General features: G+C 45.1%; 2 protein-coding genes, 1 long non-coding RNA gene and 1 pseudogene across 3 annotated transcripts; all 4 read right to left on the bottom strand.

Annotated features, from left to right (window-relative positions):
- Positions 1–7304: 7304 nt before the first annotated feature.
- On the bottom strand, positions 7305–12977 carry LOC136624544 (uncharacterized). The gene is made up of 3 exons (XR_010792337.1): positions 12805–12977; positions 7691–7823; positions 7305–7399 (listed from the first exon to the last, which is right to left on the bottom strand). It is a non-coding gene; the product is annotated as an uncharacterized lncRNA (long non-coding RNA).
- Positions 12978–19797: 6820 nt separating this feature from the next.
- LOC136624997 (zinc finger protein OZF-like) lies at positions 19798–29445 on the bottom strand. Its single transcript, XM_066598918.1, has 3 exons — positions 29415–29445; positions 28920–29042; positions 19798–21919 (listed from the first exon to the last, which is right to left on the bottom strand). Exons 1-3 carry the CDS (start codon positions 29443–29445, stop codon positions 21132–21134), a joined length of 942 nt encoding a protein of 313 aa, XP_066455015.1. The 3' UTR covers positions 19798–21131.
- Positions 29446–30964: 1519 nt separating this feature from the next.
- Positions 30965–86317, bottom strand: LOC136624494 (oocyte zinc finger protein XlCOF29-like). The gene is made up of 3 exons (XM_066598479.1): positions 86298–86317; positions 31536–31668; positions 30965–31211 (listed from the first exon to the last, which is right to left on the bottom strand). The coding sequence occupies exons 2-3, from the start codon at positions 31611–31613 to the stop codon at positions 30966–30968; spliced, it is 324 nt and encodes a 107-aa protein (XP_066454576.1). The 5' UTR covers positions 31614–31668; positions 86298–86317; the 3' UTR covers position 30965.
- On the bottom strand, positions 56993–112153 carry LOC136624516 (zinc finger protein 585A-like; annotated as a pseudogene).
- Between the last annotated feature and the right edge of the window lie 9743 nt (positions 112154–121896).

Raw genomic sequence — 121896 nt, 5'->3', positions numbered from 1 at the left:
GGTCTTTGTCAGAAAAATGGTTCAAGAGGGGTGTCGTGTCTCCTTAGGGAGAGCACCCAGAAGGTGGGTGAAGACACCTAGGAGGTAAGTGTGTTGGGAGGAGCATAGTCTCTCCTCAAAAGAGAGCACCCAAAAGGGGTGGGAAGACACCTAGAAGGTGAGTGAGGAGACTTATAAGACCATGCAAGCTCCTCTGGGTAATTTATGTAAATAAGGAAGATGGAACAATAACTCTGCAGCGCCACCTATTGGATGGCAGCATTCCTTCAAATCAATGTGATTTTTTTTTAACAAATCTTAACCATTATTGGAAATAGGAAACCAAGTCAGAAAACTGTACACAGACAGCTGTTTTGGGGTGTTTGCCCAAAAACGCAATAGCAGATTGGATTCCATCTCCAAAATAAAATTGAACATAAAGCTAATCAAAAAATTGTATGTGCCCCATAATAGTACTAATACAAACTACAGGTTGTCCTGCAAAAAAATCAGCTCCCACACAGTCGTATCAACAGAAAAATTAGAAGATGTTAAGGGGATATAATATAGCGACAAAAGGCACATTTCTTTCATTAAAAAAGTTATTTCATTTTTTAAGCATTTATATTTTTAAAAAACTGTTTAAATTTGGTTTCATTATACTCATGCTGACCCACAGAATGACGACAATGTCCTTTCAGCCACAGTAGAGGTTTGACAAGTGTTTCCCATTGTTTTCAATGGGAAACCTTGTATCACACTTGCGTGCACATCACACTGTGTGCAATGTGTTTTCTACCCCAGTGTAAACAATGGAAGAGGCATTATGAGGAAATGCCCAAAGATAGGACATGCCATGCAGGCAAAAAATTGTTCATATATATGAACAATTCCAGGGAGCTTGCACTGCGTGAAAAACCTCCGTGCTTGGGGGGGCGTGGCCTGACGGAGCCGATGGCAGGCGTGTGTTAGGCGGCTCCGCTCAAAAAGACCAAGCAAACAGCGACTAAAGCTTGCCCAGGGCTTTAAACTGCGGAACAAGGAAGGGAGAACCTCTCACCTACAAATGACTACCCGCAGGAAGACCGGGAAAGGTGGTCCGAAGCGCCTCACGGACTTCTACCCGGCGCGCGGCTCAGAAGAGGAGAAGATGGCGGAGCCGACTCCCGGCAGCGCAGGAGAAGAGGAGGCAGCACGAACGAGGGGACGGCACGATCCAGCGGTAAGTGGAGGAACCATAACACCCACTCCACCGCATTCAACATCTCTACGCTGCCCTCCTCACAAAGGGAAACCGGCTAGCAACAGCAGGGAGCCCCCGGGAGGAGAGGGAGAATCGGAGCCAGGCAGAGTTTGCGGGGAGGAGGAGGAGGGGGGGGGGCACAGGCGCCATCTTCCCCCCCTGGAACTCTCACACAAAGTAAAGAAAAGAGAGTTATCAGCTCCCCCAGCCAGAGCCCCGATAAAAGGCGTCCCAGGAAGGACCCCCTACATAACCCAATTGACATAATACCAGCAGGGACACAGGAGGAAGAGGAGGCTTCGGACCCCCTATTTAACATACAATGCACTGACCAAATGGCCTCACAGTGTTTTATCAGGGACATGGTGATCGCCCTGAAAAGCTCCATTAAAAACGACCTCGCCAGTTTAAACACCAAAATAAACAGAAATTTTAACGAAGTGGAAGAGAGAATTGATCACTTAGAAAATAAAACCGGCGAACTAACCTCATCACATAACGAGCTCATAGATGCCCACTATAGCCTCGTAGAAGAAGTAGCATCTTTAAAGAACAAAATGGCCGATCTTGAAGATCGGAATCGCCGCAACAATATTAAGATAAGAGGCATCCCTGAAGCAGTCAAGCCGGAGGAGCTCAATTTGTTCGTACAAGAACTAATTAAAACGCTTCTTCCTAATTCAAAAAAAGAAGAACGTATATTGGACAGAGTCCATAGGCTCCCAAAGCCCAAAAACATCCCCGATAATGCCCCGAGGGACGTAATAGCGAGAGTGCACTTTTATCAAACTAAAGATAATTTAATGAGAGCATCAAGAACCATGAGAGAACTCCCACTCCCGTATAGCAGCATAAAAATCTTTGCGGATTTCTCTCAGATCACAATGCTTGCACGGAAGAAATTCCTGACAATCACTAAAATCCTGAGGGACAATAACATAACTTATAGATGGGGCTTCCCCACTAAACTGCACATCAATAAAGACGGCAGAACCATCACAATTCTAACTGTTGAGGAGGGCATACAGCTTCTAAGGAAATGGGATCTTCCAGAACCCAAAGAACATCCTCCACATCAGCTAACCAAAGAATGGTCCCATCAACAAACCAAGAGATCAAATAACAAACACCGCTGAAACTTCAAATTTAAGGCCAACACTGCAAGAAAACCCTGGGTACCAGTTAATTAGGTTTATGCTTGGTCACAGGCTGGACACTTAAAACCCCCGAGGCAAGACCTACCTAGGGCCTGAGCCCTCACCGAAGGAAGGTCCTTTTATTTTTCCTACGTTATCCGTAGACGACATAAGCAACAACCGTTATGTTGCTCTACAGTTATAAAATCTGTTCATCCCCCAACCTACCCCTTCAACAAAACCCTTGCATACTCTACCACCAGAGGAAGACCCTTAGACTGACTCTTAAACCGGCTCAGCCACATCCAGTTAAAGTTGACTCTTCGGGCATCCCCGGATTCTATCATAATGCCCGACAGGTTTCCACTTCAAACACCCAGGAATTAAAATGGAGTTGAAACTAATTTCTATAAACGCTAGGGGCCTTAATTCTCCCTTCAAGAGAATGTGTCTATGGAGAGAAGCCATTGCCTCCCATGCAGACATTCTTTATGTTCAGGAAACGCATTTAAAGGAATCCAACCATCCAAAGATGGAACACCCAATGTTCTCCAGGTGCTTCCTGGCCAACGCTCCAAAAAAGAAGGCTGGAGTCATGATAGCCATTAGAGACTCTGTGAATTTCAAACTATTGGAGGAAGTCGGAGATTCAGAAGGAAGATACCTAGTTCTGATTTGTGAAATAGACGGCTTCCTTGTCACCCTAGCCAACATCTACGCCCCAAATTCGCATCAAATTAGATTCTTGAATAGAGTGACGAGGAAGATTAAGAAGTTACAGAAAGGCGCCTTGCTAATAGGTGGGGATTTCAACGCTATCTCCGATCACTCACTCGACTCCAGCCATTCAAGAAGAAACAGAGGAACAAACCTTCTGTCTTGGATACAGAACAATGATCTATACGATATATTCAGAGCAGTGAATGTCAACTCGAGGGAATTTACGTTCTACTCCTTCAGACACAACTCATCCTCGAGAATAGACATGTTCCTGGGAGATTTTCACATCCTAAGCAAAACCAAGGGAGCTAAGATAGGAGTAACAACATGGTCAGACCATGCGCCAATATCACTAAACCTAAAAATAGGGCCCTCGGTAAACATATCAAGCTCCTGGCGAAACAACTTATTTCTGATGAAAATCCCAAAATTTCAGCAAAAAATTAGAGAAGTGATGGAAGAATACTTCCTATTTAACGATAATCCGGAAACATGCAGATACGCGCTATGGAACGCGCACAAGGCGGTCATAAGGGGAGCCATGATACAGCAAGGTTCAATATATAAAAAAGAAAAAAACGCCCTTCTCAAAAACGCTATGGAAAACTTAAAAAACCTAGAGAGCCAAACTCAGACAGATCCCTCCCCCCAAAAAAGTGATCAAATAAGGGAAGCTAGACTGAAAGTGCGGAACTTATTAATCAACGAACATGAAAAAAATATAAAGAACTTGAAGACGACCTATTACACTGAAATGAACAAAAACACGAAATTGATGGCCAACAAGGCCAAACAAAAAAGAACAAAAACCAAAATAGCCTATGTTTCTGACCCTAAATCAAGTAACAAAATATTCCACCCTAAGGCCATTGCAGAGGAGTTCAGGAAATTTTATGGAGACTTATACAATCTCAACCAAAACCCACATTTCCAGCCGCCCTCCAAAGACGCTATAGACTCATTCTTAGCTAATCTACAACTCCCAAAATTAAATGATGATCAACTCCAGGGACTAAATTCCACTATCACTCCCCAGGAGCTTCTCCAAGTTATAGACAAATCCAAAAAAGATAAAGCGCCCGGTCCCGACGGATATTCGTGTGAATAGTACAAAATTTATAAAAAGATTCTAGTTCCCCACATGGTTAGCATCTTTAATAAAGCAATGCAAACAGGTTCCCTCCCAGATGAAATGCTACAGGCCACTATTGTAACTATCCCCAAACCAGATAAAGACCCATCTAACCCGGCAAATTATAGACCCATCTCACTTTTAAACAATGACACCAAGTACTATGCAAAAATCTTATCCCTGAGGCTACTGGAACTTACACCGTATCTGATTCACAGCGATCAGGCGGGGTTTGTCAAGGGTAGACAGACGTCGGATGCTACTCGTCGGTTGGTGGATATAGTGGGGGAGCTGGAGGATTCTCGGATGCCTTCTCTGCTCCTAACTTTGGATGCGGAGAAGGCATTCGATCGCTTGCATTGGGGATATACCTTTTCGACCCTAGAAAAATTTGGGTTCAGGGGTAACATTCTAGCAGCTATTCAAGCCCTCTATAAAAACCCGTCAGCAAGAGTCCTAGCAAACGGAGTATTATCAGAACCATTTAGGATAACTAATGGAACCAGACAGGGGTGCCCCCTCTCACCCACATTATTTATACTAACTATAGAGCCACTGGCCGAGGCATTCAGAATGAATGAAAAGATAAGGGGAATACCCCTGGCAGGCAGAGAACAAAAAATAGGGTTGTTTGCCGACGATATTGTTTTGTTCCTCTCCTCCCCCCTAGGCTCTCTTAGGGAAGCATGTGACCTTCTAAAAACATTTGGGTCATTCTCATATTATAAAGTAAACCCAACAAAATCAAAAATTCTTCCACTTAACCTACATTCCAACCTTCAAAAAATTATAAAAGAGGAATTCCCTTTCGAGTGGGACCCTAAAGGTATTCAATATCTCGGAACAACAATTAACACTCCCATAAAAAAATCCATGGATACCAACCTATCCCAACTTATCCAAGCAACACGTCGGGACCTGAATAACTTTGGGAAAGTAGAATTTTCATGGATGGGGAAAATAGCAATCTACAAAATGATGATACTCCCCAAACTTTTGTATCTATTCAGAAATATCCCAGTGAAATGCAACCCTAAACTTCTGAGAGAACTTCAAAAACAACTGATGTCTTTCATATGGGATAATAAAAGACCGAGGGTCGCTTCTACCATATTGTATGCTCCCAGAAGGAGCGGTGGCTTGGGGGTACCCAATATTACCGCCTACTATGAAGCAAACGTAATCTTGCAATCTAGACCATGGGGATCATCCCAACCAGGAACTAGCTGGTTGTCTATAGAACAAAACAGTCTGGGAGGAGGAACACTTAGGGATGCAGTACTGACTACAAACCTAAACTGGAAAACTAAATTAATAAAAAACCCCACAATAACAAATACGTTGACGGTGTGGAAACACCTTATCCAAATCACAAAAGACCTCCAACCTAAAGTACAAGTACCCCTTCCGATCAGCTGCATAGACTTAACGCAAGATAACATAAATACTAAACCTTGGAGGCGGAGGGGCATCAAACTGATTCTGGATCTTGCAGATGGGAAAGAAATAAAACCCTTCCAACAGCTCCAGGAGGAGTATGACTTACAGGGGGGAGATTTCCTCCTCTACTCCCAGATCAAAAGCTTATGGCCGGCCCTAGCTGACGGAGTGACCTCTATGCCAAAAATTCTAACCAGTTTCCTGTTTGGGCCCTACGACCACAAAGTCCCTTTAAGAACTCTCTATGAAATCTTCTGCGGCGAATCCAAGCCCCAATTACAAAAAAAAAGGGCGAATATTCTAAACTGGGAAAGAGAAATGGGGAAATCATATACTGTGGAACAGTGGAACAGCTCATACAAATGGGCAAACAAAGCTTCTCGCTGCGCTTCACTAATAGAAGTTCACTACAAAATGACCACCCGCTGGTATCGGTCCCCAGTCCGCCTAGCGGATTTCTTTCCGGGTTCATCGGAACAATGCTGGAGGCAGTGTGGGCAGAGGGGCACATTACTACATATTTTCTGGAGTTGCCCAAAAATCAATGGAGTTTGGAAAGAATTACTATCTCTCATAAATACAATAACGAAGGTTGTGATCCCCCCGACCCCGGACAGAGTCATATTCTTGTTGGACACAGAACACATACCCCATGCAGTAAGGGAACTTATTCTCCACAGCTTAATGTCTTACAAACTCTTGATAGTAAGGAACTGGAAGACCCCCCATGTACCCTCCCTATCGGATATCACCCAAATGATGACAGACCACATGGGCATGGAAAAAATCTACGCTATAAGAGCGAACAACATTCCCGGGTTTGCGGAGACCTGGGACCCATGGATAAAACATTTTCACCCTCAACAGACCACGCTAAATCTGAAAATATAAGAACTTTAACCAACCAAGCACCTCACCTGAGGGTCACCCCTGGGACCCAGAAGTAGTCGACGAAGTGGCAGTTGTTCAATAACTCTGGCTGAGCAGGATTTCGGAATGAACAGTACCATATCTGGTGGACGTATATAGTGAATAGTATGCCTCCTTATTCCACACCATCCCCTTCCCCTCCCTCCCCCCCCTTCCTCCCCCCCCCCCTCTCCCATTTACCCACCCACTCCCTCCCTTATGTTTAATTGAGAATTGAGAATTTTCTATGTTTACAAGGAATCGGCACAGGATATACGAGCTGAAACTCCTAGAACTGCTTCGCAGGTTTGCATTTAATTCAACATTTAAAGGAATAACATATATTGTGATTGTATAGTTATAAAGCTGATATCTTTAATAAAAAATTATTGAATATTAAAAACCTCCGTGCTTTATTAAAAATTGTGCTTAATACATCATGGCTTACAAAGCACGCGTTTCAAACTTAATACAGGTCTTGATCACCTCCTCCCCATAATGCAATGCGTTTCTTTAAAACTCATAACCAATCTAAGTACACCTGATGTTTAACCCCTTATACATTGGACTACTATGTCAGTTGATGCTAGTCAAAAGGCTCCCTACTTTTGCTGCACCTGACATATATACATATATGTTCCATCAAACTACCGAAAAATGTCCTATTAGAAGGACAAGCTGATGTATTTGGACTGTTATTACTTCTACAGATTCATATGAATCTTTCAGAATCAGGGGGTGAGGTGGAGGCCCTGTGATTGGGCTCAGGGTTCTTCCCCATCCATCGGACACCGGGGTCTGACAGCCATCACTAGAAGTCTTCTTCACTACCGTGTAATCCTGTTTATGGGGAGATACATCCATAAATATCCCTGCAGACATTCCCAGAGTCCTTCATGTCTCCAGTTATGTCTAATAATTAAGGTTCTGTTCACATTTGTGGTGACAGACATCATTGGCTTTTAACAAGTCTGTTAGTTTTCTGTCCTTTTACCAGAAAAACAGCGCAGTAAACTGCAATACTTTTTCCGGCATTTATGATGAATCGGCAGTAAATCCTCTGCTGTAGATGTGATCAGACTGACATAGATAAGAATGATGGAACGTGACGTCATCCCCAGAATCTCTCACCTCTCCTGTAAGCTGGAAGAGTATCTCTAGGGTGAGGGTGAATATACTCTCCGCCATCTTGTCCCGGTTCCTCTCCATCCTTGTCGGGTCAATCAGGATAATTATCTGATATAGAAGATATCAGCCGAGGATCCTGAATGGGAAGAAGACGAGACAATGTAACATCATACACAATCGCATTATTTTTGTGGATTCATTGGCAACTGAGCCGTACTTTATGTCAGACTCAGTCTTCAGATTTCTTGAAGGTTCAGCAATCCTTTATAGTAAAGACCCAATAGGTTTCTAAAGAAACTGCCAAGACTGACAGAGAAATGTGTCGAACCGTCACAAATCTTGAACTGATTATTTCTTTACTACCAACCTTCATCTATGAACCTTGATCAACTAAGAATGTATAAACCAAAGAATTTGTTTATGGTCTATTAAGCTCTACCCTTGAGATTATTTCTCAGAGTTTCTGACAACCTGGCAAATATCAGAGAAAATTTATGTGAGGATTGCGCCTTGAGAGTTTAGAATAAAGAGGCATGAAAGCTGTGAGGATATTACTCACCCTGTGCTCGGTGGGTTAACCCTGGCAAGGGATATCCCACCGGCACCCTTGGTCCTGGATGACGTGTAAAGGTGTCTTTGTTCCCAATCCAATTTTACTGTAGAGACGTCCGGAGCCGATGAGCAATCTGGAACCAGGTGCTCACTGACTGAATTATCAATAGCAAAAAATGGCACCGCGCTGCTAGGGTCCAAAATAGCAGTAGAACATGGTAGTGCAATACATAAAGTTTTATTTCTGATGCTACGCATTTCGGCACTATACAAAACGTGCCTTTCAAGCATATACATTAAAATAACCCATTTGCATGCATAAAAATAGAAAAACTTACAAGAAGGCGTCCGCCATACGTATCTGATAGTCATGGTGTATCTGACAGAATGCCAGTGTGGGATTAATTATATAGCAGGATCAAAGAACAAATTGCGAGCTAGGTTTAATAAACATAGGTTTAATATTAAAAATAATTTTAAACATCATAGCCGATCCAGACATTTTAGCGAGAAGCATAATAGTTAGAGATGAGCGAGCATACTCACTAAGGGCAATTGCTTGAGCGAGCATGGCCCTTAGCGAGTACCTGCCCGCTCGATAGAAAAGGTTCGGGTGCCGGCGGGGTGGAGCGGTGAGTTGCGGCAGTGAGCAGGGGGTAGTGGGGGGGAGAGAAGGAGAGAGAGATCTCCCCTCGTTCCTCTCCGCTCTCCTCCGCAGCTCCCTGCCCGCCGCCGGCACCCGAACCTTTTCTCTTGAGCGGGCAGGTACTCGCTAAGGGCAATGCTCACTCAAGGAATTGCCCTTAGCGAGTATGCTGGCTCATCAGTAATAATAGTCATTATCAAGGTTTACAAATTAAACCGCTTGAGAAAGTGATGTCCAATTCAATCCCTGAATTACGCAAGAAAGAGATATATTGGATATTTCATCTAACGACTCTGACACCACATGGACTTAACGAGGTCCTTGAAAAAACTTAATATTTTAAAAAGGTTGTTTTTTTGTTTTACTTTTAACACAGATAAATTGTTCACAATCTATGGGATAATACTGTCCGCTTTTACATGGAGCAATAATTCATAATTCACCCCATTATTCTTATAATTATCACTGGGTAGTTATAATTATGGACTAATTATTCAATATATAACGATTATGCCATTTTACAATTGTGATTTTTATGGATTGGCTATATTTTACATTCCATATTTATTGATTATACTGATTAATCATGTTTATTCTGTTGCATATGATTAATTGTCTCAGGAGATTAAATACTAGATTGTATTAATGTATTTACAGATACTATTAATGTATCGGTTATACTACGATAATTTGTATTATTAGGAGTTAAATATCTGTATATGTATATGTATGTACGTTCTTATCTTAGAAGAACGGGTTAATAAAGATGATTGAACCATTGGAATGCACGCTGCGCTCCACAGGCTCGTCACATGATAGTTCCACGCTAAGGGAGGAGATTCTCCCCTGTGCTGATTACGTCAGAATGCCTTGATTCGGGCGTATGACGGGCACCTACTTGTAAGTTTTTCTATTTATATGCATGTCAATGTGTTATTTTAATGTATATGCGTGAAGAAAGCATGTTTTGTATAGTGCCGAAACGCGTAGCATCAGAAATAAAACTTTATGTATTGCACTACCAGACTATAATACTGCCCCAGTGAAAAATTAAGCGCACTTAAGAACACAAGTACATATACAAAGTCTGCAATACAAAAGTTACAGTATAAAAAGCACATACAGAATGGGAGGAATTGGGCTGAGCAGCAGCACATGTGAAAAAGACTTGGGTATACTAATAGATCATAGATTAAACATGAGTCAACAATGTGATGCAGCAGCAAAAAGGGCAAACACAATTCTGGTATGTATTAAGAAAAGCATAGAGTCTAGATCATGTGAAGTAGTTATCTCCCTCTGCTCTTCCTTGGTCAGACCTCATCTGGAACAGTGTCCAGTTCTGGGCACCCCGCTTTAAAAAAGACAAACATATTGGAGCAAGTTCACAGAAAAGTTACCAAGATGTTGAGCGATCTGCAAATCATGTCTTATGAGGAAAGGTTAAAGCATCTGGGAATGTTTAGATATTAGAAAAAACTTTCTGACAGTGAGGCTGATTAATGAGTGGAACAGATTATGATAGGTGGTGGTAAGTTCTTCAATGGAAGTGTTCAAACAAAGGCTGGACAGACATCTGTCTGGGATGATTTAGTGAATCCTGCACTGAGCAGGAGGTTGACCTGATGACCCTGGAGGTCCCTTCCAACTCTACCATTCTATGCTCATAAGAGTTAATGTATCTGTCTATACATATATAAAGGTGAAAGGAAGGAAACATCGACCAACTGCTTATTCTCTAACTTCCTGATGTCGTACAAACAGGAAATTTGGCAGGAGCATTCTTTAGGTCCTAAATAGGAAAGATTGAAGGGTCACAAATCGATTATTCAATGCTAAGTGCAAAACTATTGGCACCCCTGTGTAACGTGCCTAATCTTATTCTCTAACTTCCCGTTACTACCCCTATGTGATGTAACTTCCCGGTATCATACAAACATGAAACTTGGCAATACTATTCTTTAGGTCTTTAGGTACATAGGAAATGGGGTCGCAGCTTGGTTATTCAATGCTAAGTGCAAAAGTATTGGCACTCCTATGTTTTGTAACTCCCGGTGTCGTACAAACATGAAATTTAGCACAAACATTCTTTAGGTCCTAAATAGGAAAGGTAAGGTGCTCAGAGCTCGATTATTCAATGCTAATTGCAAAAGTAAGAGCACCCCTATGTCATATAACTTCCTGATGTTGTACAAGCGTGAAATTTGTCGCAAGCATTCTTTAGGTCCTAAATGAGGCGAGTGGGAGGGACATCGGTACATGCAGCTTGAGGAGAATCTAACGCTCCTCTATATGTAAACATATTTTATTCCTCGGTTACTCTAAAGTCACCTTAACTTCATAAAAATTTCCATGTGAACAACACATAAACACCTGTATCAAATTAGCCGGGTATATCAGCTAGTGTGTGTGTATATATATATATATATATATATATATATATATAGCACTTACTATATGACTGACTCGCCACTAATTCTCTAACATCCCAATGTTATACAATTTGAAATTTCCCACAACCATTCTTTGGGTCATACGTAGGAAAAGTATAGGGGTTCCATCGTGATTATTCAATTCTAAGCGTAAAAGTAAGTGACCCCCTATGTAATGTACCAAATAACACACATCTGTACCTCACAAATGTACAATTTGACACGACCATTCTTTACATTCTTAGGAAAAGATAAGGGGTCGCAACATCAATACTCAATTCTAAGTGTGAAAAACTGTATGAAAATCTGCAAAACATGTTCTTTTCTCAGAAGTTATAAAGCCAAGGGAAATTATTTGAATACTGAGGGCAACCAACCTCACCTCCGTGTGTATATATTGAGCAGAATCTACCTCACCTCTATGTGTATATACAGAGGAGAATCTACCTCACCTCTGGGTGTATATACTGAGGATAACCTACCTCACCTCTATGTGTGTATATACTGAGGAGAATCTACCTCACCTCCGTGTGTATATATTGAGCAGAATCTACCTCACCTCTATGTGTATATACAGAGGAGAATCTACCTCACCTCTCTGTGTATATGCTGAGGAGAATCTACGTCACCTCCGTGTGTATATATTGAGCAGAATCTACCTCACCTCTGTGTGTATATACTGAGGAGAATCTACCTCACCTCTATGTGTATATACTGAGGAGAATCTACCTCACCTCTATGTGTATATACTGATGAGAATCTACCTCACCTCTACGTGTATATACTGAGAATCTACCTCACCTCTACGTGTATATACTGAGGAGAATCTACCTCACCTCTACGTGTATATACTGAGGAGAATCTACCTCACCTCTACGTGTATATACTGAGGAGAATCTACCTCACCTCTACGTGTATATACTGAGGAGAATCTACCTCACCTCTATGTGTATATACTGAGGAGAATCTACTTCACCTCTATATGTATATACTGAGGAGAATGTACCTCAACTCTATGTGTATATACTGAGGAGAATCTACCTTACCTCTATGTGTATATACTGAGGAGAATCTACCTTACCTCTATGTGTATATACTGAGGAGAATCTACCTCACCTCTACGTGTATATACTGAGGAGAATCTACCTCAACTCTATGTGCATATACTGAAAGGCTGTAAAGGAAGCGGCCATGGACTGCAGGTATGGAACCTTTAAGGCTAAGAAGATGCTGCAACCTCCAGTCTTGGGGGAAATTTGAATAAAAAGTGTAAAAGTGAGAATGGGAGGGGGGGCACATTCTGCAGAGGGACATCAGTACATGCAGTCTGAGGAGAATCCAACCCCTCTCTATGTGTATACAGATTTTATCACTCGGTTCCTCTGAAGTAATCCCAACTTCATAAAAAATTTTTGTGGGAATAACAGGTAAACATCTGAACCAAATGAAGTCAGGCGAAGCCGCGTATATCACCTCGTAATACATACCGTTCATCTAAATACCAAAACACCTTATTCTGGCGGCTTGTTTAATTTTTTTTTTTCGCAAAAAGTGTACATCTCAGAGGAGCATTACATGGCCGCTGATCTCCTGCACCTCCCCGGGGTCTCCACAAGAAGAAGCTGTGACCCCCACATACCTCCACCTGTAGCAGCCGTGTGGTTGTTCTGTGCTTACAGGACCTGTGATGATGTCACCGTCATGTGATCAGTGTGTGAGAGGAGACAAGGGGTCACATGACCAGGTCTCTTCGCTAAGTGGATGCAGGACTCTGCTGTGTGAGGATGTATTCACAGTGTATGCAGCAGAGCCGAGCGTGTGTGAGACGGAGAAGCAGAGCTGAGTGTGTGTGAGACAGAGGAGCGGAGCTGAGTGTGTGTGAGATGGAGGAGCAGAGCCGAGTGTGTGTGAGATGGAGGAGCGGAGCCGAGCCTGTGTGAGACGGAGGAGCGGAGCTGAGTGTGTGCGTGAGACAGAGGAGCAGTGCTGAGTGTGTGTGAGACAGAGGAGTGGAGCCAAGTGTGTGTGAGACGGAGGAGTGGAGCCAAGCGTGTGTAAGACGAGGGAGCAGAGCCAAGCTTGTGTGAGATGGAGGAGCAGAGCCGAGCGTGTGTGAGACGGAGGAGCGGAGCCGAGTGTGTGTGAGACGGGCGAGCAGAACCAAGCGCGTGTGAGACAGAGCAGCAGAGCCGAGCGCGTGTGAGACAGAGGAGCAGAGCCGAGCGCGTGTGAGACGGGGGAGCAGAACCAAGCGCGTGTGAGACAGAGGAGCAGAGCCGAGCGCGTGTGAGACAGAGGAACGGAGCTGAGTGTGTGTGAGACAGAGGAGCGGAGCCGAGTGTGTGTGAGATGGAGGAGCGGAGCCGAGTGTGTGTGAGATGGAGGAGCGGAGCCGAGTGTGTGTGAGACGGGCGAGCAGAACCAAGCGCGTGTGAGACAGAGGAGCAGAGCCGAGCGCGTGTGAGACAGAGGAACGGAGCCGAGTGTGTGTGAGACAGAGGAGCGGAGCCGAGTGTGTGTGAGATGGAGGAGCGGAGCCGAGTGTGTGTGAGATGGAGGAGCGGAGCTGAGTGTGTGTGAGACGGAGGAGCGGAGCCGAGTGTGTGTGAGACGAGGGAGCAGAGCCAAGCTTGTGTGAGACGGAGGAGCAAAGCCGAGCGTGTGTGAGACAGAGGAGCAGAGCCGAGCGCGTGTGAGACAGAGGAGCAGAGCCGAGCGCGTGTGAGACAGAGGAGCAGAGCCGAGCGCGTGTGAGACGGGGGAGCAGAACCAAGCGCGTGTGAGACGGTGGAGCAGAGCCGAGCGCGTGTGAGACGGAGGAGCTGAGCCGAGCGTGTGTGAGACGGAGGAGCAGAACCGAGCGCGTGTGAGACAGAGGAGCAGAGCCGAGCGCGTGTGAGACGGAGGAGCAGAGCCGAGCGCGTGTGAGACGGAGGAGCAGAGCCGAGCGTGTGTGAGACGGAGGAGCAGAGCCGAGCGCGTGTGAGACGGAGGAGCAGAGCCGAGCGCGTGTGAGACGGAGGAGCAGAGCCGAGCGCGTGTGAGACGGAGGAGCAGAGCCGAGCATGTGTGAGACGGGGGAGCAGAGCCGAGCGCGTGTGAGACAGAGGAGCAGAGCCGAGCGCGTGTGAGAGGGAGGAGCAGAGCCGAGCGCGTGTGAGAGGGAGGAGCAGAGCCGAGCGCATGTGAGAGGGAGGAGCAGAGCCGAGCCTGTGTGAGACGGAGGAGCAGAGCCAAGCCTGTGTGAGACGGAGGAGCAGATCCGAGCCTGTGTGAGGCGGAGGAGCAGAGCCGAGCGTGTGTGAGACGGAGGAGCAGAGCCGAGCCTGTGTGAGACGGAGGAGCAGAGCCGAGCCTGTGTGAGACGGAGGAGCAGAGCCGAGCCTGTGTGAGACGGAGGAGCAGAACCGAGCGTGTGTGAGACGGAGGAGCAGAGCCGAGCGTGTGTGAGACGGAGGAGCAGAGCCGAGCGTGTGTGAGACAGAGGAGCAGAGCCGAGCGTGTGTGAGACGGAGGAGCAGAGCCGAGCGTGTGTTTCGACGGAGGAGTAGAGCCGAGCGTGTGTGAGACGGAGGAGCAGAGCCGAGCGTGTGTGAGGCGGAGGAGCAGAGCCGAGCGCGTGTGAGATGGAGGAGCGGAGCCCAGCATGTATGAGACGGAGAAGCAGAGCCAAGCGTGTGTGAGATGGAGGAGCAGAGCCAAGCATGTATGAGACGGAGAAGCAGAGCCAAGCGTGTGTGAGATGGAGGAGCAGAGCCTAGTGTGTGTGAGATGGAAGAGCAGAGCCGAGTGTGTGCAAGACGGAGGAACGGAGCCGAGTGTGAGTGAGATGGGTGGAGCAGAACCGAACGTGTGTGAGATGGAGGAGTGGAGCCGAGTGTGTGTGAGATGGAGGAGTGGAGCCGAGTGTGTGTGAGACGAGGGAACGGAGCCGAGCGCGCGTGAGATGGAGGAGCGGAAGAAAGCACGTGCGAGACGGAGGAGTGGAGCCGAGTGTGTAATATGTGTGTGATGTAACAACAGAGTTGTATATATGTGGATGCAGTAATATTTTGTATGTTATTTTTTATAGGCTGCTGTTGTTATGAAGAGTTTTTAGAGGTCACTCTTACACATAAATATTGGTACTTCTCCTGTGGAAAGGGCATCATTCCCAGTATGTGGGGGGGGGTCTGACTCCCAGCATTCCTGCCGATGCGCTGTGTGAAGTACTGAGCATCCTGACCTCTCCTTCTGTCTCGGACATTGTTCCTCCATCACATGGCCTCTGTGCAGCTTTCTATGGTTCCCTGTGCGGAATAAATAAAAAGAATTTTAAAAAAATTAATAAAGTTTTATTAACAGTTAAATAATAATATATTAAAGTTCCAAAAACACACATTTTACTATTTTTCCTATAAGAAAAAACTAAGCAACCCCCCCCCCCCCCATATTTGTATTGCCGTGTATGTAAGTCAGAGCTATTAGAATGCCACAATATTTATCCCGCACGGTGAAAGCCTTTAAAAAATGGCCGGCATTGGGGGCGTGGCCTGGTATGGACCGAGATCTCTGCTTTCTTCTGAGTTTAGCTCAGTCTCCTCTTCTTTATCCTTGGAGGCACCATAAAAATTTGTGGGCTTGGAGGCACAACTCTCACAAAATGGTATTAATATAGGTGATTTTACCCGTTCTACTTTGTTAAGGCAGCCAATATTTTACGTGTTTCGGGGACGCGGCCCCTTCCTCAGATATGACTGTAATAAGTTGTGGGATATAGTGAAGGTTTCTCCTATCTTTGCTACATCTTTGGGGAACAGCAAGGGGTAAAGCCTGGATGCGAATAGAGATGGCTCCTTTCTTCTGAGCTCAGCTTGGTCTCTCTTCTTTTAGCGACCTCTAAGCTTACCCCCAGGCTTTTCACTCACCTGAACTATAACATTGCCAGGGAAACTTCGAGATGACTTGCTGCTAGGCTTCCAAGGCTCAAACCAAGCGCCTTTTCAAATTTTTATCCACTCGAAGTTCCCATCAGAACTCCACAGCTGAGGCCTACAGCGCTGCCTCACCTGATAAGTCGCAAGACTGCAAAGAAATCCATTGCCTTTTTACCATGAAGCTCACCCAGCTCTCTTTCAAAGCTACACCAGACCTGGTAAGGGAACAAAGGGTCTCTCCCTCTACTTCTAGTCCTACAATGCCGGCTAAGATGGCATCCAAGCACATGAGTGTAAATAGCAGCTGTTCAGTACTAAACGTCCGCTATGTTAAGTGAATGGAGAGGGGCAGGGGAGCACAAGGAGAGAAATCTCCTCCAGCTGCCCTGCTGTGAAGCAACAATTCTGTGCAAAAGCAGGAATAATGAACCCCCTTCTGCCGATCCCAGGGTAATGGTATTATTGCCCTGAGCTTTATTAAGTCCCTGACTCCCTGATATAGAAGGGACATCTGAGAAAGAGGGCCCGTAGTGGTCCGAAAAGACTGTGGGGGTTGAGACACCTACTCTATGTAGTATCCCTCTTTTACAATTCTTGAGATCCAGGCATTTCTGCACAACAGGGCCAAATTTTCCAAAAATGCCTGTAATCTCGCCCCCACTGGGATAGCATCATTGCTTACAACCCTGGAAATCTGGCTGACTGGGGTTGCAGAGAAAATGTTTCCCTTTACCTCCTTTCAGATAACTCCAGTGCCCAAATTTACCTTTTCCCCTATAGCTCTCCTGTTGCTTTGGGCCACAAAAAAAGGCCCTTGGCCGCTGAGGTTTTCCTTCCGGAACCCCCTCCCCCCTTCCCATGTAAAGCTTACTCCCAAATTTAGTCTAGGTCAGGGCCAAAGAGGAACTGACCATGAAAGGGCAGAGAGCATAATTTGCCCTTAGAGACTGTGCTACCAGACCGTGTCTTTAGCCAGAGAACTCTGCTGGCAGAATTGGACAACGCTGCAGATCTTGCTGCCAGCTTCACAGTCTCAGTGGCGGAATCCACCAAAAAACTAGTAGCCATTTTCAGATTTGGTAGAGAATCTAAAATCTGTTCTCTTGGCATCTTGTTTTGGACAAGCATCTCCATCTGACCCAACCAAACTTGCAAGATTCTGGCTACACACGGCTGCAACACCAGGTCTAAGCAGGCCTAAAGCCGCCTCCCAAGTTTTTTAAAGAAGGTTTTTGGCCGTGCAATCCATCGGATGTGCAGCATCCTCGAATGGAAGAGACGTGGGTTTAGCTACTTTGGCAACCTGCACATCAACTTGAGGGACAGTGTCCTAATCTGTACATATCTCATTAGCAAAAGGGATAATGCCTCTTAATGCCCCTATAGCTAGCTCCAACATCAGGATTTTCCCATTTTCCCACTCCTTCTGATCATTTTTTGTATATTATTATGAACAGGGAAGGTGGATCTCTGCCGCTTTCCATGGCCCCCGAAAACCTCATCCTGAATGGACTTGGACTTCCTGAGCTTTTCCACATAAAGTGTGTCACTGATGGCCTTAATTAGCTCACTTATGTCTTCTGAGCTAAATAAGAACTTTCTACATTTCTCCTCATCTGAGGAATCCCTAGTCTCCGCCTCCTGATCAACTTCTGACAGTAATCAAAACTTTCCTCAGAGTCAGAATCTAACCCTCTGCTACAAGGGCTCTTAGAAGCCCGAGTAGTAGGTCTAGAAGACGCAGCTGTACCATGAGAGGCTAGGGCAAAGCAGACTTCATCCCTCACCAGCATCATAATATCCTGCATAATGCCCGCTTTCTCCTCTTTAACCAGCTGGGCTATACAGACCCTGCACAGCAGTTTGGGGTATTCCTGCAGTAATCTCCTCATGCAGGAAGCACATTTCTTAAGCTTAGCCTTACGGGATCCTGATGTGGATTTGTCCACCTATTAAAACACAAAAAGGCAGTAAAAACCCTGTGCTTAACAGAACACGCTATATATGAGGTGTCCCACTGGCAGCTTACAACGCCAGAGGTCGCAGCCTGTATGGTGGTTTTAGACAATGGAGCACTCATCCTAGGTAAGGTTGAGAAAGACTCTGTTTTGGTGAGTCGAAACGTCGCTGTACCTTGGTCTTGTGGGAATAAAGACACCATGCTTTGAGATACACGAGCTGTATGTGACATCTTTTGATATGCTCTACAACATCGATTGATGCTGCTTCTATACTACATTGAATTTCTGCATCCTAGGTAAGGTAATACTGCAGGCTTACTCAAAGGGATTGAGCAAACAACCACAATCCCAAGGTTACAAGCACTGACTTCTCTTGGTTCCTTTTTAAATTCGCCTGCCCCGCCTCCCGCTGGCGTGTCAATCACGTAACCTAGACCCCCCACCCAAATGATGCAATCCGGAAGTAACTCAGGCCGGCCACCACTCGCCACCAGGACCAAGGCAGGGAGACGCACGCAGAGCCCGGCGAGGAGAGGTGACAAGGTGCAGCCCCACACTTATCCCCTCCTTCACTAGGATCTGGGGTAGAAAGGAACCGGCCTAGGAGAGCTGCCTTTCTGCCACAGCTGACCGAAGGAGACAGGGGAGCTTTAAACTTCTCGGTCCGTTTCCTCTTCTATCAGATAATCTCAGCTGGTGCTTTTAATAAATAAACAAAAATTCTGTCTATTTTAACACCTAAATGAAGTACAATATGTTGCAAAAAAACAATGTCAGAATTACTTTGATGTGCAAAACCTTTACAGAGTTATTATTTTATAATTATTTTATGTAAAAGTGACACGTCAGATTTCCCACATTTTGTCTGAAAGCGCTGCGGAAGAAGTTGACACTAAAAAAATAAGATTTATTTTAAGGCGTTAAGTGAAATTCCAGCTCGCTTGTTGGCCTTCTTAGTGGCAGTCACATCAATCCGCCAGGTCAAAAGCACTCTTCAAAGGTCTGAGGAGATAGCATTTAAAGATCACAAGCATTTAACGTTTTATACATTTATTAGTAATTCGTAACAAGTTTTGAGTCTTAATTATAATTATATATATTTATGTGAAATATTCTATACGCATGGTTGGTATATAGATGTGCTATGTGGGATCTATTTGATTTTTATATAACAGACATTAATTGGCAGTTGCATATGTTAACTAAATAATTTGCTTATTGGTATGTTTTCAGGGATCTAAATGAACAGTTAATGCCCGAACATCTAGGAAGCTTACAAACCACACACACCTTGGATGTGATTGGAAGTCATCTGATTTATTGCAAACTGCAGAGATATTTTATACAAAGACATTTGAAACGAGGCTAGAACACGCCTCACTTATAATAATTATGATTTGTTATAATGTATTTATTATCATTGGTTATTAAAAAAAACAACAAAAACAATGACATCTTAGTTAGAAGCAGGACTTTTCTCAGGCCGATTGGAACTATTTCTCATGAGACTCCTGTAAAATTGCTATGCATTATTATAACAGAACAATGACATGAGCTAAAAAAGACAGTGAAAAGCTGCCTCCCACATATAGTTTCCCTCACACATATATTTTTTAATCATCTTGTGATACATGTGACTTTGCTTTCAACTTTAATGTTGGATTTTTTTTCTTCTACTATTTATTAATAAAAAAAGAAAATGGCAGCTTAGTTATTTGCTGTTTAACAAATGAGATTTGTGAGTACGCATGTGCCAAATTCAAACCATTCAGGTCTCACGCACACGGGGCAAATTAAGCAGGGGATTCTGCGCTTGTCAGCAGCTCCGGGCGATCCGCTGCTCAATCTGCCCATTGATGTGTGTGGCAATTGATCTCTCCACCGACAACAGCGATTTTATTTGCGGCCGCTACGTGGCAAAATAAAATCGCAGCATGTTCTATTTTTAGAGAGTACCTGCCACTGCACTTCTGCAATGAGCATAGCAGAAGTGTGGCGAATCTGAGTCATCGCATAGAAGATGGCACAGGGAGATCTGTACTGCGCATTTGCGCTGGCAGCACATCCGCAAGAAAAAGATTTTTGACAGGTACGTAGGGTCGCTGGCAGTAGGCACGAGAGGATTCCGTGCAGGATTTCCCACACAGAATACGTGCGTGCCCGTGTTCATGAGGCCTAATACGGTTTTCTTATGTGTTTTTTGATAGTCAACAAGATTTGACTTCCAAGTAAAATGTTCCCACCATTCAAAATATCAAAATGGTTTCTCCCCGGTGTTTCTTCTCTGATGTCTGAGAAGATCTGTTTTACCTGTAAACATTTCCCACATTTAGGACATTTATAGTTTTGTTAGGCAGGTACAGAGATAAGACTGTGAGTCCCTAAAAACCACCCACACCTCTGACCCTACCTACTTGCCTCGTCCTGGCAAAACCCAGGGGGTCAACTTGGAGACAGTCCCTATACTGTCTAGGGATAACCTGATACTATAAGGGGCAAAAAAGGAGCACAAAAACTAAGGAAGAAACTACCACGGAGATACACCAAAGCCTCAATGAAACTACAACAAAGGAAGGCAAGGATTGAAGCACAAGGACTAAGAGGACCAGAGAGAACTAGTTAACTTCAGTAGATACAAACAAACACTGGCAATGAAACTTGCCAGCTGCCGCCTCTTATCCCTAGGAAAAGGGGCAGAGCCAATGACATGCTGGTAGGTGGAGTAAGAAGACATGCCCACTCACATCAGAAAAGGCTCCCAAAGCTGCGCGGCTGCCCTAAGGGAAATGCCGCCGGACCTGGAAGGAAGAATGCTGTGCCTGGACCTCTGCAGCTGGAAGACCCCTGCCGAGACCCGACCGCGCTTTTGGTAAGTTTCCTCCTAATAAGTTTCTCCCCTGTATGATTTCTCCAATGTTGAATGATAATTGCCACTTCCTACTTGAAACCTTTCCCACAATCAGAACATGAATATGGCTTCTCCTCTGTGTGAATTATCTGATGTTCCAACAGACTAGTTTTATGCCTAAACTGTTTCCCACATTCCAAACATGAAAATGGTTTTTCCCCTGTGTGAATTCTCTGATGTTCCACAAGAGATTTTTTATGCCTAAAGCGTTTCCCACATTCCGAACATAAAAATGGCTTTTCCCCTGTGTGAATTCTCTGATGTTGCGCAACACTTTTTTCATGCTTAAAAGTTTTTCCACATTCCGAACATGAAAATGGCGTTTCCTCTGTGTGAGTTCTCTGATGTTTAATGAGATATGATTTACATTTAAAGCATTTTCCACATTCTGAACATGAATATGGCTTCCCCTCTGTGTGAATTCTCTGATGTCTAACACGATCTGATTTATTGCTAAAACATTTCCCACAATCAGAACATGAATATGGCTTCTCCTCTGTGTGGATTCTCAGATGTCTAACAAAATCTGATTTATGGTTAAAGCATTTCCCACAATCAGAACATGAATATCGCCTCTCCCTTGTATGAATTCTGTGATGTTCAACATCCGTTCCGTAAATTTTATTTTGCTTAACATTCTGTAATGAATCAGAAGATGGAACCTGTTTAACAGGATCTGCTGATAGATCTTTTCTGTGAAGGGCTGAGGGTATATTTAGGATAAGGTCAGGCTCTTCATATGTATCTTGTATGGTACCATGATCTTCTTTACAATCTGCTGATATCAGATGTCCCTTTGAGCTCCTGATGTTATCATCTGTCAAGAACAAAATGGATTTTAATATTTTTCATTATAAGGGGACAATTATACTGTTAGTTTATGACATTTGTATAAGAAAAATTGTTACAAATTGTTAGGCATGTATCATAATTCGAACATTAAAAAGTAGCCAAGTAGGACATGAGAGGTAAAGCGGGCAATGTAAACATTACAACATTAAAATATTTAAGAATGCAATACAGCAGTGAACCATGTGAACTCTAAAGAGAAATCCCCAACAAGGAGAAAAAACATTGTCAAATCCTTAAACTCAAACTGTGACAAGAAAGAGATTGTACGTTAAGTACAAAATCTTATTTTCTCATAGCTTTGGGGGACACCGCTAAGGACCGTGGATCCTTCCAGAGTAGTATAAAAGTATACAATGACACATGCGGTCAGTTAATGGCCGTCTGCAAAATTGTTTGACAGAGAGGCATCTGCAGATGCAAAAGTGTGCACCTGGTAAAACCTGGAGAGGCCCAAATGGCAATCTTACACACTCAAACGGTGGAAGCACTATTGCAAGACACCGAAGAAGCATCCATTGCCTGAATAATACAGAAGGGAGGCTCCCTAACCATGGCACAGTAGGCGTCCAACACTGTGATCTGCTCCAGCATGATATGACTGCTTTTAAAGCTGAAAAACCTGATCTTGGACCATTTGGGAACACAAACAGAGAATCAGAGTGTCTACAGGAATACATCTGGGAGAGGTATATTCTTAAGGATTGAACCAAATCCAACTTGTAGAGAGTGCATTCCCTCAGATTAGTAGCTGAGGGTCAGAATGAAGGTAAGATGATGTGTTCATTAATGTGGAAGGTCAACATCACCTTAGGGAGAAAGGACAACACACAACCTAGGACCACCTTATCCTGATGAAAGATAGAGATGGAGGTTTCGCCGACAAGGCCACAAGTTTAGAGACCCAAAGGGTGGACATGATCACCACCAAAAAAAGCCACTTTGCAGGTGAATAGATGAGCCATAATATTGCATCACAACTTGAAGGGATGAGACTGCATCACGTCTAAAATAATTTCAAGTCTCTGGGTGGGATAGGAGAACGGTATTGAGGAACATCTTGGACAACCCCCTGAATAAAAGGTATATACAACCAACTTAGAAGCCAGGGGGCGTTGAAACAGAATGCACAGCTCCAACACCTGACCCTTCAGGGAACTGAGGCCTAATCCCATGTCCAGACCCTCCTAAAGAAAAGACAGAAGGCAGGATAGCAAAAAATGCATAGGATGAAGGTTGCACCTTCACACCAGAGTAATAAAGTCTTCCAGGCACAATGATAAACCCTGGAAGAGGAGGACTTTCTGATCTTCATCATAGTTTGAATGACAGGTTATGCAAAACCACGGGCTCTTAGGACCGCAGCTTTAACTGCCACGCTGATAAATACAGTGAGGGAAAAAAATCATCTGTAAGAGGGGTCCCTGTAAGAGACGATCTTCTCGAAGGGAAAGACGTCACAGAGTGTCAGCTGGCAGGTTGCAGAGATCCATGTAACAAATGCGTCAAAGCCAGTATGGAGAGGAGAATCACCAGAATTTCTTACATCTTGATACGTGTGAGAAGTCATTGAATTAGTGGAAGTAGAATGAAGACGTATGTTAGCGTGAAGTTAGTCCAGTGAATTATGAGAAGACTCTGTGCTCATAAGAGTGGGCAACAATGAATGAAAAATCAAGAACACTTACTAGAAAGAGGTAGTGTGGTAGTGAGTCTGATCCCCCCTTAAAGGAACATCCAAGGAAGCATAAGAAATCCAGAAATGGATAGATAAACTTTAATGGTGTACAGGATGACATACAAAGGCTTTGTGACATGCAATAGGTTTCGATGTTTAACCTACACCTTTCTCAAGCATAAGTGGATGTGAGTTGAGAGTGAACTACAGTATAAAGTGTAGATCAGTGTTTCTCAACTGTATTCCTCAGGGCCCTCCAACAGGTCATGTTTTCAGGATTGCCTCAGTATTACCCAGGTAATGTAATTATCGCCAGTGCCTCAGACATTGCCACAGGTGTTCTTTCTATAGGATATCCTGAAGGCATGACCTGTTGGGGTTCACTGAGGACCCTAAACAGGTAATGTTGAGTGGATATCAACATGAGTTGAGAATTACAAATAACTCACTACAGAAGGTGCTGCCAAGGAGAGCCAGAGCCAGAAGTATCGCAAAGCACCTCTATTTGGAAAGCAGGTTTGCACTCCATGGACAGAGAGAAGGGGAGGTAGGTGTGTGCCACCATGTGACAGCAATGTTAGTTTACACGTCATCACAGCAATTATGAGGGCATCCACTGCTCAAGCTTGGGGATCCTGAGCTTGCAGTTGATTCGGGGTGCCATAAGATTGACAAAATGTTTGTATAACTTGGGAACATAACTCCCCTTCTCCAGGGTCGACTGTTTTCCTGCTCAGAAAATCTGCTATCCAATTATCTACACCTGGGATGTGGCCCACCAAGAGCTTGGAGAGTGATTTTCAGCCCATGTAAGGATTTTTGCTGCCTCTGCCATGATGGCCACGCTGCAGGTCTTAGTACACAACAGTCATCATGTTCTTGGTTAGGATCTGAATAGGGAGACTTGTAAGCTGAGGTTAGAAGTGTTGAAATGACAGGAGAATGGCCTGCAGTTATAATACGTTTATGAGAAGGATCAACTCCCTTATGGTCCCAAGTGCCTTGCATTGTAAGCTGCGTTGTAAGTGATGGCCACCATTCCCTTGCAGTGGAGGAGAGTTAAAACTGATGCCAGAAACATTAAAGGCTCGGGTATCAAAGACTCGGGGGGCAAGTAGAGTAGAAGAGACGTGAATTAGTAGTGTCTTACGAGCAGATGGCGAAGCGGAGCAATCACTGATGTGCTAGACAGTAGGGGATATGAAGATATGCATTCGTGATGTCGATGGATGACAGAAATTACCTCGGTTCTATAGATGCAATGACAGATCTCAATAACTCTTTGACATATTGATTTCAATATCAATATCGAACTTTGGCATATTAATTGACTCTAACAGGTCAGACTATGCCGTTCTTCTTGAGCCTCACGAAGATTGTTTTAAGGGAGAAACAGGGATTGTTAAACCCTGAGATGAAAGTATGTGTATTGCATAAGCCAAAATATTGGACTTTGAAGGAGAGACTGGAATTTTGGAACTGAAAAAGCAATGGAGGGTGAGCAGAAAACTCTATGGCATACCCTGAAGAGATGACTTTCCGAGACCAGAGCGAGCCAGGTCTCCCTAAATAGTGAAAGTCATCCCCACAAGCTGGATGGCTTGGGTGAAGTCTGCCCTTCATTTGAAGGATTTAGTAGAAGCAGATTTGAAGGATTGTGGTTTAGGACACCAAGAAAAATGAGGTTTGTAGGAGGGTCTGTGGTTTTTCTCCTGCAAGGGTTTTTTTTGCTACTGATAAGCTTGGTGCCTGCAGGAGGGTTATAGCTGGTAGGAGGAGCTAAATTTTTTGCTTAGTGTCCACCTCCCAGGGGCAGTTGCTATACCAACGATCTTCCTCTGTGTCCCCCAATGCAATGGATAAGAAATAAGGATTTCTTTTTATATACTATACTATAAAATTTTATATATATATATATATATATATATATATATATATATATATATATATATATATATATATATATATATATATTCTATACAAATATAAAATAAAATGTAAACAAAATCTAAAATTTGGTATTACTACACCCATAAGTCTACTTTAGGTCTTTGTCAGAAAAAAGGATCAGGAGGGGTGTCCTAGATTACCTAGGAGGTAAGTGGCTTGGGAGGAGCATCGTATCTCCCAAAAGAGAGCACCCAAAAGGGGTGTGTAGACACCTAGAAGGTGATTGAGGAGACTTACAAGGCCATGCAAGCTCCTCTGGGTAACTTATGCAAATAAGGAAGATGGAACAATACCTCTGCAGCGCCACCTATTGGATGGAAAACTCCTTCAACTCAATGTAACTTTTTAACAAGTCTTAACCATTATTGGAAATAGGAAACCAAGTCAGAAAACCATACACAGACAGCTTTTTCAGGGTGTTTGCCCAAAAAATGCAATAGCAGAATTGCACTCAATCTCCAAAATAAAATTGAACATAAAGCTATTCAAAAAATTGTATGTTCCCCATAACAGTACTAATACAAACTACAGGTTGCCCTGAAAGAAATCAGTTCTCACACAGTCATATCAACAGGAAAATTAAAAGATGTTAGGGAGGTATATTATAGCGACTAGAGATGAGCGAGCGTACTCGTCCGAGCTTGATACTCGTTCAAGTATTAGGGTACTCGAGATGCTCGTTACTCGAGACGAGTACCACGCGGTGTTCGAGTCACTTCCATTTTCTTCCCAGAAAAGTTTGCACTGTTTTCTGGCCAATAGAAACACAGGGAAGGCATTACAACTTCCTCCTGTGAAGTTCCAGCCCTATCCCACCCCCCTGCAGTGAGTGGCTGGGGAGATCAGGTGACACCTGAGTATATAAACTGGGGCCGGCCGCGGCTCGCCACAGATGCACGCTGAGAGACATTAGGGAAAGTGCCGTCCTGCTGTAGCTGCTATAGGGAGAGTGTTAGGCTGTTATCTTCGTTTTCAAGACCCCCAACGGTCCTTCTTAGGGCCACATCTGACCATGTGCAGTACTGTTGAGGCTGCTTTTAGCAGTTTTGCACATTTTGTTTTTTGTATATCAGGCGTGCAGACCATAGCGTCCTCAGTCTGCAGTCATTTTACTGAGTATAGGGGCAGTACTGGTGAGGCAGGGACAGTGGTACAGGGAAAGAGATATACTGGCTATATAGGCAGTGAGCTTTTTCAAAAAAATTGGAAAAAAAAATCTTTGGGCTGCCTGTGACCGTGTTCAGTTTACTGCGTGTCTGCTGGGGTGTTAGTCGCTCACTATTACCCACCTAGGTGTTACTGCAGCCTTGCGCATAATTTTTTCTGGCTGCACTGTGCTTTCAATAACCACAGTCATCCTCCAACAGGGAAATCCATATACAGGCTATATAGGCAGTGGGCTTTTTCCCAAAAATTGGAAAAAAATACTATATTTGGGCTGTCTGTGACCGTCTTCAGTTTACTGCGTGTGTGCTGGGGGTAGTAGTCGCTCATTATTACCCAGCTAAGCCTGTGACCGTCTACAGTTTACTGCGTGTCTGCTGGGGGTAGTAGTTGCTCACTAATACCCTAGACTGCTACTACTACTGAAATGGAACTAATACTGTGCTCCCCCTATACTGCTGCTTTGGAATTGTTACTGGGGCCTGTTTTGACTGCTACTATTACTGAAATGGGCGGTTGGGTAGCATGTTACCCAGGAGACGTGGCAGCGGAGTGTCATGAAGGCAGTGATTGTGCTTTGTTGGAGGTAGTGTGGTGTTTAGTTAAGGTATGCCTTGCTAATGAGGGTTTTTCAGAAGTAAAAATTGTTGGGGGGGGGGGCACTCTTGCCGCTATTGTGGCTTAATAGTGGGACCTGGGAACCTGAAATGCAGCCCAACATGTAGCCCCTCGCCTGCCCTATCCGTTTCTGTGTCGTTCCCATCACTTTCTTGAATTTCCCAGATTTTCACAAATGAAAACCTTAGCGGAGCATAGGTCCCATACAAAAATGCTTGAGTCGCCCATTGACTTCAATAGGGTTCGTTACTCGAAACGAACCCTCAAGCATCGCAGGAAGTTCGACTCGAGTAACGAGCACCCGAGCATTTTGGTGCTCGCTCATCTCTAATAGCGACAAAAGGCATATTTTTTTCATTAAAAAAGTTATTTCGATTTGTAAGCATTTATATTTAAAAAAAAACTGTATAATTTTATGGTATCATTATACTCATACTGACCCACAGAATAATGACAATGTCCTTTCAGCCACAGTAGAGGTTTGACAAGTGTTTCCCATTGTTTTCAATGGGAAACCTTGCATCACACTCGCGTGCACATCACACTGTGTGCGATGTGTTTTCTACCCCAGTGTAAACAATGGCAGAGGCATTATGAGGAAATGCCCAAAGATAGGACATGCCATGCAGGAAAAAAATTGTTCATATATATGACCTTATTAAAAGCAATGGGGTTTATATCCATGCGAGATAATGTGCGTCTCGCACTGCACAAATCTTGCCCAATTTTCTCAGCCATCTGAAAAAATCGTAACTCCTTTATTTATCCATCAACGCAGCGGCATGAGGCTTGTTTTTTGTAGAGTTGTATTTTTTTAATGTACAATTTAATATATTGAAAAACTGTAAAATAAAATTCTAAGTAGAGTAAAATCTTTCCGTGCGTCTTGTTTCTACAGCGCACAAACTGCAACAAAAATGACATAATAACTTCATTCTATGGGTCTGTATGATAACTACAATACCAAACTTTTTGTTGTACTACTTTTATATATTTTTTCAAAGATATTTAATTTTTGGAAATTATATTCTGCCGATATCTTCTGCACACAATAACCTTTTCATTTTTCTATCTACGTAGTTGTGCGAGGCCTCATTTTTTGCGAAACGTCCTGTAGTTTATATTCTTAACATTTCGGAATGCATACGACTTGCTCGCTTTTTATTGGATTTTTTCTGGGAGACAGGGGGACCAAAAAAAGTGCATTTCTGCAGTCCTTTATTTTTTTTTTTCGGACGACGTTCATTGTGCGTGGTAAATAATGCACTATATTGATATATCACACTTCTACGGACACGGCGATACAAAATATGTATTTTTGTTTTTTCATTATAGATGCGGCAAAAGGGGGGTGATTTAAACTTCTAATCCTTTTTTGTTTTACAAATAGCAAAACTTTATTGATCCTATTTTTACTTTTTTTAGTCCCCCTAGAGGACCACTACTACAAATGGTTTGATTGCAGTATGATGTTATGCTACATTACATCATTTTTGATATGTTTCATATACAACTGAAAACCCCGACAACACAGACTCTTCCCTACATGTAGTCTCACCTGGGGGGTCATATGTAGGGATCCCCTCCTTACACGGCAGATCCCCCCTCACATGTGTCTCTGTAGCATCAATATGGAGCAGATCTTCATCCGGATTCACCAGCTGTGAAATAAATATTGTAAAAGTCATCACACAGTTGGAGAATTCGTGTGGGAGGTTTTATATGGCTAGAAAAGGTCATTAATTAGTATGAGGAGCCGGAATGACATGACAGCAGTAGTGATCTGGGCCAAATAGCTGCAGGTCTCCTGTATAACTCCAACCTGTTGCTTCTTTATTCCAACCAGAAGTCTCCAGAAGCAGAAAATAGTGATAAGATGCGGAGATTCAATGTCTGCGGTCGGCTGTAATCCTGCCATCTCCAGCTTTCTCATTACACAAGTACACACTTTGTAAAAAAAAATGAAGCATCACATAATTACAGTGGTGGTCTGATTAGATGGACGGTCTCGCCACCTGAGGCCCTATAAGAGGCTCTCAGGTATGGATTTCACCATGCAGCTGTTTATAGAAATAGCAGCCCATCTTGATAGAAGGTGCTGGTAATTCATTCCCTCTCAGAACACTGGTGTTTGCAGTCATAAGTTGTAAGACTAGTTTGTGTCATTCTCCCAGACACTCTCTGAAGATAGTCTGGACACCTCATTTCCCTGTTTCCATGTTCTTGGGCTCTTGCTCCTTTAACCTTATTAGGTGTGATTCCAGGCATCAGATGTCCTTTATGCTGTCAGATGGGTGATGTCAGACTCCTTAGTCCCTTCTCCATCAGATAAGGGATGTCTGATGCTCTGCCCCTTACATGTTTGGGTCGGAATGTTTAAACTATGTCTGCTTCTGTGTATGTATGCATGCATGAGGTTTGGGGCGGTCTGGTCTGTTGGTGTGCAGTGTGGGTATATGTGTGGGATAGGATTGTGAACACATGATCCCACTTATGTACTGTATATTAGGAATGCAGCACATATATATGATTACATCTATATGCTATATGTTAAGGTGTATTATTTACATCACACACCTAGCTGACAGTCACGTATATATATATATATATATACATATACATACTCCTTTCATTTTTAGAAGGGATAGTATTTAGTTGACCATTTGTATTTAATCATCATATTTGAGGAGTCCAGGGTGAACATCCATAAACCCATGGTATACAAATAGGAATTAACTTAGTTTGTCTGCCATAGATATTTTACCAAATATAAATAAAGATTTGCTTTGAATTATTTTTTAGGGATTCTTGTTATTGTGGAGACTAATAAACTAATGAGGACCCTTGACGTGGGCTTGTGAGCTTATGTACGTTGGCCAAAATACTAACTAATACCTTGTACTTATTTATATTCCCATCGGTCTTGTTGTGTTAGTACATTTGATAAGTATTTGGTCGTCTGGTATTGGTGTGGAGTCTATGTCTCTGTTTTCCCTTTACTGCATGCACGTTCAGTTTATGTTTAGTGTGATTGTGTGAGTATATTCCTTTATCCTTTCTATTCAGCTTTTCAGCTTTAAATATATTACTTCCATGATGGCAAGATGAATAAGACCTTTAGGTGAATGTAACACTTATATCAATGTTACAATCACACATAGAAAGTTTCATTCCATTCTGACAAATCATCTAGGGGAGGGATTTATTTTGACAGTGGGTATAAAAATCATATAATAAGACTGAACACAAGACCTTTCCAGACGTCCTACAGGCCAGAGGGGAGATTTCATGAGAGTTTCTCTCCATCTACCTGATCATCCTGTGGAAGAAGAGGCCGGGGACATCTCTCCGCTGCTGTTCTCTTACTGGATCTACCTGCAGAAAACACAGACAGCCATTAAATTCATTCTCTACATACAAGTAATAAAGGCCGTGTGGATTTAGTCCTGTCTATTACCTGGTGATAGGGGGGGCTGGTGGTCCTCCATCATGACGTCCTTGTACAGATCCTTGTGTCCATCTAAATACTCCCACTCCTCCATGGAGAAATAGACAGTGAAGTCCTGACACCTCATAGGAACCTGACAACACAATGATACCGTCATCACCCAGACACGTTATACCGCCATAGCGTTACTGTATAATGTCCCAGCATTCCCAGCAGCGTCACCTCTCCAGTCAGCAGCTCAATCATCTTGTTGATGAGTTCTAGGATCTTCTGCTCATTGATCTCCTCCAGTATCAGGGGGTGAGGTGGAGGCCCTGTGATTGGGCTCAGGGGTTTTCCCCATCCATCAGACACCGGGGCCTTACAGCCATCACTAGAAGTCTTCTTCACTAGCGTGTAATCCTGTTTATAGGGAGATACATCCATAAATATCTCTGCAGACATTCCCAGAGTCCTTCATGTTTGCAGTTATGTCCAACAATTAGGGTTCTGTTCACATCTGAGATCATTTCCATTACAGAGTTTTCGATCTACTGCATGACATACATCATTGGCTTATAAGAAGTCTGTTCGGTTGCTGCCATTTTACCAGAAAAACAGTGCAGTAAGCTGCAATACTTTTTCCGGCATAAATGATGAATCAGCAGTAAATCCTCTGCCGTAGATGTGACCAGACTGACAGAGATAAGAATGATGGAACGTGACGTCATCCCCAGAATCTCTCACCTCTCCTGTAAGCTGGAAGAGTATCTCTAGGGTGAGGTTGAATATACTCTCCGCCATCTTGTCCCGGTTCCTCTCCATCCTTGTCGGGTCAATCAGGATAATTATCTGATATAGAAGATATCAGCCGAGGATCCTGAGTGAAGAGAAGACGAGACAATGTAAACCATTCCAAGTCTCTGTATTATAGTGGATTCTATGGAATTTAAGTATGAATTCTATGCGTTGCGAGGTGCACAGAAATCGCACATGAAGAGAACTCATTTTTCATGGGTTACATGGGTAATATTTCTCTTGGACCAAGAGTTCGAGATTGAAAAATTGCAGCACCTTCCTATTTTTGAGCGATTTCTGTAGAACTGGAAAAACTGCATGACACTGGCATGCTTTCTGAGGTTTATGCGAGTGCATTACGAATTTTCTATTTTTACTATTCGAACAACATGCTATTATCACACCCGTTAAAATCTCATGTGCAGCGATGCCTTTTTCTCACTCGACACCTATCGCACTCACAGGCAACATAGCAGGTCTGCAAGTTAGATATCGGACCAATATTGGACTCGCCAGGGGACTTTATCACAGATGTTTAAAAAGTTGTGCACAGAATGAACTTGAGCCAACAGTGTTATGCAGCAAAAAAAGGCAAACACAATTCTGGGATGTATTAAGAGAAGCATAGAGTCTAGATCACGTGAGGTCATTATCCCCCTCTACTCTTTCTTAGTCAGACCTCATCTGGCATACTGTGTCCAGTTCTGGGCACCGCACTTTAAAAAAGACAAAGACAAACTGGAGCAAGTTCAGAGAAGAGTTACCAAGATGGTGAGCGGTCTGCAAATCATGTGCTATGAGAAACGGTATCTGGGATCAATTAGCCTGCAAAAAAGAAGGCTGTCTACAAATATCTGAAGGGCTGTCACAGTGCAGAGGGATCAGTCCTATTCTCATCTGCACAAGGAAAGACTAGAAGCAATGGGATGAAACTGAAAGGGTGGAGACACAGATTAGATATTAGACAGTGAAGGTGATCAATGAGTGGAACAGGTTGCCATGGGAGGTGGTGAGTTCTCCTTCAATGGAAGTCTTCAAAACAGAGGCTGTATAGACATCTGTCTGGGATGATTTAGTGATTGCTGCACTGAGCACAGGGGTTGGACCCGATGACCCTGGAGTTTCCTACCAACTGTACGATTTAATGATTCTATTGGCTACTATTCTACAGACCATCTGGGAATGAGACCTAGGAAAAGCTTTTCCCAAGGCATAAGGATGTGAACTATGAAAATGAAGAACACTGCCTTTATTTATATTGGCGTATATTGTGCCAATTCATTTTAGAACTCTATAGCCTTAAATTGCACCAAATTTACAAAAGTGGAGCAATTTTTGATGCACCAAAAATGCACCAATTATTGTATAGCAGTGCTCCTTGCACCAAAAATGCACCGATTTGTATTCCAAAATATGCTTTTTAATATAAATTAAATTCTGCTCTATGTACTAATATGAAAAAAACAAGCCAGCAGAGTAATTACTAATTTCAGCACATAAAATGGGTGCAAAAACATGAATAAACTACCTTATCCATGTAGCTTATTTTGCGTCGCAAAATGTGCCACTCTCTCCGTAATACTACTATGTGCACCAAAACTGTCCCAGGTTACATTTGGAAATATATTCTGCACCAAAAATGTTGTTCTTCATCATCAACTAACATAGATTAATTAGTGAACAGACAAAATAATGATAATAAAACAAAAAATGGGGATAAAATGAAGAACAAAAAAATCCATGTAGTTGGATTGGCAACAAAACGGGCGTACGCTAAAAATTAGCTTCAAATGCCCTTTCATTTACTCCAACCTTCAGTAGGTCTTATTAGCGCCATTTTTTACCAACACTTTATTGTAGTAACACTTCATAAATGTGTTGGTAAAAACAACACATACGCCGGTCCCAAGCCCGGATAAATGGGGAGGGTCAGGGAAAGACCTGGTACATAACCCTATAAAAATGTTGCCCTGGAAACCCTATGAAACAGCTCCCAAATAATTTAGATATGGTATCCGATGGTAGCCCCCCACCCCAGACTAAAGGATTCTCAAAATGCGGCTAGGCAAGAGCGACGTCTGAGTACAAGTAGTCATGGTTTTCCTCATGATGCGCTGATGCGCCTCATGATAAATTAAAAAGACTGCATTGTACTAAAGCTCACATACTATTGACATGGAATGTGCGTGGCATGGGTTTAGGGAAATTGGGCATTGTGAAACACAAAATGACAAGACTTGACATTGATATTTTTGGAATTAGCGAACTGCACTGGACAGGTAATGGATATTTTCATTCTGATGACTTCACATTGCACTGTGCGGGACATGAGGATGTCAACAGGAATGGAGTCACCTCTATTACAAACAAGCAGACCTCAAAAGTAGTAGAAAGTCTTACAACAATCATTGAACATATCGTTGCTATCCAGATACGCGGTAAGTCAGTGAACATCTGCATCTTACAGGTCTATGCCCCAAGGACTGATGCTGATGAGGAAACTATTGGAGATTTTTATGTCAATGTCCAGAAAACTGTAAACGAAGTTCCAAAGAAGGACATCATTTACATTATGGGCGACTTCAATTCCAAAGTCAGCAGCCAGCCAGGAGCAACCTGGGCTTGCTGAAAGAAATGAAGCCGGTGATCACCTGGTAAGTTCTGCCAAGAAAATTGGCTCAGGATTAGAGATGAGCGAGCACACTTGTCCGAGCTTGATGCTCGTTCGAGCATTAGGGTGTTCGAGATGCTCGTTACTCGAGACGAGCACCACGTGGTACTCGAGTCAATTCCATTTCCTTCCCTGCGTGTTTAGCGTCATTTTTTAGCCAATAGACATGCAGGGAAGGCATTACCACTTTCTCCTGTGACGTGCCAGCCCTATCCCATCCCCTGCAGTGAGTGGCTGGCGAGATCAAGTGACCGCCGTGTCTTAAAGCGGTCCCGCCCGCGGCTCGCCTCAGACACACACTGGGAGAGCATAGGGAAAGTGCTGCTGCTGCTATAGGGAGAGTGTTAGTGTAGGATCCTGTCTACAAGGACCCCAACGGCCCTTCTTAGGGCCACATCTGACCGTGTGCATTACTGTTGTGACTGCTGGGAGCAGTTTTGCACCAAAATTTTTTTTTTCATCTCAGGCTGTGCAGGCTATTACGGCTATAGCATTCTAAGTCTGCAGTCTGTAATACAGAGTATAGGGAAAGTGGTGCTGAGACAGGGACAGTGGTAGTGAAGGATCCTGTCTACAAGAACCCCAACAGTCCTTCTTAGGGCTACCTCTGACCGTCTGCATTTTACAGCGTGTCTGGTGGGAGTTGTAGTGCATCACTATTGCACAGCCAGTCCTTTTTGCAGCCTTCCGTATAATTTTTTTTCTGGCTGCAGTTTGCGTTACAATACCGCTGTCATCCTCAAACTGTACGCCAATAATTCCATATTTTTTTACACCGGTCTGTGTCTGCAGTGAACTTAACGCACAGTGTACGGCCACAGCCACTGATAGAGGAAAGTCATATACACACTATATAGCCTGTATTCTTTTTTTTTTAAATTTTAAAAAAAGCTCCTTCATTGGGCTACCTCTGACCGTCTGAAATTTACAGGGTGTCTGGTGGGAGTTGCAGTGCAGCACTATTGCATACCTAGACCTGTTTTCAGCCTTCCGTATTCTTTGTTTCTGCCTGGAGTTAGCGTTACAATACGGCTCTCAGCATCAAACTGTACGCCAATAATTGCATAATTTTTTACATCGGTCCGTGTCTGCAGTGAACTTAATGCACAGCGTACGGCCACAGCCACTGATAGAGGGAAAGTTATATACACGCTATATAGCCTGTATTCTTTTTAAAAAAAAAAAAAAGCTCCTTCGTTGGGCTACTTCTGACCGTCTGAAATTTACAGTGTGTCTGGTGGGAGTTGCAGTGCATCACTATTGCACAGCTAGGCCTGTTTGCAGCCTGCCGTATAAATTTTTTTCTGCCTGCAGTTTGCGTTACAATACCGCTCTCAGCGACAAAGTGTACGCAAACAATTCCATGATTATTTACACCGGTCTGTGTCAGCTCTATTCGTAATCCACCATGCTGAGGGGTAGGGGTAGGGCTCGAGGACGTGGACGCGGGCGAGGACGCGGAGGTCCAAGTGAGGGTGTGCGCACAGGCCGAGTTCCTGGTCCAGGTGAATCGCAGACGGCTGCTGCAGGATTAGGAGAGAGGCAAGTTTCTGGGATCCCCAGCTTCATATCACAATTTATGGGTCCACGTGGTAGACCTTTATTACAAACAGAGCAGTGTGAGCAGGTCCTGTCGTGGATGGCAGAAAATGCATCCAGCAATATATCGACCACCCAGTCTTCTACGCCGTCCACTGCTGCAACTTTGAATCCTCTCGCTGCTGCTCCTCCTTCCTCCCAGCCTCCTCACTCCATGAAAATGACACATTCTGAGGAGCAGGCAGACTCCCAGGAACTTGGGTTCTTGCGTCCGTGCCTTAATTGGGAAAAATAGGTTCCTCTCTCACCTGAGGAGTTTGTCGTGACCGATGCCCAACCTTTGGAAAGTTCCCGTGGTTCGGGTGATGAGGCTGGGGACTTACGGCAACTGTCTCAAGAGCTTTCAGTGGGTGAGGAGGACGATGATGATGAGACACAGTTGTCTATCAGTGAGGTAGTAGTAAGGGCAGTAAGTCCGAGGGAGGAGTGCACAGAGGATTCGGAGGAAGAGACGCTGGACGATGAGGTGACTGACCCCACCTGGTTTGCTAAGCCAACTGAGGACAGGTCTTCAGAGGGGGAGGCACGTGCAGCAGCAGGACAGGTTGGAAGAGGCAGTGGGGTGGCCAGGGGTAGAGCAGGGCCTGAGCGAAGAATCCCCCAACTGTTTCCCAAAGCACCCCCTTAAGCCAAGCCACCGTGCAGAGGCCTAGGTGCTCAAAGGTGTGGATGTTTTTCAGTGAGAGCGCGGACAACCGACGAACAGTGGTGTGCAACCTGTGTCATGCCAAGATCAGCCGGGAGCCACCACTACCAGCCTTGCCACCACCAGCATGCGCAGGCATATGATGGCCAAGCACCCCACAAGGTGGGACGAAGGCCGTTCACCGCCTCCGGATCGCACCACTGCCTCTCCCTCTGTGCCACAACCTGCCACTCAGATCCAGCCCCCTCTCAGGACACAGGCACGAGCACCTCCCGGCCTGCACCCACACCCTCACCTCCGCTGTCCTCAACCCCATCCAGCAATGTCTCTCAGCGCAGCGTCCATCTGTCGCTAGTGGAAGCGTTGGAGCGAAAGCGCAAATACGCCGCCACGCACCCGCACGCTCAAGCTTTAAACATGCACACTGTCAAATTAATCAGCCTGGAGATGCTGCCGTACAGGCTTGTGGAAACGGAGGCTTTCAAAAACATGATGGCAGCGCGCGGCTCCATGCTACTCGGTCCCCAGTCGCCAGTATTTTTCCCGGTGTGCCGTCCCAGCCCTACACCAGCACGACTTCCGCAACATCAATCATGCACTCACCAATATGGTTACTTGGAAGGTCCACTTAACCCCGGACACGTGGACAAGTACTGGCGGGCAGGGCCACTATATCTCCCTGACGGCACATTGGGTGAATTAGGTGGAGGCTGGGACCGAACACGTCCTACTCACACCCAGAATAGCGGGTCCTTCCTCAGTTCTGGTATCTGCGGCTGTCTTTGCCACTTCCTCTAAACCCTCCCCCTCCTCCTCCTCCTCCTACGCAACCTCTACCTCTCAATTAAGAAATGTGAGCAGCACGTCGCCAGCAGTCGGTGTGGCGCAGTGCGGCAGCACAGCGGTGGGCAAGCGTCAGCAGGCCGTGCTGAAACTCCTCAGCCTAGGTGACAAGAGGCACACGGACCCTGAACTGTTGCAGGGTCTGACAGAGCAGACCGACCTCTGGCTTTTGCCGCTGAGCCTCCAACCGGGCATGGTCGTGTGTGACAACGGCCGTAACCTGGTGGCGGCTCTGCAGCTCGGCAGCCTCACACACGTGCCATGCCTGGCCCACATCTTCAATCTGGTGGTTCAGTGGTTTCTGAAAATCTACCCGCACTTATCTGACCTGCTCGGCAAGGTGCACCGCGTCTGCGCACATTTCCGCAAGTCCACCCGGACGCTGCTACCCTGAGGACCCTGCAACATCGGTTTAATCTGCCAGAGCACCGACTGCTGTGCGATGTGCTCACACGGTGGAATTCTATGCTGCACATGTTGGCCAGGCTCTATGAGCAGCGTAGAGCAATAGTGGAATACCAACTCCAACATGGGCGGCGTAGTGGTAGTCAGCCTCCTCAATTCTTTACTGAGGAGTGGGCCTGGATGGCAGACATCTGCCAGGTCCTCGGAAACTTTAAGGAGTCTATCCAGATGGTGAGCGGCGCCGCTGCAATCATTAGCGTTACCATCCCGCTGCTATGCCTGCTGAGAAGTTCGCTGCAAGGCATAAAGGCGGATGCTTTGTGGTTGGAACAGGAGATGGGAGATGACAGTATGTGGCTTGATAGCTAGACCACCCTCATGTCTATATCTCCGTGTGCTTTGGAGGAGGAGGGGGAGGAGGAGGAGGAGCAGGAGGAGGGGGAAGAGACAGCTGCGCACACTGCAGAGGGTACCCATGCTGCTTGCCTCTCATCTGTTCAGCGTGTATGGGCTGTGGAGGAGGAGGAGGAGGATCCTGAAAGTCATCTTCCTAGCGAGGACAGCCATGTCTTGCGTACTGGCACCCTGGCACACATGGCTGATTTCATGTTAGGCTGCCTTTCTCGTGACCCTCGCGTTAGACACATTCTGGCCACTACGGATTACTGGGTGTACACCCTTCTAGACCCAAGTTACAAGGAGAACCTTTCTACTCTCATTCCAGAAGAGGAAAGGGGTACGAGAGTGATGCAATACCACAGGGCCCTGGTGGACAAAGTGATGCTAAACTTCCCATCTGATAGCGCTAGCGGCAGAAGGCACAGTTCCGAGGGCCAAGTAGCAGGGGAGGCGCGGAGATCAGGCAGCATGTTCAGCGCAGGCAGGGGAACATTTTCCAAGGCCTTTGCCAGCTTTATGGCTCCCCAGCAAGACTGTGTCACCACTCCCCAGTCAAGGCTGAGTCGGAGGGAGCACTGTAAAAGGATGGTGAGGGAGTATGTAGCCGATCGTTCCACCGTCCTCCGTGATGCCTCTGCTCCATACAACTATTGGGTGTCAAAGCTGGACACGTAGCAGGAACATGTGCTGTTTGCCCTGGAGGTGCTGGCTTGCCCTGCCGCTAGCGTCTTGTCAGAGAGGGTGTTTAGTGCAGCTGGGGGAATCTTCACGGACAAGCATACCCGCCTATCAACTGACAGTGCCGACAGGCTTACACTCATAAAGATGAACAAAGGCTGGATTTCCCCAGACTTCTCTTCTCCACCGGCGGAGAGCAGCGGAACTAAAGATTCTTTTTGCTGCAAGCGCAGATAAAAGCACTCTTCTCGATCACCGGAAAAACGGGCATTTAGCTTTGTCAATCTGTCTCTGATATTAGTCCTCTTCCTGCTACTCCTCCTCCAGAAACAACATGTCATCGCACTGAACTGCCAATTTTTCTGCCGCTCAAAAGGCTCATCTAACAATGTTTTTACAATTTTTTAAAAGTTTCAAAAGTATTGATAATTTAACATGAACCAATTTTTTTAACAGGGCTGCCTCCAGGCTCTGTTACAAATTAAGCAACAGCTGTATATAACAAAAAATGTTTATGGGTTTCACCTGCCCTCTCGGTTGATAAATTTTTCAGAGGTACACTTGTGCTCTTGGTACACTAATTTTTGGGGCCCACGCCTACACTCTTATCCAACTAATTTTTCCAGCCTTCACCTAAACTCTTGGTACCCCAATGTTTCAGAGGTTGTCCTATACTATTACTACAGAAATTTTACTGGGGTCTGCCTGCCTATACTTCTGCTACAAGATTGTTACTGGGGTCTGTCTATACTTCTGCCACGTAAATGTTACAGGGGTCTGTCTATACTTCTGCCACGTAAATGTTACAGGGGTCTACCTATACTGCTGCTACAAAAATGTTACAGGGGTCTGCCTATACTTCTGCCACGTAAATGTTACAGGGGTCTGACTATACTGCTGCTACATAAATGTTACAGGGGTCTGCCTATACTTCTGCCACTTAAATGTTACAGGGGTCTGCCTATACTCCTGCTACAAAAATGTTACAGGGGTCAGCTTATACTGCTGCCATGTAAATGTTACAAGGGTCTGCCTATTCTGCTGCTACAAAAATGTTACAGGGGTCTGCCTATACGTCTGCCACATAAATGTTACAGGGGTCTGCCTATACTGCTGCTACATAAATGTTACAGGGGTCTGCCTATACTGCTGCCACTTAAATGTTACAGGGGTCAGCCTATACTTCTGCCAAGTAAATGTTACAGGGGTCTGCCTATACTTCTACTACAGAAATGGTGCTGGGGTCTGCCTATACTGCTGCTACAGAACAGATACTGGGGTCTGCCCATAATGCTGCTACATAACTGTTACTGGGGTCTGCCTATACTTCTGCCACATAAATGTTACAGAGGTCTGCCTATACGGCTGCTACATAAATGTTACTGGGGTCTGCCTATACTTCTACAACAGAAATGGTGCTGGGGTCTGCCTATACTGCTGCTACAGAAATGATACTGGGGTCTGCCTATACTGCTGTTACATAACTGTTACTGGAGTCTGCCTATACTTCTGCCACGTAAATGTTACAGGCATCTGCCTATACTGCTGCTCCATAAATATTACAGGGGTCTACCTATACTTCTGCCACGTAAATGTTACAGGGGTCTGCCTATGCTTCTACTACAAAAATGGTGCTGGGGTCTGCCTATACTGCTGCTACAGAACTGATACTGGGGTCTGCCTATACTCCTGCTACCAAAATGTTACAGGGGTCTGCCTATACGGCTGCTAAATAAATGTTACTGGGGTCTGCCTGTACTTCTACAACAGAAATGGTGGTGGGGTCTGCCTATACTGCTGCTACAGAAATGATACAGGGGTCTGCCTATACTGCTGCTACATAACTGTTACTGGGGTCTGCCTATACTACTGCCATGTAAATGTTACAGCGGTCTGCCTATACTTCTACTACAGAAATGGTGCTGGGGTCTTCCTATACTGCTGCTCCATAAATGTTACAGGGGTCTGCCTATACTTCTGCCACTTTAATGTTACAGGGGTCTGCCTATACTCCTGCTACAAAAATGTTACAGGGGTCAGCTTATACTGCTGCCACTTAAATGTTACAGGGGTCTGCCTATACTTCTGCTACAAGAATGTTACTCTGGTCTACCTATACTTCTGCCACGTAAATGTTACAGGGGTCTGCCTATGCTGCAGCTCCATAAATGTTACAGGAGTCTGCCTACACTTCTACAGAAATGGTAATTCTGGGGTCTGCCTATACTCCTGCTACCGAAATGTTACAGGGGTCTGCCTATACTCCTGCTACCAAAATGTTACAGGGGTCTGCCTATACTCCTGCTACCAAAATGTTACAGGGGTCTGCCTATACTTCTACTTAAAGGGGTTCTGACATGAATAATTTTTTTATGCTTTAGCAGCCATTGTTCCCTGGTGTGCCTAATGGACCCAGGGAACCCATGGGTTAATGGCTGCTAAAGCATAAAAATCTTATACTTACCTTGTCTCCTGTTGTTGTTGACATCGGGGGGTCATCTCCCGGCAGCATATTAGCACTTTCTGCTTAGGTTAAGCAGCCTGACTAGAGCCACCTGATTGGTGCACGCTGTGCAGTCACGTGGTGCCGAAAAGCCAATCAGGTGGCTCTAATCAGCAGCGCTGCTTAACCTAAGCAGAAAGTGCTAGTATGCCTCCCGGCAGGCAGTCTTCTTCCTCCAGCAGCCGCGCCGCTCCGGGATCGCGCGCATGCGCAGTGGAGAGGTGCCCTCTGACAGGAGTCAGGACGGGCTGCGTCTCCACTGCGCATGCGCAGCACTCCGGAGTTCAGCCGGACGGACGGGCCGCCCACAGCAAGCACTGCTTGTGACGTGCTTGCTGTGGCGGTCCGTCCGTTGACCTCGGAAGTGCCTGACGGACGGACCAGAGCAGGAAGCGGTCTTTTTGACCGCTCCTGCTCTGCTTTAAAGGCACAGAAGAAGATGCCGGCTGGAGGGGACATGCCTGGCGATCGGGCCAGGCCAGGCAAGGTGAGTACAAATTTTTTTTTTTCATGTCAGAACCCCTTTAAGAAATGGTACTGGGGTCTGCCTATACTACTGCAGCCGAAATGTTACTGGGGTCTGCTTATACCCTTTCTACTGGAATGTTACAGGGGTCTGCTAAAAAAATGTTACAGGGGTCAGCTTATACTGCTGCCACGTAAATGTTACAGGGGTCTGCCTATACTGCTGCTTCAAAAATGTTACAGGGGTCTGCCTATACTTCTGCCACGTAAATGTTACAGGGGTCTGCCTATACTGCTGCTATAGAAATGATACAGGGGTCTGCCTATGCTGCTGCTACATAACTGTTACTGGGGTCTGCCTATACTTCTACCACGTAAATGTTACAGGCGTCTGTCTATACTGCTGCTCCATAAATATTACAGGAGTCTACCTATACTTCTGCCACGTAAATGTTACAGGGGTCTGCCTATACTTCTACTACAAAAATGGTGCTGGGGTCTGCCTATACTGCTGCTACAGAACTGATACTGGGGTCTGCCTATACTTCTGTCACATAAATGTTACATGCGTCTGCCTATACCGCTGCTCCATAAATATTACAGGGGTCTACCTATACTTCTGCCACATAAATGTTACAGGGGTCTGCCTATACTTCTACTACAAAAATGGTGCTGGGGTCTGCCTATACTGCTGCTACAGAACTGATACTGGGGTCTGCCTATACTGCTGCTACATAAATGTTACTGGGGTCTGCCTATACTTCTGCCACATAAATGTTACAGGGGTCTGCCTATACTTCTACAACAGAAATGGTGGTGGGGTCTGCCTATACTGCCACTACAGAAATGATACTGGGGTCTGCCTATACTGCTGCTACATAACGGTTACTGGGGTCTGCCTATACTACTGCCACGTAAATGTTACAGGGGTCTGCCTATACTTCTACTACAGAAATGGTGCTGGGGTCTTCCTATATTGCTGCTCCATAAATGCTACAGGGGTCTGCCAATACTTCTGCCACGTAAATGTTACAGGGGTCTGCCTATACTGCTGCTACAGAAATGTTACAGGGGTCTGCCTATACTGCTGCCACTTAAATGTTACAGGGGTCTGCCTATATTTCTGCTACAAGAATGTTACTGGGGTCTGCCTATACTTCTGCCACGTAAATGTTACAGGGGTCTGCCTATATTGCTGCTCCATAAATGTTACAGGGGTCTGCCTATACTTCTACAGAAATGGTACTTCTGGGGTCTGCCTATACTCCTGCTACCGAAATGTTACAGGGGTCTGCCTATACTCCTGCTACCAAAATGTTACAGGGGTCTGCCTATACTTCTACTAAAGTAATGGTACTGGGGTCTGCCTATACTACTGCAACCGAAATGTTACTGCGGTCTGCTTATACCCTTTCCACTGGAATGTTACAGGGGTCTGTTTATACTATGGGTGCACACAGACTTCCCATCGCGGTGCTTTACCTATCTGGCCCCAAAACACTCACTAACAAGGGCATGAATTGTGGGCCGAGGCCAATATGTATTTTCTCTCGTGTTACCACAGGTATTTGTGAAACTCGCTTGGGCCACTGAAGAGGAGCGTTACTGGCTTAATGAGACGTTCACAGCTGTACTAGCATTGGAGTCCGCTCTATGCCCGCGTTTGCTGAAGGTGTGTGCAGTGGCCTATGTCCTCGGCGGAGTGAAAGTCTGCCATGTTTTGGCACTGTAATTTCTTCATGTTTATTACTTTCTTTTGGTTCCTTCTGCTCGCCTATGCTGTGGGTGCACAAAGACTTCCCATTGTAGTGTTTTACCTGTCTGGCACAAAGTCACTGACTGACTTGGGTAGGGTGCAGAGTGCAGATGGCTTTCCCATTGCGGTGTCGATTGAGCTATCCGACACCAACACAGAATGAATAGTGTGAGGGGACCCGAATTGCCCATTGCTATGTAACTTGGGTACCACAGTGTGTTTGCTGGGACCGAGCTGGACTAAGGGCCTGCTCACATACTTCCGACACAGGCTACAGTGGGTCCTGGTTTCTTGGCCGTGTAAGGCCACCTCCTCCTCCTGCTTGGGGTCAGGGGATCAGCATTGGGCATCATGTATTTGCTCTTGTGTTACCACAGTTATCTGATACACAGTTTTGGGCCAAAGAAGAGGAGCGTTACTGCATTAATGAGACATTCAATGCTGTACTAGTATTGAAGTCCGCTTCATGCCCGCGATTGCTGAGGGTGTGGGCTAAGGTCTATGTCCCGGGGGAACTGCAACTGTGCCAGGTTGGGCCTGTGGAACTTTTTCCTGGCTAATCCAGTCATTGGAGCGGTGAAAGAAAACGTAACTGATTTACTGAGACCTTCATAGCTGAACTAGCATCGAAGTCCGCTTCATGCCTGTGATTGCTGAGGGTGTGGGCTGAGACCTATGTCCTCGGCACAGTGAAAGTCTGCCATGTTTGGGCACTCTGATTTCTTCATGGTTCATGTCTTGGGTCGCCTAGGACCCACCTATGCTGTGGGTGCACACAGACTTCACATTGCGGTGATTTACCTGTCTGGCACAAAGACACTGACTGACTTGGGTAGGGGGCAGAGTGCAGATGGCTTTCCCCTTGCGGTGTCAATTGAGCTATCTGACACCAACACAGAATGAATCGTGTGTGGGCACATGGATTTCCCATTGCTATGTAACTTGCGGCACCTTGGGTCACACAAGATGGAGGCTGGGAACGAGCTTGACCCTCGGCCCGCTTACGTGAAGATCAAACGTCAATTTCTTATCAATTCTCAACAGCATTGTGGGTTATCGCCCCCCCCCCTTCGAAGAGGGTCACTGCCTGGCCCTGCCAACCCTCTGCAGTGTGTGCCTCCGGTCCCTCCTCATCGCAGACGCACTTGGAAATAGAGATGAGGGTGGTGTAGCTATGAAGCGAGCGTGTGGCATGAGGGCAGCTGAAGGCTGGGCAGGGAAACTTTTGTGTGCGCTGTGGACGCTGGGTCATGCGGGGGGGTTGGGCAGCATGTAACCCAGGAGAAGAGGCAGGGGTGTGTCCCGCAGGCAGTGATTGTGCTTGGTTAGAGGTAGTGTGGTGCTTTGCTAAGGTGTGCCTTGCTAGTGAGGGTTTGTCCAAAGTATAAATTGCTAGGGGGGGGGCAGACTCTTGCCCCTATTGTGGCTTAATAGTGGGACCTGAGAGTCTGAGATGCAGCCCTGCATGCTGCCCCTGCCCTATCCGTTTCTGTGGTGTTTCCATGGATTTCGGATGTTTTCTGGTTTTTCACAAGTGAAGACCTATCCGGAGCATCGGTCATATACAAAAATGCTCGAGTCGTCCATTGACTTCAATGGGGTTCGTTACTCGAAATGAACCCTCGGGCATCGCGAAAAGTTCGACTCGCGCAACGAGCACCCGAGCATTTTGGTGCTCGCTCATCTCTAGTCAGAATAACAAACACATACTTTATACAACCCAAATGCCGACTGTACAAGTGGACATCACCCAATGGCCTCCATCAAAATCAGATTAACTAAATCCTATGTAATCATCGTTGGTGAAGTTCAGTCATTGCAATAAAAACCTCTGGCGCTGACTGCGGCACTGACCATGAACTCCTTGCAGCTAAGATCAAGGTCAAATTCCGTAGCATTAAGAAAGGCGCTCCAGTGAGAAAGTTCAACACCTCTAAAATCCCCCAATCATACACTATTGAGGTAGCAAATAGAGCCATATTGCTTGACACATCAGAAAAGCATCCAGAGGAACCATGGCCCGATATACAGTCCAGAGTTATGGAAACAGACGGTAAGCATCTCACCTATAAGAAGCAGGAAAAACAACGCTATTGGTTGGCCGAGCAAACCCTCAGAATAGCCTGGTAACAGAGGAGCAAGGCCTGGAAGCAGGGAGTGAAAAGACCTACTCACCGGCACCTGGGACGGAGCTTCCTGACAGGTCACAGACTGGGGAGAGGAGGTGAAGAGGAGCCTGAAGAGTCAGCAGTTCAGGCTTTGGAACGCCTCACGTGATTGGGAGCAGCTGATGGGAAGACGGGCTGCTGAGACTACAATCTCCTGCACACAGCCGGATGCACAAACAGCAGAGGGGGAGCTGGGTGAGAGATCCTGGCTGGTTTCTGAGAGGGATGGCCAGAGAGGGGAGAACAAAGCCCTGCCATAAAAAACTCAGTGGGGGCAATAGCTAAGAAGCTCAGACTTGGCCTTCCCTCCCCTTCCCCCTGACTCACTGAAGAGTAGCAAGAACAATAGAGACATATCATAGAACACTCTCCGACCTGCTTTATCCTCTGCATTTACAGGCATAGGGAGAGGGATCTGGCACATTTATATAGAGTGGAAGTGTCATTTGTACCACCATTAACACTGCTTCTGAATGAATTCCATCTTATTAAAGCTACAGTGCTGGAAAACAAGAAGGAAGTGGCACCTGGAAGCCTGGGATACCATAAGACCTTCCTATATGAACATTTCCATTTCCCTTCCTGGAATGTGCTGCAGTATATAAGCAGAATCTTCTAAAACATACCACTGATTTTTCAGAAATACCGGTAAGGTTGCATTTGACCCCCAAAGGTCTGATGAATACACAAGTTATTCTATATGCTATAGACTATGCCTACCCTCCCCACCTTCTAACTGTAAGACAGGGGTGGCCTGAGCAGGATATGTTAATCAGAGGCAGCGCTTTCAGAAGGCGGGGAATTGTAAATCCCCAGCCAGAAGAGGAGAAGAAGAGTTCCGTGACCTGCTAGAGGATGTGCCAGAGTAGACAGCGCTCCCAAGGTGATATATTAGTTTTGTTTTTTTTCCTACAGTCATGGATTATTTTTAGGGTAGGGCCTATATTTCAAGCCCCCTCTCCCGAAAATCCTCGCCACAGGGAGTCCCCTGCCACTACTGTCACAGCAGTATCAGAGAATCACGAGCATCTCCCATTGTCTCCAGTAGGGCGAGATCGCAAAAAGAGAGGGCATACAGCGATTTTGTTTTAACGCTGCATCACAAGCGTTAAAATATCGCACATGTGAATGGAGCCATTTGAGGCCATTGGCTTTAGAATTTTGCAATTTCTAGCAGCCGTGGGAAATTGTGTGATTTCATCGCCAGTGTGAAGACACCCTTTCTGTCTCTTTCTCCCTGCAGCAGCTGCCCCCCACCCCCAGTGCTTTGCTCCATGCTGTCCATGAAGTATCACAGCTGCGAGGTGACTGGCAGGGGAGGGACAGCAGCCGAGTGGGTGAGTGGCAAGGCATTACTGAAGGCACTATATGGGCACCCTAGTTGTTGGGCAGTGTATGGTTCAGCTTAGTAGTGTATACCGTATTGCTTAGCAATGCTTCACTCATTCCAGCGCATGCCTGAAGCACAGTAGCACCCCCATAGACTTAACATTGTAACTTTCACCCTGCCTGACAGTCCCTGAATGCATTAAACTCACATGTGATGATTTTACGGCACCGTTGACCATGTGTGTTATCTAATGACACCAAGATCATCCACCAAAGTTACAGCAAAGGGGGCAAAGTGTGGTGCAAGAAAAAGCATGGAGGCTTATTTATATTAGATGTGGATGCAGCAATATATCGTATATGTTATGTATTTTTTATAGGCTGCTGTAGATATGAAGATTGTTTACAGGATTTTCTTACACTTAAATATTGATAATTCTGTCATTTAGTGACTCATGGGTCTTTTTCTAGAGTTGACCTGTGCTTCGGGTCCCCAAAGTGTCTTCCTTTGGTATATGATGTCTCTTATCTACCTGAGGTATTTCAGACCACTCACCGCTACCGCTGGTCAACAATTTGGGGGGGAACACTCGTACCCCATGGAGACTTAATCCCTTTTTGCTTGACCAACCGTAAGTCTGCACTTATACTGACCAGGAGGCGGAGATGTACTGGGGCGTTAATGCTGCTTCGACATCTGAGTCCATGGTCTGGAATGCCTTTAAAGCCTTCAGTAAAGGGTCTTTTACTGGGGCCATCTCAGTTTATAGAAAGTCTCTGCAGCAGGCAAGGGAGGACTTGGAGCATTGTCTCTCCGAGGCAGAAACCTGTTATATTATGGCTCCCACTGAGGCTAATCACTCTGCACTTTACTGTCTGAGGAGAGAATATAAGTTACTACTGCTTGATTATATCAAGAAAAGACTCTTGTGCTCCCAGCGTAGAGTCATTGATCAGGGAATAAAAATGGTCAGCTATCGGCTTATCTCACCAGCGAGGACAATGTTATTCCCCCAATTGAAGGAATCCAGGATGCATCCGGGGCCACGGTCACTGACCATGAGATCATCAATAATAAATTTGTTGCCTTTTATGTAAACCTGTATACCTCCCAGCTCGTTTTCCCAGATGAAGCCCTAAAGTTCTACCTTGACACTATTACATTCCTGACATTACGCCAGACTAGTGTGACAATGCTGGATGGTGATTTGGAGCAGGAGAAAATTGTGGAGGCTATACAATCTTTCCCAAGCAGGATATCCCTGGGTCTCAACGGGCTCTCCATGAAATGGTACAAAAAAAATCAGAATTTATAGCCCCCAAACTCCTTGTGTTATTCAACAGTATTCTTAGGGAGGGGGTTCTGCCACCAACTATGCGTGAACCTTTGATAGTCTTGATTCCCAAGCCTGGGAAGGACACAGGGGACTGTGGCTCGTACCGGACTAGCTCCCTACTCAATAACGATATTAAAATCCTGGCTAAGGTTCTGGCAATGCGTATTAATAGGCCCCTTAGTCACATCATGCACGCTGATCAGTCGGAATTTATGCCAGGCAAGATTACAACTATGAATGTCAGAAGACTGTTCACTAACCTCACACTGTCTCATTCCAACCGAGAGAAGCGTACCTTGGTCTTTATTGATCAGGCTAAGGCCTTTGACTCAGTGGAGTGGAGATATCTGTGTGAAGTGATGGCTCATTTTGGGTTGGTACAACCTTTAATTAGTGGGTGCAAGCAGGGGCGTAACTATAGAGGGTGCAGGGGATGTGGTTGCATCCGGGCCCAGGAGCCTTAGGGGGCCCATAAGGCCTCTCTTCTCCATATAGGGAGCTCAGTACTATGAATAAAGCATTATAGTTGGGGGCCCTGTTACAGGTTTTGCATTGGTGCCCAGAAGCTTCAAGTTATGTCTCTGTGCAGCATGGTTTAGGCATGGGTACGGGTAGAGATACAGATAGAGGAGGGGCCCCAGCTCACGTTTTGCATCTGGGCCCCTGAGCCTTTACTTACGCCCCTGGGTGCAAGTACTATATCATTTTCCAGTAGGCCGGTTGCGGACAAACACCCATATATCTAAGCAGTTTTTCCCTTGGTAGAGGAACCCGTCAGGGCTGTCCTCCGTCCCCAGCCCTCTTCCCTATCACGATTGAGCTGCTTGCAATACAGATTCGAACATCGACGATGGTCACAGGGTGACAATTGAGAACTTATGAAGAGTGAGTGGCATTGTACGCAGATGATACTCTTCTGTTCCTACAAGACCCAGAATTCTCTTTGGCCTCAGTGCTATCCATTTTTGTGTTCAATAAATTTTTAGTGATTTTTCAAAACTGTTAATACTGTTTCTTGACAGTCTTAATGACAATATATCAATAGCAATATCAAACTGACCGAATAGCTTTTACTGAATGGAAATATAAGCCTGACACCTGGGCGGAAAATTTAAAATTTATAAAGCATAATATAACATACCATTACCAAGATAAACTAGAACATGTAAACATGCATGGGGAGATGAGGGAATCCAGAAGACACGTAAGGGGGAGAAGGAGAGGGAAAAGAAATCCAGACATGAACCCCAGAGTATCAATCTGTATATGGTGTTTAATCCTATTACTCACAGGTACAATCCTGTAGTCATCTGGTTAGGGTAGCAGTGTTCCGGATGTCAGTCCACACTGCCCACGTGCGGTAAAGACCCTCGACACCTGCCACGGAGTCTTCGAGTCCGAGCCCTTCCAGGTGTTTGATCTCATTTATCACCTTCACCCACGCACTCTTGGGTACTACCATTGCCTGTTTCCAAAACCTGGGTGTCACCTGTCTCGTGGACATGATGAAAAATCTCAATAGACTCGTTTTGAGTGATGGGGTGGTGCTATGGGAGATGGACGGCAATGCCACTTCCGGTGTCAGGACCATTGGCTCTCTGTTCACCCTCCTAAATAGATACATCATATCCCACCATAAGGATGTTACCAGGGGCGGTCCCACCATCCCGGCACTGCCAGCAGACATCTGAGGTTGAAGGGAAAAGCCTGTGCACCCTCTCCGAGGTCATGTACCATTTTGAAATTATTTTAAAATTTAACTCCTGGAGCTTGCTAGAAATCAACATTTTGTGTGTTAACTGAAAGGCCCTGCCCCAGACCTCCCCAGGAAAGGACCTACTGAAAGCCTTCTCCCATGCCCTCATCCATCTTGGAAGGTGACTGTCCAGACTCTTAATTGGCTATACAGTAATGAGACTGTATTCCTAGATGTCTCTGAGGCACAGCACAGCCTTTTGAAGGGGGTATGCCCCATGTTTCAGCCCTTTCAGGTTTTATTTTTCCAAGGTAACTGCTTATCTGAAGGTAGTGCATCCAAGAGCCCGGGGGCATCTCCCTGGCTCCACACAGGTCAGTCAAAGGCCGCAAAACCTTCGAGTCCATCAGCTCCCCCACCCTGGCTTACGTCCCCTCTGGCAGGAACCCCAATCCATGCAAACCTAATGTAGATAGAAGCTGTGGGTTCCCACCAGAGGGGTAAGGGCTCCCAGGACCACCATTCCACATCCCCCTCTCCAAGCCTTGAGCAAAGTGAGCATCATATCCAAGGCCCTCGTCTTTTCCCAGTTGACCTTTCCTGGGATCCAAAAGGCCCTGCGCATCTTGAAGGGGTTGCTCTCCCTTTCTATGTATACCCATAGCTTATCCGACTCATGATGGAACAGATCTAATATACACGTTCCTACCACTGCCTTATGGTACAATCGGGGGTCAGGGAGGCCCACACCGCCTTTTTCTTTTTACTTGGTCAGACTCTTATAGCTAAGCCTCTTGGTGCCCCCCTTCCATATGAATTTGAGTATTAGAAAGAAAAACCCTGGTGGACAGCATGGTGCAGTTTGAAAAACATAGAGCAATCTTGGGAGTATATCAATCTTGATGGCACTCATCCTTCCAAACCATGACATAGGGACTCTGCCCAAACCTATAAATCCCTTACAAGAGAGGACAACAACTGTTTGTAATTTAGGTCATATATCTGGGATGGATCCATCGGGATCTGAACCCCTAAGTATTTTATTGCTTTATAGTCCCAGAGAAATGGAAAAGCTGCTGCTAATTCTGTTGCCTCTCTACTGGTGATCGAGATGTTCAATATCACTGATTTCTGTATGTTCACTTTGTAATTGCTGAGCTCTCCGAACAAAGTAAACTCTTGCATAATATTGGGTTGACCCACCCGAGGGTAAGAAATAAAGATCAAAAGATTGTCCACGAAAAGCGAGACATTATGCTCTGAAGCCCCGACCCGCACCCCTGAATCAAAGGATTATGCCTAATAGCATTAGCGAAGGCCTCCATTACCAAGATATATAAAGGTGGTGACAAGGGGCACCCCTGTCGTGTGCCATTCTTGATTTCAAAGGGAGAGGACAATCTTCTATTGACCCTAACCTGTGCAGAGGGACCACGGTACAAAGCCATGATCCAGAGAGAACTTTGGGCCCAAGACCCATCTTCACGAGGGTCGCCTCGAGGAATCTCCAGCTGATCCTGTCAAAAGCATTCTCCACGTCGACGGATAGCATATAAACGGGTGCTTTCACTCTATGTACCCTTGCTATCAGGGATAGGGTCCTAAGGGTGTTATCCCATGCCTCTCTGTCCAGAACAAAGCCCACCTGCTCCCCATGTATAAGGCAGGGAACCAAGAGATTCAATCTATTTGCCAGCATTTTTGAAAATAGTTTTAGATCGCAATTGATGAGTGAGATCGAGTGATAATTGCCACATGACCGTATCAGAACAATGTGAGCTTCGAGGGCCGGGGGTGAGGGGAACCGGCATCTCCAAGAAACTGCATCGAAAGCTTGTAAGAGTAAGTCAGAAATGAAACTCTCGTATTTCTTATAGAATCTGGGAGAGTACCCTTCTGCCCCCGGCTTTCCTCCACCTTGATCCCTTGTAAGACCTGTGTTAGCTCCTCCACCTCCAAATCCCGATCCAGGGCCTGAGCCTCCTCTGATGAAATAAGTCCCAGCACACTGTGATCTAGATACTGTATTATGGGTTGTTGACTCTGGCTCCCCTGCGAGTCTATGAGTCCTCGGATATTGTAAAGTTTGGAGTAATACGAACAGAATTCTCCCAAGATTTCCTGGGGCGAGTGGGCCTGCTTACCCCCTGAGGTTTTTCTAGAGTGTATGTGTGGGTGAGCTATACTTGGATGGAAAGCCCTGGCCAACCACCTGCCACTCTTGTCACCGTACTCGTAAGAGCCAGCCCTAAACTTGTCTCTCTGACAAAGAGCTTTTTGGTCCAGAATTTCAAGAATTTTGTGTCGAAGTTGCGAGATTTCAGCTTTAAAACTGACAGCTGGTCGTGATTTATTTGCTGTTTCCCTATCCCCGAGTTCCCGTATTAACTGAGTGAGGTGTAGTGTGTTCTTTTTTAAGCTTGGCCCCGTGTGAAACGGAAACTCCCCGCAGAACACATTTCAAGGACTCCCATTCCAACGGGGCAGGTGTAGAGTCCGTTTCATGGTCTAATGTGAAATTTTTAATGGCTCTGGTTATATCGCTTACGCATGCGGCGTCTTTGAGCAAATTATTATTAATTGAGTAATTTAGATGCCATGAAGGAACCCGACCCCTAGTAATCCCCGAGCCCAAGGATGAAAACATTGGAGAGTGGTCTGACCACAGAAATAAGTCTAGGGAAGACTGGGAGACCCCATCAGGTAGGCCGTGAGAAACAAAGATATAGTCAATTCTGCTATAAGAGTTATGCCCCATGGAATGAAAACTATAGTCACGCTTACCTGGATCGAGGATCAGGTCCATACTCACTATCTTTTGGACCTTGCGAATTGCCATTCCCAGGAGTGCGGAGCAGCAAGGAGTCCAAGCGCGGATCCTTGCACATGTTGAAATCTCCACCCAAATTGATGGGTGACCCTCTCAGCAAATTCTTTCAGTTCCCGAAGAGCTCTAGAGGCAAAACACACCTGTCCTTGGTTGAGAAAGTACATATTAGCCACTGTGTAAATCTTGGGAGCAATAGAAAATTTTAGGAAAATATATCTCCGTTCTTCATCCCTTTCTTGCACCAAGATTGTGGGGATCACTGAAATGCTATAGACACTCCACAGGTTTTGTTTTCTGGGTGGGTAGAGTGAAGCCACCGAGGATAGAACTTAGTCTTGCCACAATCTGGATATTCGGTGCATGGAAAGTGTGTCTCCTGGAGCATAGCAATCATGACCCATTTTTGTAGAGCCTATACAGTACTTGATTCCATTTGTTGGGGCTATTGAATCCCTTTGCGCTAAAGGGACAAATAGTTATTTGCATAATGTTACTTGTCCAGTGTGTTGCGCTCTAAGTGAAGGAAGGAGCTAACAGTAGACAAACGTTTATGCAGCTGTAAAACGCTGCAGTCCGGATGGGAGGGATTGAGGAGAAAATTCCTCCCTTTTCCTCCTTTTGGATAGCTTCAGTGCCCTGTCTTTTCTTTGTCCCTATAATTGTCCTGTTGACTGGGGCCTCGAATTTTTTTTTTTAAACCTTTGTGGTTTCATTTCTGGAAATCGGCCTTTTTTGTCCGAGGCTTTTTCCAAGATCTTATCGAGGTCGGGCCGAACAAAAACTACCCATGAAAGGGAAGAGAGCATAACTTGGATTTTGAGGCTGAATCCCCTGACTTAGTTCTTAGCCAAAGTGCGTGTCTAGCGCAATTAGATAAGGCCGCAGATGTAGCAGCTAGCTTAACTTGGCTTCAGCCGCTGAGTCTGTCAGAAAACTAGTCGCCATTTTAAGGATTGGTAATGAACTCAAAATCTGTTTCCTTGGCATTTTATTTTGAACATGCATCTCTAGCTGCCCCAACCAAACATGCAGGATTCTTGCTACACAGGTGGCTGCCAACCCAGGCCTAAGACCACCTGAGGCTGCCTCCCAGGTCTTTCTGAGGAGGCTTTCTGCTTTGCGATCTATAGGATCCTTAAGGGGATAGCATCCTCAAAAGAAAGCAATGTATGTTTTGCTACTTTCACATGTACATCCACCTTTGGGATAGTATCCTAATCAGTGTATATGTCCTCTGAAAAAAGATAATGCCTCTTGACCCCTCTATATTTATCACCTATATCGGGTCTTTTCCATTCCTTCCGGATCATTTTTGGAATGTTTTTATGAACTGGGAAGGTAGATCTTTGTCGCCCTCCTAAACTTCTAGGCTCTCTAGGTTCTTCCACGTCCAATGTGCCCCTGATGGCTTTGATTAATTCCCCTATGTCCTCAGGGCTAAACAAAAATCTTCTATATTCCTTCTCATCAGAAGAGTCTATAAACATTCCTCCTAAATTTTCTTCAAAGAATCTAGTACTTTCCTCTGAATCTGATTCTAAATCCTCACTACGGGGTCTCCTGTTTCCCCGGGTCTTGGGAATAGAAGGAGGAGCCGAACTATGGGTTGCTATTACCGATCGGACCTCGTCTGTCACCAGCGTTTTTATATCATCCATAAAACCCGTGTTTTCTATGTGGAACTGAGGAATAGCTATACTAAATTTCCAGGGTTCCCATTTTTGTTATATATGTTAGTTTTAAATTATATTCTTCTTTGACCTGAGCTTTCTGGGCTATTCCACATTAAGCATATCCCTAATGGCCTTAATTAATGACCTATGTCTTCTGAGCTAAATAAGAACTTTCTGCATTCCTCCTCATCTGAGGAATCCCTAGTCTCCCCCTTTTGATCGACTTCTGACAGTAATCAAAACTTTCCTAAGAGTCAGAATCTAACCCTCTGCTACAAGGTCTCTTAGCAGCCCGAGTAGTAGGTGTAGAGGAGGGAGCCGCACCATGAGAGGCTAGGGCAGAGCGGACTTCATCCCTCACCAGCATCTTAATATCCTCTATAGAGCCCGCTGACTCCTCTTTAACCAGCTGGGCTATACAGATCCTGCACAGTAGTTTGTGGTATTCATGCGGTGGTCTCCTCATGCAGGAAACACATTTTTTAAGCTTAGCTGTAGAGGATCCCGCTGTGGATTTGTCCACCTATTAAAATACGATACATCAGTAAAAACTTTGTGCTTACCAGAAAACACTGTATGTGAGGTGCCCCACTGTCTACTTACACCAAAGGTCGCAGCCTGTACAGGGGTTTTAGACACTGGAGCACTCAGTCTAGGTAAGGTAGTACTGCAGGCTTACTCAAAAGGATTGAACAAACAACCGCAATCCTGAGGTACCGGCTTTTGACATCTCTCAGTTCTTTTTGAATTTGCCCCGCTGGTGCCGTCGCATTAGTCTCGTAACCTAGACGCCGCTTCCCTGACGCATGTGCAATGACACTACCCAGAAGTAACCCAGGCCATCCACTACGTGCCGCCGGGAACAAGGCAAGGAGATGCAGAGCCAGGCAAGCAGGAGAAGTCAGGTACAGCCCCACACCTAGCCCCTCTTTCACTAGGAACCAGCCTGGGAGGGCTGCCTTGCTGCCACAGCCAACCGAAGGAGACATTCCAGGAAGGGAGTGCTGCTCTCTTGCCAGCTAACCCAATCCACCAATCTTCCAGCCGGGAACCCAGAGAGCTCAAAGCACCTTCTCAGATTACCTTCCTCTGACAGGTCAGGAAAATACTGAGAAAGGTGGGGAGGAGCTTAAAACTTCTCGGTGTGTTTCCTGTTCTATCAGGGGAAGATAATCTCAGCTGGTACTGCCATGGAAATGATAGGGGAAATGACAGTTTTTTCTAAATTCTCCTAATTTTGGTGCTTTTAATAAATATACACAAATTATAATCAGTCTGTTTTTACTACCTAAATGAAGTACAATATGTGGCAAAAAACAATGTCGGAATCACTTAGATGTGCAAAACCTTTACAGAGTTATTCAATGTAAAGGTGACTCGTCAGATTTCCCACATTCGGCTTGAACGCCCGGCGGAATAAGTTGACACTAAATAAATAAGATTTATTTTATTTATTTTAAGGAGTTGAGTGAAATTCCAGCTCGTTTGTTGGCCTGGAAGAGGCCTTCTTAGTGGAAGTCACATCGATCAGCCAGGTCAAATAGTACGCTACTTTGGCAATTGGTGCCTCGTGGGTGGTAGCCAATGGGGCTTCCGCAAGGCAGGTGTGTAAGACCACTATGTTTTACAATCTGCTATAAATTGATTGAATATCTGCTTCTATAATTTCCCCACCTTTGATGGACTGCTCTAGTACATCCAAAAGTCTCCAGCTGTGTCCCCCAATGATAACGATGAGAAAACAGGATTTTTGTACTTACCATAAAATCTCTCTTGTTTCACTTGTTGAAGAACACAGCAACCACCCATGTCATTATTAGTATTTTTTCTGACATATTCCTTTCTGATATATGCCTCCTTCCTGGAGAGTTTTCTTTGCAGTTGCACATGGTGCTACAACGAGTTATAGTTTAATACTTTTGTTGTAATAGTGACTGATAATTGTGTATCCTACTTTGCTACTCCTAAGTCTTGCATACAAACCAGTTAGAAAGGTGCCTGCAAAGAGGGGTATAAACAGTAGGAGGGAAAAAAAACAAAAAACTTTTTCCGCTTCTGCCTCCCAGTGGTAGTAGCTATACCTAAGGTCTTCAGCTGTGTCCCCCAATGAATGAGAAATGAAAATTTTTTTATGGCAAGTACAAAAATCTTATTTTCTTGAAAACCAGTTCCACAAAGTCGTGGTTCCTTGGTGTAATTCTCTCCACTATTTCTACATAACATCTACCATGTATATGCATGGTTGGTATATAGATGTGCTATCTGGGTTCAATTAGACTTTTATATAAGAGACATTAATTGGCAGTTGCATATGTTAGTGAAAAAAAATTGCTAATTGGTAGGTTTTCAGGTATCTAAATTAACAGGTAATGCTCGAGAATTGAGGAAGCCTATAAAAAACACACACATTGAAAGTCATCTGATTTATTCCAAACTGCAGAAATATTTTATACAAAGACATTTGAAAGAGGGTTAGAACACGCCTCACTTGTAATAATTATGATTATAATTGGTTATTAAAAACCCAACAAGAGCAGAGTCGTCTTAGAAGCAGGACTTCTTTCAGGCCGATTGAAAATATTTCTCATGAGACTTCTGTAAAATTTCCTTGAAGACTGCCTTGCATTCTTATAACAGAACAATAATTTAAGCTAAAGACAGACTGTATAAAAATGTAAGAAGAGCAGGTTACATAAAAGCAAGAGCAAGACAGAAAATGGAGGACAGGAATTCTTCTAGTTTCCCTCACACATGTATTACAAGATGATTAAGAAATATATGTGACTTTGCTTTCACTTTTAATGTTGGATTTTTTTTCCTTCTACCATTTATATTTTTTAAAAAAACCACAAAAAAAGAAATGTCAGCTTAGTTATTTGCGGTTTAACAAATGAGATTTATGAGTGCATATGATTAATACGTTTTTTTTCCTGTGTGTCTTTTTAATAGTTAAGAAGATTTGACTTCCAAGTAAAATATTCCCAACTTTCAGAATATCAAAATGGTTTCCCTCTGTGAATTATCTGATGGTCCAGCAGACTAGTTCTATACCTAAAACGTTTCCCACATTCCAAACATGAAAATGGCCTTTCCCCTGTGTGAATTCTCTGATGTTCCACAAGATAATTTTTATACCTAAAACGTTTCCCACATTCCAAACATGAAAATGGCTTTTCCCCTGTGTGAATTCTCTGATGCTGCACAACACTTTTTTCATGCTTAAAATTTTTCCCACATTCCGAACATGAAAACGGCATTTCCTCTGTGTGAGTTTTCTGATGTCTAATAAGATATGATTTACATTTAAAGCATTTTCCACATTCTGAACAGGTATATGGTTTCTCCTCTGTGTGAATTCTCTGATGTCTAACAAAATCTGATTTATTTTTAAAGCATTTCCCACAATCAGAACATGAATATGGCTTCTCCTCTGTGTGAATTTTCTGATGTCTAACAAAAACTGATTTGTCATTAAAGCATTTCCCACAACCAGAACATGAATATGGCTTCTCTCCTGTGTGAATTCTCCGATGTCTAACAACATCTGATTTATCGATAAAGCATTTCCCACAATCAGAACATGAATATGGCTTCTCTCCTGTGTGAATTCTACAATGTGTAACAAGGTGTGATTTCTGGTAAAAACGTTTTCCACATTCAGAACATGAATACGGCCTCTCAGTTGTATGAATTCTGAGATGTTCAACATCCGTTCCGTGAACTTGATTTTGTCCTACATTCTGTAATGAATCAGAAGATGGAACCTGTTTAACAGGATCTGCTGACAGATCTTTGTTGTGAAGGGCTGAGGGTATATTTAGGATAAGGGCAGGCTCTTCATATGAATCTTGAATGATACCATGATCTTCCACTTTACAATCTACTGATGTCAATTGTCCCTCTGAGCTCCTGGTGTCGCCATCTGTCAGGAACAAAATGGATTTTAATATTTTTTAATATATCATTACAATTATACTTTTAGTTTAGCACATTTGTATAAGAAAAAACGTTCATACAAATTGTTAGGCATGTATCAAAATTCAAACATTAAAAAAGTAGCCAAGTAGGCCATGAGAGGTAAAGCAGGCAATGTAAACATTATAACATTAAAATATTTAAGACCGCAACACAGCGGGAAACCATGTGAGCTCTGAAGAGAAAGCTCCAACAAGGAGAAAAAAAACATTGTGAAATCCTTAGACTCAAACCGGGAGGGAAATGTCCCACAGCGAACAGGACGAGAAAGAGGTTTTATGTAAAGTACAAAATCTTGTTTTCTCATAGCTTTGAGGGACACAGCTAAGGACCGTGGATCCTTCCAGAGTAGTATAAAAGTATACATTGAGACATGTGGTTAGTTAAAAGCCATTTGCAAAATTGTTTGACTGAGAGAGGCATCTGCAGATGCAAAAGTGTGCACTTGGTAGAATCTGGAGAAGGTATGTAGAGAGGCCCAAATGCAAACTTACACACTTGAATGGCGGAAGCACTGTTGCAAGACACCCAAGAAGCATCCATTGCCTGAATTATACAGAAAGGAGGCTCCCTACCTTTGGCACAGTAGGCGTCCGACACTGCTAATCTGATCCAGCATGATATGACTGCTTTGAAAGCTGAAAGACTAGATCTTGGACCATTTGGGAACACAAAGAGAGAATCAGAGCGTCTACAGGAAGATATCTAGGAGAGGTAAATTCTTGCAGGTCAAAGATGAGCCATAAGGTTGCATCATGGTTTGAAGGGATGAGACTGCATCATGTCTAGTACCATTTCAAGTCTCAGGGTGGGACAGGAGAGCAGTATTTAGGAATATCTTGGACAACCCCCTGAATAAAAGGTACATATGGCTGACTTAGAAGCCAGGGGCCCGTTGAAACAGAATGCACACCTCCAACACCTGACCCTTTAAGGAACTGAGGCCCAATCCCATGTCCAGACCCTCCTGAGGAAAAGACAGAAGGCAGGGCAGCAAAAAATGCATAGGATGGAGGTTGCGCTGTTCGCAGCAGAAGAAAAAAAGGCTTCCAGTCACGAACGTAAACCCTGGAAGAGGAGGACTTTCTGGTCTTCATCATAGTTTGAATGACTGGTTATGCAAAACCATGGGCTCTTTAACCGCAGCGTTAACTGCCATGCCGTTAAAGTGAGAAAAAAAATAGTCTGTAAGACGGGTACCTGTAAGAAAAGATCTTCTCGAAGGGAAAGACGTCACAGAGTGTCAGCAAGCAGGTTACAGAGATCCATGTAACAAATGTGTTGAGGCCAGTATGGAGAGAGGAGAATCACCCGCAGTCCATACATCTTGATAAGCGTGAGAAGTCATTAAATAAGTGGAAATAGAGTGAACACGTATGTGAAATGTGCTCATAAGAGTGGTCAACAATGAATGAAAAATCAAGAACACTATCTAGAAAGAAGGGGTTGTGATAATGAGTCTGATTCCCCTTTCCATATCCAAGGAAGCAGAAAAAAATCCAGAAATGGATAGATTAACTTTAATCTTGTACAGGATGACATACAAAGGGTGCAATGGGTTTCGGTGTTTAAACTACAACTTTTTCAAGCATTAGTGGATGGGAGTGGAGAGTGAACTATATAGTGTAGACCAGGGTTTTTCAACTCCATTCTTCAGGGAACCCTAACGGGTCATGTTTTCAGGATTTCCTCTGTATTGCACAGGTGATGTAATTATCGTCAGTGCCTCAGACATTGCCACAGGTGTTCTTACTATAGGACATCCTGAAAACATGACCTGTTGGGGGTCGCTGAGGACTGGAGTTTTTGAAATATGTCTTGTCTCGGGTAGAGAGACATAAAATGTATGTTCTCTACTTATGATAAGATATGCTGTGTATGGAACTTTGGAACTGAGACACAAAGTCATCTGTATTACAATAGTATAAAAGTTTTACATTTTCTCGAGTCAAGTTGGAAGCTTTGGAGACAAAATGAAAAAGTGTCATAAGTGTCGAACCCCTAGAAGTAAAGGGAACCTTTGGTGACAGGATGATGAGGTGTCATGCCTGTCAGTCTACTGGAAAAGATACTTTATCTTAACAATTCTTGGCTTCCCTGGTTGCTGGTTCAGATGAGTCTGTTTCCCATTGATGTTCCTGGTAACATGTAAGTTGTAACCTCTAATATTATGATGTAATCTTTAGACTTTGCATATGGACAATGAAGTGGTTAATTATAACCTTTATCATTAATACATAATTCACAAAAGTAGGTCAATTATTCATCACTATGCTTGATTATCACTTAATTTTAATAAATTATTATTGTTAAACCTTCCATATTGTCGTACTCTCTTTAAAGAGTAATCAGAACCTTAAGTCCTGCTCCTTGAATACGCAGTGAGCACCCACCAGTGAATAGTCAGAAAGGGTACCCAGATGGACCTGTAGACAGGCAGTTGCATCTCTTGATTGAGAGTTCACAGATTTGTTCCAGGAGGAGAGCCACAACTGATGCCAGAAACATTGTGAAGACTAGGGCGCCCAAGGCCAAGTAGAATGGAAGGGCTGTGACTTAGTAGTGTCCTCCGAGCAGATGGAAAAGTGGAGTAATCACTGATGTGCTAGACAGAAGAGGATATGAAGATATGCATTCTTGATGTTGATGGATGACAGAAACAACCCAGGTTCCATAGATACAATGACGGATCTCAATGATTTATAGCTTTACAGATAAATTTTTGTCTGCTGTGCAACATCTGTTAATTCTTCTGGAGAAGAGTCAGAAAGAATTTCGCAATGTAGTTGCTTACCCCATTCAGTAGTTGCCCTACTGACGCAAGTAGAAAAAAGAACATGGAGAAGTGCCAAACCCACTGCCTCAAAGGAAGGTTTGGCTAAGGATTCCAGCTTTTTGCCACATATGTCCTGAAGATGAGGATGAGGCACCCACCAAAGGTAGGATGGTGTTTTTGGATAAACAGGACATTGGGGGGTCCATTAATGGGGAAGACGAGCGTGTCTTAACTAAGTCTTATGAAAAGGAGAACATGACATCCAAATGCTTTGGTTTAGTGAAGAGTTTGTCACGAAGGTTCCACTTTTTGGCTAGCATATCCTCAAACTCTTTATGAGAGGCGAAGGCCTTTGGATAATGCTTCGGGCGTCTGAAACAAAAGGCTTCCACAGATCAAATGGGTTTATAATCCTTGACCTAAAAGGCCTTTTTACTGGCACTATCAGGCTATCAACCAGAGTAGAGAGGTAGGAGCCAATAGGAATGCCAATAGTGGGCGCACTGGAGGAGAATAGGCAGAAAGCCCTCCAACTACCAGGGCAAGATGTAATTGCACCCTACAGCATCACAGCCTGCACTAACGGAATAGTCACTGCTAGGCCAAAGCAAGGACCTAAATTAATGGTGGAAGGCCGGGAAAGCTGTGTAGCAGTGAATCCCGCAGGAAAACTGCAAGCGCAAGTGTGCATAGCCTCCCACTGGTTCCCTCAAGTCCCATGTCGAGCATATGACCCCGCAGTGCTGACAGGATAGAGGCCACAATACACTGTTACCTTCATCTCTAGTCAACAGTGCCACAAACAGGCAATGAAAATCAGTGACACCTGGGATAAGGACTGTAGTCAGACGAGACGCCCATCTCCCATTGAGACTGCCGCAGCGATCCCCCGGGGTGCAAGGAGGTCTGCAAAGGAAGATAAAATGGGACTGTCTCCTGTAGGGAAGCGCCCACGCCACCCAGAGGTATGCTACATTGAGAAGAATTCACGGGGGGGGGGTGGGGGGGGGGCTCTGGATAGGTAGGGAGTTCCCACTGAGTGGGTGAAAGCGGAGAGGAGGGGGGGGGGTTCTAGTGCCGATGGTGGTGGTATTTGTGTGGCTGGGGGGGGAGAAGAAGAAAAAGGCAAGAAGAGAATACATCCCCCCAGTGGAGAGAATATTCAACTATCCGCCATAGACCGTAGAGATCCATCACTTCAACAGTGTGTGTCTCCTTCTGCTCGCCTGCCTACAGGTAGGAATGGATCACTCTAATAGGGGGTCCACAATAGCTGGTGGGTCAGTTTTCCCTCCCCCATGGGGTAACAGGGAGAGTCCAAAGTCAGCCCATGTATTTGCAGATCCAGAACGATAACAGCTGAATAACTGGTGAATAAAAAGGGCTGCCACCTACAGACACCAAGCTAAAACTAATTAGCTTGGTGCCTGCATGAGGGTTATAGCTGGTAGGAGGAGCTAAATGTTTTGCTTACTGCCCACCTCCTAGTGGCAGTTGCTTTACCAACGGTCTTCATCTGTGTCCCCCAATGCAATGGATAATAAATACTTTTTTTTTTAAAAATACTATAAAAATATAAAATAAAATGTAAAACAAATCTAAAAATTGGTATCACTACGTCTATAAAGATGTACTTTAAGTCTCTGTCAGAAGGAATGTTGTGTCTCCTTAGGGAGAGCACCCAAAAGGTGGGTGGAGATACCTAGGAGGTAAATGGACTGGAAGGGGAAAAGTCTCTCCCCAAGGGAGAGCACCCAAAAAGGGATTGGAGACATCTAGAATGTGGACAAGGAGACTTATAAGGCCATGCAAGCTACTCTAGGTACTTTATGCAAATAAGGAAGATGGAACAATACCTCAGCAGTGCCACCTATTGGATGGTAGCATTCCTTCAAATCAATGTGACTTTTTAACAAGTCTTAACAATGATTGGAAATAGGAAACCAAACCAGAAAACCATACACAGACAGCTGTTTCAGGGTGTTTGCCCAAAAAAACCGCAATAGCAATTTGCAATGGGAAACCTCGCATCACACTCACGTGCACATCACACTGAGTGCAATGTGTTTTCTGGCCCCAGTGAAAACAATAGGAGAGCCATTCAGAGGAAATGCCCAAAGATATGCCATGCGATGCAGGGAAAAAAAATTGGTCATATATATATCCCCATTAAAAACAATGGGGTTTATAACCGTGCAGGATTTGTGTGTCTTGCAATGCACAAAACGCGCCCAATTTTCTCAGCCATGTGAAAGTGGTCTTACTCAATATTCAACAGTATAATCAGTCCCAAACTGGAAAAAGTCTGAAACACATTATGGAGTATGCGGGGTCTTAGTCACAGTATATGCGTATCTCCTGTGGACAACCATTTATAACAAGAACATGACAATGGAGTCACCCCACATCATACAATCACAGATCCGTGGGCAGCCCTTGTACCAGCAATATAGTAAGATACCTGCATACACAAATAATACCGTCCGGCAGGAGATTAATAAGACAACTACAAACATATCAAAAAGTTGTGAGTTTCTTCAGCCAAAGTGTTTTTGGATACGTTAAAAAACAATTTTCAAATTAAAGAATATATAAATTGTAATATCCGATGTGCGGTCTGTATGATCACATGTGATATCTGTAAGTTATCCTATGTGGGATGTACGTATAGAAGATAGAAAAGTAGAATATTGGAACACTTGCAGGATACCGTGAGGCACATTGGATTAAACCTTAAAAGGGAAATCATGTGGTCACATTTGTGCTCCTGGGACGTGTGGTTCTGTTGGGTTTCCAGGCTGCTGGTGTGGTCGATTTGGCTGGCTGATAGTGTGGAGTCTCCTACCAGCCAATCACCGACCGGTCTGCTGCATATAAATACCAGCCCCTCCTTGTAGACGGTTGTTGGTCATTTATTCACCCTATCTCATTCCCACTCAGAGCTGGGTGTTTTGCATGATGTTAGTCTGAACTGTTTCTCCCACCTTCTTTGGTGATGCTCTGAGTACCTGTATTCCCCATCTGCATGTTATGCCGACCCCCTCTCCTTTCCCTTTTGACAGCTGCGGCGTCCAGACTCCTGAGGTCATATTGTCAGGTAAGGGATGCCTGACACAGTTCGCTTTACATCAATTCAGTGTTTGACGCTCTTTCTCTGTAGTGTGAGGACACTTTGTACTAGCTTCTGTTATAGATCTGTATGCATGAGTTATCCGAGTGGGGTTTGTCGGTTTGTACAGCGACGTGTTCTGTGCATGTGTAGGTGACCAGATATGAGGTGTGAACAATTACCTGTTTAAGGGTGCCTACCCACTATCGATATTTTTTCTTGCGATGCGAGAGCGATGATTATGAAACCAATGATTTTGGTTTCATACTTATTTCTGATTTTTATTCTTAAGTCTCGGAACGCAGAGAAAAATATTTGTGATATCGCTCAGTGTTTTCAATGGGGCCAGCGGTATAGGAGAGTACAAAACCGGACTTCTGCCACAGCTGTGACTACTATGGCACAGGATTCCTCTATCCCTGCAGGGACCGCGGGGATGAAGGAATCCTCTGCCACAGTTGTCAACAGCTGTGGCAGAAGTCCATGATGCCATCCCATGGCTTTCAATGGGGGGGGAGGGGGGGGTCGGTCCCAATGAAAGCAGTGGATTGCAGACAACCCCTGCAGCACTGATTTTTGGGGAAGGGCTTGAAATATAAGCCCTTCCCTGAAAATCAGCTCAACTGTAAAAAAAAAAAATGCTTTTAATGGGGCCACAGCAGTGCCGGCCCCATTGAAAGCAATGGGATAGCATCATGGACTTCTGCCACAGCTGTGACAGTGGATTCTTTCATCCTCACAGGGATGAAGGAATCCTCTGCCATAGCTGTAGCAAAAGTTTGTGATGTACTCCCCTATGTTTTCAGGGTCCGCTGACCCTATTGAAAGCTAGGAGCGATATTGCACCGTTTTTTCTGCACTGCAAGGCACTCGATCTCGCATCACTAAAAAAAAATATCGCTAGTGGTTAGGCACCCTTAGTTGGATGTCTCTTATCTGTTGGTGCATGTGAATGGTGTCTTGTCTCTTACCATCTAGGGCAAGCCAGGACCCTAGGTTACAGCACGGGGCCGTCCCTATTGGGATTATCATCTCACTTATAGGCAGGACTCCTGAAGTTAAGTTGTCTTGTTAGAGTAGGGAGTTAGTATCTTGGCCAAAATATGAACCAATACCTCGTAAGTACTTCAGCTATTCCATCTACTTATGCATGTTGGTATTCTAGGTAAGTGTTTTGGTGAATGTCACTCATTGTTGGAGGTTTGCTCGCAAGTCCCATTTCCAGTACAGTTTGCTATGGTGTTTAGCATGCATGTATGTTCCCCTATCCCAACGCTTTCCCTCCAGTCATTGTTTGGGTTGAGTCCGTGGAGGTCATTGTTTTCACGGCCTGCGCTGACGTATCACATGTTGCATTATTAATTATATTAGTATGCACACGACTTTTTGATATGTTTTATATACAACTGAAAACCCCGACAACACAGACTCTTCCCTACATGTAGTCTCACCTGGTGGGTCATCTATAGGAATCTCCTCCTTACACGGCTGATCCCCCCTCACATGTGTCTCTGTAGCATCAATAGGGATCGGATCTTTCTCCAGTTTCACCAGCTGGGAAATAAATATTGTAAAAGTCATCACACAGTTGGAGAAGTCGTGTGGAAGGTTTTATATGGCCAGAAAAGGTCATTAATTAGCATGAGGAGCCGGAATGACATGACAGCAGTAGTGATCTGGGCCAAATAGCTGCAGGTCTCCTGTATAACTCCAACCTGTTGCTTCTTTATTCCAACCAGAAGTCTCCAGAACCAGAAAATAGTGATAAGATGCGGAGATCTAATGTCTGCGGTCGGCTGTAATCCTGCCATCTCCAGCTTTCTCATTACATAAGTACACTCTTTGTCAAAAAAAAATCAAGCACCAAATAATTACAGTTGTGGTCTGATTAGATGGACGGTCTCGCCACCTGAGGCCCTACAAGTGGTTCTATCCTTGGCCTATCAAGAGGCTCTCAGAGGCTACTTGGGTATAGTGACCTCTTTCTGCTTGTGTAGAGCTTGTTGACCACTAGACGTGTGGCTGATTTGCCTGGCTGATGGTGTGGATTTCACCATGTGTTTGTATATAGAAATAGCAGCCCCTCTTGATAGAAAGTGCTGGTAATTCATTACCTCTCAGAACACTGGTGTTTGCAGTCATGCATGCTGTAAGACTAGTTTGTGTCGTTCTCCCAGACTGTCTCTGAAGATGGTCTGGACACCTCATTTTCCTGTTTTCATATTCTTGGGCTCCTGCTCCTTTACCCTTGTCAGGTGTGGTTCCACACATCGGATGTCCTTTATGCTGTCACATGGGTGATGTCTGACACCTTAGTCTCTTCCCAATCAGATGGGTGATGTCTGATGCTCTGCCCCTTACATGTGTGGGTGTGAATGTTTAAACTATGTCTGCTTCTGTGTATACATGCATGAGGTTTGGGGTGGTCTGTAGGTGTGCAGACACCTGGTGTGTATTATGTACTATGTTGGTGTTCCCTTGCATCTACTGGTGCACAGATGCCTGTTGTGTATTAAGTCCTCGTCTGGTGTTTCTGCTTATTTTTATATAGGTCGAGTCAGGTGGTCCATAGGTACCAGTGTAGGGTCATCCTTATTGGAATGATCACCCCGCTTGTAGGCAGGGTTCCCTTTCCTGTGTTGTTATTATGGATAAATCACAGAGGCAGTCTAAATTTCTTTACATTGGAAAAGCAATAATCACTGAAAAAGAATTAAAAGCAAATCTTTATTTATACTTGTTAAACTATCTATGGCGGACAAACTAAGTTAAGGCCTATCTGTATACCATGGGTTTATGGATGTTCACCCTGGATTCCTCAAATATGAGAATTAAATACAAATGGTCAACTAAATACTCTCCCTTCTAAAAACGAGAGGATATATAAATATGCGTGACTGTCAGCTTAGTGTGTGGTCTAAATAATACACACTAACGTATAGCACATAGATGGAATCATATATATGTGCTATATTCCTGACATACAATACAGAAGTGGGATCATGTATTCACAATGCTATCCCACACATGTACTGTAACACTACTAGGACACAAGGAGGTATATTCTGAGTATATCTCATCACATCCAAGTATAAAACCGAGAAACGCTCCTAGATCAGTCCTCCCCTCTCTTAATAGAGATACAGAAAAAATGTGTATCTCTATTAATTAAATTTAGGTCTATAAATGTGTCATAGTGAGTGAAAGCTAAGCAGTCACTTTGTGATTCAGGACACGATACTGAAGACAAGCAGATAAATAAAACTGTGTCCACTAGACCAGTGGTTCTCAACCTTTTTCAGCCCAGCACCCCCATTAGGTATTGGGATGGCGGCCAGACCCCCCCCCCCCCCCCCCCCCACCAAGCCTCAGTAGTTTAAACCCAGGCAAAGTTTACCTTGTTTACAAAGTTAAAAGCACAAATTAAAATACTGAATACTTTTTTTGGAAAGTTCGATAGTGTTTAACAGATCAGCATTAATTGTGAAAACGGCTCTAAAAATTACCAAAGAACTATTTAGGTGCTAAATATTTAAAAACAGGTTAATTGTGGTTACAATATGAGGTTTTATTGCAGAAGATAATTTTTGGGGGGGAAGCAAGCAATAATACCATCTTTATCATTCAATAAAAACGTACAACGTATAAAGAAAATGCAAGATACCCCGTAATCCTTAATGGTCAGAAGACTAATTGAATTGCAAGAACATTGAAATTCGGCTTATATTATTATAATTATTAAAGGGGTTGTCCCGCGCCGAAACGGGTTTTTTTTTTTTTTTTTCAAGAGCCCCCCCCCCTGTTCGGCGCGAGACAACCCCGATGCAGGGGTTAAAAATAAAAACCGCACAGCGCTTACCTGAATCCCCGCGCTCCGGTGACTTCTTACTTACTGGCTGAAGATGGCCGCCGGGATCTTCTCCCTCGGTGGACCGCAGGGCTTCTGTGCGGTCCATTGCCGATTCCAGCCTCCTGATTGGCTGGAATCGGCACGTGACGGGGCGGAGCTACAAGGAGCCGCTCTCCGGCACGAGCGGCCCCATTCAGCAAAGAAGAAGACCTGGACTGCGCAAGCGCGTCTAATCCGGCGATTAGACGCTGAAAATTAGACGGCACCATGGAGACAAGGACGCCAGCAACGGTACAGGTAAGTGAATAACTTCTGTATGGCTCATAATTAATGCACAATGTATATTACAAAGTGCATTAATATGGCCATACAGAAGTGTATACCCCCACTTGCTTTCGCGGGACAACCCCTTTAATAACGTTTTCTACAATCAATCTGTGTCATTAATGGCTGCCTTGGGCCTGATGAGCGGATGCCATTTTTGTGATATCTGGTTCTATCTTTGTCAACCACAGTCTGAAGTCACCCCTTACACATATCTGAAGTTTGTTTCTCACTTTTGTCAGGAGCTGTTGAACTGCGCTGAAGCCCCTGTCTTGAGCTAGATATTGAACTAAGAGAGAAAGACAACTTGAATTTGCTACAATAACTGTCTACTGAAGGGCCAAGAGGGTTAGGAGGAGGTCCTTTTACTAATTTAAAACAAAAAAATACAAACACTCCTCCCACTTGTGAATTCCCCAATATTGATATTTTTGAAGCATGGTTACTGATGAATTAGCAACACTCTCTAGAAACAAAGTATACCATTCTCACAATTTTCAGTGATTATTGTTATTGTGGAGACTAACTAAATAACAAGGACCCTTGACGTGGGCTTGTGAGCTTATATACGTAGGCCAAAATACTAACTAATGCCTCAGACTTATTTATATATCCATCTGTCTTGTTGTGTTAGTATATTTGATAAGTATTTGGTCGTCTGGTGTTGGTGTAGAGTCTATGTCCCTGTTTTTCCTTTGCTGCGTGCATGTTCAGTTTATGTTTGGTGTGAATGGTGTTCTGACTGTGTGAGTATATCCCTTTATCCTTGCTATTCAGCTTTTCAACTTTAAGTATATTACTTCCATGACAGCAAGATGAATAAGAACTTCACGTTAACGTAACACTTATAGCAACGTTACAATCACACATAGTAAATTTCATTTTATTCCCAGCCGTCCTACAGACCAGAGGGGAGATTTCATGAGACCTTCTCTCCATCTACCTGATCATCCTGTGGAAGAAGAGGCCGGGGACATCTCTCCGCTGCTGTTCTCTTACTGGATCTACCTGCAGAAAAAACAGACAGCCACTGAATTCATTCTCTACATACAAACAATAAAGGCCGTGTGGATTTAATCCTGTTTAGTACCTGGTGATAGGGGGGGCTGGTGGTCCTCCATCATGACGTCCTTGTACTGATCCTTGCGTCCTTCTAAATACTCCCACTCCTCCATGGAGAAATAGACAGTGACGTCCTGACACCTTATAGGAACCTGACAACACAATGATACCGTCATCACCCAGACATGTTATACCGCCATAGTGTTACTGTATAATGTCCCAGCATTCCCAGCAGCGTCACCTCTCCAGTCAGAAGCTCAATCATCTTGTTGGTGAGTTCTAGGATCTTCTGCTCATTGATCTCCTCCAGTATCAGGGGGTGAGGTGGAGGCCCTGTGATTGGGCTCAGGGGTCTTCCCCATCCATCAGACACCGGGGCCTGACAGCCATCAGTAGAAGTCTTCTTCACTACCGCGTAATCCTGTTTATGGGGAGATACATCCATAAATATCCCTGCAGACATTTCCAGAGTAAACTGCAATATTTTTTAGGGAATTTACGATGAATCGGCAGTAAATCCTCTGCCGTAGATGTGAACAGACTGACATAGATAAGAATGATGGAACATGACGTCATCCCCAGAATCTCTCACCTCTCCTGTAAGCTGGAAGAGTATCTCTAGGGTGAGGGTGAATATACTCTCCGCCATCTTGTCCCTCTTCCTCTCCATCCTTGTCGGGTCAATCAGGATAATTATCTGATATAGAAGATATCAGCCGAGGATCCTGAATGGGAAGAAGACGAGACAATGTAAACCACCGCAAACCTCTGGATTATTGTGGATTCAAAGACTGCTATAAATAATGGCGATTTTCAGGACAAATCGCACATGAAGAGAACTCATTTTTCATGGGTGAATTTACATGGGAGATTTTCCAATGGGACCGAGAGTTCGAGATAGAAAAATCGCAGCACCTTCCTATTTATAGGCGATATCGCCTATTATTTTCTGTGGAACTGAAAAAAAATTGCCTGGCACTGGCATGCTGTGCGAGGTTTATGCGAGTGCATTACAAATCTTCTATTTTTACTATTCGAACAACATGCTATTATCACACCTGTTATAATCTCATGTGCAGCGATGCCTATTTCTCATACAACACCCATCGCACTCACAGGCAACATAGCAGGTCTGCAGGTTGGATATCGGACCAATATTGCACTCGCCAGGGGACTTTATCATGGATGTTTAAAAAGTTGCACAGAAGATTCTCGGGTGTAAGTCTGATCAGACAGCACTTGGCGATCCCATCCAGATGAAGTTCGATGTGCGGGACATATGCAGTGACACGTACTATAGGTGTCTGAGCAGAAAAGAAAAACTACATGAATACAAGTGGTGACTGGCTGCTTCTGCACCCGAATTTTCAGTCTGAAAAATCAGACAGAAAAACGCCCGTGCGTGTGCGCTAAAGACGATATACAGAATAACTGAGTCAATAATGTCATTGTTACTGGGGGGATTTACTGACCCGAACTCAAAACATTATAGAGACCCAAGATGTTCTAACTTCTGGTTGGTAAAAGCCATGACCGGGCCAGTTTCGCATGTCTGAATCACAAACATATAAATGCCCCCGTAATACGCTCGTCTGAAACCGGGCTTAAAGGGGTTTTGTCACAATAAAAAAATTCTTAGCTGCTGAATCCCACACAAATTAAATACAATAAGAGTATACTCACCCCTCCTTGTCCCACTGGTATGCAGATGAGCGGCTACCGCTGCCCCAGCATCGGCTTGGCAGAAGTCAGCTGAATACTGCAGCCAATCAGAAGCCGCAGTAACAATGCCTCAAACTCCTGGCATCATGCCGCTCAGGATAAGAGCGCTGGTGCCAAGAGTTCATCCTCCGATTGGCTGCAGCCGTCACCTGACTTCCACTGGGGGGCCAAGTAGAGGCTAATATACTATATTTTTGTATTTTTTACGGGGTCCAGCTGCTAGAAAATGTATTTTTTATTGACAAACACCCTTTAAATATCTAAAATGCTACCGTGTTATTTCTAGCCAAACAAGAGGAGTCCTAGAGGGCCGGAAACCAGCAATGATTGAGTCACCGTGATTATAATACATGCTTAACAAGAGGAGTTGAATTCCTGGTTCTAGTAGGTAACATTTACCCATTAATTGGAGCATTGAAAGCATAAAAAAAATTAACCCTCGGTTGGTTTTACACAAATCTGCTTCACACGTAACCAAATTTTTCTACTGTGGATATGCAAGAAATTAGCATATGCAGCATGCCTAATTGTGTTGCGGAAATGGACCAAAATCTACAAATACACTTTAGTTGCAGTTTTTGTAGCTTTTCCACTGCAGAAATGAACGGATTCTGCTTAAAATCTGTATTTGTCGATGCTTAAAAATACAGTTTGCCTGTGTGACCGCGGTGCCGGAGCTACCAGGTCCCAAAAACACAACACGTTCTGCAACAGAAAACCCAGATTTTCTTCCAGTAACAGAGCCATGCCTGTCCACGGGTTGTCTGCTAAGGCAGCTCAGCTCCTTTGAAGCAAATGGAGCAGAACTGCAATACCAAACACAACCTGTGGACCGATATATGGCGCTGTTATTGGAAGAAAGCAGCCATATTTCCCCAGGATATCCCCGTTTTGGCGAGGTCACACAATTTCTCATTCTCCTCTGTAATGTAAAACCGGGAAACTGTTGCCACCAAAGAATTCCCCTCAGTCCTCAGAACATAGATATGACCGCTGGCGAAGGAAGCCTGAAGGTAGGCTTAGTTGGAAGCTCTCCTGAATCTTCTCTTCCCCGAGATTCTGATATTCTTTCATGCAAGTTTTAATCTTAAAGGGGTTTTGTCACCACCACAAAAAAGAACAATTGGTCTGCGGCCCCAATGCCGGTTCCTGGCGTATACATCTGGCGGAAATCAGGGGACCGCTGCAGCTAGTCAGAGTCTACAGCATCACCATCCAAACTCCAGACATCAGCGCTCACATCCTGGGCGCCATGATGCCAGGAGTTCAGGATGGTGACACTGCGGCCTCTCGGCCTCTACTTAAATAAAAAGCGATCACAAAGCTGCAGGTACTCAAAAAATAGCCATGAAAACTATAATTTGCCCCACAAAATGATCAGCCCTCACATGGCCTCATTGACCTAAAAATAAAAAGGTCACAAAGCTTTTTTTTTTTTTTTAAAGGGTTTCACTTTTTTTATAGTAGAGAAAAACTGTAAACATAGTATTTTCATAATGTTACTGACTTTTTAGTGCACCATGAAAGCTGTAAAAGTGCTCCCACACCTCCAAAAAAGTGGCGCAATTGCCTTTCTTTGCATTTCACCCTACTTACAATTTTTTTTTAAGTTTTCCAGCACAAAATATTATATATTAAGTGGCACAATTAAAAAATACCATTCATCCTGCAAAAAAAGGTTGATGGAAAATTGAAAAAGTTATGACTCTTGAAGGAGAAAAAAAAAAGTGAAAAACAAAAAAGTGTCCGACAGTGAAAAGGTTAGGGAGTGTTCACATAGCGTTACTGTGCGCGCTCTGAAACGACGTTCAGGTTTCTGTAACAGCTGCTGAAAACGCCACTGTGATGGAACTCCTGAACAGAAACAAACAGGGCCATTCACTTCTATTGTGAATCGGACACCAGAAGATTGGAGAAGGGCAAATGTTGTGAGAGTATTCAAAAAGATCTGGACAAGCTTGTACAGTGGGCAGCGCCTAACAGAATGGTATTTAATCAGGAGAAATGACACTCCTACATCTGGGCAAGAAAAATGAAAAAGCACATACAGAATGGGAGGAATTGAGCTAAGCAGCAGCACATGTGAAAAAGACTTGGGTATACTAATAGATCATGGACTGAACATGAGTCAACAATGTGATGCAGCAGTCAAAAAGGCAAAACACAATTCTGGGATGTTTTAAGAGAAGCGTAGAGTCTAGATCACATGAGGTAATTATTCTCCTCTGATTTCTTATGGCACATTTAGGCACAACGAAAATTTGCTCAAAAGCCGTCTTTTGAGTGATAATCGTGTCTAACGAGTGTCCATTGTGCAGATTTCGTGCATGATTTACTCATCGAAGCTAGCTGAAAGAGAACAAGGAGCCTTATCAGTGTCGCGCACTAAGTTCACAGCGGGATACCACTGATACTATTGCTTCAGCTGGTATCCTGGTCGGCGAACACAGCCGGAGTATGAAGAAGACAGCGCTCCAGCTGTGCTCAGTGAACACAGCAGGAGTATACAAAAGACAAGCGGCGCAGCTTGTCTTCTGCATACCCCACTCATAGCGCTCAGCTGAATACTAGCTGTGCGCTCCAAGATGACAACAGCTGTATGCATAAGATAGCGGTCCTGCTTGTCCTCTGCATACAGCGTGAGCCTTCATTTACACACTAATACAAGGTGAACGCTCAAAACTGTCACTCAAACTACCGTTTGAGCAAATTTTGAGCAGTCATCTTGCCATGTAAATGCACACAATGATTATCGCTCAAAAAATGTCTTTTGAGCGATCGTTGTGTCTAAATGGGCCTTTAGTCAGACCTCATCTGGAATACTGTGTCCAGTTCTCGGAACCCAAATTTAAAAAAAGACATGAACAAACTGGAGCAAGTTCAGAGAAGAGTTACCAGGATGGTGAGCGATCTGCAAATCATGTCCTATGAGGAACGGTTAAAGGATCTGGGAATGTTTAGCCTGCAAAATAGGAGGCTGAGAGGAGACTTAATAGCAGTCTACAAATATTTGAATGTCTGTCACAGTGCAGGGGGATCAGCCCTATTCTAATTTGCAGAAGGAAAGACCAGAAGCAATGGGATGAAACTGAAAGGGAGGAGACACAGATCAGATATTAGACAGTGAGGGGGATCAATGAGTGGAACAGGTTACCACGGGAGGTGGAGAGTTCTCCTTCAATGGAAGTGTTCAAAACAGAATCTGGTTAGACATCTGTCTGGGATGATTTAGGGATTCCTGCACTGAGCAGGGGGTCGGACCCGATGACCCTGCAGGTCCCTTCCAACCGTACGATTTAATGATTCTATTGGCTACTATTCTACAGACCATCTGGGAATGAGACCTAGGAAAAGCTTTTCCCAAGGCATAAGGATGTGAACAATGAAAATGAAGAACACTGGCCTTTATGAATATTGGAGTATACTGTGCCAATTAATTTTAGAACTCAATAGAGTTAAATCGCACCAAATTTACAAAAGTGCATCACAGAAGGGGAAATCAAGAATTAAAAACCACAGAAAATGGCCGTTACTTACTGACTGAGGAGTGCATATAGATGCATCCTCCTCTCACCATGCAGGTAGCTGACTACCAAATGGAGGAGCCAATAACACCTGTGAGGGCACCGATAAGACAACCACTCACACTGCCTCCTGATAATGAGGGGGGTGGATGCTTGGCGTACACTCCCACACATAGTGGATACAGGGTGCCAGACCATTCTGATATATGTAGTTCACCATGCAGACCAGCAACCTATTAATGACGCCATGATAATTCGGCGGGTTGCACTGCATATCCATCAGTGAACCACATTGGTACCGCCACCCTGGGCTCCCCCTGGAGTCTCAATGCCACACTGCATGTGAATGATCTATATATATAAAATTGAATGTATGTCTGTCTGCGTGCGTGCGTGTCTGCGTGCGTGTCTGTTTGTCCTTTATGCGCTACTACACCATTCATCCGATCGCCATGAAACTTTGGGAAGTTGTTAAGTACACTCCTGGGAAGATTATAGGCATAGTACAAATATCCTACGATAAATGGCTCGCGAGCGTCGTCGAAAGTTACGCCCCCCCCCCCACGTAGATCGAATAAGTAAGCCACCTGCTATTGTGATGTCATCACTGATGTCATCAACATCGGACGCCCTTGAACATGCCCCAACATGTTCTATAAAGCTGCATTGTGATGTCATTAAGGCTCTATTATGACACGTACAGCTTGGAACCACTAGAGCACGCCAGCCAATTACCATTGGAGTTGGAAGTGGGTAAACAAGTACTAGGATATCTTCCTAAGAAGCCACAGCAGCCGGATAAATTGTATGTTCCACCCAACGGCTATTTTATTCAGCCTGCAAGGGGGAAGCAGCGGCCTACAAAATCTAATTCTCTCATTTCCTGATGTCATAGATAGATAGATAGATAGACTGTATGCAATAACCCTGATAGACAGATAGATAGATAGATAGATAGATAGATAGATAGATAGATAGATAGATAGATAGATAGATAGACTGTATGCAATAACCCTGATAGATACATAGATAGATAGATAGATAGATAGATAGATAGATAGATAGATAGATAGATAGATAGATAGATAGATAGATAGACAGACTGTATGCAATGACACGTACAGCTTGGAACCATAAATACTAGAGCACGCCAGCCATTTACAGTCAGTCTCCATTGGAGTTGTAAGTGGGCAAACATGTACTAGGCCAGTGATGGCGAACCTTTTAGGGACCGAGTGCCCAAACTACAACCCAAAACCCACTTATGTATCGCAAAGTGCCAACACGTCAGGGGGCGGGGCTTATCACAACGTATGATTTTACCCCCGTCGTTCTAAAAAGGACAAGGCTGTTTCAGAATAGACCGGGTGCAGATTCTGACTGCTTTTTGGACGCGGAAATCCTGCAGAATGTCCTCAGCGGAGATTTCTGTGGAAAATTCTGCAGCATTTCCGCATCTAAAAAGCAGTCAAAATCTGCACCCGGTCTATTCTGAAAGAGCCCTGCCCATTTCTGCCACATGTACACATACCCCAGCGGTAATAGTGACACCTTCACCCCAGCGATAATAGTGACATCCCACAGCAGTAATAATAGTGACACTCCCCCCATTAGTAATATATAAAAACGAATGTATGTATGTATGTCTGTCTTCGCAGCAACGCGCGACGGGTACGCTAGTAGCTAATAAATGCAAGGCATTGGTTGGATGTTGGCCACTGGATCATTCACATGCAGTGTGGCATTAAGACTCCAGGGGGAGCCCAGGGTTTCAAAAGGGCTCCTACCTGCTCGCATTTTTCTAACACTGCGGGTTTTTTAACGCAAATGTCAATGGGACTTTCTAATGTTAAAAACGCATCGCTAGTTTGTGCTTTGCAATTTTTGTGTGATGCGTTTTTAACATTAGAAAGTCCCATTGACATTAGTGTTAAAAAACCGCAGCGTTAACGTGGCATTAAAAAAACGCAAGTGGGTAGGAGCCCTTAGGGAAAGACCTGGCGACCTACCCTGTAAAAACCTCACCTTGGAAACCCTATGAAGGAGCTCTCCAATGATTCAGATACGATATCCGATGGTAGGCCCCTCCAGACCAAAGGATTATCTAAATGTGACTGGGCAAAAGCAAGGTCCGAGTACAAGTAGTCAAGGTTTTCCTCATGATGCAACTGGTGGAAGCCCTCGAGAAGCCCAGCTGCTGATGAGCCTCATGATGAAAAGAAAGAACTGCGTTGTACTAAAGCTCACATACTAGTGACATGGAATGTGCGTGGCATGAGTCTAGGAAAATTGGGCATTGTGAAACGCAAAATGACAAGACTTGGCATTTATATTCTTGGGATTAGCGAACTGCACTGGACAGGTAATGGATATTTTCATTCTGATGACTTCACATTGCACTGTGCTGGACATGAGGAAATCAAGAGGAATGGAGTCTGCCCCCCCTCTATTACAAACAAGCAGACCTCGAAGGCAGCAGAAAGTCTTTGACCGTATCGTTGCTATCCGGATACGCGGTAAGTCAGTGAACATCTCCATCTTACAGGTCTATGCCCCAACGACTGATGCTGATGAGGAAACCATTGGAGATTTTTATGCCGATGTCCAGAAAACTGTAAACGAAGTGCCAAAGAAGGACATCATTTACATTATGGGCGACTTCAATTCCAAAGTCATCAGCCAGCCAGAAGCAGCCATCACAGGAAGATTTGGGCTTGCTGAAAGAAATGAAGCCGGTGATCACCTGGTAAGTTCTGCCAAGCAAATTGGCTCAGGATAACAAACACATGGTTTATGCAACCCAAATGCTGACTGTAACCGTGGACATCACCCAATGGCCTCCATTGTAATTGGATTGACTACATCCTGTGTAATTATCCTTGGTGAAGTTCAGTCGTTGCAATAAAAACCTTCTCTGGCACCGATTGACCATGAACTCCTTGCAGCTAAAATCAAGGTCAAATTCCGTAGCATTAAGAAAGGCGCTCCAGTGAGAAAGTTCAACACCTCTGAAATCCCCCAATCATACACTATTGAGGTAGCAAATACATTTGAACTGCTTGACACATCAGAAAAGCATCCAGAGGAACTATGGCCCGATATACAGTCCACAGTTATGGAAACAGACGGTAAGCATCTCACCTATAAGAAGCAAGAAGAACAAAGCTATTGGTTGGCCGAGCAAACCCTCAGAATAGCTGGTAACAGAGGAGCAAGGCCTGGAAGCAGGGAGTGAAAAGACCTACTCACCGGCACCTGGGACGGAGCTTCCTGACAGGTCACAGACTAGGGAGAGGAGGTGAAGAGGAGCCTGAAGAGTCAGCAGTTCAGGCTTTGGAACGCCTCACGTGATGGGAAGACGGGCTGCTGAGACTAAAATCTCCTGCACACAGCCGGATGCACAAACAGCAGAGGGGCAGCTGGGTGAGAGATCTTGGTTTGTCTCTGAGAGAGAAGGCCACAAAGAGGGAAGAGCAAAGCCCTGCCATGAAAACTCAGTGGGGGACATAGATAAGAAGCTCAGCCTTCCCTCCCCTTCCCCCTGACTCACTGAAGAGTAGCAAGAACAATAGAGTCAGATCATAGAACCCTCTCTGACCTGCTTTATCCTCTGCACTTACATGCGTAGGGAGAGGGATCTGGCACATTTATATAGAGTGGAAGTGTCATTTGTACACATTAACACTGCTTCTGAATGAGTTCCTTCTTATTAAAGCTACAGTGCTGGAAAACAATAAGGAAGTGGCACCTGAAAGCCTGGGATACCATAAGACCTTCCTATATGAACGTTTCCATTTCCCTTCCTGGAATGTGTTGCAGTATATAAGCAGAATCTTCCAAAATATACCAGAGATTTTTCAGAAATACCGGTAAGATTGCATTTGACCCCCAAAGGTCTGATTAATACACAAGTTATTCTGTATGCTATAGACTATGCCTACCCTCCCCACCTTCTAATTGTAACACAGGGGTGGCCTGAGCAGGATATGTCTTGCTAGACCACGTTTAGACCGAACCTGCACATTTCCTAAGCATGACTCTACTCTCCACGCATTTCAACCCACATTGCTATGAAAATGACCAGAACTAAGGGGAAGACCTCTAGAGATTCGCAAACGGGGTACACTTCCAGAAGTTTTGGCAACCCAATCCCAAGCAGAATCACACGCAAGATTTGGAACGTCGAGTCTGGCTACATCCAAACCAATGTATGATGAGCCCCCCCACCCACACACAAGAAAATCCAGAACCAGCCTCCCTAGCACTCTTCCTTCAAATGAAGTCACTCTTCAAAGAAGAACTTACTTCAGCAGTTCAAGATCAAGGGGCTAGGCCAAAGAACGGACGAGCTGGAGCATAAAACAGACAATATCATTGTTGCGTTAGAAGATGATAAACACCGCGTTGGGGAATTGGAGTCCAGAGTCAACCTTCTTTTAGTCTAAAAATGAAGATTTAGAAAACACCTGGTCGAGCTAACATACGGATAAGGGGTCTCCCCAAGACGGTGACTGCCTTGGAGGAGACGGGGATTTCTCTTTTCTCTATTCTCCTTCCCGATGTGGATCTACAGCCATTATGGATGGACAGAATCTACCAGGCCTTGTCCCGCCCTCCCAACCCTGAGCTTCCCAGGGACATCATCCTAAAGTTGCATTATTGAGAAGTTTATGACCAGCTTCTGGCAACAGCAAGAGGGATGGCCCACCTACTAGGTCTTCCTACCTTAGTTCAACTCTTTGCAGATATTTCCCTTACTACATCGGCGAAACAAAGATTGCTCTGTCCAGTTACCCTAGCACTCCAGGCGACTAACGTCAAATACAAGTGGGGATTTCACTTTGCTTTTTCTTTCCACCATCAAGGAAGATCCTATTCTGCAAGATCCCTGGAGGAGGCTCTCCAAGCCGCCGAGGCAGCATGAATCCCAGTGATAATGAAGACAGCTGACCCTCAGAATAGAAGACAGGCGTCCTTTTAATATATGAAACATCGCCCAAATGTCAAATGCATCCAGGAGCCTCATTTTTCCCAATCCTCCTCTCCCAGCCATACTCAAGATTCTTCACTGCATCTGCGTCTACCAAACATAGCGGAGTGTTAATGCTATTTCATAACTTTCTTCCCTTCCACATGGAACAGGTTGACCTGGATGACGAGGGATGTTTTTGAGCAATTGTGGGTACATTATATGACCAAAGTGGCTTTTATAAATGTCTATGCCCCCTCGAAGACCCTCTCCCGACACTCCTACACTTTAGCCATAAGCTTACCCATTTAACAACAACTAAACGAATGTGGGCAGGAGATTTTAATATCCCATTCTCCTCGAGATTAGAGAGCAGCTACTAACCTCAACAGTTTTTCTAAGGCTCAGAGACGAAGATAGTTGGATGCTCTGACTTCCCTTTCAATAGCCGATTGTTGGAGATAAACACATGGTTCCATGAGAGGGTACACATATTACTTCCCCCCAATAGCCAACCTTTATTCTTGGTTGAACTATATACTAATCTCAACAGGCAGGTAGAGTGGGACATGGCCGCTATCGCTCAGCGAGCAATACAGCTGTTCTGTATAAGCAAACAGCTGTATTGTTCTCTGCAATTAAAGCTCGCTGTGAACTACCAGCGGGACATGAGCTGAAAAAAATCTTATCAGCACCGCAGATAAGAGTTAATCGCTCGATTCAAAACAACTAGAATTGAACGATGAATAACTCGTGTATGAAAACTGACCGATGTCCGTGCATTTAGACGCAATATTTATCGCTCAAAAGACGGCTTTAAGTGAATTTGGAGCGAGAATCGTTGTGTCTAAATGGGCCTTTAGGGACCTAACCGTACTCATGCAAACTACAAGCAACATCACAGACTATTTTGCAAAAAATACTAATCCCGATTCTCCTCCTACATGGACCTGGTTGGCTCATAAAGCTTATGCAAGAGGTTTTCTGATCAAAATAGCATATAAAAGAAAATGGGAAAAGGAACAAGCCCTTGAGAAAGCTTTTACTCCTGGAAGCCTTGAATCAGCGAAACCCATCTCTTGCTTCAACTAAAGCCATCTAAATTCAAATCAAGGCATTACTATCACAGACAGTTGAAAAAGCTCTTCAGTGGACACGGGCTCCTTATTTTAAATTTGTAAACAAACCAGACCTCTTATTAGCAGCCAGTCTCCGGAATAGGGCAAAGATCAACAATGTCCTTAAAATAAATACCCATCAGGGAAAAACGACTTCTTAAAGCTGGTTCAGACAACAATTATTGCTTAAAAAAAATCTTTTAAGCGATTTTTGAGCGATAATCGTTGTGTTTTTACAGCGCAAGGTGATCGCTGAAACGTTGAGCGATCACCTTGTGTTCCGAGCGGGGGAAGCGGGGTGTCCCCGCTTGTCTTCTGCATCCAGATGTTCTCTGCTCGGAACACCCGGCTGTTACACAGCTGAGCACTCCGAGCGGGGTATAGAAAACACAGCTGGACAATTGTGTTCTTCATACCCCGCCTGTCATCAGGGAGCGGGATACAGCTGAAATAGTATCAGCTGTATCCCGCTGTGAATCCTTGATAACTGATAGCTGATCTTTCAGCACGCTGAAAGACGACGATGAGCGACGGCCTAACGAAAACTGCACGATGTCAGTGCAGTTAGACACAATGATTATCGCTCAAAAGATGGCTTTGAGTGAATTTTAAGTGAAAATCGTTGTATCTAAAAGGGCCTTACCCCAGACTTAATTTAGAACACCTTGCTAGACTGTTATAAAACACTGTACAAGACCAAGGAAGGGAATATGCCCCTCCCCCCATTTCTAAGATCACCAAAACTTCCTTTTCTTTCAGACTCTCAGAGAGATATTTTGAAAGCAGATGTTTATGAAGAAGAAATTACTGAAATTATTAAAAACTCAAGCTCGGAAAGGTCCCTGGACCAGATGGTTGCACTGCCCTATACTATAAAAAAATCAAGGATATTTTAGTCCATCCCCTGAAAGAAATTTTCCAGGGTGTCCTGAAGGGGGAGACAAAAGTAAATTGAAGAAAAAAAAAAAAGTTAAGTTTTAGCTCCTCTCATGACCTGGGGAACTGAAAGTACTCACCCCCGTCCTCCACAATGTCCCGGAGCTTTCTGGTCTTCCCGGACCTGATGCTGCCTTCTGAGCATGTGCGACAGATGTCCTACGTCACGCGCATACGCAGAAGGCAAGTAGGCCCGGGTAACTTGAAATCTCCAGGCTACTGAAGGTAGCCGGGAGGCTGGACCTGTCACCAGAGACTGCGGTCACTAGTCCCTTGGTCCATGATCGCCGTTATCTAATGGATAACGGCAATTGCGGAAAAGAGAAAAAACAGAGAAAGTTAAAGTTTCATCTCATGGATCAGAGACATGAGAGGAACTGAAACTACTCACCTCCATCCTCTGTGATGTCCCATGGCAGTCTGGACCTGCTGCAAGGCTTCTGCTCATGTGCAGAAATGCTGGACACATGCCAAGGAGCCGGGGAGAGCCTGGTAAATTTAGAATCTCTTTGCTTCTGGCTACTAGAGGTAGCTGAGAGCCTAGGGCAGTGACTGGTGGCATCGTTAAGTGTCCCCAGTCATGTGATAAAAAGGTAGCGATCTACCTTAAGCCTGTCTCAAAAGAGCAGAGGGAAATTGCGAACTCCGCAAGTGTTTCATGCACAGTAATACGTGGATCAATCAAATGCAGTGGATTACATATTTCCGCTCACATTAGCGGGTCGGAATAATGTAATCCACTCACAGAAAACAGAACGCAGCGGGTTTCTTTTTTACCGCAGATATCTGCAACATAGAGCCCCATTGCGCTGAATGGTTGTGGATATAACCGCAGACCATACGTAACTACATTGTGTACAGGCTGTGGGTACCCGCGTCATCGCTAAGCGACGGCCTGAGAAATGTAAACAAAATAAGGTGTGCTGCGCATGACCACCTGTTTGAGTAGGCAGTTATGCGCAGTACATTATGTGGCCACATGCAGGTCCACAGCCGGGCTCACAGCTGGGATCTGCTGCGGGTCTCCGCAAAATAATGATGCATACGGCCATTGGAACCCGGCGTTATTCAGAGCGCTACCTGTAATACGTAATTTACAAGAAGCCCCGGGAACGCTCGCCTTCCTGCAGTTCCAGGAGCAGCTTGTTGAGCGTCTTCTGTGCAAGACCGCCGCACCTCATCAAGCTTACGGAGACTCACAGAGCGCCACTTTACACCCCATACTCCCGGGACTGTTCTGGTGAGTCCTCTCTCCTGCTGTGGAGAAGCACCAGGTTTAAGTATAGGCTCTCTTCTAAAATCTCCCCAGTTCTTCCTATAATCCCTAACCCACAGTTCACAATGAGTATGGACCTTTCCAGTTTTACATGGTGGAGACAAAATCACATTACGCCATTATGCCATTTCTTCAATAAATCTACACTTCGCACAATACAACTATTCTAAGCCATATTCAAACCCCCCAGTTCCTAAGGATAAATTAAGTGTTTCATTTTATTCACTCCTTGCCCCTGCCCTCCTCACTCCCCAAACTTACCCGTCGAAAATCTATGCACCAATGACCTCCCAGAGAGGTACACTCTCTCTCTCTCTCATATATTTACAGTATACTAAACCAACCCACTAATGAAGAGAAGTGTCCTTTCATCAGAAAATGGGAGGAGGGCTTGGGGATAGAGATGACAGCAGAAAGATGGCAACATTGCTGCACAACGATATCTAAAGGCAGCCATCAGGTCTCCCTTATGGAAACCTCAATTAAGATTCTACATAGAACGTACGTGGATCCACAAAGGGCACACCGCCTATATCCATCAACATCCTGCTATGATTTCGTGGTTGCCAAGAAAAGGGCAGCAAGTTCCACACCTGGTGGTCATGCCAAGTAGTGGACGGGCTGTGGACACAGGTCTGTAGCCTACTAAACCAAATGTTCATAGGTCTAATACCAAAGTCGTTAGCGCCCAAACTAAACCTGGATTCATTGCTGAAGACAACCAGGTTCCACCCCCCAGCATCCAGTTTCATCATTGACCACATCACTGTCAGCGGAGGCGACGGTGGGGTTCACAGGCCGTGCATGTAATGGGGGACGTGTAAACAAATGTTCTCCAGGCAAATGCCTGGAAATGGTTTCAACAGACACAGGGGTGTAATAATGGCGCAACCAGTCTCTGGAGGGCAGATAATGAAACATTTGGCGCTGCTGGTGCTTGTCAGATAATCAGACACTCCTCTCTACTGGTGGTTTGTCGGGTTGCCTGTTTGGTGATCCTGTGCCCGGTTGCCTTGTGTGCCCTCATGTATCCACTGGTCTCAAAAGTCTGGTCTGGCCCAGGTGCTGGGTGATTTGTCAGCACGACTATCCAGCTACCCTCTCAGACTCTGGTAATGGGTGAAATCACTTCTCTGCGCCGTGGAGGCGTCTAGTGGTCAACAAGCTCTACACAAGCGGCAGAAGAGATCACTACACAGGTGACAAGACTGTTCATCTAATCACACATATTTGCCCGAGATAGAACTGCAGAGCGAGCTTTACAGCACCATGACAACTTCTTCTAGGGCAGCATGTGTGTGTGTATATGTATATATATATATATATATATATATATATATACACACACACACACCCTTTCCACAAAAATAAGACATATCTTGAAAGTAAGCCCTACCATGATTTTTCAGGATTTTCAGGGAGGCTTGAAATATAAGCCCTACCCCAAAAATAAGCTCTAGCTATATTACATAAAAAAAGGAATATGTTATCTAGCAGGCTCAATAATGCCACAGCTCAGCTAATTCCTAAATCCCACCTCCACAATACAATAGCTGGGACTGGTTCTTTAACCTCTGCCCAGCCAACCAATGCAGTGCTCAATGAACCAATCACAGCCATCGCATTGCTTCATCAAGTGCTGCTTTTTTTGGCTCGAGAACCAATCAGCGCCATCACTTTCTGGAGGTGGGATTTCTGAATCCCGTAACCAGGAAGTGATCTTCTGTGGGCAACCGAGGACTGTAAGAAGCATGTTGGAGGTGTGGAGAGCAGCAGGAGGGCCCTGGACCGAACCTGCTAGGTAAGTATAATAAGACATCCCTGCAAAATAAGACCTAGTGCCTCTTTTGGTGTAAAAATGAATATAAGACAAGGTCTTATTTTTTGGGAAACACTATGTATATATACACGCATGGGCTATGATATTATCGCCGAGGCTCCCATTATCTCCCCCAGAGACCTGCAGACACGGCCAGTTAGTCAGACAAGTCATTGGTGTCGGTGGGTGGGAATAGCTCTACGATCCCAGAGCCGCCGGCCGCCGCAGTACCAGAACCCTACAGAGGGAGGAGCCATTGTGCTGTCCTGTTCATAGCTGCGGCCCAACGACATCCACGGACCGCGGTGAGGATTACACGCTTGTCTGTACTGACAGCACCGAGGTGCAGCGCCGGCGCCGCTCATCCTGCCGCCCCGTGGAGACTGCAGTGATGCTTCCCTGCGCCTCGCATCGTATTCCTGAGGGGCGGAGCTGCTGCTTCCCCCGCCCCCACATGTAAGCCCAGCTGTGGAGTAATGGCGTCTTCTACATAGCGCCCCCTGCTGTATGTGAGCTACAACAGGACGTAACTAGAGATGAGCGAACCTACTCGGCCACGCCCCTTTTTCGCTCGAGTACCGCGATTTTCGAGTACTTCCGTACTCGGGCGAAAAGATTCGGGGGGACCCGTGGGTGAGTGGGGGGTTGGAGCAGGGAGTGGGGGGGAGAAGGAGAGAGAGAGGGCTCCCCCCTGTTCCCCGCTGCTACCCTCCGCTCCGCCACGCCGCCCCCCGAATCTTTTCACCCGAGTACGGAAGTACTCGAAAATCGCGGTGCTCGATCGAGTAATTACTCAAAACGAGTAGGTTCGCTCATCTCTAGACGTTACCAATAGCAACAGGACCGGGACAATTTTTAACAGCATTTAGTGGGCGTTGGAAACATCGCGCTAAACCCGTACTGAGCTTCTACTGATCTCACTGGGGCTTCAGACGAGCGTCTTAACGCGGCGCCTCCAACACGGGCTAAATCATACGCTGCATGTTCAAATGCCTGTGTGAGAGCCGCCCTGGACTACCGGCGCTACTAATACACAGCGCTGCAGGGAGCGAGAGAAGCCGGCCGCCATCTTGGTTCCTCCAGACCCGGCGGGCGCTTTATTACCAGATAATAAGTTATATGAAGTCAAAACGGCGTCAATGAAAAATCTAACTTGTTCTGCAGAAAGACGTCACATGTGGTGAAATCCATGGGGAGGCCAGGGCTGAAGGGGTTAATGATACCTGTCCCCCAGTGCTGGAGACCCCACATACCTCCACCTGCAGCCGGACAGGAGCTGTGGGGTTGTTCTGTGCTTACAGGACCTGTGATGATGTCACCGTCATGTGATCAGTGTGTGGGAGGAGACAAGGGGTCACATGACCAGGTCTCTCCGCTCAGTGGATGCAGGACTCTGCTGTGTGAGGATGTATTCAGAGAGTGGATGGAGCCGAGCGCGTGTGAGAGACGGAGGAGCGGAGCCGAGCGCGTGTGAGAGACGGAGGAGCCGAGCGCGTGTGAGAGACGGAGGAGCCGAGCGCGTGTGAGAGACGGAGGAGCGGAGCCGAGCGCGTGTGAGAGACGGAGGAGCCGAGCGCGTGTGAGAGACGGAGGAGCCGAGCGCGTGTGAGAGACGGAGGAGCCGAGCACGTGTGAGAGACGGAGGAGCCGAGCACGTGTGAGAGACGGAGGAGCCGAGCCGAGCGCGTGTGAGACGGAGGAGCGGAGCCGAGCGCGTGTGAGAGACGGAGGAGCGGAGCCGAGCGTGTGCGAGACGGAGGAGCGGAGAAGAGTGTGTGTGAGAGATGGAGGAGCAGTGCCTGTGTATTAGACTTTTATCCACTTCAGGATTGCCAGATAGATATTAGCGCCCTGCGGTTCTGAAGTGTGCATGGTGACCTGGGAGCCGAGTCCGCTCCGTGCCTGATAGATATCAGCATTTCTTTCACAGCTGCAGTAATTGTCGCTCTGATCACAGCAGTTAATATTTAGGTTTTGAGGTCAAAGCTGATCGCATGTCTCAACAGTTAACAACAGAGGGACACCCCTTCTTGCACCTGATTGGCCCCCTCCCACCCACAGCTGCCGCACCCATGACAGGTCTTGAAAGGAAACTGCAAAAAACGTTACATACTGCAATACTGAAGTATAGCAGTATATAGCACAAGCAATCAAATGATCGCAAATTTAAGTTCTCTATGAGGAATAAGTAAAGAGTGTGAAAAAGGGTTTAACCCCTTAGTGACCACGCCTGTTTGCGCCTTATTGACCAGGCCAAATTTTGGAAATCTGACATGTGACACTTTAACATAAAATAACTCTCTAAAAGTTTTGCATTTCCAATTAAAGGGGTTGTCCCGCGCCGAAACGGGTTTTTTTTTTTTAACACCCCCCCCCCGTTCGGCGCGAGACGACCCCGATGCAGGGGTTAAAAAAACAAACCGCTCAGCGCTTACCTGAATCCCGGCGGTCCGGCGTCTTCATACTTACCTGCTGAAGATGGCCGCCGGGGTCTGCTCCCTCCCTGGACCGCAGCTCTTTTGTGCGGTCCATTGCCGATTCCAGCCTCCTGATTGGCTGGAATCGGCACGTGACGGGGCGGAGCTACACGGAGTCGGCATTCTGCACGAGTGGCTCCATTGAAGAGAGCAGAAGACCCGGACTACGCAAGCGCGGCTAATTTGGCCATCGGAGGGCGAAAATTAGTCGGCTCCATGGGAACGAGGACGCCAGCAACGGAGCAGGTAAGTAAAAAACTTTTTATAACTTCTGTATGGCTCATAATTAATGCACAATGTATATTACAAAGTGCATTAATATGGCCATACAGAAGTGTATAGACCCACTTGCTGCCGCGGGACAACCCCTTTAAGTCTTACAACGTTTTCTTGCCACATGTTGTACTTCATTTATGTGGTAAAAATAAACCGATACAATTTGTGGATATTTATTAAAAGCGTCAAAATTAGAAACATTTTGAAAAAAATTGCCTTTTTTTTTTACACATTTTCAACTGCAATATGTCAAATATGTGCAAATACACTGTACACATTTTTTATGAGAAATATATATTCATATCTGTTTATTCTGGAAGCACATGGGAAAAACTTTACAGTTTTTTAACCATTGAGGAGACGTACAAATTTAAAAATAATTTTTAAACTTTTGAGGAACATTTTGTTTTCCTGCAACAAGCCAAGATTGCAAAGGTGTCAAAATAATGGATACCCCTACAAACGACCCCATTTTAAAAAATGCACCCCTTAATATATTCACTGAAGGGGGCAGGAGTATTTTGACCCCACAGGTTTTATTCAGGAGTTAATGCAATTTAGAGGAGAAAAAATAAAATTTCATATGTTTGCAAATATCTTATTTTAATGACAGTTTTTTTTCTATAGTGCACATGAAAATGAGGATTTGCACCCAAAAAAGGATACCCCTGTTTGTCCTATGTTGAGAAAAATACCCATTGTGGCCCTAATATTATGTCTGTATGCACAACGGGGCCCAAAATGAAAGGAGCAGCCGGTGGCATTTGATTGATCTGTGTATTACTGAAATCCACAATTCCTATCCGGTCGTGTGAGACTGGTCTAAGGTAGATTGCTACCTTTTTATACCATTTGATAACTGTGATCATGTGACCATGGACAGCTCAATGAGCCCTCCGGTCACTGCTCCAGGCTCTCTACCTTTGGTTACCAGGAGCAAGGAGATTTTTAATTTCTCCAGTCCTTCCCAGTTTCTGCGCTTTCGTCCGTGCGCATAAGTCGGGAAAAGGTCAGTGGATAAAGATACCATTGGGAGACAAATCTGGGGGCCTTAGGTAAGTAATTTCATCTCTCCTCTTGAATATGATCCATGAGGGGAGATGAGACACTAAATTTTTAAACTTCTTTTTCAATGTATCCATTGGATAACAGTGATCGTGTGAACAAGGAAAGCAAACAGCGGCCCCCAGTGATATTTGCCTGCTCTCGGCTATCTTTGCCAGGAGCAGAGAGATTTTTAATTTCCCGAGCGATTTCGTCTTCTGCACATGCGTAGAAAGCGGCATCAGCTCCTTGCAGGACCAGATCGCAGCGGGACATCGTGGAGGTCGGATGTGAGTTGTTTCTGCTCCTGTCACGGATGCAATCAGTGAGGGGAGATGAAACTTTAACTTCAATTAAAATTTTAAAACTTTTATGCGATCGCTGTTATACGTTGAATATCATGTGACTTGGGATCACACACCACAGCCCTCGATTACAGCTCCCTGCTAGAAGCTACCTCTCGCAGCTGGGAGCTGTCACATGCACAGACCCCAGGGCTTTAATCTACAGGGTCAACGTGTTTTTATGGTCCTGCAGACTGGAGAGCAAGAAGTCCTGGCTTTGAGTCCAGACACCCAATGTGTGTCAGGACTCGAACCCGGGACCTCTTGAGCTCCAGTCAGCAGGTCTCCCCTGCGCTATCCAGGTTTTGGACAGTTCCTTGCTAAAACCCAGCCGCCTTCTAGGTTTCCTTGCTACTGCTAAGTCCATTTCCTGTCTCCCTGTCCTGACTCCGCCCTGCTACTAATTAGGACTTTCTATAAAAGCCTGACTGTGCCTCAGATCCAGTTTGTGATTATTGTGCTCTACCACCCTGATCAAGCGCCTCTTCATTCTGCTCATTTGCAATTGCACCGATACCTCCTGCTGCTGACCCCTGGCTTCCATCCCATCCCATTGTACTGCATACCGATATCTACTGCTGCTCACCCTTGGCTTCCATTTGGCTACCCTTCCATCTCATCCCATTGTGCTGCATACGCGACTTCCCAATAATGACTCCTGGTTATCTTGACTACTCTCCTGTGACCGGTGTGGCTACTACACCTGTGGCTCCAATACAGTGTCGTTAAGGCATAACAAAACATGAAGCCCATAGTGACCACTCTATGGAATCAAGTTACAGAGCTCCAGGAATTTTGCGCCTCCTATCAAGAGAATTTTGCTGGATTAAAGACACTGGTGCTAGACCAGCAGAAGGAAATCACCAGTTTATAGAAGCAACTTCTGGACTTGCATCATTCAAGCTCTGATGTCCACATGGCACTGCCCACAAAGTTCAGTGGGGATCGCTGACAGTATAGAGGCTGCCTCCTTCAATGCTAGATTTATTCTCAAATGCAGCCAACACCAGTGACCGGAAAAAAGTATTCTTTATCATTAACCTCCTCACTGATGAGGCGCTTGCCTGGGCCTCGCCATGCGTAGAAACCAACATTATTCTCCTCAACAGCATCAATTCCTTCACAGCCACTATGGGGGAAGTCTTAGATGATCCAAACCACTGTGCCATAGCTGAAGGGAGGGTACATAGCCTACGACAAGGGCGATGTTCCATTGCAGAACATACAGCAGAGTTTTGTCACTGGGCGAATGATACCACGTGGAGCCAATTTTGCCAGGAATTATCTGAGTGAGTAAAAGACAAACTTGCCAGAGTGGAGGCTCCTGATAACCTGGAAGACTTCATCTAGGTATTTATCCGGATTGACCAGAGACTTTCTGAGCATCAAAAGGAGATACTGTGGGGTTCAGGCACCAGCACCCTGTACTCTTTCAGTCAGTCCATGTTGAGTCCCCACCCAAGGACTGAAATTGCTCCTGAACCCATGCAGGTCGATGTCATCTACAAATCTCTCTCCACCATGGAAAAGCAAAGGCACCGGGCAGAAAATCTGTGCCTTTATTATGGGAGCTCAGGACATTATGCCCTAAACTGGCCAAACAAGCTCCAAAGGACCAATTGAGATTGTATGGGCGATCAGAAGACACAGTGCTCAGCGATATTGGATTCGAAAGCAGGAAGGAACTTCATCGACTTAACATTTGCTCATGACAGAGATATTGCAACCAGACTCAAGTCCATACCAATAGATATGGAAACCGTGGATGAGCCTTGCCTTCAGGTCCATCATACAGGAGACAGTTGAACTGGAGCTCCACATGAACCCTGACCATCAAGAAACCATCAGCTTTAGAGATGAGCGAGCCTACTTGGCCACGCCCCTTTTTCGCCCGAGTACCGCGATTTTTGAGTACTTCCATACTCGGGCGAAAAGATTCGGGGGGCCCCGTGGGTGAGTGGGGGGTTGCAGTGGGGAGTGGGGGGGAGAGGGAGAGAGAGGGCTCCCCCCTGTTCCCCGCTGCTACCCCCGCTCCGCCACTCCTCCCCCTGCGCCCCCCAAATCTTTGCCCCCGAGTACTGAAGTACTCGAAAAACGCGGTGCTCAATCGAGCAATTGCTCGAAAAGAGTAGATTTGCTCATCTCTAATCAGCTTCCAACTCATCTCATCCCCTAAATTTCCAGTGATTCTCAGGATCCCCAGGTTTTCTACCCATAATCCCTCTATCAACTGGGAAACCAGGAACATTGCTTTCCCCTCAGAATACTGTAAGGAAAACTGCTAGATTGCACCATCTGCCCCTGAACCAGTACAGGACCCCAAGGATGATCAACAGGATTTGGAGAAATTACCAACCCACTACTGGATGTTCAAGGATGTTTGCAACAAGAAGGCGGCTGACTAGCTGCCATCTCACAGGCCATATGACTATCCTATTGAGCTGTTCCCGGGATCTTTTATTCTATTTTGGAGTATATTCAACAGCGCAGAACCAGAGTTAGGGGCCTTTGGGGAACATCTGGATGAAAATCTAAAAAAGGGCTTCATCCGGCCTTTTTCCTCTCCGGCAGGGGCACGCATTTTCTTTGTTGAAAAAAATAAGATTCTACTCTTTGCCTGTGCATTGATTACCGGGAACTAAACAAGATTACCATTAACAATCACTATCCTCTCCCATTATTTTCAGAACTGCTGGAGAAGCTTTCAGATCTTTACTAAACTGGACTTCAGAGGAGCATATAATCTGGTACAGATCCATCCTAGAGATGAGTGAAAGACGGCCTTCCAAACAAGATATGGCCACTTCGAATCTCTAGTGATACCGTTTCTACAATGCTCCCGCTACCTTCCAGCACTTTATCAATGATATATTTTGAGACCCATTGGATAAATTCGTAGTGGCCTATTTCGACTACATCCTCATATTCTCTGACAATTTCGAGGAACATCGCAGACAAGTTTGGGTGCAACTACATCAGTGCGCATTTCTGTTCTATACTCTATCTTCCACAGAGAACTATGATGTTGGGAACAAGGAACTTCTGGGCATCAAGGTAGCTTTCTCTAAATGGAGACAACGCTTGTAGGGAGCCCATCATCCAGTAACTGTGCTTACAGACCATAAAAATTTAGAATTCCTCCGCACTACCAAGAAGTTATCTGCAAGACAAGCAGGATGGTCCCTGTTTTTCTCCATTGTGTCCTACTACCCATGTTCCCGAAATTGCAAGGCTGATGCATTGTCCAGGATATTTATAGGGCCTGAAGAGAAGTTAGATAATAACCACACAATTCAGTCTTCAAATAATTTTTTAGGTAAACTGCATTCTGAGGACCTCCTAACAAAGTTTAAAGGAGGCTGCAAAAGTAACTCTTCTCTGAGTCGTCCTTCTAAAGACATGAAGCTCTCTTTTGAGAATGGACTTTGAAAACGGGAACATCAATTATATAGAATCATAGAATGGTAGATTTGGAAGGGACCTCTAGGGTCATTGGGTCCAACCCCCTTGCTCAGTGCAGGATTCACTAAATCATCCCAGACAGATATTTGTCCAGCTTTTGTTTGAAAACTTCCATTGAAGGGGAACTCACCACCTCCTGTGGTAACCTGTTCCACTCATTCATCACCCTCGCTGTCAGAAAGTTTTTTTTAATATCTAATCTGTGTCTTCTTCCTTTCAATTTCATCCAATTGCTCCTGGTCTTTCCTTGTGCACATGAAAATAGGGCTGATCCCTCTGCACTGTGACAGCCCTTCAGGATATTTGTAGACAGCTGTTAAGTCTCCTCTCAGCCTTCTTTTGCGAGCTAAACATTCCCTGATCCTTTAACTGTTCTACATAGGACATGATTTGCAGATCGCTCACCATCTTGGTAACTCTTCTCTGAACTTGCTCCAGTTTGTCTGTCTTTTTTAAAGTGGGGTGCCCAGAACTGGACACAGTATTCCAGATGAGGTCTGACTAAGGAAGAGTAGAGGGGAATAATAACTTCACATGAGCTAGACTATATGCTTTTCTTAATACATCCCAGAATTGTGTTTGCCTTTTTGGCTGCTGCATCACATTGCTGACTCATGTTTAGTCATGCTGCTGCTTAGCCCAATTCCTCCCATTCTGTGTGGTTTTCTTTTTCATTTTTATTGCCCTCTCTCTTCCCTAGCATTAGCTATCCCTCCTAGCTTTGTGTCGTCGGGAAATGTAATCAGTTTTCCATCAATTTCCTCCTCCAGATCATTTATAAAATGTTGAACACTGGGCCTAGAACAGAGCCTTGTGGTACCCTGTCGTGGATTTCCTTTTATGTCCACCGACTTGATCAATTTGGAATGTTTACACCCTTTCCATATTAATTCTGAATTGATTATGCGCATAAGAAGTTTTCACACTGACACAGGTTCAGCATGTATAAGCTTCCTCAATTCTGCTTTAATGTTGGGCGCGCAGCCTCTTTTAAAAGAGTTTAACCTATCTGCCTATCTGGGCAGGTCAAAAGATTACATAGATACAACGTATTGTTTAATTATTGGATAAGCATCTTGGAATTCTTCCATCCTCCGGTCATCTGTGATTGGCCATCAGGTGGTGGATGGGATGAGTGGGTTGTCTTGGACCCACGTGTGGTTCCTTCGATATGATTGGATGTTACATCATGAATTATTAATTGCCTAAATCTCCCATGTTATTTGCATACGTTTCCAGTAAAATTGCTTGGGTAATTATTGCGGTATCTAAAAGCGGTACTTGTCTCAAGTGCGGTTATTTATGTCTGATCCTACTTCTAAAGTTGCAAAACAGATGGAAAAATATAGCGTGTCTATGTTAAATTTCATCTTGTCAGCAGAGTTTGAGAAAAAGATGTTTCATTACAGGAAGTAGAGATATTGCATAGCTGTAAGAACATATATCGATGTATCCGAATAGAAAACAAACATGACATTTTGTTATACAGAATGTTAAATTCACAAATGTCCACTACCAAAGGCCCACAGTCCCAAATATAGAAATATTGGGTTTCCACTACAGACCCCCCTTGAAACTATCTGTTTCACTAAACTCACCCTACTCTGTCCCACCCCAATCCCCCACCGCTGACCCTAGACTTGCATTGTGTTGTAGACTGGGGCTATCACTGCCATGGGGGTATAGGTTCGACATCATCATATTCTGGATCCATGATGATGACGTTTGCGCTGACAGTGGGCTTTTTGTTGGACATCATAGTGAGACAGGTGAACCAGGTAGTCATCAGGGTCGGAATACACTGTATGCAACAACAAACAGAAATTAGGATGACTATAAAGGTGACAAATATAATTAATAACTTCTTTATCAGGATAAACTCTAGTGTAGAATGTTTTGAAAACTCAGTAGAGCGGCGGTCTTTCACAACTGTCGCTTAGGCTGTAAATGCCCCTCCGATACCTAGCTGTGGGTTTATGGCAATCGGGTCTTTGGTACATGTGGAGGTCTAGGCTACCACCTGGGATCTCGAGGCATTAGGTTAGGAGAGGTGCGGCTTTTACTATTTCAGGTAAACACTGCATAACTTGTGTAGAACCCGCCTTCTTGACGCTACCTCGATTCATCCGCAAAGAGTGCAAAATTAGGGCTGTCTAATGCCTGATCAACATGACTGAACCTCTGTCTCATTAGTAAGTGCATAATCATATCTATCAGTCTGGAAGGACAAACTACAAGGGGATTATTCCCACTTCCCTTTTCCAGAGGTGGCAAGGTAACAGGACCAGGGGCGTTGTAACACCGGCATGTTGCGTGGCATGAGCAGAGTGCACTGCAGATAAAACAAAGCAAAATCTTAGCGAAAACCTATCACAGTGTTCCAAATACACAATGGTTTAAAACTTATTTTTTCTATTCTGCTGTTAGGTATGTACCTAACTGAGGAAACAGACTAAGGTTAGCTCTTTTTAGTTAGTGCGGTCAGCTTCTTAATGGAAACTGCGTCTTTACCCGCGGGTCACGTTTTGTCTGGAATGTAGGTACAAGTCACCCCTATCATCTTACAGACACTCCCCTTTTTTGGCTAAAATCGTACCTAGTGCCATTCTATTTTGAAAAGTCATAGTCGAAGTAGGTCCTATTGGTCGACTAGTCCCTATAAGGCTTCTCTAGTATAATTTAATTAATTTAATTATAAACATAATTAATCCAGTCAACATTTTGTTTACTATAATGATCAGAAAAATGGACTCGGATCTAGCTTTAACGTGGTCTCTAATTTTTTTAAAAACTCGTCAGGTACCCCCTTGGCTGTCCTATGACGTCAATGTACATGTGTAGGTCAATACTACCACCAGGAGCCTCTCTTCTCACTCTAGTGTGCTGTTACAATACTAGTAGTATGTACAGGTACGCACGGCGTTGGACTCCCTGATCTTCACCCACACCAATGTCCCTCCTGGAGATAGCCCTGATGGTGAACACGTCCAGGCCGCCTACACTGACCCTACACTACCTAGTGACAAGACTGGAAGGAACCGCCGTACCTATGCAGAAAACAAGGATAGACCAACATGACAGGATAACTACAGAACACAGCAGAGTTGGATCGAGATAAAGTAACTATTGGGGGTAACCTCATTATCCTCAATGCTGTCTGACAGGATGTGGAGGAGCATAAGGGCTTTACCAAGGCACACTCCCCTGTCCAATTATTTCACCTATGAAGTGTGTACCTTCGTTTACCTCATTCACTTCCGGTACCCTGTATCTGCAGATTACCTCATTCATGAGCTTCTGTGGTTACCTGCTCATTTACCTTAGTATCAGGGTGGGCCTCCAACCTGAAAAAGACTTGAGCAACAACTAGCACATATTTATACTCCCCAAGAGGTGTGAGCTGAATGTGGTCAAATTGGCAATCTCTGAAATGGGTAGAGTGGTCAAGGCAAGTGTTATATGGCCACCTTACTTCTGTCCGGACTGGCACATGGCAAAGATCATGCAAACTGGACAAATGATGCAGCAGCTACAGAGAACCCAGGTGTCACCCATTCTTGTTCAGTGACGACGTCATTACTGCTTTTGATTCTGTGTACCAGTTGGGCCATCATGGGGGACAGGGACCTCTGTAGGCAAGTTCTGTTGATTGTTCGCCATACGCCGTCCTGTTCTGTTGCTCTCGTCTTTTAGCCCATTTTGCCTTCCTTCCTCATTGGCTTGTAACTGTAAAGTCCTTGACATATCAATGTCCAAAGTTTTATCAATGTCCAAAGTTTTTATCAAAGTCCAAAGTTTTTACCACTGACTCATGCTGTCAGTATCTTTCTCCTCTTTCTTTCACGGCTTGAGGGCCGCTGCCTTTGCTGTGCTGTTGGCGAGGGTGTCGTCTCTCGCTTCTCCATTGTAGAAATCGGTGTGAGCTCTCCATTGCCAGGTAGTAGTAGTAGGGTTTCCATGAGACTCTGCACCGCTGCACCATTCTTAATTGGCTGTCCTACCGAGATAACAAGCTGTCTGGCCATCCATATTGGGCCGCAATCATGAGCTATGCCAAATGCATTCCAGGAGTCAGTGTAAAGAGTTGCCGTCTTACCTTCTACCACTCTACATGCCTCAGTGAGGGCCTTCGGCTCCGCTTCTTGCACTGAGACATGCGGAGGCAGAGCTTCTGCGTTTAGGACATCTTGTTGTGTGACCTCTGCATATCTGGTTTGGAGTCATCAATCCTCACCCTGGTACCATCTACAAAAGAAAACTCAAAATATGCATCATTAACAGTGGATTCTAATAACAGTTTTTGTCAGAATCTTGTTGCACAGAATTTTAAAAAATTATTAGAAGGGATCCAATCATGAACATCTAACCTATAAAGTCCAAACTCACAGCGCGCCGCTGTGTACGGTGTATTAATCTTGGCTATAACCCAGCCTATGCGTTCTCATTGCTAACAATCCCTTCTTACAGTTGAGCAGAACTGATGCTAATTCTATATGACAGACAAACAGACTATTTCTATATAAACAACTCAGCAAGATTAGCTTTACACAACAGACAAGCACACTAGCTTTATATAACAGACAGGTAGGACGTTTTGAGCACACAGGAAGATTGCTTGATTAATCAATGATAACTTGACTCTCCACCCCTTCCACACTGTTCTGGAGGGTGTAAGAATTGGCCTTGGTACAATGTTTGTTGCCTTTCAATTTAAATCATGGCAGCCAGATTCATGATTATAGAAGTCTCCTCAGACGCCGGACATAATATGTACCGCCCTAGAGTCTCTAGCATTTCTGTCGCTACACAGTTTAGTAATCTACCCTCAGACAGAGGGATCTACTCATGAACGTTCAAACGATAAACAAATATTTGTGGACACACACAAATAGACAGAGCACCAGTACGGCTGGCTTAGTCTCACTGCCCCTCGGGATACGTGTCTGACAGCTCCCTTCTCCCGGACCCTACAAGCAGGCCTAGCAGGAGCGGAAATCCCATATCAGACTTTTCTCTGGCAGTCTCTCCCTTTCCTGGGCCCTCCAAACAGGCCTCAGGACTGCTGAGTCTCTGCGACAGGCCACCTGGACGGCTCCCTCCTCCCTCAGGAGTGGAAACACCACGTACAGGCCCTTCCTAGAGGCAGCTATTGATGTCACCAATTAACTAGTACTCTCAAGACAACAGGCATGCAAACATTTCTTTTATATCTTATGACAGGTTCTTATCGAGTGATCGAGACTTAAAAATACCTGTCGTGCGAATCCAAATCGATCGGCCTTGACACAGCACATAGGCAAGCCTGGAGTCAGCCACACAGGTATAGATAATTAATCTTACCGTGTTCTGATGATTTGTTGGGCCCGCCAAGTCCAAGGTTGCCTATGTCCGTGTCTTCTGTCCGAGCTCTATGGAACCTATCGATCACTCCCCGTACGGGCCACCAACTGTCGTGGATTTCCTTTTGTGTCCACCGACTTGATCAATTTGGAATGTTTACACCCTTTCCATATTAATTCTGAATTGATTATGCGCATAAGAAGTTTTCACACTGACACAGGTTCAGCATGTATAAGCTTCCTCAATTCTGCTTTAATGTTGGGCGCGCAGCCTCTTTTAAAAGAGTTTAACCTATCTGCCTATCTGGGCAGGTCAAAAGATTACATAGATACAACGTATTGTTTAATTATTGGATAAGCATCTTGGAATTCTTCCATCCTCCGGTCATCTGTGATTGGCCATCAGGTGGTGGATGGGATGAGTGGGTTGTCTTGGACCCACGTGTGGTTCCTTCGATATGATTGGATGTTACATCATGAATTAGTAATTGCCTAAATCTCCCATGTTATTTGCATACGTTTCCAGTAAAATTGCTTGGGTAATTATTGCGGTATCTAAATGCGGTACTTGTCTCAAGTGCGGTTATTTATGTCTGATCCTACTTCTAACGTTGCAAAACAGCTGGAAAAATATAGCGTGTCTATGTTAAATTTCATCTTGTCAGCAGAGTTTGAGAAAAAGATGTTTCATTACAGGAAGTAGAGATATTGCATAGATGTAAGAACATATATCTATGTATCCGAATAGAAAACAAACATGACATTTTGTTATACAGAAAGTTAAATTCACAAATGTCCACTACCAAAGGCCCACAGTCCCAAATATAGAAATATTGGGTTTACATACATTCTTCCATTTGGATTGCCAGACATTTATGACTAGTCTTTGAGCACGATTACTCAGCCAGCTGTGAATCCAGCTAACAGTTGCCTTGTCAATCCCATATTTGGTCATTTTTTTTCAATAAGTATGGCATGAGATACTTTGTCAAATGCTTTACTAAAGTCAAGACATACAATATCCCCCGCATTTCACTGATCAACCCAGTCAGTGATTTATCATAGAAGGAAGTTAGATTTGTCTGGCATCACTTGTTTGCTACAAACCCATGCTGGCTCTGGTTATTACTCAATTTTCATCCAAGTACTTGCATACATGCTGTTTAATAATTCGTTCAAAAATCTTTACCGGTATAGAGGTCAGGCTCACAGGCCTATGGTTTCCTGAAACCACCTATTTTCCCTTTTTTAAAGATAGGGACAACATTTACCCTTTTCCAATCTTTTGGAACTTCTGTTCTCCAGGAATTTTCAAAGATTAGGGTGAGTGACTCAGCAATTACTTCTGCTGCTTCCTTTAGTATCCTAGGATGTTATTCATCTGGACTTTGAAACTTGAATTCATTTAAGTTAGCTAAGTGTTCCCTCACCATCTCTCTGCTTATAGATAACCTGCATTTTTTTATTCCCCCAATAACACAGGGAAGACTAGTTGATGTTCCATCTAGTTTCTGAGAAAAAAACTGATACAAAATAGGAATTTTAAAGTTTGGCCTTCTCAACATGATTCTTAACCAATTCACCATTATCATCTTGTAAGCATCCAATAGCATCTTTGATTTTTCTTTTGCCTTAGACATACCCCCAAAATCCTTTTTTATTGCTTTTGGCCTTTGTTGCAAGCCTCAATTCATTGTTAGTTTTAGCTTTTCTGACACTTGCCCTACAGTTTCTGCAGACCACATTATATTCTTCTTTAGATATTCCCCCCTCTTTCCATTTGCTAAACATATTTTTTTTTGTTTTTAACATGTGTGCAAGTTCTGTGTTCATCCATCCTGGTCTCTTTAAATGCTTCCCATTCTTTTTTCCTTTAGGGATTGTTAACGATTGTGCTTTGAGAATCTCATTTCGCAATATTTCCTAACCTTCTTGGACATTTCTGTCCTTAAGAACATGTAGCTATTGGATTCTTCTTACCCTCTTTCTGAGTTCATTAAAATCTGCCTTTCTGAAATCTGACCTTGAGGTCTGATATTCACAGGTCATCCTCCCCTTTTTATCCAAAATTCAAGGATAGCATGATCACTGCCTCCTAAGGTCCCAGACAGTTGGTAAGAATTAGGTTCAAGATAGCAAATCCCCTTGCTTTCTCTTCTACCTTTTGGAAGATAAAGTTGTCAGCAAGAGCAGATAAGAATTTGTTGGATCTGTTGAATCTTTTACCTGAGAGAGATTCCCAACAAATGTCTGGATAGTTAAAATCTCCTATAATCACTATGTCTTGCTGTTTTGAGAGCTTGGCCATCTGATGTAGAAAGAGTTCATCAATATCTTCTGCTTATCCAGGTGGCCTATAGTAAAGGCCTACAATAGTATCCTTTCTTTTGTTCTCTCCTTGCATTCTTACCCAAACAATTTCTACAAAACCACCATGCTGTGAACCTATATGTCCCCAAGGCTGATCGACTCAAAGTCCTCAAACTAATCCAAGAGTCCAAACTTGCCGGTCACCTTTGGATCACAAAGACTTTGGAACTTTTACTTCATTTTTCTGGTGACCCAACTTCAGGAAGGATTTAAAGAGGTATGTTACCTCTTGCGAAATATGTGCTAGGAACAAGACACCACAAGCTCATCCTCTTGGTTTGTTACAGCCCCTTCCAGTCCCATCCAGGCTATGGGGGCCTATATCCATGGACTTTATAGTGAATCTGTCCCTCTCAAGGGGAATGACTACCAGCCTTGTGGTTGTGGCTCAGTTCATCCCCATTGAAAAGATTCCCACTGCTGAAAACACAACGGAGTTAAAGATCCGGGAAGTGTTCTGACTACATGGAACTCCTGAAGATGTGGTCTCTGATAGAGGGTTTCAGTTCACCTCAAGATTCTGAAAGCAGAACCAATGCAAGGTGGAAATAAAAACCTTCCCTAATTGCCCTCAGGTGTACTACAACAGCAAAAGAATCCCCATAACAACTCCCACCACTGTTAAAGGGGAAAAATGGAAGGAAATTCAAAATAACCAGCAAAAACAAACTCAGGCCTCAGTCACACAGGCGCATCGGCACCCGTACACCGGCGCCGATGCGCCCGTGTGACTGACACCAGCAGACGGACGTACCTGCAGACGGCCGTCTCTCTGCAGCGCTGGAGGAAAGAACATGTGACTGGCTTCATTGCCAGTCATGTGTTCTTTCCTCCGGCGCTGCAGAGAGACGGCCGTCTGCAGGTACGTCCGTCTCCTTCCTGCAGTCACACAGGCACATCGGCTTCCACCACTTTTTATCAGTGCACTAAATACACAAGGCTTGTAACTGAGCATGGCCAAGCCTTCCCTCAAAATTAGCCAAGGTGCAAAATTCTACCAGCCAATTAAAATGCACCTTTGCAATAATCTTGTCCATCCTGACCAGCGTTATGGGAGTCCAAATACCAATACTTCATGGGCCTTTGTTCTTTGGCAAAAGTCCTATCTTCACATTGACTTTGGCAGAATGCCTGTGGATAAACAATCCCTAAATGCCTCAATCAAGCAAGGAACCAAGATGTCCTATAAAACTTCGATGTTAATCTATGTGGTTCTGGCCACTTTTTGAGCCAATCCCATAAATCACCAAACCAACTTTTTCATCATTTTTGTCAAAATACCAAGAATGGGGTCTACTGCTCGCTCAGGTACAGTTACAGCCTAGAGGGGTCTACTGCTCGCTCAGGTACAGTTACAGCCTGGAAAGCCGCTATCACATCCTCATCTAGATCCCTCTTCCCTAAGATATATAGAAGGTAGAACTAATGATCAGGAGGGAAGAAGCTAAACTTTAGAACAAGGGGGACAATCTATGATTAGTTGGGAGAAATCAGAAGCAATGTAAGATAATAGGATTGTATTGGAAGAGTAGTAGATGCTTGGAGAAAACTTCCATCAGATGTAGTTGAAAAATCAGCAATAAACGAATTAAACTGGGATAAGCAGATACCTATCCTAAGTGAGAAATAATCATGATGTGTTGAGTTTGTTCATTAGTATAACATAGAACTGTGTAAAATTGACAGCAGCGATTTCCATCGACCACCGGCTTGCGTAGGGCCAGAGGGGTGTGTAATAAGCTGCATTGATTGTTTTTATTAACCTGTATTGACCATGTTTTTTTTTCAATTTACCTTCTGTCTAATAAAATACATTTCAACCTAAGTGAGAAATAATATGAGGGCCGACTGCATGGACCAGGTGGGATTTTTCTGCCATCAATTTTATATGTTTCTCTGAGTGTGAAGAATCTGATAATCCATGATCTGTTTCTTTTTAGATACACCATACGGTCAATCAGCCCTGAGACATATTCAGCCTGGTTTCTGTAGGCGTCAGGTGAAGGCCGGGATACCTGTTGTAATTCATCTAAAAAACCAAAGCCATGTGCTTATTATACTGACATATCTAAACCAAAGACTTCACTCTGGAGGTATCCTCACTGTCGCCTCTAGTAAACATGGTCAGTGAAGTCCCCCACAATGGACACTGCTGAAGAGATGGCTTCCTCCTTTAGATACTATAAAAGCTGTCTATTGTAGATCTTCAGATCATATCTCATACTCACCGCTCTCCTCTTGTTCCCTGCTGCTGCTCTATGTCCCTGCAGTGCTTTAGTTTACAGGCTAAAGTCAGCTGCTCAGAGCCAGATGGGGAGCGGGGTAGCCCTCAGTGGCAGCTTCTCGGCGCTACAGCACAGGGGAGGACAGTGTGGCAGGCGGCGGCAGTGCCCCTGGGGTCATCCTAGAGCTACAGCATGGGGGGAGTACAGTGTTGGCAGTGGTGGCGAGGTGTATCTTCCTGGCTGGACAGCAATACAGCCAAATCGGGAGCTAGGGGCGTGACAGGGGCGTTCCTCCATGTCAGGGCTGTCAAACCCCTAGCTTCCAGTGGTGACAAGATACAATAATACCAAGTCACACTAAGGCCTTATTCAGATGAGTGTGTCCAACTTTGGTTTTGGTAAAGAACGGATCAATTTCAATGCCTGTATAGATCTGTGTTCAAAAAAGAGACTGAATGGTTTTTCTAGAAATGCTTAGCAATGATCAATTAAAACTGGAGCACATGGATGTCCTCAGCATGCATTCTGTTTTCTTTGTTGCATCCAGTGATGTGAACTAGCGATTTTAAGGACATGCTGCAATTTTTTCCATGGAACATTGGTATGTGTATTTTTAGACGCATTGACTTTAATGGGCTCCTAAGCTGTCCATGTGCAGTCAGACACACGGACGACACATTGACTGAAAATATGTCTGAGTGAATAAACCATAACCCATTAGTGACCACCCATACGTATTTTCATGTCCTGGGTGTCTGGGTTTTTTTCTACAGGGATGTGAAAACACATCGGCCCTGTAGAAGAAAGCTGCGGGGTCGTGGAATGTGACAGCTCCCTGCTATCAGCAGTAGCCGACAGCTTATAGCTGTCACCGAGGGCTGCACACCCCGATCCCGTGATCACCATTATTTAATGAATAATGGTGATCATGTGAAACTGTGTTACAAACTTTAATAAGTTTCATATCCCTCACTGATTAAATCAGTGAGAGGAGATTAAACTTCTTACTGGAGGCCTCCGAATTTGTTCCCCAATGTGATTCATGCTTCACGCCCTTTCCCAACTTCTGCACAAGCTCTCACTGGGTAAATGGCGGATGCATGCGGAGAAGCTGGGGAGGGCCCAGGAAATTTTAAATCTCTTTGCTCCCAGCTACCAAAGATACACAAGAGACAAGAGCAAAGATACCGTAGAAGGCCTCGGTCACGTGATCGCCATTATCCAATGGTATAAAAAAGGTAGCAATCTACCTTATTCAGATCGTTACCTACAATACCTACTGTTAGATCCCCTGTTCAGACTAACTTCTCCCTCAGACGTGGACGTCGCCTGTCTCTTTCTGTAATTTGAGCTTTCTAACCTGCTTCCAGCACTGATTTGGTTAATTGCTCCTGGACTTCGCTGCTCAGCTGTAGGCTCTTTGCCAATCTCTTTCCTATATAGCTGTGCTGGCACGTCCCACCATTGCTTCAGAGTTGTTGTCTAAAGTCCTACTCTCTGGCTCCCAGCTTGCTCCTCATTCTGCAATGATCCTTTTTGCATTCTGTGTCCTGTGCTTTGTCGTCCTGTTTGTTCATGCACTCCTCTGTCTATACTCGGTACCTGTTCCTCAGTGTTTCTTTGCAAGCCTGTCTCTTGTTTCCTCCCAGTCCTGGTCTGTCTTCTGTGATATAGGTGTTCTGTCCTGTCAGGGTCAGGCAGTGCCTAGACTACGGGGTCGTTCTTATCAGGACGCTAGCCTTGCTTACAGGCAGGATCTTCCCTCTCCTGTATACTAGCTCAGCACTAGGTACCTTCCCTATTTTGCATTCCCAGACTTGGTCACAGTCATCTGGTATCTCACCTCTGCATGCTAGAGGATCAGCTGTCGACCTTGATGGATCAGGTCACTGCATATAGGGTAGGTTGTCAGAGTGGTTCCACATCCACTTCCCTAACAGTACTCTGCAGACATGGATCCTGCTGACTCTAACCATGGAGGACTTCCTGAATTGTTTCAGGAGTTGGTTCAGCAGCAGGAGGGCCATAAACAAGTCCTTGCATATCTTCGCAATATGAGTACCCGCCTAAGCAGCATCCCTTCCGCCACAGCAGTAATGCAGCCCTCCACAGTTGCGGTAACTACTGTATCAGCCCCACTGGCAGTGTCCGCTTCTGGGACTGGACCTTGTCTGGCTGTGTCGCCATGCTACAAAGGGGACCTCAGACAATGTCGGGGTTCATAAACCAGTGTAAATTGCATTTGGACTGTTTGTCAAACTTGCTCTCCTCGGATCGCGCAAAAATTGCTTTCCTGATGTCCCACTTCACTGGTCAGGCCCTGGCATGGACCAATCCCCTCTGGGAAAGGAATGACCCTCTGGTTAATGATCTCAGACTGTTCGTGGAGACCTTCCCGGAGGGTTTTTGATGAGCCCAGTTGTGTACCCCCAGCCACTACCTCTCTCCCATGCCTCTATCAGAATAACCTTACGGTGGCTCAATACGCTATCCACTTTTGCACCCTAGCTTCAGAACTCCTTTCCCAGCCTGAAATTACCGGTAACCTTGGTGGATCGCCACCAGATTCCTGTTGAGTGCCTCAAAAGGTCCCTGGTCTCTTTCCGAGACTGTCCAATTTGTCACAGAGCCGTTGGAGCTGAGCGTAGGCACCCTTCATTCTGAGATTTCCCTCCTGGTCCTTCCTGGGGCAACCAGCCCTTTACTCCTGGGTTTGCTGTGGCTACGTTTACACAACCCTACTGTGGAATACAGCACAGGTAAGTGTTTTGAGTTGGGGTACCGCCTGCTATGGTAAGTGCCTGCATCTAGTTCGTCTGGTTCCCCAGGTTCTAGTACCTCAGAACCTTCAGAGCCTGCCAGAGCCTTACCACGGATTTGTGGATGCTCTTGATAAGAAAGAGGCTGAATGTCTGCATCCGCATCACACCTATGACAGTCCCATTCAGCTCGTGCCTGGTTCTGTACCCCCTCGGGGCAAAGTATATCCACTATCTTTCCCCGAGACCCAGGCCATGACCGAGTATGTTAAAGGGGTTGTCCCGCGCCGAAACGTTTTTTTTTTTTCAATAGCCCCCCCGTTCGGAGCGAGACAAACCCAATGCAGGGGTTAAAAATAAAAACCGGAGAGTGCTTACCTGAATCCCCGCGCTCCGGTGACTTCTTACTTACCTGGTGAAGATGGCCGCCGGGATCTTCTCCCACGGTGGACCGCAGCTCTTCTGTGCGGTCCATTGCCGATTCCAGCCTCCTGATTGGCTGGAATCGGCACGTGACGGGGCGGAGCTACGAGGAGCCGCTCTCCGGCACGAGCGGCCCCATTGAGAAAAGCAGAAGACCGGACTGCGCAAGCGCGTCTAATCGGGCGATTAGACGCTGAAAATTAGACGGCACCATGAGACGAGGACGCCAGCAACGGAACAGGTAAGTGAATAACTTCTGTTTGGCTCATATTTAATGCACAATGTACATTACAAAGTGCATTAATATGGCCATACAGAAGTGTATAAACCCACTTGCTTTCGCGGGACAACCCCTTTAAGGACAATCTAGCTAAAGGGTTTATCCGTAAATCCTCCTTCCTTGCCGGGGCTGGATTTTTTTTTGTTAAAAAGAAAGACGGTTCATGTCGACCATTCATCGACTACCAGGGTCTGAACGTTGTTTGAGTGTTGGCATGGTACACGGATCTTTACCAAGCTGAACCTACAAGGGGCTTATAACCTGATTCACATCCGTTAAGGGAGAGGAGTGGAAGACTGCTTTCAATACACGAGACGGTTATTCTGAATACTTGGTTATGTCCTTTGGTTTAGTTAACGCTCTAGCCATCTTCCAGGAGTTTGTAAATGAGATCTTTAGAGACCTCCTTCACTAATGCACTGTCGTGTACTTGGATGACATCTTGAAAACATTTTCCACAATCAGAACATGAATATAGTAAAGGTCCAGTGTGAATTCTCTGATGTCTAATAAGATTTATTTTCTGCCTAAAACATTTCTGACATTAGGAACATGAATATACTTTCTCTCCTGTGTGAGTTTTCTGATGTTTAACAAGACTTGATTTCTGCTGAAAACATTTCCCACATTCTGAACAGGAAAATGGCTTCTCCCCTGTGTGAATTTTCTGATGCATCACAAGATTTGATTTATGGTTAAAACATTTCCCACATTCTGAACATGAATATGGCTTCTCGCCTGTGTGAATTCTCTGATGTTCCACAAGACTTGATTTATGGCTAAAACATTTCCCACATTCCGAACATGTATAGGGCTTCTCCCCCGTGTGAATTCTACAATGTGTAACAAGGTGTAATTTCTGGTTAAACCATTTCCCACAATCAGAACATGAATATTGCTTCTCCCCTGTGTGAATTCTCTGATGTTTAACGAGATGTGACTTATGGTTAAAGCATTTCTCACATTCTGAACATGAATATGGCTTCTCTCCTGTGTGAGTTCTCTGATGTATAACAAGATTTGCTTTCCGGTTAAAACACTTCCCACAATCAGAACATGAATATGGCTTCTCTCCTGTGTGAATTCTTTGATGTTCCATAAGACTGTTTTTATGGTTGAAACGTTCCCCACATTCCGAACATGAATAAGGCTTCTCCCCTGTGTGAATTCTCTGATGTATAACAAGATTTGCTTTCTGCTTAAAATATTTCCCACAATCAGAACATGAATATTGCTTCTCTACTGTGTGAATTCTCTGATGTTCCACAAGACTATTTTTTTTGCTAAAACGTTTCTCACATTCTGAACATGAATAAGGCTTCACTCCTGTGTGAATTCTCTGATGGTTAACGAGATGTGACTTATGGTTAAAGCATTTCTCACATTCTGAACATGAATATAGCTTCTCCCCTGTGTGATTTCTCTGATGTATAAGAAGATTTGCTTTCCGCTTAAAACATTTCCCACAATCAGAACATGAATATTGTTTCTCTACTGTGTGAGTTCTCTGATGTTCCACAAGACCTGATCGATGGTTAAAACATTTGATACATTCTGAACACGAATAAGGCTTCTCCCCTGTGTGAATTCTCTGATGTACAACAAGATTTGCTTTCCGCTTAAAACATTTCCCACATTCTGAACATGAATATGGCTTCTCTCCTGTGTGAATTCTACAATGTGTAACAAGGTGTGATTTCAGGTAAAAACATTTTTCACAATCAGAACATGAATATGGCCTCTCCCTTGTATGAATTCTGTGAGGTTCAACATCCGTTCCGTAATTTACATTTTGTTTAACATTCTGTAATGAATCAGAAGATGGAACCTGTATAAAAGGATCAGCTGACAGATCTTTGCTGTGAAGGGCTAAGGGTATATCTAGAATAAGGGCAGGCTCTTCATATGTATCTTGTATGATAGCATGATCTTCCGCTTTACAATCTGTTGATATCAGACGTCCCTCTGAGCTCCTGGGGTCGTCATCTACCAAGAACAAAATGGATTTTAATGTTTTTCAATATAACGTTAAAATTCTACTATTAGTTTATGACATTATATAAGAAAAAATGTTCATAGTAAATAGTTAGCCATGTATCAAAATTCTAAGATTAAAAATAGTTTTCGCATTCACAGGAGCCACAATAGTTTGTGGAGCACCTAATTTACTGCCAACCATCCTAATAGAACAATGAAATTAGCGAATAAATTAACTTTTTTGTATTTTTCATCTCTCCATTGAAGGGGAGTATTTACGTGATTTCCTTGCATGCGGTGACTGTAATTTACTACATACAGCAGGCGCTCTCAGCTGCTGCTCTTATCCGCAGCTTGCAAGGTTACAGAGGTACTGCGCTGCAACTACAGTCTGCTGATTATGTGCTGCTGACCGGGGAATAAAGATGCTTTTAGAAGGCCAGCACCGCCATTATCAGTGGGCACAGATATGTTTGCAGCCATTCACTAACCCAGCTGACTGTCATTTGAATGAAGATGTGGGAAAGTTCCTACTGAGTCTTTCTTATTTCAGCAGCTTTTTATGGAGTAGACAATAGATTCTCTCTAATACATCTCTATCTTCTGAGAAGATCCTTTGGGTAGTTGTGGCCTTCCTGCAGCAGAGTAGTACAAGCTAGCCTCCTGCCATCCAAGCCAAGTAGGTTTTTTTAATATTGGTACAAAAGTATTTATTATATAATTTTGGCACTTTCTTTTTACTGCTGCTACATATACTAAGGCTGCCTGTTAATTTTGGGCCTTGTCTGGCGCCCTCCAATTGTTCATGTCCCTAGAATGGCGATTGTGAGCTTCGACTTATTGATAAGCATACCTGGATGCAAGGTGTTGGTCGGGCACTCTGTTGGTTGTCACCCTAGCACCAGGTGAGTTAACCTACTGATATACAGGTTCTCAGTGAGCACGTGTGACAGATAAAAGAGCTCGGAGAGGATGAAGATCAGCGGAATCCCAGGTGTGAGTTAAATGTTCCGGAAATGGATCCAGCTAGTCACCCACTGTACAAGTGAATCCGGTGCATACGCTCACCTCAGCTCACTGTAAAACAGTTAGTCCAGTATATAGATACTCCACATAGCAGCCTTATTTTAACCCCTTTCGTAACAGACATACGGCTATATAAATCTCAACAGCATATAAATCCCTGTGTAGTTATAACGTATGTAGCCCTTTACTGAATATGCTGCGTATGCAGCAGGCTTAGGAGGTGAGCCTGCCCCATAGATGGCGGGTATTGGATGTCTTTGACAGCAGACATCCACTGGTAACAGCTCTGATCATAGCTGTTAACCGTCTAAATGCCGCTGTCAGTTCTGACAACGACATTTTAATGTCCCTTTTCAGGATTTAAATGTCCCGAATGGCCCCCCGCAATAAGGTTGTTGAGGTGTTATCCGGGTGTCCTACCCCTCCTGCGGGCACCAAGCTAATCAGTTTGTATGCAAGAAGTAGGAGCAGCCAAGTAGGATATAAGCGATAAAACAATCAATGTAAACATTAGAACATTAAAACTTTGAAGATGGCAACACAGCAGAGAGAAAGCTCCAACAAGGAGAAAACAACATTGTGAAAGCCTTAGAGTAAACTAAGTAAATTGTTCCCTCCATCTTCAAGAAAAAAAAAAGAATAAAAAGCTATAAAAAAAATTGTATGTCATTTTTACTGCCCCATGAACACTATAACAATGACCTCCACCCCCAAAAAGTGCAGTTGGGGTCTATTTCCCACTTCACCTCAGTTAGATTTTTAAAAGTCTGACAAAACATTATATGGCACCTTACATAGCCCCATTGAAAAGTGCAACTTGTCCTGCAAAAAAGAAAGCCCTCATGTAGATATGTCACCCAAAAAATAAAAACATTATGTTTTTTTGAAAATGGAAAATGAGTTTTGGACACAAGTGCATCAATGAGCCTTAGTCCTAAAAGAGTTGCTCAATATTAAACACCCAATAGTCCCAAACTGGTGAAGAAATGCATAACCCATGACGTTCAGACCAATACTTAGTCTTTATGTTGGGCTCACAGCATGCGGGCTGCGAAATATATGTGCACATCACACAGCAAGTACGCAATGACATTGGATACTGTGTACACTGCGTGCATCACCATCTTCGAGTGTATGCACACGTAATACGTGTCCTGATAGAACATGCTGTAATTTTTCCTGCACGTATAATTAACGCAATTTCTAAGAGCACCAAAACGATCACCCATGGGATATTAGTACTGCGTATTAAGCGTGCAAAACCATCATACACTATGGCTATACGCTTGTGGGAGACAGACCTTGGTCATAGTACCTGCAGTTCTCCAGTGGGCAACCATTTAGAACAACAGCATAACCAAGAGCATTGGCTGAATAAGGGGATATACACCTGAAAACCCTGACAACACAGACTCTTCTCTACATGCAGTCTCACCTGGGGGGTCATCTGTAGGAATCCCCTCCTTACACGGCTGATCCCCCCTCACATGTGTCTCTGTAGCATCAATGGGGAGCAGATCTTCATCCGGATTCACAAGCTGTGAAATAAATATTGTAAAAGTCATCACACAGTTGGAGAAGTCATGTGGAAGGTTTTATATGGCCAGAAAAGGTCATTAATTAGTATGAGGAGCCGGATTGACATGACAGCAGTAGTGATCTGGGCCAAATAGCTGCAGGTCTCCTGTATAACTCCAACCTGTTGCTTCTTTAATCCAACCAGAAGTCTCCAGAACCAGAAAATAGTGATAAGATGCAGAGATCTAATGTCTGCGGTCGGCTGTAATCCCGCCATCTCCGGCTTTCTCATTACACAAGTATCAATCATATAATAAGACTGAACACAAGACCTTCCCAGACGTCCTACAGACCAGAGGGGAGATTTCATGAGACCTTCTCTCCATCTACCTGATGATCCTGTGGAAGAAGAGGACGGGGACATCTCTCCGCTGCTGTTTTCTTACTGGATCTACCTGCAGAAAACACAGACAGCCACTGAATTCATTCTCTACATACAAATAATAAAGGCCGTGTGGATTTAGTCCTGTCTATTACCTGGTGATGAAGGGGGCTGGTGGTCCTCCATCATGGCATCCTTGTACAGATCCTTGTGTCCTTCTAAATACTCCCACTCCTCCATGGAGAAATAGACAGTGACATCCTGACACCTTATAGGAACCTGACAACACAATATACAGTCATCACCCAGACACGTTATACCGCCATAGTGTTACAGTATAATGTCCCAGCATTCCCAGCAGCGTCACCTCTCCAGTCAGCAGCTCAATCATCTTGTTGGTGAGTTCTAGGATCTTCTGCTCATTGATCTCCTCTAGTATCAGGGGGTGGGGTGGAGGCCGTGTGATTGGGCTCAGGGGTCTTCCCCATCCATCAGACACCGGGGCCTGACAGCCATCACTAGAAGTCTTCTTCACTACCGTGTAATCCTGTTTATGGGGAGATACATTCATAAATATCCCTGCAGACATTCCCAGAGTCCTTCATGTCTCCAGTTATGTCCAACAGTTATTAAGATTCTCCTTACATCTGAGTTCATGATTTCCATTATTCCAGAGTTTTCGATCTACTACATCATAGACATTATTGGCTTATAAGTCTGTTGGGTTTCTGTCAGTTTACCAGAAAAACAGCGCAGTAAGCTACAATAATTTTCCAGAATTCATAATGAATCAGCAGTAAATCCTCTGCCGTAGATGTGATCAGACTGACATAGATAAGAATAATGGAACATGACGCCATCCCCAGAATCTCTCACCTCTCCTGTAAGCTGGAAGAGTATCTCTAGGGTGAGGGTGAATATACCCTCCGCCATCTTGTCCCGGTTCCTCTCCATCCTTGTCGGGTCAATCAGGAATATTATCTGATATAGAAGATATCAGCCGAGGATCCTGAAAGGGAAGAAGACGAGACAATGTAAGCCACCCCAAATCTGTGGATTATAGGAGATTCAACGACAGATATAAATGAGGGCAATTTTCAGGATGAATTCCATGTGTTGAGAGATGCACAGGAATCGCACATGAAGAGAACTCATTCTTTTTCATGGGTTAATTTACATGGGTGATTTTTCTCTCGGACCGAGAGTTCAAGATAGAAAAATCGCAGCACCTTCCTATTTCCGGGCGATATCGCCCATTATTTTCTGTGGAACTGGAAAAAATTGCCTGGCACTGGCACGCTGGGCGAGGTTTATGCGAGTGCATTACGAATTCTCTATTTCTACTATTCGAACAACATGCTATTTTCCCACCCGTTATAATCTCATCTGCAGCGATGCCTTTTTCTCGCAAAACACACATCGCACTCACAGGCAACATAGCAGGTCTGCAGGTTAGAGCTCTGATTGGCTGCAGCAGTCACCTGACTTCCACTAGGGGGCTGAGTAGAGGTGAATATACTCTGGATTTGTATTTTTCATGGGGTCCAGCTGCTGGAAAATTTTTATTTATTTTTAGTGACAAAACTCCTTTAAATATCTGATAATGCTGTCGTGTAGAGATGAGCGAGCATACTCACTAAGGCAAACTACTCGAGCGAATAGTGCCTTATTCGAGTACCTGCCCGCTCGTCTCTAAAGATTCGGCTGCCGGCGGGGGGCGGCGGGGGAGAGAGGGGAGGAACAGAAGGGAGATCTCTCTCCCTCTCCCCCTCCCCCCCGCTCACATGTCACCCGCACTGGCAGCCGAATCTTTAGAGACGAGCGGGCAGGTACTCGAATAAGGCACTATTCGCTCGAGTAGTTTGCCTTAGCGAGTATGCTCGCTCAGCTCTACTGCCGTGTTATTTCTAGCCAAATTATGACAAATTGATAACAGTTACCCATTATTGGAGTATTGAAACCATAAAAATATTATGTTTTAGGCTGCTTTCACACTGCAGAGAAAATCGTGCAAGATTTTCTGCATTGTGAATGGAGTCATATAGATGAGCGATGTTATGAACATTGAATTCATGTTTCCTACCCTGAGCGGCAATTTGATACTGGACAGCTCGGATACACTTCATCAATATCTCTATATCACACCTCCGCTTTTTAGATGGGTGCAGATGGTTGATCTCTACAGATCCCTTTTCCTAGTGTCCTGAACGGCAGCTGATAGATACTGGACACTTTATCAATCTCTTTATATCACACATCCCATCTAATACAATTACTGGTGATAATATTGGGGAAGTTGAGAGAAGACATTAATGTGCAGATGTTGTGTTCTCCATTTCTGTGCAGGATGGAACAAGAGTTGAATTGATTCTCAAGGCCGTTCCTCCATGTTTGAGGTAAAGCATGTTGCATCTTCACAAGACCGCTACGGGTAATCAGGGGCCGCGATGGTGATTTCAGTAAAAAGCAGTAAATCTACAGCTAAGCGACTTCCCAAGTCCTCTCACCTGGGATCACAAGAGTTAATAGTAAATACGGATCATCTTGGAGCTTAAACAATAAATGGAAGCCAAGGTGTGACACCAACAGTGTGTATAGAGCCAATAAGATACGGCAGAGGCCAATCTGTAGACATCTCACCCCTCCATAATAGTTCCTGAAAACAGAAGGTCACTTTGGGGTTGTTCACATGTACTGAATATGCCAGGAATTTTCTGATATAGAATGGAAGGAACTGAGCTAAGCAGCAGCACATGTGAAAAAGATTTGGGTATACTAATAGATCATAGACTGAACATGAGTCAACAATGTGATGCAGCAGCCAAAAAGGCAAACACAATTCTAGGATGTATCAAGAAAAGCATAGAGTCTAGATTACGTGATGTAATTATGCCCCTCTACTCTTCCTTAGTCGGACCTCATCTGGAACACTGTGTCCCGTTCTGGGCACACCAATTTAAAAAAAGACTGGCAAACTGAAGAAAGTTCAGAGAAGAGTTACCAAGATGGTGAGCGGTCTGCAAACCATGTCCTAGGAAAATTGGTTAAGGGATCTGGGAATGCTTAGCTTGCAAAAAAAGAAGGCTGAGAGAAGACTTAATAGCGGTCTACAAATATCTGAAGGGCTGTCACAGTGCAGAGGGATCATGCTATTCTCATCTGTAAAAGGGAAGACTAGAAGCAATGGGAGGAAACTGAAAGGGAGGAGACACAGATTAGATATTACACAGTGAGGGTGATCAATGAGTGGGACAGGTTATCACGGGAGTTCTCCTTCAATGGAAGTATTCAAACTGAGGCTGGACAGGCTGACCCTGGAGGCCCCTTCCAACTCTACCACTCTGATTATATTGGCTCTTACTCTACACCCCCTCTGGGATGGAGATCTATGAAGAGCTTTTCCCAATGCTTGAAGATGTGGACTCTGAAAATGAGGAACACTGGCGCTTATTTATGAATATTGGCGTATACTATGTTTCATCAGTCATGATATCACTACAAACTGAGGCGTTGGCGGGGAGGTCGGAGGCCGTATATGTAATGGGGGCCGTGAGACTAAATATTCTCCAGCCAAGTGCCTGGAAATGGTTCCGACAGACACAGGGGTGTAACTATGGCGCCCCTTGTCTCTGGATAACGGACAATTTAATAGTTAGTGTTGCGTCCTCCGGACGTGCAACCTCAAAAACACAAACAAAAGGCACAACTGTGCAAAAGGAAACATAAAACTAAGGGGAATACTCTCCGTATCATCCCCTAACCCGGGAGGGGGCCCTGCCTACTCGGTGGACCGACCGCTCTGACAAGTGTGAGCCCACACGCGTGCCTGGGCCACTGACATGTCCCTATCAGGGAGCCCTAGCACAAATGAAAGGTAAAACAGAAAACCAAACAAAATAGAAAAGAACTTAGCTCGCATAGAGGAGCTCCAGCCAGGATGTGTTCCTCCGTCGCTGTCCAGCGGCAACTGAAGCATTGACCAGCACAGGGGTCAATGCTAGCACAATTTAAATAGGAGCTGAGCCAGCCAGCACCAGGTGCTGACTGACATCACTCCTGCAACTACCACACCCCTCAGCTCCAGCAAGGGCACACCCAAAACCTGGTCTGGCTTGCAAGCAAGGTGCAGGCCTCAGAACGGCTGCAACAGTTAGAGCTGCTTGTTGGACAATCAGACGCTCCTCTCTAATGGTGGTCTGTAGGGGGCGTCCTGAGCCCAGTCACCTTGTGTCTTCACTAATTTGACTCCTAATTAAAACATAACTTTTAATAGTAACTTATAAAAATGTAGAAACCTCACAGAGAGAGAACAAACAAATAGATGCTTAATTAATACAATAAGCACCATAGTCTACCAATTGTAAATGGCCCACAGATAGCGCTAGAGGAGTAATTGCACAGTGCCAATCGATATGGATATTCCGTGCTTTGGTTATATTTCACTCTCAGGAGAACCTGGGGGCCATGGTGACTATTCCATCGGTAGGGATTGGCTAGTCAAAAATATGATGCTGGCACACCCATTCCCACTGTAGGACAAAGAAATTGAAACAGGTACGTTTCCCTGTCCAAAAGACAACTCGGCTTGTCCACTATTAAAGCGGTATGGACCAAGTCTATACTGACGCTTGGTTTAGTTTATTTTGATAATCAAAACAGGAATTAGATCAAAGAACAAAAGGAGGGGGGGTAGTCTTTTTAGTTCTAATATACTGGATAGAATCCAGTTGACGATATAGACGTACTCCAGCTTTGATCTATACTGTATTGTCAATTAATACGATGTTAATTAGTTGAAATAAAATTATATATTAGTTGACTTGATGTTTAAATGGCTCTTAAATGACTCGACACGTTTCTGACGCAAATTGCAACTCATCAAGAGCCTTGAATGAGAAAGGGGACCAAAAAGTTGTGTCCCAAAAAGTATTTGAGCGATCAGAGCAGTGTCTATCAATACTAGGATAGTAGTTCAGCTATAGTACACAAGTAGCGATCCCCAGTGTTATGACCATAAGTGTACTGGTCCTATAGCTTCCCTTACAGATAAAGGAGATGACCCAACGGGTATCTCAAAATGTTTAAATAATAGGGACAATGCCTATTAACGCTAGGATAGAAGTTCAGCTATATTGCACAGGCGGCGATCCCCAGTGTGGTGACCACAAAACTGCTAGTCCTATAGCCTTCCCCAGCCTCAAATTCCCTATCTTGGCTTGAGCTGGAAGCAAACCCTGTTAGCAATAAACAAATACTCTCCCATCACAGACCCTAAATAGTCTGGATCTAGCACTACTCTCAATGGGTACCCAGAAAAAGGTTTGCTGGTAAGAGAACCAAAATAATAAAATGAAGACCTAGCAGAGTCTCCAGCCTTGAAGGTAGGCTGGAAGCATATCAGTTGAATTGGTTAACCTGCCTCCTTATAAAGCCTGATCTGGCACCTCCTATTTGGGAGTAAGTACCTCCCTATCCAATCAAAATGTCCTTCTCCGCCCCTTATATAATTAGCATACTTCTATCCATATGCAGACTACATTGTGGGATTGCAAACCAGAGTATTGCAGCAACAGCACACAGACTACCCTGCTGGATACACCTTGTGTGCCCTCACGAATCCACTGGTCCCAACACCTCCTAACAGTCTGTTCAGACGGTCCTCTCTACTGGTGGTCTGTAGGGGGTGTACTAAGCTCGGTCACCTTGTGTGCCCTCACGAATCCACTGGTCCCAACACCTCCTAACAGTCCGGTCAGACGGTCCTCTCTACTGGTGATCTGTAGGGGGCATCCTGAGCCCGGTTACCTTGTGTGCCCTCACACATCCACAAGTCCCAACACCTCCTAACAGTCTGGTCAGATGGTCCTCTCTACTGATGGTCTGTAGGGGGCATCCTGAGCCCGGTTACCTTGTGTGCCCTCACACATCCACTGGTCCCAACACCTCCTAACAGTCTGTTCAGACGGTCCTCTCTACTGGTGGTCTGTAGGGGGTGTACTAAGCTCGGTCACCTTGTGTGCCCTCACGAATCCACTGGTCCCAACATCTCCTAACAGTCTGGTCATACGGTCCTCTCTACTGGTGGTCTGTAGGGGGCATCCTGAGCCCGGTTACCTTGTGTGCCCTCACACATCCACAAGTCCCAACACCTCGTAACAGTCTGGTCAGATGGTCCTCTCTACTGGTGGTCTGTAGGGGGCATCCTGAGCCCGGTTACCTTGTGTGCCCTCACACATCCACTGGTCCCAACACCTCCTAACAGTCTGGTCAGACGCTCCTCTCTACTGGTGGTCTGTAGGGGGGTCCTAAGCCTAGTCACTTTGTGTGCCCCCACACATCCACTGGTCCCAACGCCTCCTAACAGTCTGGTCAGACGCTCCTCTCTACTGGTGGTCTGTAGGGGGTGTCCTGAGCCCGGTCACCTTGTGTGCCCTCAAACATCCACTGGTCCCAACACCCCCTAACAGTTTGGTCAGATGCTCCTCTCTACTGGTGGTCTGTTGAGTGTCCTGAGCCCGGTCACCTTGTGTGCCCTCAGACATTCACTGGTCCCGACACCTACTAACAATCTGTTCAGACGCTCCTCTCTACTGGTGGTCTGCAGGGGGCGTCCTGAGCCCGGTCACCTTGTGCGCTGTCACACATCCACTGGTCCTAACACCCCCTAACAGTCTGGTCAGACGCTCCTCTCTACTGGTGGTCTGTTGGGGGTCCTGAGCCCGGTCACCTTGTGTGCCCTCACACATCCATCAGTCCCAAAACCCTCTAAAAGTCTGGTCAGATGTTCCTCTCTACTGGTGGTCTGTAGGGGGCGTCCTGAGCCCGGTCACCTTGTGTGCCCTCATACATCCACTGGTCTCAACATCCCCTAACAGTCTGGTCAGAACGGCCCGGTGGGGGACACTTCATCGCTACGACCATCCAGCTTGCCCCCCGCCCAGACTTCTCTGTATCCTAGAGGTGTCTAGTGGCCAATAATTCTGCTTTTTTACTCTCTTGCATTGCGTGATTTTATCATATGTGTGAAGGCGGCCTGAGATGGAACCGCATGCCAAGCTTTACAGCAAAATAACAACTTCTTCTGGGGCCGGATTGTTGGTTTTTGCAAAAAATGACTATACCAAACTGTAGTGCTGTGATTGGTTGCTATAGGCTTCCATAAATCTGCCCCCCAGTGCTGGAGACCCCACATACCTCCACCTGCAGCCGGACAGGAGCCGTGTGGTTGTTCTGAGCTTACAGGACCTGTGATGATGTCACCATCATGTGATCAGTGAGTGGGAGGAGACAGGGGGTCACATGACCAGGTCTCTCCGCTCAGTGGATGCAGGACTCTGCTGTGTGAGGATGTATTCAGAGAGTGGATGGGGCAGAGCCGAGCAGTTGAGCTTGTGTGAGATGGAGGAGCAGAGCCGAGCATGTGTGAGACGGCCGAGCGTGTGTGAGATGGCGGAGCAGAGCCGAGCATGTGTAAGACGGAGGAGCAGAGCCGAGCGTGTGTGAGACGGAGGAACGGAGCCGAGCGTGTGTGAGACGGAGGAACGGAGCCGAGCGTGTGTGAGACGGAGAAGCGGAGCCGAGCGTGTGTGAGACGGAGGAGAAGAGCCGAGCATGTGTGAGACAGGGGAGCAGAGCCGAGCGTGTGCGAGACGGAGGAGCGGAGCCGAGCGTGTGTGAGACGGAGGAGCGGAGCCGAGCGTGTGTGAGACAGGGAAGTGGACAGAGCGGAGCATGTGTGAGACGGCGGAGCAGAGCAGAGCGCATGTGAGACGGCGGAGCAGAGCAGAGCGCATGTGAGATGGAGGAGCAGATCGGAGCGGGTGTGAGACGGTGGAGCAGAGCGGAGCGTGTGAGAGACGGCGGAGCAGAGCGGAGCGTTTGTGAGATAGAGGACCGGAGCCGAGCGTGTGTGAGATGGAGGAGCGGAGCCGAGCGTGTGAGAGATGGAGGAGCGGAGTCGAGCGTGTGCGAGACGGGGGAGCGGAGCTGAGCGTCTGTAAGACTAGGGAGCAGAGCCGAGTGTGTGAGATGGGGGAGCAGAGCTGAGCGTGTGCAAGATGGAGGATGTGATGTACACAAAGGGAGTCGTATATGTGTGTAGTACATATTAATATGTATATATTGTATAATATACTAGCGTACCCGTCGCGCGTTGCTGCGAAGACAGACATACATACATACTTCGTTTTTATATATCTAGATGACGGCAGCAGTGACCACTGAGGTTTTGTAGGCCGCTGCTTCCCCCTTGCAGGCTGAATAAAATAGCCGTTGTGTGAGAATCGCTGGGGGAGGGGGGGAGACATTCTTACTGCTGGGAGAATTGCTGGGGGGGGAGGGGGAGACATTCTTACTGCTGGGAGAATTGCTGGGGGGGGAGGGGGAGACATTCTTACTGCTGGGAGAATTGCTGGGGGGGGATGGGAGACATTCTGACTGCTGGGAGAATCGCTGGGGGGGGATCGGAGACATTCTGACTGCTGGGAGAATCACTGGGGGGGGGATGGGAGACATTCTGACTGCTGGGAGAATCGCTGGGGGGGGGGGGGGTGGGAGACATTCTGACTGCTGGGAGAATCGCTGGCGGGGGAGCGGAGGCATGACTGCTGGGAGAATCGTTGGGGGGAGGGGGGGCATGGTGACTGCCAAGAAAATCTCTGTGGGGGAAGAGGGGCATGATGACTGCCAGGAGAACCGCTGGGGGGGAGCCATTATGACTGCTGGGGGAACCGCTTGGGGGGAGGGGGGCATTATTATTGCTGGCGGACAGCTGGGGGTGGCATTGTGACTGCTGGTGGACCACTGGGGGGGGGGGTATTATGACTGCTGGGGGAACCGCTGGGGGGGGGGGGGGGGGCGGGCATTTTTACTGCTGGGGGACCGCTGGGGTATGTCACTCTTATTACTAATGGGGGGAGTGTCACTATTATTACTGCTGTGGGATGTCACTATTATCGCTGGGGTGAAGGTGTCACTATTACCGCTGGGGTATGTGTACATGTGGCAGAAATGGGCAGGGCTCTTTCAGAATAGACCGGGTGCAGATTTTGACTGCTTTTTAGATGCGGAAATGCTGCAGAATTTTCCAAAGAAATCTCCGCTGAGGACATTCTGCAGTATTTCCGCGTCCAAAAAGCAGTCAGAATCTGCACCCGGTCTATTCTGAAACAGCCTTGTCCTTTTTAGAACGACGGGGGTAAAATCATACGTTGTGATAAGCCCCGCCCCCTGACGTGTTGGTGCGATACATAAGTGGGTTTTGGGTTGTAGTTTGGGCACTCGGTCCCTAAAAGGTTCGCCATCACTGGCCTAGTACATGTTTGCCCACTTCCAACTCCAATGGAGACTGACTGTAAATGGCTGGCGTGCTCTAGTATTTATGGTTTCAAGCTGTACGTGTCATTGCATACAGTCTATCTATCTATCTATCTATCTATCTATCTATCTATCTATCTATCTATCTATCTATCTATCTATCTATCAGGGTTATTGCATACAGTCTATCTATCTATCTATCTATCTATCTATCAGGGTTATTGCATACAGTCTATCTATTTATCTATCTATCTATGACATCAGGAAATGAGAGAATTAGATTTTGTAGGCCGCTGCTTCCCCCTTGCGGGCTGAATAAAATAGCCGTTGGGTGGAACATACAATTTATCTGGCTGCTGTGGCTTCTTAGGAAGATATCCTAGTACTTGTTTACCCACTTCCAACTCCAATGGTAATTGGCTGGCGTGCTCTAGTGGTTCCAAGCTGTACGTGTCATAATAGAGCCTTAATGACATCACAGTGCAGCTTTATAGAACATGTTGGGGCATGTTCAAGGGCGTCCGATGTTGATGACATCAGTGATGACATCACAATAGCAGGTGGCTTACTTATTCGATCTACGTGGGGGGGGGGGGGGGCGTAACTTTCGACGACGCTCGTGCGCCATTTATCGTAGGATATTTGTACTATGCCTATAATCTTCCCAGGAGTGTACTTAACAACTTCCCAAAGTTTCATGGCGATCGGATGAATGGTGTAGTAGCGCATAAAGGACAAACAGACACGCAGACACGCAGACACGCAGACACGCACGCAGACAGACATACATTCAATTTTATATATATAGATATGTTATATCCAACGCTGATCTCTCTTTTACCCCATACATCCAATCTCTCGCCCGAACATGTCAGCTGCACTTCAAGAACATCACAAGAATCCGCCCTTTTCTCACCGTGCACACGCTAAAACCGCTCACTGCTGCCCTCATCCACTTTTGGCTTGATTATTGCAGCTCTTTGCTGATCGGCCTCCCCGCACCAGACTCTCCCCTCTCCAATCTGTCCTAAATGCTATTTCTTTTGATAGAAGAGGTGGTTGGTTATTTGTGAGGGTATCTATCATTCTGACACCTATGAGCTTTTGCAATCTTGGGTTGGTGTAGGAATTAAAATGTTCCTCAACGGGAGCGTGGCCTAGCCATCCACAAGAACAGACACGAGTTCTGTGAGCTCCGCCATCAAGCGCCAAAAACCGCCAGAAACCCGATCCAGTGGGAAGTAAACACCACCAAATCAAGTCCCACTGCTCCCCCCCCCCCCCCCCCCTAAGAAGGAGCAGAAGGAGGGGTCTCTGATCGCTCTGCGTTGCTGCCGGAGCTCGCGGGCCCGAGAAGCCGGGTGAGGCCTACCAAGCTGCGGTACAGACTGCTGAGGCAGGCGCCTCCACTACGCACCCCCGCCTGCCGTGATACCCGGAGGAGACACAGACGGCCCCACCACCCGCCAGCACTGAGCCCCCTGCACCTTTAGCCCGGGCAGAGACAGGGAGAGGGAGCCGCCGACATACTGCCGGAACCCGACGCCAGACATGAGAAAAAAAGTTGAATGGCACTCGGCCGGTACGGACTCCCCCTTGCTCTACACTGCCCACAACATTCCTGCTCCACGCTGC

This window comes from Eleutherodactylus coqui, chromosome 4 (genome assembly GCF_035609145.1).
Source record: "Eleutherodactylus coqui strain aEleCoq1 chromosome 4, aEleCoq1.hap1, whole genome shotgun sequence".
NCBI classification, from domain to species: Eukaryota; Metazoa; Chordata; class Amphibia; order Anura; family Eleutherodactylidae; genus Eleutherodactylus; species Eleutherodactylus coqui.
This window is presented reverse-complemented; position numbering and strand designations above follow the sequence as displayed.

What these genes read in the sequence shown, in the direction of transcription:
- LOC136624997 (XM_066598918.1), bottom strand. Translation starts at nt 29,445, where the DNA reads ATGGGCTGCTATTTCTATAAACAGCTGCATG. An exon ending in TTTCTATAAACAGCTGCATG is followed by an intron (nt 29,043 to 29,414) that starts GTGAAATCCATA and finishes GTGTGATGACTT; the next exon opens with TTACAATATTTATTTCACAG. An exon ending in CCCTACATATGACCCCCCAG is followed by an intron (nt 21,920 to 28,919) that starts GTGAGACTACAT and finishes TGTTCTTGACAG; the next exon opens with ATGATAACATCAGGAGCTCA.
- LOC136624494 (XM_066598479.1), bottom strand. Translation starts at nt 31,613, where the DNA reads ATGGAGAGGAACCGGGACAAGATGGCGGAGAGTATATTCAACCTCACC. An exon ending in TCTTCCAGCTTACAGGAGAG is followed by an intron (nt 31,212 to 31,535) that starts GTGAGAGATTCT and finishes CCCTATAAACAG; the next exon opens with GATTACACGCTAGTGAAGAA.